Source organism: Stenella coeruleoalba, assembly GCF_951394435.1.
Source record: "Stenella coeruleoalba genome assembly, chromosome: 6".
NCBI lineage: Eukaryota > Metazoa > Chordata > Mammalia > Artiodactyla > Delphinidae > Stenella > Stenella coeruleoalba.
In genome coordinates this window covers 126,705,379-126,845,116 of record NC_137151.1, presented here as the reverse complement: position 1 = coordinate 126,845,116, position 139,738 = coordinate 126,705,379, and the positions used below count along the sequence as shown (strand labels likewise).

General features: G+C 54.0%; 4 protein-coding genes across 4 annotated transcripts; all 4 read left to right on the top strand.

Moving 5' to 3' along the window:
- Window positions 1–10,665: 10,665 nt before the first annotated feature.
- Window positions 10,666–11,565, top strand: OTOS (otospiralin; the record flags this gene model as incomplete). The annotated part of the gene is made up of 3 exons (XM_079924707.1): window positions 10,666–10,726; window positions 10,839–10,865; window positions 11,381–11,565. Exons 1-3 carry the CDS (start codon window positions 10,669–10,671, stop codon window positions 11,563–11,565), a joined length of 270 nt encoding a protein of 89 aa, XP_079780833.1. The 5' UTR covers window positions 10,666–10,668.
- Window positions 11,566–16,102: 4,537 nt separating this feature from the next.
- Window positions 16,103–20,865, top strand: COPS9 (COP9 signalosome subunit 9). Its single transcript, XM_079924213.1, has 3 exons — window positions 16,103–16,212; window positions 18,149–18,221; window positions 20,575–20,865. The coding sequence occupies exons 1-3, from the start codon at window positions 16,150–16,152 to the stop codon at window positions 20,610–20,612; spliced, it is 174 nt and encodes a 57-aa protein (XP_079780339.1). The 5' UTR covers window positions 16,103–16,149; the 3' UTR covers window positions 20,613–20,865.
- A 25,008-nt stretch (window positions 20,866–45,873) lies between these two features.
- Window positions 45,874–46,983, top strand: LOC307187859 (olfactory receptor 6B2-like; the record flags this gene model as incomplete). The annotated part of the gene is given in 4 exon segments (XM_079924381.1): window positions 45,874–46,327; window positions 46,330–46,341; window positions 46,344–46,475; window positions 46,478–46,983. Coding segments are annotated over 4 exon segments (828 nt in total). The 3' UTR covers window positions 46,708–46,983.
- A 4,775-nt stretch (window positions 46,984–51,758) lies between these two features.
- On the top strand, window positions 51,759–100,977 carry NDUFA10 (NADH:ubiquinone oxidoreductase subunit A10). The gene is made up of 10 exons (XM_079924776.1): window positions 51,759–51,921; window positions 55,420–55,588; window positions 56,329–56,544; window positions 57,084–57,170; window positions 59,192–59,313; window positions 61,247–61,326; window positions 65,116–65,170; window positions 67,250–67,335; window positions 75,974–76,082; window positions 100,457–100,977. Exons 1-10 carry the CDS (start codon window positions 51,847–51,849, stop codon window positions 100,523–100,525), a joined length of 1,068 nt encoding a protein of 355 aa, XP_079780902.1. The 5' UTR covers window positions 51,759–51,846; the 3' UTR covers window positions 100,526–100,977.
- The last annotated feature ends 38,761 nt before the right edge of the window (window positions 100,978–139,738 follow it).

The window sequence follows — 139,738 nt, the reverse complement described above, 5'->3', positions numbered from 1 at the left end:
CCACTCTTTTTATGTGACCTGTCCTTGCAGCTTGGAGACTTGTAGACTTTCCTCTCGTGTCCAGTGTCCTGAAATTTCCAGAGTTGTGCCTCTGCGGGTCTTTTTTCTCACTGGACGGGGTGCAGCCCTGTCTTTCTGGAGGCTCAGTCCTTCCCCACGAGGACACTCCCTTGAACGACCGCTGCTGACGTTTATGTCGGATCTCCTGAATTCATCCTCCACTGTTCCCATCTTTCCTCGGCGATTTTCTTTTTTTGTCTTTTTGTTGTATTTTAGGAGAGATTTTCATTACTCTACCCTCCTGTCTTTCTGTTGATTTTTAAGATGTTAAATTATTGTATTTTGAATTGTCAATTCTGTTTCTTGTTTTCAGAACGCTACTTTCATTGTGACATCCCATTTTGTTTCGCGGACACAACGTCTCATCCGGCACTGATAATATTAATGTTTTAAGCCGTTTTTTCTTTCCTGCTCCCTTAAATGTAGGCTCATACCTTTAATCTTGTTAGTCTTGATACTGTAATAGCTATCACCAAACGCCCGGAGCTTCCTGGATGTTATCCCGTGATTTTGCCCATTTCTTGGGTGAGAATCTGAGGCCCTGAGGCGGGGTGTGTCCTGCCCAGTCTCAGAGCCTGTCAGAGGTCAGGCCAGACTCAGGCAGTAGGACCCCTCCTGAGCCTGGGCTCTGACCACTGGACCATCCTGCCTCAGTCTGGGGCCAGCCCGGGAGGCGGAGCCCCTCACTCCCACACATCTGGCTGGCAGGACGGAGGCCCTTCACCGTCCGCCCTGAGCTCGTCTCTGCCTGAGGCGCACTCTCCGTCTCTCTAGAGCACAAGTCCTTCCAAGACGCCCCCAGCCTTTGGATGGGGGCCGGGACATGCACCTAAAAGATGGATCAGCCGCCCCTGGGTCCAGGACATGCTGTGGAAGCGACCCCAGCCCCAAGTGACACCAAGCGGCACGGCAGACCCTGTTCCCTGTCCCCAGACCCTGCCTCCTCACACAGCCCAAAGCCCGGGGTCGCCCCGGGTGCATCAAGGGACCCAGGGGTCATCTTGCACGTGCACCCCCAGCCTGCCTCAGACCACCCTCCTCTCCACCCGCCCTGCCCAGCCACCTTCTCCTGCCCGGCCCTCACCCGGCTCCCGGGAAAGTTCTTCTCTCCTCCAGCCTTGGGGAGGCAGGGTCCCCCTAGGCCCCACCCACTGCCTGCAGAGAGCGGACAGGACATGCAAACCGCAGACCCGGGAGGGCACGAGATGAGTGGGCCCACGCGGCCTGCAGAGGGCTGGAGCATGCCTGCCACGCAGTCCCCAGCCCCCTCCCACCAAGATGTCCAAATCCAGTGGAAGAAAACTCGCACCTCTGAGGGATAGACATCTGGGTTGGATCCACCCTGAGGGCTGCCAGCGAGCGTCTGCCTGCTAACTGAGAGGGGCCGAGAGCCTGGGAGAAGAGGGGCAGGGGGTGGGCAGGGGCCCCTGAGCCAGGCCAGAGGAGGGGCTTCCTCTCCAGCCAGGGACCTGGCTGCCCTCCCCGCGCCTCAGTGACACAGGCCTGAGGCGGGCGTCCTAGCCCTGTGGTCCAGACACCACAGTGCTGGACACAGTTGAACGTGAGTAACTGTCCAGTGAGCGGCCACCCGGCTCCGCCGATCTCAGGAACCCTCGGCTGTCCTTCCAGAGCCATGGGTTACAGAACCCTCTGGGCTTCTTGTGGCCAGGGTGGGCCCCGAGCCACTGCAGGGAGGCTGCAGCAGCACCTGGGGCGTGTGCCTCCTGGGACGGGACGGGTGGTTCTGTCTGGGCAGCCAGCTGGACGCACCAGCTCCCGGGAGCCCAGGGGCCCTCAGAAGACCGGGGGCATCGTGACGCCGGGAGCGTGTTCGAAATGCCGGGGCTCGCGGCTAGGCCGTCTGAATGAGACTCCGCAGGGGCACGGTGTGCACCCAGGGCGGGGCGGGGGGTGGCGCAGGAACGAGTGTGGTCTGACCCTCTGAGCGGGGCTGCCCCTGGGCCTCCACTGTTTACTGGCGGCTCCGGCAGGTCCCCAACTCTGAGAGCCTCGGTTGGTTTCTTCCCCAGTGAGTGGGGACAAAAGCAACAGCTCTGACCGCACTGGGAGGCAGGGATTTTGGTGGTTGGTCCAGAGAGGGGCCTGGCACAGAGAATGCCGTACGATGCCAGGCCCACGGGTGGAAACCCAGGGATGGGGTCACCTGAGTAAGTGTCGCGGTGTTTTATCACACAGCGAGGTGACCTGGGTACCCTGGAGGCTCACCGCGCCCTCCGGCACACAGATCGCTGAGTCTGACTTTGCCACGAGGGGAGTATGGACCCGGGTTTGGCTCTGGTCTGGCCTCAGAGCGCTGCACTGCGTCCTTGGGAGGACTGAGGGATACACAGGTCTGGGGCAGCCTCCAGCCCACCTCACGCCCATCCCTCCACTCCGCCTCAGTCGTAGTGCCCAGCTCCGCCCAGGCCTCACTTGCTCTGCAGCCCCTCGCCTGCGGCCCCCCTCCATTCCCTCCGTGCTTCTCTGAGACCCCAGCACCAGACCCCCGCAGGACCCCAGCGGGCACCCCTCGCCTGGCGTAGCCCCTCGCCTGCGGCCCCCCTCCATTCCCTCCATGCTTCTCTGAGACCCCAGCCCCAGACCCCTGCAGGACCCCAGCGGGCACCCCTCACCTGGAGTTTGGGGAGTTAACTCCCAAGGGCAACCCCCAACCAACGAGACAGAAGACCTCAAATCAGCGCTTCCTCTGGTCTGAGGACTTGGGAGCCCCGGGTGGGCGACGGCGTGCCCCGGGCCCAGCTTCGCCCCTTCTGTTCACGGCTCCATGCGGACTCCCAGCCCTGCTCCCTGACCACGCCCCAGACAGAGCATGCTGGCTACGCTGCCCACACCGGGCGACGCTGATGGAGGCCTGCGGTGCTGGGATGTGGCCCTCGGGAGCTCTCAGTACCCTGGGAGGTGGGGGGTGAGCGGGCAGCCCCTTGTCCTGCGTCTCCCATCACTCTCCCAGGTGGCGACCACAGACCTCCCCCTCCAGGGCCCTTTCCTCCCGCACAGCCAGGGCCACACCTACGGCCTGGACACGATTCCTGCACCACCATGCTGCCGAGGCCCTGGGCTGCCTTCTTGGGGAGTATTTCCAGGAAGATGACCGCTGCACAGGAGCCTTGGGGGCCTGGGGGCACAGCTGGTCCAGCGCTGTGTCACAGACGCGTCACAGGCTCCTGGCGTCTGTCACAGCTCACATCTCATGCCAATGCTTCCCATTCTCTGAGTCTTGGGGCTTTGGGGCACTGCCCCCATGTCCTCATCCCTGGCCCCAAGGTCCCTAAGCTCCAAGCCTGAGAGGAAGAGGGCCCTCTAGGAAGGTCTGCCCCACCTCTCTGGCTCCATCAGGCTCTCTCTCTTACGAGCTCCGCTGGGCCCTAGACAGCTGTGGACTCGGGGTGTCTCAGACCAGGAGCTTCGCTGACCGGGGGAGCTCAGGGCTGCAGCCCGGCTGCCCCTCCCGTGTGATGACAAGACCTTTGCGATGCTCCAGGAAGAAGCATCTTGGAAAAGACCCTCCCATGCCTGCCCCGCCCCCAGGGCTGGAGTCTCCTCTCACTGCCTGCTGGAGCCTAAAGCCTTGGCTCCGGGCCAGAGCCTGGGCTTGTCACCACGGGCCAGGCAGGGCCACATGGCTCCAGTTAGATTAGAACCTCAAATAATCAGTGAACACTTTTGAGTAGCGGGGTGTCCTGCATTCCACCTGTCCACCCCGGCACCCGATGGGTCCGCGCTGCCTGGCCTCACTCCACCCCAGACCAGGGTCCCCTCGGCTCAGGAGAAGGCTTCTCGTGGAGTGAACTGGGACCTGGTCACAAATTCTCACAGATCATTGAAAGGACGGAATGATTTTTGTGAAGAATCACACGGGCCTTAGGCGTGTAACTCCCGAATCTCCCCTCTGCCTTCGCGGGCTTTGACCAGCTCTCCTCGGATTCCAGTGAGCGTGGCGCCCCCTGGAGCCCACTCTCGGATGCGCCGCCCATGATGTCAGGTGTGGGTCTGTCCCGGTTCCAACTTTGCAGAGTTCTCCAACCCACACTCGACAGTAGTTTCCGGCAACGTTCACCTCGAGTCGGCCTTTCCAAGGCAAGTGAGTTTTCACGCACGAAACTCTGTTCACGTTCGTTAGCTTTCACGGTATTTAATTAAATTCTTTTCTTAAAATGACAAATACAATCAGAGCCTGTGGGTTTGGAAACAAAGAATGTGGCTGTCTCTTCGATAAGTGGTGCTGGGAAAACTGGACAGGTACATGTAAAAGTATGAGATTAGATCACTCCCTAACACCATACACAAAAATAAGCTCAAAATGGATTAAAGACCTAAATGTAAGGCCAGAAACTATGAAACTCTTAGAGGAAAACATAGGCAGAGCACTCTATGACATAAATCACAGCAAGATCCTTTCTGACCCACCTCCTAGAGAAATGGAAATAAAAACAAAAATAAACAAATGGGACCTAATGAAACTTCAAAGCTTTTGCACAGAAAAGGAAACCATAAACAAGATGAAAAGACAACCCTCAGAATGGGAGAAGATATTTGCAAATGAAGCAGCTGACAAAGGATTAATCTCCAAAATTTACAAGCAGCTCATGCAGCTCAATAACAAACAAACAACCCAATCCAAAAATGGGCACAAGACCTAAATAGACATTTCTCCAAAGAAGATACACAGACTGCCAACAAACACATGAAAGGATGCTCAACATAACTAATCATTAGAGAAATGCAAATCAAAACTACAATGAGGTATCACCTCACACCAGTCAGAATGGCCATCATCAAAAAATCTAGAAACAATAAATGCTGGAGAAGGTGTGGAGAAAAGGGAACCTTCTTACACTGCTGGTGGGAATATGAATTGGTACAGCCACTATGGAGAACAGTATGGAGGTTCCTTAAAAACTACAAATAGAACTACCATATGACCCAGCAATCCCACTACTGGGCATATACCCTGAGAAAACCATAATTCAAAAAGAGTCATGTTCCAAAATGTTCATTGCAGCTCTACTTACAATAGCCCAGAGATGGAAACAACCTAAGTGTCCGTCAACAGATGAATGGATAAAGAAGATGTGGCACATATATACAATGGAATATCACTCAGCCATAAAAAGAAATGAAAGTGAGCTATTTGTAATGAGGTGGATGGACCCAGAGTCTGTCATACAGAGTGAAGTAAGTCAGAAAGAGAGAGACAAATACCGTATGCTAACACATATATATGGAATTTAAGAAAAAAAAATGTCATGAAGAACCTAGGGGTAAGACAGGAATAAAGACACAGACCTACTAGAGCATGGACCTGAGGATATGGGGAGGGGGAAGGGTGAGCTGTGACAAAGAGAGAGAGTGGCATGGACATATATACACTACCAAACGTAAAATAGATAGCTAGTGGGAAGCAGCCGCGTAGCACAGGGAGATCAGCTCGGTGCTTTGTGACCACCTAGAGGGGTGGGATAGGGAGGGTGGGAGGGAGGGAGACGCAAGAGGGAAGAGATATGGGAACATATGAATATGTATAGCTGATTCACTTTGTTATAAAGCAGAAACTAACACACCATTGTAAAGCAATTATACTCCAATAAAGATGTAAAAAAAAAAAAGAATGTGGCTGTGAGAGGCTCCCCTCCCCGTGCAGGAGCAGAGGGGTGGGCGCTTCTCGAGCGGACCTGGGTCATGGGGGGGAGTGAGGGCAGCACAGCCGGGCGCAGGGACAGCCGAGTGAGTGGCTGGCAGGACCCGGCTCTCACACTGACCAGGTGAACCCGGCCAAGCACAGACCTGACCCAGGTGTTCAGTCCGTGCTCTCAGCCAGCCCCATGCACCCTGGCCAGGAGCTGTTCCAGGCCCGGGACACTCGGATTCTCTCAGGAGCCTAGGGCTCAGAAAGGAAGTGGGCAGAGCACAGAGCCAAGAAGGAGGGCAGTGTCGCCTGCTGGGACCAGGGACGTGGGACAGAGCGACGTGGGCTGGGAGATGGGGGAGCTCCAGAGGAGGCGGGGCTCCTGGGCTGGGGAGCAAGTTCCCCAGCGTTGAAGCGGCGGGCACATTCCAGGGCCCGAAAGCAAAGCGAGCTGGCCACTGGGGTCCCGGGAGCGGACTGGGTGAGCAGCGTGGACCCTTCCAGCAGCAGATCAACACGGCGGGTGGAGGCGCGCTGAGGGTGGTCCTGGGAGGGGCTCAGGGAGGAGGGGCCTCCAGAAGCACCGGGCAGGGGGCCTGTGTCCCGGAGGACCTGTGGCTTTAGGACTTCATAATGAACAGGGCTCTGGCTTGCGTTGGAACGGCTGAAAGAACTGTGACGCAAGCGCCCTCCTGCCCTCAGGAGACCCGAGGTGGGCCGGGTGCTTGTCCTGGGGGGCGCAGGCTCTGGAGTGTGCGGGGCTCAGGCACCGTAGCAGGAGGCCACACCTGGTGCTCCCGAGCTGGCAGCAGGGGGCGCCCCGAGACCTCCTAATGGGAGCAACTGCGGGACTGGCCCGGGAGGACCGGAACCAGGGAGGACCGGAACCAGGCCGCCCCTGGGGCAGGTGGAGCCGCAGAGGTGAAGGGCCCCCAGGTCGGCCGCCCCGGCCCCGCCTGCCCGCACAGCTGGCAGAGCTCCGCAGCCCGGCCCCTCTCTCTGCCTGGGTAGCAAAGAGGGAGACGGGCAGCTTCTGTCCACTTCGTCCCTCGAGACCCGTATATTGCAACCAGAGCTGCTTCTCACCGCAGGCAGGTGGGACCTTCGGAGGCTCCGAGGCGTCCACAGGGAGGGTGCTGGGCAGGGCAGGGCAGGGGCAGTCAACCCGGCTTCAGAGATTTCACCACCACCAGCCTGGGTCCCACCCCTGAACCATTATATTATCATCCTGCCTCAGGAGCCTGGGGGCTGGAAATCCTGACTATTTAAAAGCTCTGCAGGTGGTCCCCATGTGCAGCCAGGGTTAAGAACTTCTCTGGACAGCGGCTCTCAAAGCCTGGCCCTGGATCTGCTGAGCGCACCCCTGGTAATGTGATAGAAAGGCAGAGTCCTGGGCCCACCCCTGAGCTCTTGAATCAGAACTCTGAGAGGTAGGGGCCCAGGGATCTGCATTCTGCCATGTCCCCTAGGTGATTCTGACACTGCCCAGGTGGAGAACCTGCTTGTGCGTGTCTCCCTACCCTAAATGTGCTCTGGGACCAGCAGCACAGACATCTCCTGGGAGCCTTGAGGGACGCAGGGTCCCAGGCTCTACCTCCAACCTGCTGAATCAGAACTGCATTTTAACAGGATCCCTGGGCGATCTGTACATAGTGTGAGAACCACTGCTTTGGGGTCCCACTGAAAAAGAACAGTACACGGCTGGGTGTGCAGAGCCCCAGCAAGGGTCACTGGGGGAAGGCTACCTGGTGAGGGGGTGAAGGGGCCATCTTCCAGGGGGCAGAGGAGTGGGCCCCAGTTGGGGTTCTCCAGGTGGGACCCTTCAGGTGGAGCCCCTCCAGGTAGAGCCCTCCAGGTGGTGCCCAAGACGTTCTGTGTGCAGGTCAGCAAGGGAGAGGAGCTTGAAGAACTCAGGAGGCAAGAAAAGGTTGGGGGTGGACACACCTGGGGGTGGATATGGAAGACCCAGGAGGTTGACCCAGGCCAGCAGATCAGAAAGCTAAGTAACAGGGAGCTTGGGGTGGTGGGTTTTCTTAAGATTTTTTTTCCCATTATAAAGGTAAACAAACTTATGGTTACCAAAGGCGAAAGGTGGGAGAGGGATAAATTAGGAGTTTGGGACTGACATATACACACTCCTATATATAAAATAGATAATCAACAAGGATCTACTGTACCGCACAGGGACGAACTCTACTCAATACTCTGTAATAACCTATATGGGAAAAGAATCTGAAAAAGAATGGAAATATGTGTATGTATAACTGAATCACTGTGCTGTACACCTGAAACTAACACAACATTGTAAATCAACTCTACCCCAATATAAAATAAAAATTAAGTAAAAAAAATAAAAGTAATGAATTAAGGAAAACGAATACCCAGAAAGAAGGAAAAACATATATACCCATAGCTCCCAACACCATCACTGCCCATAGCTCCCAACACCATCACTGCCCATAGCTCCCAACACCATCACTGCCCATAGCTCCCAACACCATCACTGCTCATTACTTGTGGACTTTTTCTATGTATAGTGTTTTATAGTGAAGTAATCAGTTATAAAATAAGTACTTGTAATTTTATTTCGTTTTCCCCAACATCACAGGGATGTTCGCACATCGTCTTCAGACATGGAACCGTTAGTGATGGACAACGTGGTGATGACGGTAGCAAGACCGGCTGGTCCCCGCTCCCCGCCGCGCCCCGACCAGCTGCACACTTCCCCCGCAGAGCACCGGCGGTCCCAGGCTCACCGCAACGCCGGGCCCGAAACGCACAGACGCCAGACCCCGCGGAGGCTGGCTCCCACCCGCCCTTCCAGACTTCACATCCTCAGCTCCCCATACTGCATAAGGCCTGTTCCTACCTAAACCCCGTGTCCCCTTACGCTCCGAGTGGCCCTGTTGGGTGGAGTACTGGAGCCGGGAGAGGGGCCCAGGGGGTTACAGGGCTCAGGAGGGGCTCGGGAGCTGCTTCTCTGGCCTCTGACATCGGTGGCGCCATTCGCAGTGGTCAAGGGCCTCCGTCGTCCACCATCGTCCACGGCACCAAGTGCAAGATCGAGTCCCGAAGCCAAGTGCCTACAGGAGGCACAGCTGTGGGTGACCAGGCAGCTGCTGTCACAGCCCCTTAGTGGGAATAAGGAGTAAAGACTGTTGGGTTGGCTGGTAGCTTCTAAGTGTGCTGGAGAATTTGGGAAAAGGAAATGAGGAGCTCAGAGCTTAAGATTCCCAGCCAGGGGCAGACAGAGAACCAGAAAGCGTCTGTGCTGTGCAGAAAAGCCCCTCAGACAGGCCTGCCCGCGAGGCTGGCCCTGGGCTGGGCGCGCCGGGAGGGTCCCCAGCCCCCTCGTGGAGCAGACGGCCTCATGGCCCCTAGACGTTTGTGCCCAGTGAGGCTCCTGCGGAGTGCCGCTTCCTCCTGGGAGTCTGGAACCTTCACCAGGCACAGGTGCCCGCAACCACTCCCAGGAAAGCCCCAGGTGCTGTGTCTCTGACGGGCTCCCCGGGGAGACAGCACGTCACAGGTCATCAGGGCTGGTGGCAGAGAGCTAAGTGTGTCGTGTGCTCACGCCTGGTCCCCGACTTGTCCCCACCAGCCTCTTCCTTTTACTGATGCTGCTTTGTATCCTTTCTCTGTCCGGAATCCAGCTGTGAGCACGGCCTCTGCTGAATCCTGGGGGCCTCCTAGCGAACCTGGGGGAGGTTCTGGGGTCCCCGACACAGTTACCAAGTGCCCACCTGAGGACCCCAGCTCAGCTTCCCTAAAAGAATTTCTCTCTTGGAGGCACAGGGTCCGACTTCTGAAAATAAAACCCAAAGTTCAGCCTGGTGTGCGGCCGCATCACAGGCAGGTTGAACAGAGGACTCTCGGGTCCCATCTCTGAAAGTCTGGGCATTCTGGGGGGAAGCATAGCCCCTCCTCACTTGGGTGGGGACGTGTGAGCAGATTCTGGTGGAGCCGGGGACTCGAACCCCTAAATTCTGCTGGGGCTTCTTTGCCAGAAGACATCCTTCCTGCGCATCTGGGGGCTATAGTCCCCTCATACCTGAGTAACCTGTAATGATCACCTGCTAAGTAGCTGTCTTGCGTGGCGACAGACTTAATCACTGCTTATAAGCCAGAGGCGCCAGTCTGGAGGTGGGACATCAGGCTGGACACCCCGCTTCCTGCCTGTCACTGTGCTCAACGGTGACCTGTCGGCGGGGACTGCTGACCCAGGGCTGCTGTTGGCTCCCCGAGGGTCCCGTCCTGCCTGCCTGTCCCCGGGGCAGCTCTGTGATTACCCTGCTCCCACAAGGGGGGCATCGCAGCCCCAATGTCAGACTTCGAATGTCTTTCTCTCCTGGTAGAAAGGAAATTGGGTTTATTTTGAGTACCAATGTTGAATTCAGTCCTAAAACCTTAGGCCTGTGCAAAAATGTTTTTCTCCCAATTTGATCTTTGGATCAGATTCCCAAAAGTGGACTCCTGGGAGGTGGCCGCCAGCAGGGTCACAGAAGCCCTCAGTCCTCTGGGCGGGGATGGAATATTCAGTTTGAAGGTTCACGGAGGTGACGTCTGCCCCTGTCCCCGGCCTTTTATAAAGGGGAGCCTGTGCGCTGGCAGCAGACGCCCGCCAGGCTACACGGCTGGGGGACAGCAGCTGCGAGGTAACCTCTGGGGAGGGCATATGCGGGGTTGGGGGGGGGATTCCTTAAATAGTTAAATTAAATAAGGCCAACTGATTCTGCCTGGGGGTTAGCCTCAGAGGAAAGGCTTGAAGCCACTGAAATCGAAATTGTCAGGAAAACACTGGCAACTTCTCTTTTCACCAGAGCTGTTTTCCCAGGAGTGGCCCACCTGTGGGTGGCAGGAGCAGTGGCGGTCCGAGGGGTGGGTGGTCTCACCTGTCCGGGTTCCTCTTGCTGCAGGTGGACCTGAGCACCATTGGTCGGTGGGGGACAGGCCTGGGGAACATGAAGACCTGCCTGGTGCCCGGGCTGGCCCTCTGCCTCCTGCTGGGACCTCTGGCAGGTGAGGGGCTGCCTGTCCTCCTGTGCTGTCCTGTCTAGGCACTGGAGTACCGGTGGGTGGTGAGGTCCTTCCTGGGGGGCCTCTGGGGTGACTTCTCTCCCTTCCCTCGCAGGGGCCAAGCCGGTGCAGGAGGAAGGAGGTACCGTATTGCTTTCCCGGTTCTGGTCTCACGTGTCTGGGGGGCGGTGGGGGAAGAAGAGTGGCTGGGTGGGAGCTGGCCTCCGGTCCAGAGCAGGGGAAGTGGGAGCCCCGGCTCAGGTGTAGGCTGAGCCGCACTGGCAGAGGGACTGCAGCCTCTTCCCTGGGCCCTCTCCTCCAGCCACTGGGGACACACCGGGCAGGAGAGACCCTCTGAGCCCCCGAGGACCCCAGCATTCTCATCTCAGGCCCCTAGTCCCACCTTGGTGCAGAGCATCCGGACTCCAAGGCTGGGGGCTGTGGTGTCGTCCGAATCCCACCCGCATGCCCTGCATCCCGCTCAGTGTCTGCAGGATGGGCCAGACTTCGCCCTTCTCCCCTCCTCTGTCCCCCAGGCCAGGAGTCCTGAGGGGCAGGGCTGGTGTTACCCGCAGCTGCTCCTCAGATGGCCAGGCTCAGTGCCTCCGCGCAGGTGTGGGTGGGTCAGCCCCTGAGCAACTGTTGTCCTCCCTCCAGACCCCTACGCGGAGCTGCCGGCCATGCCCTACTGGCCCTTCTCCACGTCCGACTTCTGGAACTATGTGCAACACTTCCAGGCCATGGGGGCCTACCCCCAGCTGGAGGACATGGCCCGCACCTTCTTTGCCCACTTCCCGCTGGGGACCACCCTGGGCTTCCACGTCCCCTACAGGGAGGAGTGAGCATCCGGGGCAGGGGGGCCCCCAGCCCGTGGGAGTCGGGCCGGCCTCGTACTGAATAAACTCCTGGCTTGAATGCACGACGCACGTGGTGGTCTTCTTGGTTTTCTTAGGAGAAGCATCTCCACTCTGCTCCACTTACTCTCTCATTTGACAAATCAGCCCGGCCCCTCTTGCCCATCAGGGAACACTTCTTAGAAAGGCCTGTGCATGGTGTCTGTCCACAGAGTACCAACTGCGATGCCCCCTGTCCTCACTGACCCTAGGAGGATCCTCGGAGTGTAGGGGGGGAAACTGAGGCAAGCAGACACCAGGTAACTGCCTGGCTTGTTGACAGGACCCAGGTCCCATCCAGGCAGCTGCGCCCCAGGAACCCCCCCACCCCTGGCCACTGAGCTGGACAACAGGCAGACCCACAGCGGCCTCCCTGGGCTGGACGCCCTGCCGGGGCTCCACCCCTCGCGCTCAGCTCACACCAGGGCAGCCGGTCTGTGGGCATCGCCGAGTGCCTGGGCGCTGGGTCTGCAGGCAGAAGGGCCCCCAAAACATGACCACCAGCAGTGCAGACTCGGGGACTTGGGGGGAGTGGGGCTGCCTGCCCTGGGCAGAGCCAGGACGCCGAGCTTCGGGCCCCGCCCCATCAGGGGGCGAAGAAATCGGTTTAATGGGCTGCAAGCTGCTTGTCTTTAAAATAAAATAATAGAAAATACTCCCTATTTAACTTTAGACACTGGTATTTGTACTAGCATCTAACCATAGCAACCATTACACACAATAAGAATTTTGTAAGGTTTTGTGAAACTCGGGTGCTGCGTGTTCTGCTCGTTGGAAATATGTGATGGAATGAACCCCATCCTGTGTGCAGCCTCCAGGGTCTGCAGGCTGTCCTTTAAGGTGAGTGAGAAGTAGGGGTTATTCTGAGAGTTCTCTCCCGGGACGCTGGCATGGACACCCAGCTGTGCTGGGAGGGACCTGGGAGGGGGAGGGGAGGTGGCCGCGGTGCCCAGGCAGTAGCTACCCACTGGCCCCAGCCGTCCAGCAAGGCTTCCTGCCCTCACTTCTGTCTCCACCTCCTGTGGCCAACGTGTAGCTTCCCTCCCTGTGTCCAGGCTTCAATGTGAAAGAGGAAGAATCTGTTGGCCTAGCCTGTCGCTTTGGCAAAAACCAGTACATTCTTTGTTTCTTTTCCCCCTTGAGCTGGTCTGAGTTTGGTTTCTGTAAATTAACTGCACACACACACACACACACACACACACACACACACACACACACACACACAAAGTCCCGACTCCCATGAGAGTCCACTTGTGGCAGCTGGGCCTTGACCAAACGTACCAGACGAAAGGCACCCTCACCCCCTGGACATGGTGCTGACCTGTGTGTTAATTCATGTGCGTGCGTGTGTGTTTGCGTGTGTGTGGTCATTTTCATGCCACTCGGATTTTCATGCACCCGGTTACGTCAAGCATTGGAGAATGACGGCTCCAGATGCCCCTCCAAAGTGCTCGAAGGACTGCCTCCCGTGCGCCTCCCGGGGAAGCCCCTGGGGTGCCCTGGCCAGAGCTGTGTCCCCTCTTGGACACACCCATGACCACCCAAGACACATAGCTGCATTATTGCGTGTCTTCAAAGTCCCAGCTGCCCTCCTGTTCTCAGAAGAAGAAAACCCCACCCTCAAGCAACCCTCAGCAGACGCCCTACCCGCCTGCCCTGTGGCCCCGGGGGCACCCGGCTCCCCATTCAGGACCCTCTCTGTTCACCTGAGCACACACAGCTCCATTTCCCTTCTGTGCACCCCTCTTGGTTTCCCTTCACAGTCAGACCTGGTGGCGGGGGACCCCTCCAATTCCTGCCCCATGTCCTCAGCTGGCTTCACCCCTCAATGCTTGCTACCAACAAGCACCACTGGCAGCCACTGTCTTCTCATCCCTGCCTCGCCGCTGATGGCCTGGGGGGCCACACGCCCTCTGTGCCCAGCAGTCAATGCCCCTGTCGACTGAAAAAAACGCACAACCTAGAAGTTGAGAATTATGTTTTATTTGGCAGACATACTGAGGACTTAAGCTCAGGAGACAGCCTCTCAGATCTCAGGGTCCTGAAGAGGGAAGGGAGGAGCCAGGATCTATAGTTTTTGCCAAAAAAGACTAGGTAGTTGGGACATCAAAAGATTCCTGCTAATTAAAGAAAACCAGACATCTCAAGTTAATGAATTTAGTGCTTTTCTTTGTACGGGAAGATGCAAGCGTCTGGGCTCACTGAAATTACTCCTTTGATATGCACCTGAACTCTCCTGCGGGCCAGGATCCTACTTCCCTCCATCCTGAATCCCCTCAGGGTGCACAGTGGGAGCCGCTGCAGAGGCTGAGAGGCTAAGGGCCTGAGGGCCTCAACATCCTTTGTTTACTGATATGGCCTGCGACATTCTTTGTTCACACCTGCTGTCCTGGAGCAGTCACCAATAGGGTCCCTTTCACTCTCAAAGGATATGGTCTGGATGTGATCACCCAGCGACAAGCCCAATCCCCTGGTGCTCTGGGGGTCCCTCAAGCCTACCCTGTCCTTCCACCCCTGTGAAATCACTGCCCTGCTTCTGCTCCTCCACAAACATAAACATGTGTCCCCTGGGGCGGACTCTGTGCCCCGCTCTCCTGGAGACCTCACCCCTCCACAGGAATGGGGGTCCCTGCGCTTTGAAACGACTCAGAAGGGGAGTTGGCTGGTACCACGGACTCAGGCTTCACTGGTCTGACTTTCCCTCGGGCACTTGGGGTGACTCGTGTCATGGTGACATTGGAGGCTCACCCACCCGGCCAGTCACCTTCCCTTCTCCCTTGGCCCTGCGCTGTCCACCCACGCCCGACCCGGGGCCACAATCCCTGCTCACTCTAGGCTCAATTCCCGTCTCCCTGGAACCACCCTCCCTTCCCCCTCCCCCCCACCCCCACTTCTCTGGCAGCTTAGCCCCCAAGCCTACCTACTTCTAAAAGTCTAGCTCAGATATCTCATGCTCTCCTTCCCCACCATCCCTTCCCCTCTCCCTCCTGCCCTCACTTCTCTCTCATTCACATTCTTTCTAAAAACTTATGATAAAATGCATACAATGGAACATTTACTACCTTAACTTTTTTTTTTTTTTTTGCGGTACGCGGGCCTCTCACTGTTGTGGCCTCTCCCGTTGCGGAGCACAGGCTCCGGACACGCAGGCTCAGCAGCCATGGCTCACGAGCCCGGCCGCTCCGCGGCATAGTGGGATCTTCCCGGACCGGGGCACGAACCCGCGTCCCCTGTATCGGCAGGCGGGCTCTCAACCGCTGCGCCACCAGGGAAGCCCTATCTTAACTGTTTTTGAGAGGCATGAAGTGCATTCACATTGTTATGCAACCATCATCATCCATCTCCAGGCTATTTCTTCTCCTCATTAAGCACTAACTCCCCCTCCCCCTCCCCCAGCCCCATTCTACTTTCTGTCTCTATGAATTTGATTACTCCGCGTACCTCATATAAGCGGAATCATACGGTATTTGTCTTTTGGAGATTTCCCTAAGCATAATGTCCTCAAGGTTCATCCACATTGGAGCAGCTGTCAGAATGTCCTTCCTTTTAAAGGCTGAATAATATTCTACTGTATGGATGGACCACATTTTGCTCAACCATTGAAATGTTGAGGGATACCTACCCGAGTTCTTTCACATTTTAGCCATTGTGAAAAATGTTGCTGTGAACGTGGGTGTACAAATACCTCTTCGAGACTCTGCTGTCAATTCTTTTGGGTTTATGCTTAGGGTGGAATCCTGGACCATACGGTAAATCTATGTTTCACTTTCGAGGAACCTCCGTACTGTTTTCTACAATAGCCGCACCATTTTACATTCCAACCAAGAGCGCACAAGGGTTCCAATTTCCCCACATCCTTGCTAACATTTGGTATTTTCTGGGGTTTTGACAGTAGCCATGCCGATGGATGTGGGGTGGTATCTCATTGTGGTTTGGTTTGTCTTTCTCTGATGATCAGTGATATTGAACATCTTTTCATAGGTTTATTGGCCAGTTATAAATCTTCTTTGGATAAATGTCTATTCCAGTCCTTTGCTGATATTTTAATCGGACTCCTTGTTTTCTGTTGTTGAATTTTAGGAGTCCTCTGTACATTCTGTATATTAATCCCTTATCAGATACATGGTTTGCAAATATCTTCTCCCATTCTGTGGGTTGCCTTTTTACTCTGTTACCCACGCATACTCTTTAATGGGTATTTCCTGGGCACCTGTCAGTGTCAGGCCCTTAGGTCCAAACTGTCTGTGGCCGCGGTGAAGTCACGGCTTCCCTTGTGTGCCGGCAGCCACGCGGAGACCCCCGCCCACCCCAGCCCCAACCAGGCCGGTCCTGCCCGCCCCGACTAATGGAGGAGGGGACCATAGCGTGGAAGGTCCTCCGGCGGCTAGACCTGCCAGATGGTGGGGGGGGGGGGGGGGGGAACCATAGAGTCGGCCGTCCTCTCGAGTCTAGACTTGCCAAGGCGGGGCTTGCACCGGAAGAGGGAGTCAGCGGGCCGGAAGTGGTTCGGGGACGCCGGAGCTGCAGGTGGAGATGAAGCCGGCGGTGGACGAGATGTTTCCCGAGGGTGCGGGGCCCTACGTGGATCTGGACGAGGTAAGGCGGGCGGCGCCGGGCCGGGCGGGAGCGGAGCCAAGGCCAGCTGTCGGGCGCGGGCCGGGTCTGGGGCGAGAGAAGGCGGCGGTCTGCGCGGGCGTGCTCGCCGTCCCGGCGGTTCCTACCTCGGGCGAGAGAATGGGGCCTCCGGGAACCCAGTGAGGTGGCGGCCGGGATGGCTACGGGCCGGGGTTGCGGTGAGCGTCGGTGCCCGCGGCCTGGAGCCCCGCAGGAGCGATTGGTGGGGACCCTGGGGACGGGGTTGAGCTCGTGCCAGGTGCTGGGGAGGAGGTAGGCCGCGGCCGTGATGGCGTGCTGTGGCGCGGCGGGGGCGAGTCCCCGTCTGGGAGGAGGGGAGACGAGAGCTCGGCTGACCAACGGCCCTTGGGAAAGAAGCGGCCGCCAGCCCGCGGAGCAGGGGAGAGGGGCGCCTGGCAGGTCTGTGCTCCGCGCGGGGCAGTTGCGCAGGGTGGTTGTGTCACCCCATCCTCTGGGCACAGGGCGTTCCTGTCTGGTGTTAGTGGTGTGTGCTCGGAGTGTCAGGCCGGCTTCGCGGGGTCCGGACCTCGATTTCTCCTTGTCAGACCTCAGGGGGGACAGACCCATTCTGTGTGCTCCTGGGCGTCCCGGGAGCACAGAGAGACGCTGGGTGCCAATTCTTAGTGCATCAAAAGGTGGTGCGGGTTGCTAGAAGCCCCCGGGCTTTGGGGTGGCCCAGCAAAGGCTTAGGAGAGCAGCTGGCTGCAGCCAGATGCTGGCGGCGCGCTGGGGCGCAGGTAGGGGCGAGGCCTGGCGGATCGGGAGCGAGGCCTGCAGGGTCTAGGGGAGGGCAGGTCGTGCCTGAGAGAGCGGGAATGGGATGGAGCCGGGCAGGCGGGGTTGGGGGGCAGATGGTGCATGGCCTGTAGCCGTCCTGGGACAGGTGGGCCCTCTGCACCGCAGTCCCGAGGCACCTGCACTCACCCCCTGCTTCTCAGCCCTGTGCTCCAGGCGCTACTTTAGGCAAGCGTGGAGTCGCTGGAGGGCTTTAAGGTGCGGAGTGACGGCTCTGACTGGTTCGTGGCGCCGTCGCTCTGGAGGGTTTGGGGTGAGAGAGTGGGGCAGTACAAACAGGGGGACAGGGGGCGCGAGGAGGGTCTGAATGAAGGCAGTGCCTCCAGAGGGAGGTAGGCGCAAACTCCGCAGCTGTGTCACAGGTAGAATCCGCACAGCTTCCTGTGGGGACGGGGCAGGAGGGCGCCTGAGGAGGGAAGGAAGGCTCTGAGAGTCCCCGCTGCTAAGGGAGGGCGGGAGGTGCTCTGCCCTTTGAGCCAGCAAGAGGCAGGGCAGACAGCCTGGGGGCGGTCGGGAGTCAGGGTGGCAGCGGGCCTGTGGGCCGGCCGTCCAGGGTGCTGCCACCAGAGGCCTCTGCTCTGGCTGTCACCATGTGACTCTAAAAGAGGCTCAGAACCCTCGCCACGTTGCCCAGCTTTGGTTGTGGCGTTGTTTCACTGCCACCGTTGAGTGGTGGCAGTGGGAAGGCCCGTGAGGGCCCCGCCCCCCTCCCCAGAACCCCAGGTCAGCAGGTCGGTTTCTCAGGGGAAATGGTTTAACTCTCAGAAGCAGTCCAGAGCAGAGCAGGGGTCAGGCTCAGTCTTGCGCGCACTCGGGGCCTCTTGTCCAGGTGTGCGCAGCAGTGCTGCTGTTCGGGGCAGCGGCAGGACTCTACGGAAAAGGCGAGAGGAGTCGAGGACGTCCGACCCGAGGGGACCCTCGCCGTAATTCCTTGGAATGCCGCCTCCCCAGCCTTGCGCGCGCTCCCTCCCTTCCCCTGGACTAAATGTTGTCTCCGGCCTGGACACTTTCTGCCCAGGAGTGGTGTGGAGCCTGCGTGGCACTTACACCACTCGTTCTCTCGGAAAACCCCGCTGCCATGAGCTTTCCTTTCCCTCCCCAGGCAGGAGGCAGCACCGGGCTCCTGATGGACTTGGCGGCCAATGAAAAGGCAGTTCACGCAGACTTTTTTAATGGTAAGGACGCTGGGATTGGCTGGCCGGTTTTAATGTGTTTCTTTTGCAAGTTATGCAGTGGAGCAACTTCGTGACCTGAGTGGCTTGGATCGTAGACCAGTAAAGGCCAGATCCTGTGCCATTCTTGGAGCGCCGCGCAGCCCTGTTTTTCAGGAGGGAAAAAAGCTTCCAGTCTTACGTTCCAGTTGTTGAGTTTGAGCCATGAACGTGCACTTGGACACTGAAACTGTAGCAGGGTCTGGTCCGTCTGGCTTTCTCGTCTCCCCTCTCTCGCGATGGCTGGTTTGCTTTCCTCTCCCTGTTCGCCCCTGGGTTCCTGTCCCCTGGGCTCTGCCTGTGCAGAGTGGCAGCCGCACTCCTGCTCTTCTCCGCCCCTTTTCTCTGACACCGGGAGCTACTCGCATGTAAGGGCTTAATGCTAGCTTCAGGAACATGGGTGGAGTTTTACCAAATAAACAGTGAGAAACTAACTTTATAGGAAGTCTTCATATACGTTTGAGGGGGTCCTTCTCGTGTCCCCTTCCGGTTTCTTAAGGCCTTGTTCCTATAGAGTATGTTCATCCCTACCAAGGGTTAAATCATAAGAAACACAAGCTCGCTTTCTTAGGAGAGTAAAGTGGTATTTTATCTCTCACCGTCCGTCTGTCACCCAGGGTGCCCGCCACTGCAGAGAACTTTCGTCACTAGTTAGTGGCGGCCAGGATGTTGCCTTGCCATGTTGGTTTTCAGGGGCCCCGAACCTCTCTGGCGCCCGAGCCCGTGTTGCTTTTTCTGGCTGCTTTTCAGGCGTTGTTGCCTAACGAGAGAAGCCAGCCTGCTGCATGAGGGCAGCCTTCCCGGGGAGCCCAGCTGCTCTCCCCAGGCAGCGTCCCCGCAGGACTGAGGGGGGTGACGTTTGTTAAGTTCTCCGGGGGAGCAGGTGTGGGGAGCACGGGGTGCAGAGCCGCCGCTAGGACCTCACCCGGGTAGGGGTGTGTGGTCCCCAGTATGGCACGATCCACTCACACTTTGAGGGTCTCCTTGCAAGCCCCCCTCCTCCTCTGCCAGCCCGGGGCTTAGAGACAGTTAGCTGATTTCCACCTACAGCCCTTTAATTCTGACAGAGCACCTGTGAGAAGGACCCAGGCCGCCAGGCCAGGTGAGCACGGGAGCGGACGAGGGCGCTTCTCCCTCCGAGTCCGAGTCCGGCAGGGAGGAGAAGGGGCGCAGGCGAGCAGACGCCGCCCGGCAGGTTGTGACGGCCCAGGTGTGCCGGAAGCCGTTCCCGCGAGGAAGCCGAGTGGCCTTTGGAAGGACTTGTCCGTAGTCCTTTTCACTCATGATTGAACAGATAGGTTTTGATGGCCTGTCGTCCCCTAGGCAGTGGAGTTCAAACCCCGAGCGAGGTTCGCTCTGCTCACTCACTTTTACAGAATGGGAGCGCTAGACGGGGTGGGCCGGGACGGCTCGGGGCGAGAGCCCAGACAGGTGGGCGCAGGGGGAGAGTGGCGGAGCTGCGGGACCACAGGCCAGGCCAGGCGGTGGCAGAGGCGGGCACCGGTGGGGCCGTCCGGGGGGCGGGGCGGGGCGGGGCAGGAGGTGCCTGGGTGCCTTTCCCCGGGGAGCAGGGGTGTGGGGACCAACCCGTCCTCCTAATGGCTCTTCGCTTACTCTGCACATTCTCAGTGCACGGTACACGTGAGTGGCTTTTTCTCTTCTTGTGAAAGTAACACATAACCCGCGGTGGGGATGTAGGAAATATACAAGGAAGTAAACAGAAGGACAAATAACCATGAGTTTGGCTTTGACCCCCTGGCAGCATGCAGCGCGCTGTGAATTTCTGGCGTTTCTTCTAGTGGGAATGGCGATCAGGCTGTGTTTCTCAAGCTTAACTATAGGTCAGACTCTCTTAAAGGGAGTCGTTGTCACAGGGCTGTCCCTCCACCGCCTTTCTCCCCCCAGCTCTGCAGTTTCCTGCTCACGGCTGGGAGCCGCAGGCAGCTTCAGCCCGCCTCCCCTGCCCTCCACGCAGCGTTGGGGAGAGCAGAGCCCTGGCCGTACTCACGGGCATGCAGTCACGGCTGTGAGGGGTCGCCCACGTGGTCCAGAACACGCCCTCGTGCATTTTCTTAAGATTGTCATCTAAATAGAAACAAGAGTAAAGGTGCACTCTGGACTGCTGTCCCTTTGGACTGTATGAGCCCCGGTTGGATAAAATTGATAAAATTGAGAACCTGTCCTGGGAAAAGTCCTTTATCAGATTGTTCACTGTTTTCTCTCTAGTTTTGAATGACCATATACCTCATTTTATAGTTATTTCCTCAGCTGTAGACCTCGTGTGCCCCATCAATGTGTGATTTTGCTCATTTTGTAGATTTTGAAGATCTCTTTGATGACGATGATATCCAGTGAGGTGTGTCCGGCGGTGCGTTTGCTCAGGCTTCGCCATGCCGTGGTGTGGTGGATCGCCTCAAAGGACAGTTTTAGATGGTTCTGGAGAACTTGTGGAAATCACTTGAAATTCGGAGATGGTTAACGAAGAAGGAAGAGATAGTTTTAACCATCTGGATGAAGCCTGTTAATCTCTGAATGTGACCGCCTTTTGTCCTTAACTTCAATTAAAAAAGTGATGTTATTCCTTGCAGGGTGATTTTAATGCTTGCGTTTTTGAGTGACTATTACAATCCCTAGACGTCTCCGTGTGCATACGTGTACATGCATGCCTGTGTTCCATGCTAAGAGAAACAGGTCTCAGCATAGAAATACATGGTGCACTTTTTGTTTTTGCGGTACGTGGGCCTCTCACTGCCGTGGCCTCTCCCATCGCGGAGCACAGGCTCCGGACGCGCAGGCCCAACGGCCGCGGCCCACGGGCCCAGCCGCTCCGCGACACGTGGGATCTTCCCGGACTGGGGCATGAACCCGTGTCCCCTGCATCGGCAGGCGGCCTGTCAACCACTGCGCCACCAGGGAAGCCCCACATGGTGCACTTTTTGCTCTGTGGCCTTGAGTAATTCTGACAGCTCACGGTTGCTAACGTGGTGTTTGTGTTAGACCCGTAAGCGGTGCAGGCCAGCTCCTGGAAGTGCCTGTGAGACCTTACTCGGGTCCCACCCCTCCCCTGGAGGCACATGTAGCTGCGTGTTTCCCCTCCTAACGTCAGAGCAGCTGCTGTCCCCACATCTGAGGCTGGAAGAAGCAGGGCAACTCGATAATGACTCTGGAAGAGACGCCTCCCACCTGAGAAATGCGTGCGTTGGTCCATCTCCAAGGAGAGCGCAGCACCTACGGGGGAAGTTTCTTGCTGGTCCAGCTCAGCAATTGATAATGGTTGTAAACACTAAGATTACTATTTAATATCAGGCTCGGAGTGAAGAATGTTCCTTCGCTAAGGAAAGGCCCAGGGCACATGGCTTCATCGGTCCCCGCAGCTCAGAGTCGAGCAGAGCCACGTAGATGAGTTGGGATGTGCTGACCTTCCCCGTGAGAACTGCCGAACGGAGCACCTCGATGGCCTGGTTATGAAAGACATTTCACCGAAGACCAGGTGAGATTTTAAACAGAACGAGACGTTCCCTCTGCCTGTTTTCTCATGAGTGCCGAGTGGGCTTCTGCCACTTAGCAGGCCCGTCCTGATGGAGCTCGGCCCCCGGGAGGGAGGGCCAGGCATCTAGCGCGGCTCAAGGGGCTGACACGAGGGCAGCGACCCTGGGAAGACCAGCTTGGGAGAAACTGGGAACACCCTTCATTTGAAGCCCCGCCCTGTGTCGGGATTCGGGGCTACATCTGTGTCAGACTCACAGCTCAGATCTGCAGCCAGAGTGACAGGGCCTCCAGGCGAGCTGCACGGCCTGACCTCAGGGAGAGACATCTGCTTGTCCTTGAGGTCAAGTCACAGGCAGCTACGTTTCCTCAGCGGGCTCTTCAGAGCAGGCCCGGAAGGCTCTGTGGGGAGCACCTGGGCATTTGGGTGAGTCCTTAGCCAGCAGGTGGTTGCCCTGCAGCCGGCTCAGTTGAGGCCCTTCGGGGCTTGCACTTCACCGTGTTAAGGGCGTGGTGACAGCTCAGGCCGGTGGCGCCCCGAGTTGTCCCTGCGTCGAGCATGTCACCGAGGAGCAGTGGTCGTGCCCCATCAGCTCCCCTGCCTCAGGCCTCTGTTCCTCGTTGGTAGACACAGCCCTCGGTCCCCGCGGTGCCTTCTGGTTCAGGGTCTGTGGTCTTCAGCAGGGAGGAAGCAGCCCAGGCAAAGGAAGGGCTGCCGCGGGCCCGGGTGAGGAGCTGGCCTGTCCCTGCCAGGCCGCGGCTGTAGGACCCCAGCGGGCTCCGTGTTGGCCTCAGAATTTCAGACCAGTCTGGTGCTCAGTGAACGTCAGCTGTGTGTGTGTGTGTGTGTGTGCGTGCGCGCGCGGGTCTTTTGCACTCTCAGGCCTCTGCTTACGCGCTAGGCTCTAGGCCTCCTTTGCTTTCACAGAACCCTCGCAGCTTCCTCAGTACCGTGAGGCCGCGGTTCAGAGTCCCTTCCTTTCTTCCTCCTCTCGCTGTGGCTTGGCCGGCACCTGGGGGAGCGGGGGCTTCCTCAGGAGATGCTCATGCCTTTGACGAGGAAACTCTAGCCGTTGTCCGTAGTGTGTTTTCGCTCACAGTGACAAAGCACGTGTTTTTCACTTTCTGTTCCTAACTGCCGGGGTCACAGGGATCGGCCTGCGTGCCGGGCTGGAAAGCCCACGGCAGAGGGAAGCTGTACCGCCTTCCCCCGCAAGCTCGGCTGCCAGCCGGCTGCAGAACAGAGGACGGCAAAGCACGACTCCGGCCGGAGTGCCTGCGGCCACCGGGAGAAGAATGGGCGGAAGGCGAGGGAGACTCCTGGGGGCTGGAGAAGAGACAGGAGGGAAGCATCCTGCATTGGAGTCCTTGGAAGCGAAAGAAGAAGAATTTGTCGGAAAGCTGTGGAAGACAGGCGAGCAGAGGGCCCCGGGGCTCAGGCCACCTGCGGGCGCACCCGCCTGTTGGCTTCTCGGCCCAGGAGGTCTTCATCCACACGGGAGGTGTGGTTTCCACGGTGCCCTGCTGTTCCGCTGCCAGCGCCACCCCGTTGGGGGTTGAGGGTCGCAGCAAGCGCTCGGGAAGGCCTCTGATTGGCGCACCCTCTGTCCGTCCCACTCCCTGGCCCGTCGGCAGTGTCCACGCTTCTCGCTGTGAGCCAGGAGGGCAGCACCCACTCACAGCTCGCAGGATTGGGAAGGCCCTTTCCTCCGGGGGAGGGTGCACATGGGGGCCGCCGCTCGGTAGCTGGGGTGGGGACCTGGAGAGTATCATCTGCTAAGGTGGGGTGTTGTGGATCCTTGGGAAGCTGCGGGCTCTTGGAAGGTAGGATTCCATGAAGGGAGCCCTTCCTAAGCCACGTGATCAAGCGCGTGGCTTTTACACGCTTTGGTTTTTGAGAATCTGGGTTTGGGGAGGTAACCGGAGTATAGAACTGTTTTGATGCTTTGAGCTGTTGGAGGACTTCAGTCATGGCCTTTGAAGAAACCATCTGCTTCCCCTGCCCTTAGAGTTCTCCTTCTTCCCGGGTGGAGGGAAAGCGTTCATCCCACGGTCAGCCTTTGCACTGGCCGCTTGTTGGGTAGAAAGGTGCTCGGGAAGCCGCCGGGGAGAGGCGACGGGCCTCTGATTCTTGGACGAACACTGAGCAGCCGGGTTAGGGGCACTTCCAAACAAGTCACATTTTTAAGAAGCCACGTTATTGACTTTAGAAAATTCACTGCTGTGAATTCTGCTTGGAGCCAAGATGAGAAAGTGCTGAGAAAAGGATGCTAAAATAAAAAGCTCCTTTGTCCCTCAGGAGGCCAGAGGTGGGCCTTCGGGCGCTTTCCACTGGCTCTCGGAGCCTGGGTCTCAAGAGTTCGGGCCTCAGCAGGGGGCAGAGGGCGAGGCCCCCAGTGCCCCGCACAGCTCTGCCCGCGCTCCTCCCCGACAAGGCTCACGGGACGAGCGGCTTCTCCACGAGCGTCCTGAGGCCTCCATGTCACTCGTCCACCCCCAGCGTCAAGCCGGGGTCAGTACTGAATGGTCACGGCCGCGCTGAGGGGTCTTTTAGGTGCCTGTGTTGTGTGTGAATAATTATTATCTGATAAGTCACAAAATAAACTGCTCATAAGTGGCTTTAATGGCTGTCATCACGAGGGAGTGTGATTCCGTGGAAACAGCAAGGGCTCTGCAGTCAGAGAGGTTGTCCAGGGGAGGGGACAGTGGAGTGATGTCCAGGACAGTCAGCTGACCTGCAGGGTGACTGCGCTAGAAGACAGCTGGTCCCTTTGTCCCTGCACCTGAGCAGAGTGTCCCCCACGTGGCAGGTGCTCGGTGCATGTCTGATCCATGTAAACAGACAGCGGTGTAATAATCGAGTCCTGGTGCTGCTGGGAGGGGAGAAACCTGACCCAGAGGGGTGCAGAGCGCCTGCCCGGAGCTCCACGCCGGTGCCTTGTGGCTTCAGGGCCGGGGCACCGAACTCCAGGCCCCAGGAACTGCCCACGCGTGACTCACAGGGAAAGCCTGGGACTCAAGTGCTGCCACGTGTTCTCAGGTCACACCCGGCCAGAGAGAGGCTGCCGTGTGAGACCCTCAATTCAGAGGCCCCGGAGGTGGGACAGGCCAGACCTCACCGGGGTCAAACAGGCCCTGCCAAACAAGACCGCCCCCTCCTTTGCCCCCAGAAATGTCCTGGCCTCAGCTCTGATTGGGACGGGGACTCGGAGAGGGAGGGGGTAGAGGAAGAGCTCTCAAGACGAAGCTGTGGTGAACAGCGTCCCTGGAGCTCGACTCCCCCTGGGTGGTCTTGGGACACCCGCAGCCTCTGAGCCTGTGAAGTGAGGGTACCATGAACACCTTCCCCGTGCGGGTACGAGAGGGGTCACAGAGTGAATTCGAGTTGCACCTGGACAGCGCCCTGTGTGTGGTGGAGCAGGTGCCTTGAACATGAGCTGCAGTGTTGTTTTCACGTTTGTGAGTCACAGGAACGCCTTGTGCTCTGTGCTTGGGTTTTTTCCTTCCCTAAGTCCCTATCCTTGAACAAACACTGTCTTCTCATCGCGCGAGTGATTTGCCCCAGGTGACTCAGTGTTTGGGAGGCAGAGAGGCGCCGGACTGTGGCCCTTCGTCAAGGGCTGCGTTCTCTCTCCGCAGAGACCACGAACAAAGCCAGGAGACAACCAGCACATTTGGAAGGAATACAGGAAACCTGGCTCCCACACAAAGGGCTGAAGTGATCACATTTGCAGACGTAGAGAACTTTTACAAAGTGGCACGAAGGAGGTGACGCGTTGGAAAATGATGGGCACAGGTTACTGAAAAGTCAGTTTGCAGAAGAACATGTTCAAAGGGCCAGTAAGTACTTCAAGGTGCTCAGAATCACAAGAAGTTGGTAAACGTCCATTAAGGCGGCAAGGCGCCGCTTTACTCACTGGAGGGCAAGGGCTTTGAGTGATGGAAGGCTGCCCACGCTGATGCGGGGTGGGGGGACCATGGGACGTGGCCATGATGAAGACTGGAGACCCGGCGGAACCAGGACAGGAGGTTGGTCCCAGCATTTTCCCTCCTGGCAACAGACCATGGAAAGAGTGAACGATCGTCGCTTGAAGAAGCATTGGTGCATCACACCACGGGGAGCCCTGCACCCCCTAGACCGAGTGGCCTTTGACCTGGAGGGGGTTCCACAGGGCCCTGTGGATGGGGAAGCTGAGATGCAGGAGGTGGGCTGTCACCGGGCACATTTATACCTGTTCATCTGATGTATAGAACTTGCCTCTCGGGTGTGTAAAGAGGTGCGTTTTGGGGGTGAGTGTGTGTGTGCACATACACCTCCTCCTTGCACCCACCGCAGCCCACGGGTTATGATGATACTTGTGTGTGTATATGATCAGGCGTGTGTATGTGAAAGTTTCACAAAAGATGGAGCTCACAGCCCTGTGGGAGAGGACAACAAGCAAAGAGCCTGTGAAAACACTGTAAAGGTGTGCGGGCAGGTGTGCGGGCAGGTGTGCGGGCAGGTGTGAGGGCAGGTGTGAGAGCAGGTGTGTGGGCAGGTGTGTGGGCAGGTGTGAGGGCAGGTGTGCGGGCAGGTGTGAGGGCAGGTGTGAGGGCAGGTGTGCGGGCAGGTGTGAGGGCAGGTGTGAGGGCAGGTGTGCGGGCAGGTGTGAGGGCAGGTGTGCGGGCAGGTGTGAGAGCAGGTGTGAGGGCAGGTGTGAGAGCAGGTGTGAGGGCAGGTGTGAGAGCAGGTGTGAGGGCAGGTGTGCGGGCAGGTGTGCGGGCAGGTGTGAGAGCAGGTGTGTGGGCAGGTGTGAGGGCAGGTGTGTGGGCAGGTGTCCGGGCAGGTGTGAGGGCAGGTGTGCGGGCAGGTGTGAGAGCAGGCAGCCAGGGGCCATCCCCGCTCCTTGAGGTAAATGGGAGAGGGAACCTCAGGAGAGGGAGGGAGAGAGCGGCCCAGGTGTGTGCAGGGCCCAGAGGCGGGCAGGTGGGCCGACAGCAGGGTGGCGAGGGGGCCCCCCGAGCAGTGAGGGGTGCTGGGGCGGAGGACAGCGCTCACACGGCTCTTCCTGTCTCCTGCGTCCGCCCCAAGCTGGGGTCCCGCTCCGTTTCCTCTGGTCCTCGGTTTGCAGCCGAAGCAGAGAAGGCAGGCCTGGCCTTCGAGGTCAGGGACGTTAGCGCTAAAGGAGGGACGGATTTCATGGCTGAATTCCTGAGTTTGGAGAGACTGTCAGGGCCTGGCTGAGCCCTGCAGGCCGGGTGGGCCTTGCCTGGAGGAAGGCGCGCTGGGCCGTCTTCAGCGGGAGCCTGCCCGCTCCGCAGCGTTTTCTGCTCCCCTGAGGACTGGCCCATGTCCTGGCAGCACAGAGACAGCTCTGTACCGCTGAAGGGCACTTGGGGTCGGCAGATGGAGGCTTCCTGTCGGAAGGGGCCCGTATGGGGACCCAGATGATCGCTCCAGCCGGCAGTCCATGGCCGCTGCTGCTGCTTTCGTTTGTGTTTTATTTTTTTCCTTTGACTTTCAACTTTAACATTTATTTTGCTGAGACTTAATTTATCCTGTCACTTGTAAGGCTCAGTTCTGTCCCCAACTGTGCCCAGCGCAGTTAAATAAATGTTGAAGGAACCTGCTGGAACTTTTGCTGCTGAGACAGGAAAACCACCAAACCTGCTGTGAGAAGAGCATCTGGACAGTTCGCTGTAGTTTTCCTTTACTTAGCATCTTGCTGACGGTCCTAAGAACGCCCCAAAGGTGCCTTTCATTGAGAGCCAACTTCGGGCGCAGCGTTTATAGTCCATCCAGTCCTCAGAATGTTCCAGAGGGGAGGGTCGTGTGCTCTGTTTGCACGTGGATAAGCTGAGGCTCTTGGAGGTGACAAGACCTGCCTGGACTGGCCCTCCGAGGGGACAGAGCGGGCTTCACCCTGGAGCAGCGCAGTGGAGCGCCCTGCTTCGGACACTCAGGCCCGGGTCGCGGTTCTACCTCTAAATTCGTTAACTTCCTTACCTCTGCATTTCCCATCTGCACAAGTGGAGGCAATAGAAACACCCAGCTCAAGAAAAGATGAAGAATTTCTGCTCAGCAAAGATGCCATTGAGGAATGGTCGAACTGCAACTGTGGCAGTGTTGCAGTATACGTAGCTCACAAAGGACCCATTCACAATATATAAAGAGCTCCTACAAACCAACAGTAAAACTCGGGCAGCCTAATGCAAATGGGGGCAAAAGACAGCAATGAAAAATGGATACGTGGAAACGTGCAAATGGCCACTGAGCATCTGACAAGATGCTCGACAATCGGGGAAATGACAGAGCAACGTCCTTTCACATTGACTTGAAGGGCCAAAATCCAGAGTAAAAACTAACGCCTTAATCGATAAAGTCCCCCCACCCCTCCCCAGTAACTTCACTTCAGTGTAAGCCATGACCTACGCATATTACTGGCTTACAGTCCCAAAGAGTGTAGTCAAAGCAACGTGGCTTTGGAGAGCATACTGTGAGCGAGGGTTGCAGCTCGCTCTTCTTTAGTGTGGGTGAGGCTCCCTGCTCAGAGCTTTACCTCATTTTACCACTTAATCCTTACAACCCCTCTGCAAGGTAGGTATTATCATTAATATTTTTTCTTCTTTAAAACTCTTTGTGGGACTTCCCTGGTGGCGCAGTGGTTAAGAATCCACCTGCCAGTGCAGGGGACACGGGTTCGAGCCCTGGTCCGGGAAGATCCCACATGCTGTGGAGCAACTAAGCCCGTGCACTGCAACTACTGAGCCTGCGCTCTAGATCCCGCGAGCCACAACTACTGGAGCCCACGCGCCTAGAACCCGTGCTCCACAGCAAGAGAAGCCGCCGCCATGAGAAGCCCACGCACACCGCAAATAAATAAACAAATTTATATGAAAAAAAAAAGCTCTTTGTGTTATGTACTGAAGTTTGCCACCACCCCCCATTCATATGTAATGTTTACATCCTGGTTTTGGTATTAGAAAAGCGCTGGCCTCATAGAATGAGTTGGGAATTGTTGCCTCTGCTTCTATCCTCTGAAAGAAATTACAGAGAATTGGCACAATTTGTTTTCTTTTTTAAATTAATTAATTTATTTTTGGCTGCGTTGGGTCTTCGTTGCTGCATGCGGGCTTTCTCTAGTTGTGGCGAATGGGGACTCCTGTTCCTTGTGGTGCGCCCTGGCACAGTTTCTGTCTTGAATGTGAGGTAGAATTCACCAGTGAACCCATCTGGGTTTGGTGCTTTCTGTTTTGGAAGGATATCAATTATTATTTTAATTTCTTTAAAAGAGACAGCCATAACAAGGTTGTCAGTTTCTTCTTGTGTGAGTTTTGGAAGATTGAGTCAAGGAATCAGTCCATTTCATTTCATCTAGGTTGTCAAATTGTTTGGCATAGGGTTGTTTTAGTAGTCTTTTGTTATCCTTTTAATGTCCATGGTATCTGTAGTTCTGTTCTTGTCATTTCTGATATTAGTAATTTTTGTCCTCTTTGTCTTTTTCTTAGTTAGCTTGGATAGAGGCTTATCAATGTTATTGATATTTTCAAAGTGCCAACTTTTGGTTTCATTATTTTCCTCTCTTGTTTTTCTGCTTTTAATTTCATTAATTTCTGCTCTTCTATTATTTCTTTCCTCCTGCTTACTTTGGATTTAATTTTCTCTTCTTTGTTTCCCTAAGGTGTAGCCTTAGATGATTGGTTGTAGATCTTTCTTGTATTCTAATGTGTGCTTTCACGGTACTCCACAAACTCTGATGAGTTGTGTTTCATTTTCATTTAGTTCAAAATATATTTAAACTGCTCTTGAGAGTTCTTCTTTGACCCATATGTTATTTAGGAGTAGGTTGTTTAATATCCACATATTTTGAAATTTTCCAGCTATCTTTCTGTTACTGATTTCTAGTTTATTCCATGGTGGGCTGAGGGTAGAAACTGTAAGATTTCTTTCATTTTAAATTTGTTAAGGTGTTTTACAGACCAGCAGGTGATCTATCTTGGTGAATGTTCCAAGCGAGTTTGAGAATAATGCGTCTTCTGTTGTTGACGAAGTAATCTATAGATGTCCGTTATAGTGATGATAGCGTTGTTTTCAGCTATGTCCTTACTAGTTTTCTGCCAGCTAGGTTCACCCATTTCTGACAGAGGAGTGTTGGCATCTCCAGCTGTGATAGTGAATTCACCTGTTTCTCCTGGCAGCTCTGCAACGTTTACCTCATGCATTTTGATGCTCTGTTGTTTGGTGCACACACGTTAAAGTTTGTTATATCTTCTTAGAGAATTGACCCCTTTATCATTATGTAATGCATCATTATGTAATTCAAAACATACATGTGTATATATATTTTTTCTTCCAGTCTATGATTTGTGTGGGCGGTAGGCAACTTCCAAGGTGGCCCCAGAAGATCTCTGCCTCCTGGTTTCATGCTTTTGTTTAGTTCCCTTCCCTCGAGAACTTTGTTACTTCCTTCTAATGAGTAGAACATGGCAGAAGTGATGATGTGATTCTTCCAAGAACAGGTTAGTTATGTAAAGACTGTGGTTTCTCATTTGATCTCTTTCTTTATCTCTCTCTCCTCTGTCTCCCTCATCATTTTCTCTGAGGTAAGACAGCTTTCCTATTGTCAGGACACTCAGGCACCATATAGAGCGATCCACTTGGCAAGGAAGTGAGTTATCCAGTGAGGACCTGACACCTGTTCACAGTCACATGAGTGAGCTGGGAAGCGGGTCTTTCAGCCGATTGCAGCTGCAGCCAAAACTTAGACTGAATTCGAAGTGTTGCGGCTGAGCTGCTCCCAGATGGGAGACCCTCGGTAACTCTGTGAGACAATATATGTGTTTGTTTTAAGCTACTAAATTTTGGGGTAATTTGTTGTGCATCAATAGACATCTAGAACAGATTTTGGCGCCTGGAAGTGGGTGCTTCCGTAACAAAATGCTAAAATGTAGGAGTGGCTTCAGGACCAGGCATTGAGCTTTGATGAGGTATTTGTGAAAGTCTAGGGTGCCTTGAGGAAGCTATTTATAGAAGCCCCATGGTCTTTGATGAGGGCTTGCAGGAACGTGAGGGGCGTTTTCTTGGAAACTGTATAGAAGGGGACACCAGTTTTGTGGTGGCAGAAAGTTTGTTAATGCTATTGCCTGCGTTAATGGGGAAAGTAGGAATTACGGCTAATGAATTGAGATGTCTTGCTAAGGAGATTTCCAAGCAAAGTGTTGGAGGTGCCACCTGTTTTCTTTTTGATCCTTGTGGTAAAATGCAAGAGGATATAGATAAACTAAATTAAATGCTATTAAACAAAAAGGAGCCAGGAATCTGTGGTTTTGAAAATTCTCATTTTCTCCAGATGACAAATGGTGCTTCTATTAAGAGATGAGCTCTGGGCTTCCCTGGTGGCGCAGTGGTTGAGAGTCTGCCTGCCGATGCAGGGGACGCGGGTTTGTGCCCCGGTCCGGGAAGATCCCACATGCCGCGGAGCGGCTGGGCCCGTGAGCCATGGCCGCTGAGCCTGTGCGTCCGGAGCCTGTGCTCCGCAACGGGAGAGGCCACAACAGTGAGAGGCCCGCGTACTGCAAAAAAAAAAAAAAAAAAAAAGAGGTGAGCTCTAAGAAAAGCTCAAATCCAGGGCACTGCTAGGAAAACGGGGAAGGAAATGAAGCCAAGGGTGTGACCATGAAATCCTTCGTTAAGATCTTAGAAGGATCTAAAGTGGTGCCTCAGTCATAAAAACTCTTTCAGAACAAGGCTGCGCCCCGACCCCCCTCCACTCACACGATGGTGCCTCCGCGTGGCACAAGGACATCGTCTGCCAGCAGGATGCCGAAGGATAGAAGGAGTTGCCTCAAGGAGCCCCAAGATTTGCAGGACACCTTCCAGGTTCTTAAAAGAGTTAAGTATGCGGAAGCAGCACCAGCTAGCCGTGAGGAGGACGGTGATAAATCAGAACGCGGAGAGGCCTTCCGGTCCCCGGAACTGTGGGTATTGGCAGAAGTCAGGGTGAGAGAGCTATTTAGCTAAAAACATTTTACACCTTTCATGTAAAAGGAAAGATGGGTCAAATAGCAGAACTGAGAACCCAGAGGGCAGAGCGAAGGGCCGGAGAGAATGATTCCCAGGCAGTCCAGACATAATTAAGGAACTTGCAGAATTTCCCAGCTAGATTTGAAACCTGCTGTGGTTCAGTGACACCTTCGTGCTTCCCGTTTCCTTCCTTTGTGTGCAGGAATGTCTGTAGACATTATCTTATTCTTGACCCACCATTGTGTCTTGGTGTGCGGGGATGCAAATAACTTCTCTCTTTAGTTCTACAAGTCTACAGATGGAGAAAAACTGTACTCAGTGAGCCATAGTTAAGCAACTACAGCTGAGGAGCCTCACCCACACTTGGGCCTAATATAAATGATAAGATTCTAGACTTTGAGCTGATGCAGTAATGGGATGAGATTTGGGGAACCCTGGGATGGAATGAGGAGTGTATTATTCATGTGGGATAGAAATGAGTCAGATGAATAGAATACACAGAAATACGGGATGTATTTCTGAGATTAGATTATGAAACAACTCTGGCTTCCACCTTGGGGTTTTCTTCTCCCCATCTCCCTCTCTCTCTCTCTCTCTCTCTCTCTCTCTCTGTTTCTGTCTCTTATTGCTTATTCTGGAGGAAGTCAACTGCAATGTCATTAGTACTGTCAAAAAGATGCTTTTCTTTTAATGAGCTTGGAAGTAGAACTTTTGAGTCTCGTCTGTGGACACGGGTCATCTTGGGAGTGGATACTCCCCCAGTTGAGCCTTTAGATGACCACAGCCCAGAATGACATTTGATTTCTGCCTCAAGAGAGACCTTGAGCCAGAACAACCCTGCTAAGCTGCTTCCACATTCCTGACCCACAGAAACTGTAAGATGATAAATGTTTTGTTGTTTTGTTTTGTTTGTTTTTGGTTTTTTTAGCCTCTAATTTTGGGGTAATTTATTAATCGGTAATAGATAACAGAGCTATTCTAGTTTCTTTGCATTTCCATGTAAATTCTAGAATTAGCTCATAATATGTACCCAAAAAAAGAAAATCTGTGAGGATTTTGATTGGGTTTGCATTGACTGAATCTATATATCATATTTGGGTGAATTGATATCTTAACAGTATAGAATATTCGATTCGTGACCAAAAATTATCTCTCCATTTATTTAGGCTTTCTTTAATTTTAAAATTTCTTTAATTTTAAAGTGTTTATAATTTTGTGCGAATATATCTTGTGCTTATTTTGTTAGATTCACACTGAAGCATTTCATTTCTTTGGTGCTATTGTAAATGGTACTTTTAAAATTTCAATTCCAATTGTTTATTGCTAGTATATATAAATATTATTGCTAGTATATAAATATTTTGTATGCCTACTTTGTATCCTGAAATTTTGCTAAGCTTATTTATTTATTTATTTATTTTGCGGTATGCGGGCCTCTCACTGTCGTGGCCTCTCCCGTTGCGGAGCACAGGCTCCGGACACGCAGGCTCAGCGGCCATGGCTCACGGGCCCAGCCGCTCCGTGGCACGTGGGATCTTCCCGGACCGGGGCACGAACCCGTGTCCCCTGCATCGGCAGGCAGACTCTCAACCACTGCGCCACCAGGGAAGCCCAAGCTTGTTTATTGTTCTAGAGATATTTTATAGATTCTTTGAAATTTTCTGTATAAACAGTCATGAAGTCGTCTTAACTGGCATTATCTACTAAAGTTAAACATGTGACCCAGCAATTTTAGTTTACTTGGTATATTTGCAATGTAAATCAGTACTTACAACCATCAAAAGATATACAAAAGATTGCTCATAGCAGCTTGAGTTATGACAGCTCCCAAGGTGAAACAACTCGAATGGCTATGAACAGCAGAGAGGATAAATAAGTTCTGTATATCTATGTGATAGGGTACTAGGCAGCAGTGGGAAAGAATGAAGCCCTGCTGCGTGCAGCAGCGTGGATGACTTCCACGGGCACTGCGGTGAGACCAATAAGCCAGACAAAAGAGCGTACATTATGTGATTCCATTTTTATAATGTTCAAAAGCAGACAAAAGCAGTTTATGCTATTAGAGATCAGAAGAGTCGTCACCCTCGGAGCAAGGTATTCATTGGAAAGGAACACAAAAAGGCGGGCCTTCTTCGGTTCTGAAAGTGTTTTCAGTCTTGACATGGATGGTAGTTTCACGGGGATTTTCATGAGAATCACTGAGCTGCACACTTAGTATTTGTGCATTACGGATGGGGATGGAGGAGATTGGACGACCTCATACGGAGATAGTGATCTTGGAGGTCACCGAGGGAGGGCAAATGATTACAGAGAGATGAGGGACGAGAACAGCCCCCCAGAGGGCACTAGCCTGAGTGAGAGAGTCCCACCAAAGCGTCTGGGTAGGATGGCCAGGGTCGTTTGGAAAGAACAAGTATCGCCAAAATAACATCAGACACTGGAGGGCAAGCTGAGGCTGACATGTACGACGCTGATACCCGTGATTAACAGAAGCTGGCTCATGTTTCCAGCAAAGACGGAGGGGCCAGACCAGACAGTGAAATTCTTGGGAGAAGCCGCTCTTGACATCCCACAGGCAACTGAAAATAAGCTGCAGTCCTTCCTATCCCTGGAACTTAGGAGAAACACCATGCATGGTTGGGTTGTCTGGAGGACGCAAATGCCACGTTTGCGTATACGGCTAGCTCCAGTCCACACCCTAAAGAAGGCCATGTTCGAATGGGGGACTCAACAACAGCAGGTTATATCTGAGTCGCAAAAAGCAGCCGCTCTACCGTGCCCTTGGCCCTGATGACCCCACTCAGTTATGACTCTGGAAGAATCCGTGAGTCACACTTTGCAGACCGGAGCTCATGGCTAAAGCCCGTGAGTGCCGCCCAGTGGCAAACACTGGGATTTTGGTCCAGGACGGCTCCAGACCCAGCGGTGATGGTACACACCGTCTGAGAGCCAGTCACCAGTTGCTGTTGGGCATTGAGTGCGAGTGTCCCTGAGACTGAGGACGTAAAATGGTCCTGAAGCCGGAGATACCCATAATGTCTTGGGCGATGTCAGAGAAACACTGCGATACGGAGGGAGTTCCATGATGACCTGGAAATGGACACTCAGGAACACGCTGCCTGGGGGTGGGAGGACCGGTTCCTTGTATTCACGCGCTGGGAGCCTCTTCGCCTATGGCTGGCTTTAGGGCCATATGCAGAGTGGCCAGGTACCGCTGCCGCGCGGACAACTTCCTATGACCATCGCTTGATTGACCAACCGTAAGAGTCTTGGTTCAGGGAGGGAAGCATCCTGTCCCGGCACTCCAGGAGGCTGTAAATGGGTCCTGATGGGAAGAGACACTCCGGACAAGGCTTTGCACACCTGACGGTAGGTGAAAATGCTGAAACACTGTAAAAAGACTGGAAATAAGATACTGTACCGATTTGGACCGCGGAGCTACATTTCTTCAAACCAGGGAACACGCCTTACAGCCCACGGTGTCCAACAGTGGGCAAAGAGACACCGTATCCGGTGGATACATCATGTAGCATTTCATCCTCAGAGTAGTGGTTTGATGGGGAGTTGGAACGGGTCGTCGAAACACTTGTTTAAAGGGTACGTAGCACTGGCTCCCTCTCAGCATGAGGGAGGCCAGGAGAGGGTCCCCACTCAGTAGCCCCCTCCTTTGCTGGGGGAGGGAGGGGAGATGCAGTTCTCAACTTTCCTTTTCCTGTGCAGTGGTCCTGGGACCAGGGCTGCCACTGCAGGTACTGGAAGCAGGGAAGGCCCCTCAGCAAGAACCTATAAGGGTGCTTTAAACCTTTAGGCCAGAATTTCCGAGGGAGATGGGGTGAATTGTGCCCCATTGTCTCTGGAAGCATTGGAGCAGGCGGGGAATGCAGTGGTGTGGTCGCTGGTTGAGGAGGCCCATGGACTCTGCCCTTGGGTGCCCCCCCATGTTGGGGGAGCTGGCTGAGGGGGAGGCCCTTGCTGGACTGGCATTGCTGCCAGGATTCTGGAGTAGCACAGGGGCTGAAACTAATGTCCCTTGCAAAGGTGGAAAAGTTTGGACTAAAATCGATGACAAATGGAGAGAAAGAAAGATAATACCTGAGGGCAAAGGAATGCATAAATGTCATCTGCAAGGAGGGAAGTCCAGATAGCCTCCCAAATTGGACACGGGAGACCCCCTGTGACTTTGAGAGAACAAACATTTCTTGGACAGTGCCAACCTAAAAGAAAACGTGAACGAGCGAGACTGATAAGGGAGAAGGCATCTCTCCATTAATAAGGAGTAACTTCCCTCTATCAGCACCGTGGACCAACTTAGGTCACACGTCTACCTGAAGCTGAACTCTCTCCAAGGCAACACTGTGAGCTGGTTTTCTGAATTCTGGGTTCTTGTGCATCTGTTGAGGGCAAATGGGTGTAACAACCACGCTTAGTAAACAGGCTTAGACTAGTTAATACTCTCCCAGGAGTTAGGAACAGGTGGTCTTGCCCCAAGTCCCATGGACTCAGTAGGGAAGGGATGGGCCCCCAGACAGACTGGTGCCCAGGACTTCTGTTCATCAGAAGAAATTAGTGAGAGGATGAAGAATGGAGAATATACCAATATACAGAGTGGAGAATATACTTGTAATACAAATAAATTACCAAAAACACCTGAAGTTATGAACACAGAATTCAAATCAATGAAAGAAATACAGTGAGTTCAATTAAAAACAAGTAAAAGACTTAAGTCTTTCACCAGGGGGTAAGAGGATGGGGGGAAGGAGGGGAGGGATGAACTGGGAGACTGGCAGTGACACATACACACTACTATAAATAAAATAGGTAACTAATAAGGACCTACTGTGTAGCACAGGGAACTCTACTCAATACTCTGTAATGACCTATATGGGAGAAGAATCTAGAAAAGAGTGGCTACATGTATATGTATAACTGATTCACTTTGCTGTGTACCTGAAACTATCACAACATTGTAAAGCAACTATATTCCAATAAAAATTTAAAAAAAAAACAAGTAAAAGACTTAAGTAGGGGCTTCCCTGGTGGCGCAGTGGTTGAGAGTCTGCCTGCCAATGCAGGGGACACGGGTTCGAGCCCTGGTCTGGGAGGATCCCACATGCCGCGGAGCAACTAAGCCTGTGTGCCACAGCTACTGAGCCTGCACTCTAGAGCCCGCAAGCCACAACTACTGAGCCCATGTGCCACAACTACTGAAGCCTGCGTACCTAGAGCCCATGCTCTGCAACAAGAGAAGCCACTGCAATGAGAAGCCCGCGCACCACACGGAAGAGTGGCCCCTGCTCACCGCAACTACAGAAAGCCCGTGTGCAGCAATGAAGACTTGATGCAGCCAAAAATAAAATAAAATAATAGATAAATAAATTAAAAAAAAGACTTAAGTAGTTGTTTCTGAAGAAAGAGAGCCAGCTGGACGCTAAGTGTATGAGCAGGGGCCCAACTTTACCTGCAGCTATAGGGAAATGCACGCTGATGTAAGAAGACATCATCCAAGTGGACAAGAACATAAAAATGTGAGCTCGATCCACACTCTTCGTTAGTTGGTTAGCTTCTATTGCGTGGACGTAGTACAATTTGCTTATTAAAGGACATCCGAGTTATTTCCAGCTTTTAACGGTTATGAGAAGAGCTGCTGTAAACATTTGTGCATAGGTTTTTGTGCGAATATGCTCAGCTTTATAAGAAACTGCTGAGCTGTTTCCCAGGGTGGCGGTACGACCAGAGTTGCAGCCGCACCAGCAGTGTCCGGCAGTTCCAGTCTCCCTGCATCCTGGCCAGCGGTGAGGTTGTGGCTAATGGAGGTGCACACTTTCTCCTGTGCTTTTGGCCGTCCTTTTATCCTCTTTGATGAAGCGTCTGTCCGCCCATTTTGTAATCGGCCGTCCTTTTTTCATTCCATTGGCTTTCCCGAGAGCAGGAAAGTCACTGGCAAGTTGGGGTATTTCTTTACAAGCATGACAACCTCCCTCTGCATGCTCCTCCCCATGTCCAAGCTCGGTGATTCTCCATCAAGGGCAGCCCCAGACTCACTGGGCAAGCACAGGTCTCTAGGTCACTCCTGTTCTCCAGCCAACACAAAACCATCTTCTGGAAACGTTTGCAAGACGGGCCTGTTTAGGCTGAGACTAACACAATGGTGTGTGTGTGTTGATTACATAGATGGGGGAAAGGTTCTTATGCCAGAAACTCAAATTTCCCTGCCCCTTTGTGAGTAATAACATCCATGAACCCTGGGGTAGGGCAGGGTCCCCGCCGAGTCCGTCGCCCCGGACCACGCCGCGGTCATTGGCACCTGCAGCACCCCTGCCCCCAAGCCGGACTCATACCCCTCCCCGGCTCCAAAGGAAGGGGTAGCGTAGGTCTTGGTAAGGACGGTGCTGTGTGGCTGGAGACTGAGTGGATTGGCGAGGAAGCGCGGTCAGGGGCCAGGACACCTGGACAGGGCACAGGGAGTGTCAGCAGCGAAGCCCAGCGGGGCTGTGCCCCCAGCAGACGTCACGAGCAGGACCGGAGGCCCGGGACGGGAGGGGAGATTCCGCGCTAGTTGGTGATGTGGGCAGTCACATCTCCGTGGAGGGGTGAGTGGACCCTGGAGCCCCGCATCTGTGCGCGATGGGGAAATGGCCAACAGCCGTTCTTCCGGCGCCGCCTTTGAACAGGCAGATGTCAGAGCCAGGCCGGCTGCTTCAGGACAGGCCAGGCCACGCTGGGGGCCGCCCGCTCCGGGCCCAGTGGGCAGAGAGGAGCGACGCCCGGCCTGCGGTGGGCTCGGGGAGGCCAGGGACACCCGCGGCTCTCCAGGTAGGTTTCCGTGGGGTCCTGCCCCTCGGTGAAGTGGCCGGTCTGGCTGCCTCTGGACCTCGTCCCTCGGAGGGAAGTGTTTGGGGCGGGGCCGGGGTTGAGAGCTCCCTGATCTCACAAGGTGGGGGCTTCCTCCCCGCGTGCTTCACCCCACTGCACCCCGCATCTCCAGCATCCTCCCCCCTGAGCTCTGAAGTTCTCCACCGAGGGGCACTCTTGCCACCGCCCACTTCGTCCTCCCCCCAGGAGACTCCCCCCACTCCAGGAACATGCGGGAACCCCTGCCGAAGGTCTGCTTGTCCCTGCCCGCCACCCCAAGCTACTTACAGGATGCTCTCCATCTCTCTCCCCAACACATGCCTGCCTGCCCGGGCCCCCTCCTGTTCCCTCCTGTCCTCACAAGGAGTCTGCTGAAACGGGACATGGAGGGACGTTTCCAGACAGGAACACTCTTTGTGTCTATTCGCCGTTTGCTGCAAAGCCAGAGCGGGTGTTGGTGGGAGAGGGGGGCGCAGGCTGGTGCTGTCTCCACTTTGCTTACGTCCCTTGTCGGGGTGCCCTGAGTCTCAGTGCAAGGGACCCCCGATTTGGGGGAGAGCTACCCCCACCGCCGCCCCTCCGGCCCCGCATCCTCCCCTCCGGCCCCCGCCTCCTCCCCTCTGGCCCCGCATCCTCCCCTCCTGCCCTGCATCCTCCCCTCCGGCCCCCACATCCTCCCCTCCTGCCCTGCATCCTCCCCTCTGCTCACCCGCATCCTCCCCTCCTGCCCTGCCTCCTCCCCTCTGGCCCCTGCATCCTCCCCTCTGCTCACCCGGCTCCGGCCCCCTTCCACTGTCTCCCTCAATCCCACTGTGTCTGGCCCTCATGTAAACTTCCACTGATCCCCTCTCTGATGAGGCTGGAAATGACCACACATTTCCCTCATAACTGGGAACTTTGAGAGCAACAAGAAATGCAGAGGAACCTAAGAGTCACTTCCTTGAAACACTCTGCTCCGGCCCAGCAGACTAAGGGCTGCTGCGCATCTCAGCATGAAAGCCAGTGGCTTCCCCATGGCCCACGAGGTTCTGCTGACGTCCCCCTTCCTTGGTGACAGAGCCCCCAACCACTGCTCTGTGTCACTCTGCTTCAGCCAGGCTGTGTCCTTGCCGCCCTCCACGCACCCAGAGGTGCCCCGGTGTCCCCCCCTCCCCCTGTAGCCCCCTGGCCAGTCCTCACCCCGTGGGGACTTTGCCCCTGGGTCGGTGTCGCCTTCTCACTGACACTTGCTCCCCACGGCCCTAACCCGGACCCGCCTTCCGGTCTCACTCTCCACCTCCGTACATCCTAAGCAGCTTATCTGCGTGTTATGAGTGGTGTTTACTGTCCTGTCTGCTTCCCTGCCCTCCCTAGAACTTACATTTCATGGAGGCAGAAGTTTCCGACTGTTTTCTCTCCCCATCGACCCCAAGTACCTTGAAACCATCACTTCCCAATAGTGGGCGCTCAGTATCAGATGGATGGATAAGTAGGGGCCCCTCCCCTGCTTCCTCCGTGAGGTCTGAACATTGCGACCCTACTCACTGGGTCTCTACATGGTGGTCCCTCAGATCCAACACGTCCCAAAACAAGGTCTTCGTCCTCCTTTCTCTCACAAGTGTGCACCTCCCTTCTGCACCCAAATCCTGAGCTCTCCCTTTGGGGGCATCTCATAGCAGCGCTGGGAGCCCAGGGAGCCCTCGGGAGGAGATCACAGCTGAGACCTGACGGACGCCCAAGTTCCGCTGGTGACGGGGCGGCAGGGCTACCTGAGGTCAGCTAGGGGCTCTCAGGGACTGAACGTGATTCCTCGGGCAGGACGGGGACAGACAGGAGCGAGGGGGCAGCAGAGGGCTTTGCTCAGGAGAGCGGCGTTTGGACGGATGCGGCTGGGAGAGGGATCTGCGTGCAGTTCTCTGCCCCGCGCAGGGTGGACCAGATGGAGTCAGGGACTGTGGAGGAGGACCAGTCAGAGTTTTGGTTACGATCATTCCGGTGCGGTGATGGAGCCCGAATTCGCGGTGGCTGGAGGAAGCCCACGAGGGTGGCGGCAAGAGAGCCTGCTGGAGAGACGTGAGGCTGTGGGAGGGGTGGGACCGGCCTTGTCTTAGCCACGGGGGTAAGGAGAGCCGAAGCTTGGTGTCCGCCCGGGCAGCGGGGTAGATGGTGGTGCCCTGGTCCGAGATGAACACGAGGAGGGCGTGGACTCCAGGGCCCGTGGAGGCCTCCTGTCATCGGCTGGACGCACGGGTGGGATCTGCAGACAGACAGGGCGGTGCGGGCGTCATCTGGTGGAGACTGGAGGTGGGTGGCTTTGCTGAGTGTGGACAGTGAGAGCAGAAGGCTGGGGCCACAGCACCAAATGCGGAGGCGAGGCGAGTGGAGACGGAACGAAACATCCCCCAGAAATTAGGGAAGGGCTGGTTACTGGCATCTGGGGGGCCACCGGTCCGCGGCGCGTGGGGACAGAAGCCAGGTGGCTGCGGGCCAAGGGGGCAGGAACCCAGACCATGGCTGCCCGTGAGCATTGATGGACGAGAGGGGTCCAGGCGTGACAGAGATGCCAAGTCGGGGGGACGTCTGGGGACTCAGCGGAGACAGGGGCAAACAGGAGAGCCCGGAGGAGAGAGGGCGGGAAGCATGTGCCCAAGGAGACTGGTTGCGGGGCGTGAGCAGAGCTGCAGGGGTGGCTCGGCTCTGAGGCAGGAGCCCCGCACCCCACAGCTGGAGTCAGACCACAAAGGAGCTGCAGGTGCTGCCCGCTGAGAGGGCCATTCTCGCCCTGCCCAAGGGTCCAGCCCTTCCGGGTGCACGGGGACATGGAAGCTGCCCCAGCCCTTCCAACTGTTCAGGAGAAGCAAGAAATCTGTGCTTCTGTGTGGAATGTGCTGATTTTCCAAAACGATGATCAAAGTGAGGGTGTAGGGCTTCCCTGGTGGCGTAGTGGTTGAGAGTCCGCCTGCCGATGCAGGGTTCGCGGGTTCGTGCCCTGGTCCGGGAAGATCCCACATGCCGCGGAGCGGCTGGGCCTGTGAGCCACGGCCACTGGGCCTGCGCGTCCGGAGCCTGTGCTCTGCAACGGGAGAGGCCACAGCAGTGAGAGGCCCGCACACTGTAAAAAAAAAAAAAAAAAAGTGAGGGGTGTAAAGAGTTTTCTGTTATAAAACGTGTAGGATAAAAAGGGTCGTAATAACTCAATGGTGTCTGGGAGGGACCTGCAGCGTTGCTCAGGCTTCATTTAAATTCTCCCTCTGCCCCGCCATGAAACCTGCCCCCCAGGTATTCTTAAAATGTTGCTCATCTAAATCTTTCACTTATTCTCTAACAACCAAAGCCCAAAGGAAACCGAGGAGCAGGCAGGCCCCTGGCGAGTGGATTATGCCTCCACGCTTGCCGGCCATGCTCTCTGCTCCACTGATGTCCGTGGACAAGGAGGCTGGGACTGCTGGGCTGCAAGTACTGATGCTTTATCCAGCGGAAGTTTGCTTTCTGATGTAACATACAGAGAAAAGAGTCATTTCGTTTTTTAACAAATATTTAACCTACGACCTTGGCATCACTTATTAAGCAATCCACGCTTTCCTCACTAATTATATCCCATGAGCTCTGATTTAGGACTTCTGCACTGTTTCCACACTGGCCCATTGACTAAATGGCAGTACTCGTTATTTTTAACATTTATTTTATTAAACTATTAGTTGCATTTTATTGTATTTTCTTATCTCCAAAATAGCCAGTCCACTTCATTAATCCTCTCCTTTCTTTTTCATGAATTTTATTTGCTATTCCCGTCTGTTCATACTTGCAGATGATTTTAAGAATTATTTCATTCTGTTCTTTTAAATTAATTTATTTGTTTTTATTTTTGGCTGTGTTGGGTCTTCTTGCTGTGCACGGCTTTCTCTAGCTGCGGTGAGCGGGAGCTACTCTGTTGTGGTACGCGGGCTTCTCATTGCGGTGGCTTCTCTTGTTGCAGAGCGCGGGCTCCAGGCGCACGGGCTCAGTAGTTGTGGCACGCGGGCTCAGTAGTTGTAGCTTGCTGGCTCTAGAGCGCAGGCTCAGTAGTTGTGGTGCACGGGCTTAGTTGCTCTGTGGCATGTGGGATCTTCCCGGACCAGGGCTCGAACCCGTGTCCCCTGCACTGGCAGGCGGATTCTTATCCACTGTGCCACCAGAGAAGCCCTTCATTCTGTTTTAAGAAAAATAAAATTTGGTGAGATTTCAACTATAATCAAATTAAATTTTAAAATCCATTTGGAAATATTGATAGCTTTACAATATATTTTTCTCATCAAGGAACGTCTTTGTTATTAATTGCTGGATATAGGAAGACAGTTATAATATCGGTTTTGAAATCCCTTAATTATAATAAGGTTCTGGATTTTCTAAGTTAAAAGCCATGTTATTGGATAGGGAGGCTGGGAGGGAGACACAAGAGGGAGGGGATATGGGGATATATGTATATGTATAGCTGATTCCCTTCGTTATACAGGAGAAACTAACACACCATTGTAAAGCAGTTATACTCCAATAAAGATGTTAAAAAAATAAAATAAATAAAAGCCATGTTATCTGGAAATAATGATAATTTTGTCTACTTTCTCCTTTTTGTAGTAGGTAGCAGAGGGCAGTGTTGTTGTGTAGTGGTGGTTAAGAAGAAGATTCATCTTCATCCTGATCTCAGTGGGACGGGAGTGATGCTGGTGTCAACCACAGGGATGTTACAGGCTGTTGGTTAAGAGATTATTATTATTTTTTTTACCTGATGTCATGATTTATCAGAAGCCATTGCTAAAAGAATCTACAACAAATGGTACTGAGATTTTTTTGGTTCTAAATTTTTATTGGAGTCTAGTTGATTTACAATGTTGTGTTAGTTTCAGGTGTACAGCAAAGTGATTCAGATAAATATATATAATGTGTATATATATCTATTCTTTTTCATTCTTTTCCATTAGAGGTTATTACAAGATATTGAGTAGAGTTCCCTGTGCTGTACAGTAAGTCCTTGTTGTTTGCCTATTTTATATATAGTAGTGTGTATCTGTTAATCCCAAACTCCTAATTTATCACCCCCCTTTCCGCATTTGTAACCGTAAGTTTGTTTTCTATGTTGAGTCAGAGATTATTTATATATGAAAATAAACCCCTTATTTGGGGATGACAAATGTATAACAAGTTTGGAATGGTTTTTAATCTAAGCCTTTCCACAGCAGCTGGGCTCCCGTGTGATCATTTTGGTCACTTTGCCAGCCTGGCAGCCGCCCTGCACTCCGAGCGGCGGCACGCTGGCTTGTCTGCAGCGTGTGCCCTCCTCATGTGCTGCTGGGTGCTACTTGCTGGCTTTTTATCTGATTTTTGTAACTATAGTAAAAAGAAAAAAAAGAAAATTGGCATAGAGTTCTCCTTTTGTGCAAAGGAATTTGCCACTTTGTGAAATGAATTGGGAAGAAATTCCCATGCCCTGTGACAGTTTACAAAACATGAGGAAGCTCTGCTCCTGGTATAAAGGGAAGATTCGTGCTGCTGAAGCATCTGAGGCCACTGGCTTTCTCTGAAGCAACCCGAACAATTCTTGTGTTTATATTGTCGTGATGTTGAGGTTTCTGTCTTCACTTGTCAGTGTTCTCGGAAAGTGGTGACTTTGAGGCTCTAACACTGACCATTGCATGACCGACTGCCTTTAGGAATCGCCTAGGCTCTTGGTGTGTCATTTTCCTCATCTGTAAAATGAAGCTATAAAAAGAACCACTGGGCTTCCCTGGTGGCGCAGTTGTTGGGAGTCCGCCTGCCGATGCAGCGGACTCGGGTTCGTGCCCCGGTCCGGGAAGATCCCACGTGCCGCGGAGCGGCTGGGCCCGTGAGCCATGGCCGCTGAGCCTGCGTGTCCGGAGCCTGTGCTCCGCAAGGGGAGAGGCCACAGCAGTGAGAGGCCCGCGTACCGCAAAAAAAAAAAAAAAAAAAAAAAAGAACCGCTGCGTAAATCTTTGCCTTTTCTTCTGGCCAATACTGTTTATTTTGTGAACTTTCATTTTATAGCCTGTTAGAATAGTGTCAGGGGGCAACCAGAAACTCTAACTGTCCATCTTAACAATTCCAAATTTCTAGCCCACACCCAAATGGGTTCACTTTTTTCTCTTGTTGCCATCCCTCGGGAAGAGCCCCAGCCCTGGTGTTTGAGGACCCGGTGTGCACTGGTGCTGCCACGACCTTGGGTAAGTCGTTGCACTTTCCACTGTGAGCCTCAGATTTTCATCTGAAGAATGTGAGCCTTGTTCTCCCAGGGCCGTGGTGAGGGTTACAGGGGGGGTTTATGTGGACACACCTGACACTTGATAAGGGCTGGGTGCGCCTTTATGGCATTGAGGCTGGCTCTGGGGGACCCACCTGCAGGATGGAGAGAGCGTGCCGGCGCGGCCACCGGACTGCTCTGGAAACACTGCATGTAGGAGCCCTGTTTTCATGCCCCCTTCACTCCCCCATCACCCCGTCACGTGCTGGACAGGTGGCCTCTCCCTCAGCGACAGGTCCCTCGAGAATGTTCTGGACTCCTCCCCTCTGCTGCCCAGCCACCCTCTGCCTTCTGTTTTCTCTCCTCCAGGATCGTGTTGACACCTCCCCTTGCTGATACTCCCTCCAGATCTTTTTGATGTTATGGGGTTTTATCTTTTTGTTCCTTTACCATATTTTAAGGGGGCCTTGACATGGTGCAAAGACAGACACGTGACCACTCTCCCCTCTTGGCCTGGGAGGCTGCTTCTGCTCCTGCAGACCCCCAGCCCTGTGGAGGGACCGCATGGGTCTGGGGTCTGGTTAAGCTGGCTGCCACACACCCCAGCATCCCATGAGCCCTCCTGGTGTCCCTTCCTCTTGTACAGTCATCTCTGAAACCAGGTGAAAGGCCAAGCACCTACTAGTGTAGATGACCCTGTGGCAAAGGGCTGTGCATCCCTATTGTTGTTAGATTCCTTGGGAAAGTCTGGGTTATAGGAGCAATTAGATGCTTTCAAGATTGCCTGGGGGAGAAAAAGGGCAGCGTGTTCTGGAGGCCCACGGGTCACCAGGAGACCTAGAGCTGCCATGTTCAGTGGTAAAAGCTTAACTTGGAGACACTTTCTGCTCCCCTGCTGCTCCAGGAGCCAGCTGTCCCCTCCTTGGGCCAAAATTCACCCCCAGGCCGAGCTGTGCTTTCTTCCCCAGCTGTCCTTGGCCCTCATCTGGCACGAAGCTGGTTTGCAGCCCTGGGCTCCCCACACAGAAGGATGAGGGGAGAACGTGACCGAGGTCGGCGCCTTCATGCTGGTGGGCTTCCTCACGGCCCCGGCTGCCTCCCTCTTCGTGCTGGTGGAGAACCTGGCCGTCATCCTCACCATCTGGGGCAGCTCCTCCCTCCACAGGCCCATGCACTACTTTCCGGGCATCCTGTCGTCCCTGGAGATCTGGTACGTGTCTGACACCATCCCTAAGATGCCGGACGGCTTCCTCATGCAGCGGGGACGCATCTCCTTCGTTGGCTGCATGACTCAGCTCTACGTCTTCAGCTTCCTGGTGTGCACCGGGCGTGTGCTCCTGGCCTCCATGGCCTGCGACGGCTACCAAGCCATCATGACCATGGGGCTGTGCGTCCAGCTGGTGGCCTTCGCCTTCGTGAATGGCTTCACCATCTCTGTGATCAAGGTCTACTCTAGCTCCAGCACCACGTTCTGTGGCTCCAATGTCCTGAAGCACATCTTCTGTGACATCTCCCCATCCCCAAGCTGGCCTGCACGACTTCTCGACCACCGAGCTGGTCGGCTTCGTCCTGACCTTCAACATCCTGGTGTTCCCGCTCGTGGCCACCATGCTTTCCTATGGACACATCACCCTGGCCGTCCCGCGCGTCCCCTCGGCCACGGCCATCGGCGAGCCTTCTCCACCCGCACCTCCCACACGGTCACCACCTTCTACATGGCCTTGATATTCATGTACGTCTGGCCCCAGGCCATGGATTCCCGGAGCTCCAACAAGCTCATCTCTGCTGTTTACACTGTCCTCACCCCAGTCATCAACCCCTTGATCTACTGTCTGAGGAACAAAGAATTCAAGGATGCTCTGAAAAAGGCTCTGGACTTAGGTCAACTTTCACAGTAGCACAGTTAAATGTCCTGTAGTCTAATCTGTGGTGATAATAAAAACAACACCGTATAGGACACTTTACTTTCTTTAATAGTGACAATTTATGTAATTAATTAGTTTATTTCTGGCTGTGCCACGCAGCTTGCAGGATGTTAGTTCCCCCACCAGGAATCGAACCCGCACCCTCAGCAGTGAAAGTGCAGAGTCCTAACCACTGGACCACTAGGGAATTCCCACCTTAGGTTTTTTTTTTTTTTTTTTTGTGGTACGTGGCCACTTGCAGAGCACAGGCTCCAGACGCGCAGGCTCAGCGGCCATGGCTCACGGGCCCAGCCGCTCTGCGGCATGTGGGATCTTCCCGGACCGGGGCACGAACCCGTGTCCCCTGCATCGGCAGGCGGACTCTCAACCACTGCACCACCAGGGAAGCCCCCACCTTAGGTTTTTTAAAGTAAATTTTAAAATGAAATTTAGCAAACCCACAGGACTGTGAATAAATAATAAGTCTTCATCCGGATTTGGTTTCACAAAAGAACCACACTTATGTCACCAGCACCCAGATCAAGAGTCAGAAGCTACCCTCACGGCCCGTCCCCAAGATTTCCACTATCCAGACTTCTAGCACCAGATACTACTTTTTGACGTTTTTATGAATAAAACCATGAAGGATGATTTTACATTTGACTTCTTGCGTTCATTATGATGTTTGAGTGAATCCTCAATGTTTCTGCATGTAGCAATAATACATGCACCTAATGTGTAATGTCCCACAGTACAAATACATCACAACACGTTTATGCATTTTACTGTTGGGGATAGAATTATGGGTACTGCCTATTACGGATAGCGCCGCTATAAATAACTGATTTGTGTCTTTTCATGAATGTACATACAGTTTTGTGAGCCGTGTGCTAGGCCAGACCTACGTACATAAAGGCTACGCCTACAGTTCCTGCAACAAAAGATTCACGTATGATCAGGCTTCATAGAAACAGCAAGACTGTTTCCCCAAGCGGGTGCGTGAGAATTCCAGTAGCTGCATATCCTTACCGACACTTGGCACGCTAAGCCTTCTCTATTTGCCTTTCTTCTGGGGTTGCAGAAGAAGTTCTCTCTGCAACCTTAACTCGCATTTCCAATGACCAAGGCTGCTGGGCACTTCTGTAAGTTTAGTGGTTTAATGTCCTTCCGGATGTGCCCTTTCTGGAGGGCTCTTGCAATCAGGTCTTTTGCCTATTTTTATATTGAGTCACTTTTTCTTTTTAACATGCAGGAGTTCTTACATATTCTGGGTCCATGCCCTCTGTTGGTTATATTTACTGCAAAACTGCCCTAGTGTCTGGGCTTGCCTTTCATTCTCTTAATGGTGTCTTTTGATGAAGAGAAGGTTTTTATTTTGATGTCCAATTTGTTCATTTTCCCCGTTTATAGTTAGCCCTTTATTTTCCATCTGTTTGCCTCCAAGATCATGAAGATATTCTCCTGTTTAATTCCAGAAGCTTTGTTGTCTTACCTTTCATGTTTAGATTCAGTCCATCCAAAACTGATTTTTATTTATGGTATGAGATATGGGTCAACATTAATTCTTTTCTATAGGGATATGAAATTGACAAGAACCCACTATTTATTGAAAAGACCATGCTTTCCCCTCCGCAACCTCACTCTTTTCATAAACCAAATACCTATCTATCTATCTATCTACCCTTATCTCTTTTTGTACTCCTCATTCTGTCCCATTGGTCTGTTTGTCTATTCCTGCACTAATACCATGCTGTTGTAATTACTACAGCTTCCTCATATATCTTGATACCTGGCAGTAAATCCTCTGTCCTCGTTCTTTTTCTTCAAGGTCGCCTTGGTTATTCTTAGTCCTTCCCAATGGGGGTTGGGGGAGATACAGTTTAGAATCAGCTTGTCAAGTTCAACAAAAGAAAACTTGGGGGGCTTTTTATTGGGATTCTATTAAATCTATAGATCAATTTGGAGGTAACTGTCCTCTACAATTTTGAGACTTCTAATCCAAGAATACGGCAAATCCTCTCTTCATTTGCAAGTCCTTCAATTTCTTGATATACTTTTGTGGTTTTCAGTGTAGGGCTCTTTCACATGTTTCTGGGGATTTGAGTTTTTGGGGTTTTTTAAACAAAATTCTAACACAAATGGCATCCTTTCTTTTAAATTTTTAAAGTTAAAATTAAAAATTTTTATCTCTCTTGTTGCTGGTACATAGAACACAATGTTTTAAACTTTCTTCTTGAAACAATTACAGATTTACAGGAAGTTTCAAAGAAAGATGGAGGGAGGTTCTGTGCACCCTTCACCCTGTCTTCCCCGATGACACTGTCCTACATGATGGTAGCCTCCACACTGGGACACTGACTTTGATGCAATCCGTGGAACTTAGATTCTACCAGTTATACATGCATTCACCTATGTGCGTGCACCTGTGTGTGTGCGCGTGCACATGCACGCAGATACGCTTGTAGCTCTATGCTGTTTTGTCAGCTGTGTAGCTTCGTGGACCACCACCATCAAGATATGGAACGTTTCCATCACAACCCCCCATTCCCTAGCCTCTGGTGACCACTAATCTGTTCTCCATCTCTATATAATTTTGTTATTTCAGGGATGTTACTTAAGCAGAATTACATTGTATGTAATCTTCTGAGATGGACTCTCTTCACTCAACATAATTCTCTCCAGGGGTCCAGGCTGTTGCCTGTATCAACAGTCCATTGGTTTTTCTAGCCGAGCAGTGTTCCGTGGTATGGATGGACCACACTTTGTTTAGCTGTTCACCTTTGAAGAACAGGTGGGTGGTTCTCAGTTTTTAGCTGCTAGGAATGAAGCTGCTACGAACGTTCATTCGAGTTTCTCTGTGAACCTAAATTTTCATTTCTCTGGGGTTAATGTTTAAGACTGTGATTGCTAGGCTGTATTACAGTTCATTTTTAGTTTTACACCTTTTCCAATTTGGAAACTGCTAAACTGCTCTTTAGCAGAGCGGCTGTACCTTCTCACATTCTTACTAGCAGTGTATGCGTGAACTAGCTTCTCTTCATCTTCTCCACCATTTGGTGTTATCACTATGTTTTTCATTTGGCCTTTCTGATAAGTGTGAAGTGGTATCTCATTGTGGATTTAATTTACATTTTTCTAATGGCTGATCACGTTGAACATCTTTTCATGTGCTTATTGGCTATGTGTATAACCTCTTCAATGAAATGTCTGTTCATGTCTTTTGCCCACTTTTTAATTGGATTACTTCTTACTGTTCAGTTCTGAGATTTCTTTATGTGTTCTAGATGCAAGTGCCTGGTCACACCTGTGGTTTGCAGGTGTCCACCTCCACCCCCATCCCCACAGTTGCTTTTTCATCCTCTAAGGGTTTCTCACAGAGCAAAACTTTTAAAAAATTTTGATGAGGTCCAATTTACCAATTTTTCCTTTTTTGTATTATGCACTTGGTGTCAAGCCGAAGAATTCTTTCCCTAGTCCCAGGACAGTGATGTCCAGTATTTAATTTAAGGTTATTTTGTTTCCTACTGGGATCGCTCTCCCTTTTTCGCTAGGGCATCAGTAAAAGTTGTTAAACACAGAACTTTGTCTTGGGAAGTGAGATGAAGGATGTGTGTTTGCTTGGGGTGAAGCAGGAAAGACAACCGGAGTGCTGGAGGGAAGATGCAAATGGTGTGGACAGTGACACAAGGCCAGAGAGTCTGACAGGGAGGTGTCCCCACCCTAACCCCCCCGGACTTCTCAGACGCGCTGGCAAGGACACGGAGCTTCTCAGACACATCAGAATGTAGAGCCAAGCCTTGGGTGATAAGCGGTGATTCCACAGGGCTGGATGACTTAGGGCTGCCTGGTCACGCCTGCTCACCCAGCTGTATTTGAGGTGCACCTGTGATGTGTTAGGAGCTTTGCTTGGGGCTGGGGGCACAGTGGTGTAGGATCTGGAAGTGGCCCATGCTGCCGGACAATGCAGGGTGCAGAACACTATTCTCTCGATGTGGCTCATTGACATCAGAATTAGCTGGAAGCTTGTTAAACACATTTTAGGGCCCATCCCAGATCGTCTAAATCAGACCCTCTGGCACTGGGGACTAGGAATCTGTATTCTGGACAAGCAGGGATTCTCTTGTTAGAGAAACAGCCATTGAAAGGACCTTCGTTTTTACAACTCCATGATCATTCTGAAAAGTTGAAAACCAAATGAAATTTAAACAAAAGAAAAGTTAGGGTGTTAAAAACAATAAGCCCGCGTAGGAGAGTGAGGATCTTAAAGCCTTTTCAAACGGCAGCCTGGTAGGTAAGAAAGCTCACATTAAAGTCACCTTCTAACCTGAAAGGAACTGAGGCCCCCGGTCATTGGATCATTGAGGTTTTAACAGGGGAATGAGGACAGCTTTTGCTTGCATGTTACTCAAGGTGTTGACAACACCAGGCCCGCCAAGGGGTATGAGACCTCTTAGACCTGGAGTCATGAGCCAGGCGGGGAGATGGGCCCTGGGGAGGCGGAGGATGCGCGGACCTCAGCCAGGCCGGCCCTGCTGGACAAGCGCCGTGGGTCGGGAAGGTCAGTCTACGGTCCTCCTTCAGAGCCTCTCGGACGCCCGCGCTCGTGCTGGGTCGCTCTCACGCCGGCCCTCCTTTCACCCCCCGCCCCTAGCCCCAGGCCGCCTTCCTAGCCTCGGGTGGTTTGCGAGCTATGGAGACACTTTCAAGGAGGTGGTTTTGAAGTCCGCACCTGCCGGTCTAGGGAGTTTGGGAGGGTGGGGAGCGTCCTGGACGCGGGATGTGCTGCAGCAGTAACTACGAGGTCTGGGGCGGCCTCGGCTCCCCGCACTGCGCGTCCTCAAAACCGGGCAGTGGGCAGGCCTCCCCTTGGAGCCCGGGCGGCGGGAGCCCCTCCCCTTTGAGCCCTGGCGGCGGGCGGGCACTACAAGGTCCAGAGGACGCGGACGCCAAGGGAGACCCGAGGTTAATCAGCCCCGGCTGCGCTCTGCGCGCCTGCGTCCGCCGTCCGGAAGTTCCCGACAGGCGCGGCGCGGGCATCCCGGCAGTGACGTCACTGTGGCGCGCCGGTCGCGGGAGGGGCCCTGTCGCGACTGCGTCCCCTCGGGTCCTTGAGCCGGTGCTGACAGCAGAGCCATGGCCTTGAGGCTGCTGAGACTGGTCCCCGTGTCCGCGACCTCTCGGGGCCTCGCGGCGGTCGTCCAGCGCGTGGTGAGGCGGCGGCGGGCGGAGGCCGCGGGTGGGACCTGGCTTGTCCTCCTGGCGCCGCCCCTTCCTCACCTCCCCGGGCCTCCCAGCGTCATTCTCGGGGGGGATCCTACTGTCCCCTGGAGAGTTTGGTCCTGAGTCGCGAGGGTAGGCCTCGGAAGGGCCGCCGCGAGCTTCTCCAGGTCGTTTTCTCTCAGCTCCGAGCAGAACGTGGGGCCCGGAGGGGAATAGGCGGCCTGGCCGCCCTCCTCGGGGAGGCCAGGTTGCAGATATTATTACCCAGTGCGATTGTGCGATAGGCGAATGAGCTGGTGTGGGCGAGCCCCGAGAGCCTGGGGGCGCTCATGCATTCATTAATTCATGTGGCGGCGCTGTCAAGGGCCAGGTAAGGGGCGATGTGACGTTGAGACAGTGGAATGACGTCGTACGCGGATTCAACAAGACAAGCAAATGAACTGTGGCTGGAAACCTTAGGAAAAGTATTTTATGACAGAGACTGTACATAGCTCCTTTGGATACTAGTGGCTGGAGCAACGTTGGTGTCGAACTGTAAAGGGACTTGACCTCTGTGCTCAGGATTTTGATGAGCAAAGGATTTTGAACAGAACAGTACAGTAACCTTATTAAAAAGTCATATAAATGTTTTCAGGAGATAACTCGGGCTGCAAAGTAGAAGAAAGAGAGAAAGAATGAAAGAGGGAAAGGTGATTGTCTATAACACCCAGCGTACTTCCCTGCATTAGTGACAGTGAGGGCCCCAGAGTAGAGGGGGCTGCCGGGCACACACTAGATGGACCCACCTGTAAAACTGTGTTCACCTCTGGACGCTACTCCCTACAGGGGATGTAGATGGCCTTCAGTAGGTCCAGAGAAAAATGAATAAGATGAAAAGGGTATACAGCTTGATACTTGGAATAATTGAGGGAATTGGAAATGTGTCGTGAAAGATCACTTATTCCCTGTGATTCCAGAGAGCAGAAGAATGGGACTGAGGATGGGAAGTAATAGAAAAACTGTCATAACCGTAAAAAAGCACTTTCTAAAGATTTGAAGTCGGGGAAGAGTTGATTGCTTTATTCACATATCACTGTGCACCTGCTCTGTGCCACATCCGAGGTAGATTCAAGTTGGGGACACAGATGGGAGACAGTTTGCACATGGCTCAGAGGTAACCTGGAGGAGAGAGTGATTAATTTCTTGGGTGCAAGGTACCAATATGATTAACACCCCGTCACTTATCTCATCTGCTACTCTTCCCGCACCCAGTCCACTTGGCACCAGCTACACTGGCCTTGCTGACATTGCCTCAGGGCGTGGGCGCTTACTGTTCCCCCTGCCCGAGAGGGAGACCCTCTTCCAGGTAGCCACGTGGCCAGTTCCCTCACTGCCGTCCAGTCTCGGTTCAAATGTCACTCTTTCTGCGAGGGTTCCGTGACCACCCGTTTTAACGTACATCCCATCCCGTAAACCGTCCTCCCCTTCACAGCACTTACTTAATATGCCGTATAATTACTTCTTTTGTTATCCTGTGGAATTTTTTGGCTCACTGCTCTATCCCCATCGTCTAGAAAAAAGACTGCATAGTATGGGAATCTAATGAACAGTTACCGAATGAATAAATGAATGAGTGAATGACACACAGTTGCAACTGAGTAAATTGGGTATTCGCAGTTGTTGGGATTTGAGAGTTTTGGAATATGTAGAGAACATCCTGCCGTTTACTCCCCTTGTCTCCTGTCGAGGGACCTTCGGTTGGGTCCAGTTGTTGTTGTTGCAGGTGTTACTCCGTGAGTGTTTTGATATGAATCATTCCTCCTGTTTGCTTCTCTTGGTTGCAGTGGCTTCTCAGATTCTCCTTGTTTCTGTTAACCTTGGCAGTTCTGAGCAGTACTGTGTGGGTAGTTTGTCCCTCAGTGGGACCCGTCTGATATTTCTCGTGACTTGACTGGGGCTGTGTGTTCTTAGGAGGAAAAGCACAGAGGCAAAGTGCTGTTCTCATCACATAATATGAAAGGTACACTGTGAGCATGACTTACCACTGAGGACCTTCGTCACCTGGCTGAGGTGGCGGTAGTGTCTCTGCTGTGAAGCTACCCTTGCTTCCCCCTTTCCATCGTGTCCTCTTTAGAGGGGAGTCACTGCGTGCACACAGGGAGTGGGGGGTTAGGCTCCCTTCCTCGAAGGCAGAGCAGCCACATAAATTGTTTGGAATTCTTCTTTATGGGAGGTTTGTCTCTTCTCTGCATTTATTTTTTTATACCAGCATGGACTTGTGTATATTTATTTTAAATTTGGGGGTAAAGTTCAGTACAGCTCTCCTTTGTTGCTCAGACCGTTCCAGCTGTGGCCATTGGGAGCTCTTTCAGGGGGCTCCTGTGTCCCTGTAACCTGCCCCTCACGGTGTGTGTTGAGCACTTCCTTACTACCTGGCCTGGCCAGCTGGTAGTCGTAGAATGAGCCATTTCTCTGAGGAGCGCTTGTTCCTTTTACTGGAGAATGGCGTTAGAAACCAAGACCTAGGTACTCCGTGTGACTGATCTTGGAGCTTTGAGCTTCTAGGTCCTCTCAGCAGACAGAGCAAGGGAGTGTACTGTACTAACCTGTGTACATGCCCACGTCTATAAGTACTTCTCTGTGTCCACTAAACGAGTTCATGCTGTGTCTGTAGCTCCAATGCGGTACTGCATGGGTCATTCCAGCTCCTCCCCTTGCTGATCCGTGGGTTTTTTTGTTTCTCAGGGATAGGGGTTGTTTGAGTTTCAGTGTGGAGAGTAGATTGGGACACCGGAGACAGGAGACAGAGTAGGCATTTGCGTTGCAGACGAGAGACGTGAGGATGTCGCAGAATCGGTGCACTGGGGGCGGGGAGGGGCCGCTGGCCCGAGAGACTTCAGATTAGGATCAGTAGGGTTTTGTGAGTGATTATGGAGTTGGAGGAAGGAGGAGGGTATCAAAGGTGACTCGTGGCTTTGCTCTGTTCTGCTTGGTGGATGGTGGATAGGGAGCTTGTGAGGGGAGCAGATTGGGGCTTGGGGTGCGGATGCTGAATTTCAGTTTTAGGTCTGTTAGCTTTCAGGTACTTTCAGGACATCTAGGACATCAGGAGCTGTTTAAAGGCATGAGATAACCCGTTCCAGAGCTCAGGACGGGAGCCTGCACTAGAGAAATGTTCCTTATCCCCTTCCGCCCTGTCCCCCCCTCCCCCTCCTTCCTGCCTTTCTGTCATCCGTCCGTCCATCCATCCATCCAATTTTTATTGAACGTGGTAAGCGTGTCCTGTTCCAGGCCCTGAGGATTTAGCAGTGATCAAAGCAGGCAATCGCTGTCTTTATGAACTTACGTTGGGGGTGGGGCTGAGAGGCAGTAATTCAACAGATAGGTTATACAGAGGTCGGTGTTTTGTCACCAGGGGTCTTCTTGGCATTTATATTTACCTAATAGCTGCTGGTGCCCGCGGTGACCAGAATGCTCACGTGCTGTTGTCTGCTGTGTGTTTTTCAGGGAGGAATTCACACAAGTGTCCAGTGCAAGCTGCAGTACGGCCCGCTGGCGTACCTGCTTGGTGAAAGAACGACCAAAAAGCTGACGGGAAAGAGCAAAGTGATAACTGTGGACGGCAACATATGTTCGGGGAAAGGCAGGCTTGCAAAGGAAATAGCAGAGAAGCTAGGTATGAACTTGTGTCCTGCAGAGTGACACGACTTTCTCAGATATACAGTTACTTATCTGAGTTGGATTTTGCTTTAATATTGAGCAGGTAGAACTGCGCCTGAGGTAGGTATTTTACGCTTTTGAAATATTTACTGAAAAAGCTGTTTTTAGTCTTTCAGATTTGGAAAATTTTAGAAGTCCATGCTGGTTGTCAGTTTGAATTGGGATTTTATCTTGACCATGTAAGCAGAGCACTTTCACAGGAGCAGTCTCATTTGAACTGCGTAACAGCCCGTGGAACAGGGCTGACAATCTCCTCTCACTTACGGACGGGCAACCCCAGTAAGAAGCTGGGTCACAGGCTGCTTTGTGTAGGGCCAGGCGTCCAGCCCGTTTCCCGACTCTGGAGCCGGTGTCGTCCCCGTGCCTTTCTCTAGTGTTTGACAAGCCGAAGCCTAGTTGCATGCAGCGGGCACCCACGCTCAGGCTCTCCTCAGGAGGAGTTCATACGACGGTGCAGTGGGAAATGCTGCCATGCAGCCCTGGACCTTCATGCTGCCCTTGCACATGTGCTTCAGACATGTCGTCTTCCGTGTCTCGTGTGCTCCCTTTCACGCACCAAGAACACAGGTGTCAGGGTAACTTTCCCCAGGTCTTCGCCGACCGGCCTCAGCAATGGTGTTCAGATGCATCTCCGCCGCTTGCTGGTGGGATGCGCCGTGCCCATAGCATGTTTTGTCCGGTTGTTTCTCTCCTCAGGCCTGAAGCACTTTCCCGAGGCAGGGATCCATTATGCAGCCAGCACCACTGGGGATGGGAAACCCCTGGACATACAGCTCAGCAGCAACTGCAGTTTGGAGAAGTTTTACGATGACCCGAAAAGTAATGACGGCAACAGCTACCGCCTGCAGTCCTGGTTGTACGCCAGTCGCCTCCTGCAGTATGCGGACGCCTTGGAGCACCTGCTGAGCACAGGTGCAGTATCTGTGGTTGGGTAGCTGTCGGGCGTGTCCTGCACTTGAACCCTTTTCTGAAATGTAGTCGTTTTAGATTGCTGCTCATTAGAGCTTTTTTGAAAGGGTATTTGATGAGGCAAGCTCTGGCTTTCCAATAAGATCATGGATTCTCTGAGATCCATGGTGGTGGGCGTGGGGCGGACGCCCGGGGGGTCTTACTGAGCATCTGGGATGGGGGCAGGGTTGCAGTGGACAGGGACGGGGGGTGGGGGCACGGGGCAGGACCTATGGTTCCAAAACGAAATCCCTTTCTCTAGTAGCCGGATGCTTTCGTCAGGGCTGAAAGAATGAAACAGAACGTTGTATCGCCAAAACCAAAAAAGTATTGTAGTTTTGAAAATGATTTCCCACGTAGAAGTGCAAGTGTGTTCTTTTGAAAATACTTGGTTTGGAAATGGAATTGTAAGTAAGTTTTTCCCTTTCTAAAATGAAAGGGCTAGTTTTCGTTGCTTTCATTACTACCTGAGTTTTGATGTTTGTCTCCATGTTTTTACACAGGGCAGGGTGTGGTGCTGGAGCGCTCCGTCTACAGTGACTTTGTCTTTGTGGAGGCGATGTACCGACAGGGCTTCATCCGGAAGCAGTGTGAGTCTGGCCGGCAGGCTGGCCTTCCTGGGCGCATGGGGTGACTTGGTAAAGGCCCTGCTACACTCACCCTGCAGTTAGTATGCGTTTTGTGAACATCCATTAAATAGATGAATAATGCCATTCCACAGGAAAAACCAATTCCTTCCACCCTCTCTCCCTCCTAAATTCGTCTCTCCCTGTGAAAGCACAGTGGTGTACTGGATCCTGAACGCACAGCTTACGCCGAGTCTCCACACAGCCTCCCAGGAAACTTCCCTGGCTCTCCAGCCACCTTGTGGCACAGCCACGTGGCTCTGTGGCCCGTGGCTAGCTTCACTGAGCGGTCCTGTTCCCGTGCCTCCCTCCCTCCTCTTTGCTGGCCCCCGTGACTGCAGCATTCTTGTCCTTTCCTTCTCTCCTGCACGTGCGGGTCTAGTGCTTTTAGGGACACTAGCACTGGGGTGGGGGATTGTTGAAAGTCTGGCAAGTGGCCAGTGACAAGAACAAAGGCTCCTGGCTGAAGTAGCCTGGCCGTGAGGGGTGAGGGGACCCGGCTGAAGTAGCCTGGCCGTGAGGAGTGAGGGGCCCGGCTGAAGTAGCCTGGCCGTGAGGAGTGAGGGGACCCGGCTGAAGTAGCCTGGCCGTGAGGAGTGAGGGGGCCCGTCCGGTTGGGGCCGGGGTGTCTGGAGCTAGGCGTGTGCTGGACAGGGCTGTGGAAAGGCCGTGTTGTCGTTCAGCCTGTGGGCATTTTCACCGTGAGCTTGGTCGCCTGGATCCAGCAGGTGGCTAGATCTGGAGCGCAGAGTACGAGCGGTGGGTTCCTGAATGGGGAGACCGAAGCCAGCCGAGGCTGAGCGGTGAGGGGGCCGCCCTTGGTCTGCGGGCCCGTCCTGCTGTCTGCGCAGTCCTGGTGCCTGTGCGGAGGGCAGCCAGAGCCCGTGCTGCTGAGCCAGGCACTGAGTCACACAGACACTCCGACAGCCTCGAGGCCGGCCGGCCAGCCTTTCTGGGGTGCGCGCTGTGTGCCGGGCTCTGCCTTAGGTGAGACAAGGCCCGCGCCATCCTGGGGGGAGGGGTGGGAAGGCAGCCTAGGTGCGTAGTTGCAGTGAGCGCACTTGCTGGCTGCGCAGCGTGGTCCCCGGGTGCAGAGGAAGCGTGTCGAGAGTGTCTGACCCGTCGGGAGACGGGGTGTTGTGGGCAGCGTCCCTGAGGAGTGAGGCTGGCTGAGCCGTTGGTGGTGCCGCTACAGGGGCTTTGAGGGCAGCAGGCGCTGGTGCGGCTTGGAGGGGGCCGGGTGCTGGCGGAGGGGCGGGCAGGGCCGCGCTAGCAGGACGGGCACCTTGGCCGGGACGCTTAGGTTCCTCCTGAAAGTACTGAGGAGCCCCTGAGGGGTTTTAGGTGCGGGAGGCATGTGGTTAGATTTGAATTTGTTTATCTGAAGGATGGTTCGGGGAAGGCAGGTCAAGGAAAAGGAGAGCCTTGGGCGCAAGTCGGGGTTGGAGGGGGCCCCGCGGGAGGGAGGCCCGTGGCGGGCAGCGGAGCAGCCTGCTGGGCTGGGCGGACCTGGACACGGGCGCGCTCTTGGCCAGCCCGGCTGCTCAGCTCTGTGGGAGAGGAAGAGTGGACCCAGCTGGGCCGACGGGGCCAGCAGCGAGGAGGACCCGGAGGGGCAGCAGGCTGGGAAGGTGCTGCACCCTCCGGGTGGCCGGGCGCACTTCAGGTCTGGCCTTTAGAAAGCTCTTAGGCCGGGCCTCAAATCCCGGGGTTGGTATAAGTTGCCTGATTTCTCTGGCCTGACTCTTTTGGTCTGTAGAGATGAGAAGCCCTGCCCTGCAGGGTGGCTGTGAGTGCTGCGGTCGCCGTGTGCCAGCCTCACGTGTGTGCAGCTGGCGGTAACGGCCGTGACTGTTACATGGTTCGCAGGTCGACACGTGGCTCTGAGAACCGCGTGTACCTTTGGCCTTTTATTTGAAGAGAAGTGTGCATCTGAGGGCTGTCCGTGGACCATCGGCTGACAGATGGTGCCTCTCTTGTGCCAGGTGTGGACCACTACAACGAGGTGAAGAAGGTCACCATTTGCGAGTACCTGCCCCCTCACGTGGTCATCTACGTCGACGTGCCCGTTCCCGAGATCCAGAGCCGGATCCAGAAGAAGGGAAACGTAACTCAGCCTTTAAGTCCAAGACCACTGTCTCTTTATGTGTCCTCGTTACGTTTGACATAGATCAGCGCTTCACACCGATACTTACAGTGGGATACTGTGAATTCCTGATGGCCCCCACAGGGACGGGGGCACGCACATGGGTCCCCCCGGGGGAGCGGGCACTTGCGCGATGGGCGACTGAAGGAGGCCCCGGCCGCTCACTGCTCTCCTCCAGTGCTCTCCGTCCCTGGTACCATCCTGCCACTGTCCCCTGACCCTGGGTCGCCTGAGCCACTCTGAGGATGGGTGCATCTCCTGACAGGACTTCCCTTTCTGTTTTTCTAATGGGCTTTTCATGCCCTGTTGTTTCCTACAAGTTGAAAATAATTTCTAATACCCTTTCAGTTTACCACTCCCATATGTTGGGCCTGTCTTCCTCTTTTTCCTACTCAGTGACCCTAAAACAGTAGAGCAGTGATCTCCACACGCGTTCATTAACTCTTAGGAGCGTCGAGACAGGCAGGTGCCTAGAAACCCTGCGATTTGAAGTTGGCTCTGCAGGTGTGATGCAGGATGCAGGTCAACAAGGCCCGTCTTTGCCCTTTTGACTAGTTCTTATTTGGAAAGATCCCTCCTACCTGGAGTATTTTTTCCTGGGAGGAAATGCTCTTTTTGACATTGTGATGAAAAGGTAGGCTTGCCTGTATATCTGTCATCCCAGGGCCCGTCCTTAGCGCTGGGAGTCTCGTGGGTGCTCCGTGAGTGCCTCTGATGGCAGGTCCTCGCCAGGGTGGCAGAGACGCTCTGGGTGTCTTTGCTGCAACTGAAAGAGGCTGTGGGTCCCCCTCCTCGCTCATTTGGTGGTGAACACACGTGACACCTGTGGCTCCCTGTTGGTTACCAGTCTGCACCTGTGTGAGAGTTTCCTCCTAAGTGTGATGTGTAAGGTAGACTTTGGAGAATATTCCATCAGGTGGCGGAAGGAGGGAACTGCAAGTCAAAAGTATTTAATTATCATTCAGTGGAATAATTTTGAACACTTTTGCTTATTAGAGTGACGTTTATTGAGAAATATGAAGATATATATTTAGAATTCTCTAGATAACTTTTGATATCTGGATAGCAATATTTTAGAAACCATCTTGAGGAACAACTTAGAGCTATGAACATTTTTATTTTTCTAGTATTCCATGAATACTGTCACTGGCTAAAATTACCACTGTGTCTAAGTAAAGGAGACATTTTATCAAAGAAACATTATGTCATTAATAGATGTGTGTTCTTATATTCTAGCGGGGAGACTAATAGTAAACAGGGAAATAAGGAAGAAGTACGGGAGATAAAGGCAAATGCCATGAAGAAAATCAAACAGGGTGACAGATAACTTAGCCTTTAGCGTTGCTAAACCGTGAGAGGTTTTCAGTATGGAAACTTGCCACTCATAATTGGAGCTTTATGTTTCTGAAATTGGCAAACGTTGTATGAAAGGGAAGTGGAGATGGAAAAAGCGGGAGAGGTGGGGGTGAGTGGTAGAGAAGCGGGGTGGGCCACGGGGGCGGGCTCTGCGGCTCGGGGGGGAAGTGGGCCAGTGCCCCTCCCAGTCCCCTCGTGTGGCGTGTTGTCTTGCATCGCCTGCACTCGGGCACGGCCCAGAACGGGAGGCGGGGCTGTAACTATAAAGGGGGTTCTTCCTGATCCTGTTCTAAGTCCACCTCTTAGAGTCTGTGGAAGAAAGGTCATGCCATACGTTCACCTGGGCAGGCTTCCGTGCTCTCTGCGGTGCAATGAGAACTGTTCTAACTGGTACCGAAGCCCCTCCCATCACCCCACAGTTCCTAGAGCACCCAGCGTGACGCGTTCTAGGAAAGCTGTTCGTTGATTGTCTCACATTTTCCGTAAGCACGGGAAAAAGGAAAGTCCAGACGTATCACACTTCTCTGCTTCTTTTTAGCCACATGAGATGAAGATCACCTCCGCCTACCTTCAGGGCATCGAGAATGCCTATAAGAGGACCTTCCTTCCCGAGATGAGGTGAGCCCAGGGCACAGTGGATTGATGTATTTATTTAATTTTATTTAATTTTATTTTTCTAGATGTTTTTGATGTGCACCGTTTTTAAAGTCTTTATTAAATTTGTTACAGTATTGCTTCTGTTTTATGGCCTCAAGGCATGTGGGACCTTAGCTCCCTGACCAGGAGTCAGACCTGCACCCCCTGCATCGGTAGAGGAGGTCTTAACCACTGGGCCACCAGGGAAGTCGCAAGGATTTATCCGCCAGAACTCCATACGTGCAGTTCCTTAGGCCCCACCAGCCCAGGGGCGCGCTCTTGTTGATTTCAGTGGATGTCGTCTGGGGAGTTTTAATGTGACGTTCATAAGCAACAGTGACAGCGGATATTTCAGTTTGAGTTAGTAGGTTTGGGGTTGACTTTTGTTTTTTGATTTGCTTATTTTGCCAAGACATTTTTTTGTTGTGTTTTTAGAATATTTTGATGCTAGAAGTGAGCTGAAGCTGTATTCTGTGACAGGTTTTAGGGTTAGAGAACTAATGTGTTCACTCTAGGTGGCAACTGAATGGTCATGTTTATTACCTGGAAGCCTTGCCCGAAGGTGCTCAGTGAGTCCACACAGAATTTGTGAAAGGTCAGCAACGTCTGTACATACCTTTGAAAGATGTTCTTAAGTGGGGTCTGGGTTAAATGAAAACACCACCAGACCTTTCTCCATTTGGTTTCTTCTCTCCCTCCCTCTTTCTTTATTGAAAGCACCGAGGGATTCGTGGTTTCATCCATTCTCTCTAGATGGTCATTCTGTGGTCTGCGTGTGTGTCATGTGTAAGGGGTCATCTCCTACTGTCACTCAAGTCCAAGTAAAATTAGGATGTTTGAATAATGCTGTTACTGAAGGTCTCTAGTAGTATTTCTCAGACTTTTAGAAAACGTAAGCCTCTCTTGATACCTTAAAGTATTATGCTCTTGTTTAAAATTTCAAAGTAACTGTAAAATTGTGAATAAAAACAAAGTAATGTCTAGCAGTTTTGGAAGAAAAGTTCGATTTTAAATTGGAATGTAATTTTTTTAGCTGTGAGCATTGAGGCTTATAGTATCTCTGCTTGCTTGTGATAAGCTTTTCTCTCATAGGCGGTAGAAGCAACAGGGCGGACTGTAGGTCGTACTGCTCTATTTTCAAGGCCAGAAGTGCAGGAAAAAAGTCAGTTTTGTAAATCTTGTCCAGGGGAATGTATAGAGCTATGAGAATAAACAGAGATGGTTGACCCTAGGATTTCAGTTCCAAAGGTTCCTCTTGGAGATCTTCTGGCTACAAAATCACCACCGACAAGGCTGCCCGGCAGGTTCTCCAATAGGCCGTTCAGCTGTAACATCAGGAAAGTAAAGGCTAGATTGAACTTGCAGATGGGGTGGGATTTTTCCTGTACCTGGCAGTTATTTTCCAGAACTTACCCTCAGGGCTTCCTGATCATGAAGTGTTTAGCAGTGATTCTAAGTATCCGTTGCTCCACTTGGCGCTCCGCCCTTGAGCCGCGTTGGGAGTCAGCTCGTGGCCTCTCCAAGGTTCAGCGCTCCCGAGGGGCCGCTTTCTGTTGTGCTGGAGACCAGACAGCCTCCTCCTCCGCTGGTGAACCCAGCCCAGCACGTTGCCCTCTGGTGACTGGTGAATCCCAGCGTGGAGTGGATGGTTCTTCACATCCTCACCGGTCAGGGCAGACGGTCAGACGTTCAGTTCTGTTGTCACATCCCTGCCTCGGTGGTTGGGCGCGGGCCTTGTGGGTCGCCGCACGATTTGGAAGCCGTGGCTCGCTGGTGATGGACTGGTAGTTCCTAAGGATGGGTTTTTACTGGCTCTTGGTCTCTGCTGGACGGTGGTGCCGCACGCTGGGTCACCCCGCGGGGTCAGTCTGGGAGCTTGGTGGTGTCACCGTAACGGCGCAGGTGTTGTGCCTTCCAGATGATTCCCGGGCTTGAAACAGCAGCTTTCTCTGCACCTCATTCTGAGGAACCTTGCGGGCGGGGTGAGCTTCCTGTGTTGTGGCGTGCGGGGCCCTCGTCGGGAGGTGCCCCTGAGGACGTGCGCTGCGCCGGCCGTGTACAGCGGGGCCTTTGCGGCCTCTGCTGGTCCCTCGTGCCAGGGCCGCTCGCTCTCCTAGAGTCAGGTCGCACTTGGAGGGAGAGGCTTCTCCGGCGTCCTCGCAGGTTGGGCTGGGTCTGGATGTTTTTAAGTGCCACGGGCTCAGTTAGTTCAGAGTCGCTCAGGAGTGTTAGACCTACTGTGCGTTGTGAAATGGACCTCTGTTTCTGCCGCGCGGACTTCCCAGATTCCCGGGTTGGTTTCTTTCTCTCTTCGTCCCCAGCCTCAGCCACCTGAAAGGGGAAGGTGCAGCCAAGGTCTGGCTCTGCCTGTGGAGCCGAACCTGTTGGGGCACCGAGTCGGGCTTCCCCTCCGGGAGGCTGCGCTGCTGTCCTTCTGTTTCCGTCTCTCTCCTTGCAGACTCACCACCAGTCGGGCCCCTCAGGCCCGAACGCTGGCTTCTACTTTGATAAGCAGTGAGCAAACCCGATGAAATAAAAAAGAGGGTTTTTTGTTGATGTTTGTTTGCTCTTCACGCGACATGTAGCGCGGCACTGTGACTACAGAGTCTGTTTATTTTAAGATGATGCATGTATTCACCTGAAAGGAAACTCCACTCTGTTTATGATGGTGTCACAGGCCATCCTGTGCGCTGCTGCCCGACACTGCACAGGGGCCGGGCTTCCCGCCTGGAACCGCTTTGCAGGAAGGTTGGGTGGAGCCCTGCTTCCAGTAGTTTGTATTGGAGGAGCTGTGTGTGGGCATATGCGTGGGGGGCCGTGTGTTCTTGGAGTAGTGACCCTGGTGTAGATGTGGCTCCCGTCAGTAGGGGGCGCTCTGGTGTAAAGACGCCTGAATGAGAAGATGCGGAGCGGTGTTCATGGGAGGGTGGTCCAGCCTTGCCCTTCTGCTGTACCCTCCTGGAAGCGGGGCGGGGGCGCGGAGTCAAACACTCCTGCAGAGACAGGCTCTCCAGTGGGCCTCTCTGAAGCGTCCCTCGGGTTGGTCTGGAGGTGGTGGCGGAGGCAAGGGCACACTGACTAGGAGGCGGGTTTCAGTCTTCGCCTGGCTGGGCAGCCAGGTCTCCGCACAGCAGTAGATGTGGTGAGGAAATGGGTAGACGTGCAGGAAGCTCCCTCCACTGTCCCCCTTTTTGGGACCCAGCGTGACTTTTCAGTGTACAGACTGAGGACCTGGACTAAGGGAACCGAGTTGCTGCTGTCCTGTTGCATAGTTTGGTTGAAACAGGTTATTTTGAGGGTTTCATTTGTCTCCGAAATTCCAGCAGCTCAAGTAACGTGCCCCTCCCATCCCCCCTCTGGCTCCGCGACACCCACCCTCCAAACACCACTTAGCTGCTCTCTGTGCGTCCGTCCCACTCAGGCCCCGGGCTCCCCTGTACCTTCCTGTAGCGAGTGCTGCAGCTGGAGATGGTTTGCGTGGCAGCAGAGATGACTCGTGTCCCTGCTCCCTGTAGACGCTGGCCTCACGCCCATGCAGCGGGAACGGTCCATTCAGAGGGGAAGTCAGGAAACAGACCTGCAGCTGTCACCGTCCAGCCTCGAGCATCCCTGCTTCTGACTTGCCCTCCTTAGCTGGTCGTGCCCCGTGAGCCAGTTCAGAGAATGTGGAGTGTTGATACTTAGAGTGGGAGCCTTGATGTCAGGTATTCTTTTGTACAGTAACGTCCACGTGGGAAATTTACATGAATGTCGTCTTGTTTTCTCTAACAGTGAAAACTGTGAGGTTTTACAGTACAGTGCAAGGGAAGCTGAAGATGCAGAAAAGGTAAGAAAATGGCTGAAAAACTTATAATTATTCTTAAATTTAATTCATGTATAAGGTTTTTACAAATCAGGTAATGAATTCAGCTCCTACTGGTCTTAGAGGTGTCTGTGTTTTATAATCTAAAACAAGTACCGAGCCAACCCATCACATTCCCCAGGTCATGAGATTTTGATTTTCTTTTAAACTATTCAGCTTCTAGAATCTTAAAATTATGGAATGGTGAAGCTGCAAAGAACCTTAGGTTATCTGCACCAACATTTTTGTTAAACAGATGGTAAAACTGAAAGTTGGGTTAGTTAACGGGAAAGACTTACTAAGACTGTTGACCCTTGAACTACACGGGTTTGAACCGTGCGTGTCTGCTCATACGTGGATTTTTTCAGTAGTAAATCCTATAGCGCTGCACGGTCTTCAGTTTCCAGTAATAAACATCCTGGCGCTACACGGCACCGCGGATGTGCAGGGCGCTGTCCACGCACGGGGAGGGCCGCCTCCAAGTTGTACTCGGGGTTTTGACCGCGTGGAGCATGTTGTTCAGCAGCCAACTGTGTAAAGATACCAGCTTTCCCCAGATTCGCAGGTGCATTTGTGAAATCAAGTGACCCTCTGCAATTTTCAGAACTTAGTAATAACCAAAAATTTTGAGAAAGAATAACATTTTCCTGCCCAAGTATGAAAACATATTACAAACTTACGTTAATTAAGGCACTGTGGTATTAATGCAAGGATTAATAAATACCTTAATGGAACAGAACAGAGTGCAGAAACAGGTGCATATGTGTGCTCATGTGTGTTTGTAACTTTAGCTTGGAAAAGTCAGTACCTTAAAGGTTGATAAAAAACAAAATAGAGGAAAATAGATTATTTCTTAAATGGTATTGAGGCAAATGACCATCTGTTACGTTAAAGAAAAAAGGCCCGTATTTTGTGTTATATATTAAGCATAAATTACTAAAAGCACACAACAAGAGGTGTAAAAAGTCTAGAAGAAAATACAGGCTTTATGATCTGGGGCTGGGGTGTAGGTGGTGACAGCAGACAGGAAGCCTTGCAAAGCAGCTGGCTGCTTTAATGATAACACGGCCCTCAGCTGCCTCCTGGCTTGGGGAGAGGGGAGGAGAGAGCTGGAGGGAATAGGCCTCACTCCTCCAGGACGGGGGACCTGCAGTCAAGGCCGGCTCTGGGCCCGGCCCTGGCAGTTCTTTTCGGCTTGGCTCTTTCTACTTGGACCCGTTAAGTTGCATTTCATTTCCTTCCAGCCTTCTTTTTCTGTGATGTTGTTTCCGTGGCATGTGCCTGAGCAGAAGAGTAAGACATTTTCTCTGAGACTGGGTTATCATTTGTGTTCATAACTGAATGTGCTCCAATTCTTTTTTTTTTTTTTTTTTTTTGCGGTACGCGGGCCTCTCACTGTTGTGGCCTCTCCCGTTGCGGAGCAAGGCTCCGGACGCGCAGGCTCAGCGGCCATGGCTCACGGGCCTAGCAGCTCCGCAGCATGTGGGATCTTCCCAAACCGGCGCATGAACCTGTGTCCCCTGCATCGGCAGGCGGACTCTCAACCACTGCGCCACCAGGGAAGCCCTGTGCTCCAATTCTTGAAAGCTAAAGAGAGGTCCCCAGGTTCGGTGTGTTTTGGGGGAGAATGCGTCTGGAAAGGCCGCCCCTCTGGGAGGTCAGACTGTACGGACCGCCGGCTTTGGGGCTGAGGAACTTGGATTATTGGTGCTCTCTAGGACATGTATTTATTTTCTTGTCGTGTTGTTTCGAGTGGCTGAATCTTGCCTTCTGGAAGAAGGGTACATGGGAGGAAATGAGGAGTCTGAGGAATGCTGATTTTCCTCCCTCGTCTTGATGCTTCCTGCACCTGCTCCTTTTCTCCCAGCCTGCCAGGGAGTTTCCACAGCACCCCGGTGTCAGCTGGGCCAGGTGCCCACACTGGGCATCGTCGCTCGGCCCCCGCTTCACAGAAGGCTGTCTGCCCGCCTTCCTTTCATTTCGACTTTCACGGTGCGATTCTCCCGCCAGGTATTTGTGGCTTGTCGTGCACTGAATGTTGTCTCATTAAATTCCTCCGTCCAGGTGATCGAGGATATTGAGTATCTGAAGTACGAGAAAGGCCCGTGGCTGGACCAGGACGACCGCACTTTCCACAGTCTGAGGATGCGGTGAGTCCGCCGGAGCTGGGCGGTGCCGGGTGGGGCCGGGCTGGCTTCCAGTGTGGCGCGTTGCCCGCTGTGGGAACTTACAGAATTTTGGAGTAACTGTGTTGCAGGTTGCCAGATAATGAGGCGTACTTCCTGTTCCCTTCCACACAGGCTCTTGCTCTCTCTGACCTGGCGGTGAATTGATAGGCAGCCATTATTAACTCACCAAGTATTTTGCTTGCGCCCTGTGCCAGGCAGTGTTCCAGATTTAGGGAATATAGCGTCAAATAAAAGTCCTGCTGTCACTGAAACAGTAGAGCCATACGGGTGCTAAAGGCCGGGGAGAAAGGTAACCCTGAGTAATGGGGCAGCCAGTGGCTGGGGTGAGTGACAGAGGGCGCTCTGGGGAAGGCTTGAAGGCCTCTCTTCTGAGGAGAGCCGAGTGTGCGAGGACTGGGCCCCGCAGTGTCTGGGGTGAGCGTGGGGCAGGGATGCCGGCGGGCGGAGAGGTCCTGAGACAGGAGCCGCTGGGGCTGGAGCCGGGAGAGGAGGGGCGGGGAGGCCGTGGTGAACGTGGAGGTGGGGGAGGCCACGGCAGAAGGGGACATGCTGAGTGGGCTACTTTGTTCCTGAGAGATGCAGTGACACGTGGGCAGTATTTTGCCCAGAAAGCCCATTAGACACTCAGTGCGCAGAACTTGTGCTGGGTGCTGGTCACACAGCGCCCTCTGCTTTAGTACCTCCTTGGGTCCCAGCCTCCCAGCGAGGAGGCAGGTGCTCACCGTGGTCACGCTGTCCCTGGTGCGTGGGGCTTGGTACTCCAGCCCAGGGAGACGGCGGTGCAGGCCTGCTGTGCTCGCAGCAATGGGCAAGTTCTGTAGGCGTACGAGCTGTGCTTCTGCAGAAGTGTTCCAGGCAGAGAAGACAGCTCCGACCCAGGAAACGTCACTTTCCTGTGAGCGTAGGTGACTGCCCCTGTGCTGGAGGGATCCGGGGAGCCGACCCCCGTAGTGCCCCGGGGCGGGGGCCTGGCGGAGGCTCGCATCGGCCTGCGCTGCTGGCACCCGGGCTCAGGCGGTGGCGGGGCTCAGTCAGTGTTGGGGAACACACGTCTGTGTGACCCTCGCGTGGCCTTCTGCCTGGGTGACCGCTCTGCCGTCAGCCCATCGGGTGAGCGCCGCGGAGCTGGTCTGCTGGCCTTCCGCCGTGCAGAGCCCTTTGCTAGGTCAGTCTCTCTCAATAGCGAACGCACTTGTTTCTTTCCACTTGGACGCACCCTAATATGAGCGTGTATGGAAAATGGACCTGCCGTTAGTTTTCCACATCCTGTGCTTGAAAGTGAATAAGTTTTCCTTTTGAACCTGTTGATTTAGTTGTTAAAACTAAGACTTAAAATTTTATTCATTTTTCACTGTTTTTGTTGTATGTTTTTTGTTGTTTTTTTTTTGGCGGTACGCGGGCATCTCACTGCTGTGGCCACTCCCGTCGTGGAGCACAGGCCCCAGACACGCAGGCTTAGTGGCCATGGCTCACAGGCCCAGCTGCCCTGCAGCATGTGCGATCTTCCCGGACCGGGGCACGAACCCGTGTCCCCTGCAGGCGGACTCTCAGCCACTGCGCCACCAGGGAAGCCCTGTTGTGTGTTTTAAGGTGGAAGAAATCGCATGTTTTGTACCAATGAGAGAGGTCCTGTGGCTGGGCTGGGGGTAAGGATGCCGAGAGGACAGGAGAGGCCCTGGAGGAGGGCGTGGGCTGGTGCACTGATGGGCAGTTCCTGCTTCCCACGCTGGTGCTGGGCAGGCGGGGACAGGGCGGGGCTTAGGGAAGTGGGTCTGTGCCAGGCGCGCCTGGAGCTTCTCTTCAGCTGGCTTCTGTCTTCATAGTGAAATGAGAGAGGGGTCATCAGCCCTGAGAGGCCTTGAGGGCGGGAGGGGCCGTGTTGTAGTTTGAGGAGGGAGGAGAAGGTCCAGAACGCCGCCCAGGCCCGTGGAGGGGACCGGACGGGGAAGGAGCTGTGGGCGGCTGCCGCGGACGGGGGTGCATGGTCATGGAGGTACCGGGGGGGTGAGGCAGAGCTCTGCATGCGAACAGGGTCGGGCTTTGCCGGTGGATGTGAGCGAGCAGGAGAGCTGAGAGAGTGTGATGATGAAGAATTTAACCTGGGGAGGGGCACTGAAAAAAGACTGGGATCGGGAGGGTCAGAGGTCAGAGTCACACCCACACGTAGAAGAAGGTCAGGAAACAGAAGTCCAAGACGGAGCCAGACCACCTACAGTTCTGCCACCACAGGAGCCAGCGTCAGAGTTTAATGCAGGCTCTTCCAGTCTTTTGTAAAGTGTTGGTGTGTTCATATATTTCTAAATAAAAATTATCTTGCATTATGTCTTTGTATTGTAACTTCTAATATGAGCATGTCCCTATCTTGTTAGACGTTTAAAACTCGATTTTTTAATGGCTGCTCACACTGCATAAATCCATTGACTGATGCCAGTCAGGGGTTGGCAAACCATGGTCTGTGGGCCCACCCAGGCCTCAGCTGCTAAGAATGGTCCTTACATTTTTAAAAGACTGAAGGAAAAAGTGCATATATGAAGCCGTACGTAGCTCTCTCAGGCTGAAATATTTACCATCTGGCCCTTTACAGAAAACGTTGTTGACCTCTGAGATACAGGCATAATCCATTTGCCGCTTCTTTAATATCAGTCTTTTGGGTTATTTCCATTTCTTCATAATCGTAGTAACGGTAATGAGCGTAGTGTATTTATTTTTGTTCCATTTCAGGTTACTTTCTTAAGGTATAAAAGTGGAGTTACTGGGTCAGATTATATGAACACATTTTGAAATTGTTCTCCAGAAGATGTGTACCAGCTTGCACACTTGGACCGGTCTTCTGAAAGCCTTTATTAAGCCAGAATAGTTAAAATAAGAAGCAAACAAAAACTTGTGATTTTGATATCAAAGAAAAGCATTTGCTTTATTTTTGCATTTCATAAACACTGAACTTCAAACAGGTGTATTTTTATTGGCTATTTATTTGTCCTTTGTGAATTTTTTCTTCATGTTTATTGATCTTTTTAAAGCACCAGCTCTTTGTTTTATTGATTTTCTCTGTTGTTTTCTTATTTTCAGTTTCATTGACATCTACTCCAATTTTTATTGCTATTTTTTTAACCTGTTTCCTTTGGGCTTCAATTGCTCTTCTTTCTCTAGTTTCCTAAGGTAGAAGCTTAGATGATTGGATCTTTCTTCTTTTCTAATGTATGCACTCGATGCTATAAATTTCCCTCTAGTCTAATTCCGCTGTCGTCCTAGAACGTACTTTGTATGATTTCTGCCCTTTTACCCTTGTTAAGACGTTTCTCGTGGTCAGCAGTGTTTTCTGTCTTGAATAATGTTCGGACTGAGCGTGAGAAGAGTGTGTATTCTGCTGTCGTCAGATGGCGTGTCTACAAATGTCAGTGAGACTGAGCTGGTTGGTGGTGATGTTCAGGTCATCCACGTCCTTACTGCTTTTCTCTTTGCTGGATCTGCCCGATCCTGAAGGAGAGTGTTGAAATCTTTAACTGCAGTGGCAGATTTGTCTGTTTCTCCTTTGAGTTTTATTCGTTTTTGCCTCGTTTATCTTGGTGCTCTGTAAGTTGCGTGCGTGTTTAGGATGTTAAGTCTCTTCTTGGACGACTGGGCTCTTTACTCTTACACAGTGCCCCTGTGTAAAGGATTCCTGATCCTTTCTTGTTCTGAAGTCTGCTTTGTCTGAAATTAATGCATCTGTTCCAGCTTTCACTTAATCTAGCAATGGTGTATCTTTTTCCATCCCCTTACTTTTAGTCCGAGTCTTTGGATTGATTTCAGGTGGGTTTCTTATAGACGGCATATAGTTGGCCTTATGTTTTGAATCGACTCTGTCAGTCTCCAGCTTTAATTAGTATAGTTGGATAGTTCACATTTAAAGTGGCTGTTGATATACTTGGATTAATTTCTACCATGTTTGTCATCATTTTCTATTTGTTGCATTTGTTCCTTGTTTCCTTCCCCTGCCCCTTTTTTCTACCTTTTCTGGTTTTAATTGGGCATTCTGTATGATTCCATTCTATCTTTTCTCTTAGCACATCTGTTGTACTCTGTAAAAATTTGTTACCGTTGTTGTGGTTTCCAGTTCATGTCTGCCTGCTTTCAGGTGGCGATACCACTTCACGGCTGGGGCAGATTCCCCCCTCCACCCCTTATGGTGCTGCTGTCGTTCGTTGCACTCTGTGTGCCCTAATCACCCGTATGTTGTTGCTACTGTTATTCCAGGACAAGCAATTGATTCTCATTTTTCTCAGCTTCCTTTGTTGTAAAGGACTAGAGAGGTGGTTTCCAGGCTATTTCCTTGTTGGAGCTGAACCTGGAGTCCCTCTTTGTTTTTTAAAGCTTAGTGGTTGACTTTGTTTTCTGTCAGATACTTACATATGTATATGTGTTTGTAAATTTACCTAAATGATATTATGTACTATTTCGTTCTGAACCTTGTTTAAAAAAGGTAATCTTTACAGGCAGACTTGAGAGATAATGCAGGTTGGTTCCAGACCACCACAGTAAAGCAAGTCTCACAGTAAAGCAAGTCACATGAACTGTTTGGTTTCCCAGCGCATATAAAAGTTATGTTTACACCAAACTGTAGTCTGTTAGGTGTGCAGTAGCATTATGTCTAGAAAAACGTACATACCTTAATTAAAAAATACTTCATTGCTGAAAAATCGTAACCACCATCTGACGGCGCAGGGTTGCCACGAACCTCCAGCTTGTAAGAGACGCAGCATCTGCACAGTGCGGTAGAGCAGAGCACGTGAGATGAGGTCTGCCTGAGCTGCTGCGTGGGGTTCTCCCTCTGCTGAGAGCTCGAGGTGTCAGCTCGATCCCAGGCACACAGTCAGCGTCGACACCGTGTCTGGGAGGTGTCTGGGAAACGTTTCCTGAGTCCACAGCTCTCCGCCTGGTGGAGGTTCCCGTCCTCTTGCAGGTGGGGGACTGGGCCTCCAAGAGCACTGCCCCGCTGAGGTCCTGGAGCCCTCAGCTCGCCGCGCCCTCCTGCGGTCTCCGTTGTGCCCTCCCTCCTATCAGCCTGGAGGCCGGGTGGGGTCGTTGCTTCCTCCCCTGGGGTCATCTGCTTGAACCCTCCTTTTCCCTACTGACCCCTCACCTTCCCCTGGGTCCCGCCCTCAGGGTGGTGCTGGTCTCCGGTGACTCTTCTTTGGGGTTTGATCTCCGTTCCTTGGTTAGTTATTTCTTCATCCCACCCATCCCCTGTGCGTACGCCCGCCAGGTTAATTTTCATAAAATATCACAGTGACCCTGTTCTTTCTTTACTCAGAATCCTTCAGTGGCATATCTTGGTTTAGGCATAAATCCAAGTTTCATTTCCTAGAATTAATTCAGAGTCCTAATCATCTGGTTCTACCTCTTCCATCAGGATACAGTCTCCTGAATCCATTACCTCCCCCTCTTGCCCAGTAATTACCCAAAGATCTGAGCATTCTCCTAAGCCTCGCTCTGTGCACCTTCTTTTCTACTTGAACCCTTCTCTTAACTTTTCCGGCTGTCGTTTTATGTGGATTTATATGTGATTCTTGTTAGCATTAGCTACTGCAGGGCAGAGTACGTGAAAAACATACAAAAAGGTGACTGTCCTGGCACCCTGACATCTTGCTGCGACCGGGCTCAGCAGCCCAGTGGGATGTGGGATGCCTTTTCCGCTCCTTCCACGGGTGGTAAGCACAGTGTAATTCCTAAAGGTACTCTGGAGTGTGTATCAGTTAGATGCTACGCCGTGTCCAAAGTTCGTGTCTTAAGATCATAGTCTTATTAGTTATTCGGTTATGTTGATATCAGAGCATGGAGAGGGAGCCTGTCATTCCCTCACAGTTTACAAATTACAGCATTCAATTGGTTCAATTATTTTTGAAATAAATGGTATTGTTCTTCCTTCTCGCAGTTTTTTGCTCCTCTGCCTCCCAAGGATATTGCATAACGGTTTACAATGGTAATTGTGTTTACTTTCGTTTAAGTACCATTTCGTAATTTGGGAGACTCAAGTGAAAATTATGGCCATTTTCTAAGATAATTATGGTAAACCTGCCATTTACCAGTTGTACTCATTTTGTCTAGAACCTGACCAAATTATTGGTTTAGGACATTTTTGTACCATCTCCGAACGTGTGTGGGGTATAATTATGTGCGTGTGAGTGCTTATTTCCCAACCTTGATAGCATTTTGTGTTCGTATCCGTAATCCATAACTGACCGGCGCCGCCCTGGTGGTTTCATCCTCGTGCTGGAGACTTGTTACCAGTGAGGCCTCCACTGTGCCCACCTTCCTCCCGCCCTCCAGAGCCTGGGCTCCCCTCTCGCCCTTGCTGACTTGTGTTTCTAAGACTCCTGGCGGATGGCTTTCTAACAGGAAATTCCAGTGCGACAAAAACTGCAGGGTATGAGTTTGGTATCAGAAGTATAGGGTTTCAAGCAGAACTTTGCGGTTCAGGAGAAACTAAAGAATATGCTTTGGACATGTTTTAGGAGAAAGTGTAAGCGTTCTGTTAATTGGGAAACACTTTGAGTCGTAAGTCATAGTTCACTATTGTTGTTTTCTCTCTCTTCTTGGCCTCACTCTTCTGTTTTGGAATTACGTGGCAGAGCACCTCGTTTTGTGAACCACACTGTAGGATGCTCTGTCTTCTTACGGGGGGTGGGGGGGCACTTTGGCCTGTGATGTGAAGAGCGTGTGCTCAGGTTTTGAATCTCCTTAATTAAACGAAGTGCTCTGTGAACAGAAGTTTTCCTTTCACTGCTTTCTGCTCCTGAGTCATAGAAGGCTTCCTGTTGTCTTCGTCCCTCGCTTGTCTTCAATCTAGAACGTGTCTGTAGTTTTTGGAGGCCGAGATTTCGGGTTTACTGGAGACAGGACACACGGGCTCTTCTTGGTCATCGTTTAAGCTGGTAGTCAGAAAGTGAAGGAGCAGTTTATCCAAGTTTGAGTAAGTGGGAGAACAGTCACTGTAGATTATTTTTTTAATCTCCAAAGGCAGTTTGAAGATATTTGTTCAAAGATACACCCATTTTGAAAGGGGGGGGTTGTGTGTAAACTGTAATTCTGCCAACTTATGCATAGATGGCGCCGTTGCTCTGTGTATTCCACACAAGCCCCTAGGCCAGTCTGTACTTTCCAGTTCTCAAGGTTGTGTTAGGTTTTTCAAACCACAGAGAAAATCAAATCATACCCCACTTTGATATTTATTAACATTTAAAAATATAAACTTCATTTTTAGTTGAAATTGTTTATGGTGAGATCACTTTAAAAGTTATCCTTGCTGTAATAAGTATAGAATAATTCTATTTGTGTTAAAAATAAATATGTACTTTATTGATACATGCTGATGAAAGGTGTTCTATAACCAACTTACGGTTAAAACTGAGAAACACTTCTCGTGTTTGAGCGTGTACGTTGTAGCCATGTGCAAGATGTCGCAGCAGTGTTTGCTTGGAGTGATGTTAGGTTATTGGATTACTAGTTGTCATATGAGTGACACAGACACAGCGTTTATGGTGACCCTGGGATGTGCCTGTGCCTCCTGTTCAGTCACACTCAGCCTGTCACAGGTTCTCAGTGCTCTGTGGTCCTCTATGGGAGAGGGGCCGAGCGTCACCTGGGCTTGGGCTGGGACCAGGCGGTTCTGACTGCGGCTGAGTCTGCCCAGGGTGCAGGGGACAGGCTGGGCTTGTCCTCACAAAGCGTCTGAGAGCCAGATCCATTTAAAAGAGCTTCCGTTTGGGCCATTACAGACAGAAACTAAGTCATTAATGGGAAAGGGGCCATTTAAAAGAATCATTTTCTTTGTTTTGAGCCCTTAAGAAAGGAAACTTTAACATTTTTTCCTAAAAGCACTCAAAATGCTTTTTATCTTCAAGTATAGTGGTTATATTCAGACTAAATTTAATTTAAAATAAGCAAGTTATAACAAAGTATAAATATTTTAGCATTCAAAATAAAACGGTCAGGCAAGGAGTGTGTCCTCTCATGTGTGTTTCTCGGTGCCGAGAAAAGCAGGGGAGGAGACGTTTATAAGCAGGGATGCAGCAGGCCGTCCTGCGGGGCAGTTCTCCCCAGCCCCGCCCTGCAGTTCCACTAAGGCCTCGTCAGCCTCCGCCCTGGAATCGGTCCCCCAGGCGGCGTGGGCATCGCGCGGGGCGGTGGGAGATGCAGGAGAGTTGCTCGTCTCTCTTTCCCCCAAGAGTCATTAAATGTGCACATTGTTCATGAGAGCAGACCACGCGCGGCACTGTGACATGTGGTGTTTGTGTTTAGCTCTGTATTCCTGGTAGTCCTATGTTTAAAACACACTGCGGCTCCTTTTTTATTTTTCAAAACTGTGTCTGTCCCCAAAGGGAGTCACCTGTGGCCATGAGACTCTTGAAAGACCCCGTCTCCGGCTGCGGAGGTGGTTTCAGAAGAGCAGCCGCCGCAGCCCGGACGGTCTCTGGGGGGGAGTTTGGCTTCTGAGATGCCTGCTTGGGAGCGCGTGGATGAATTTCTCAACATGGATGTTTTAAAGAACCAGCCTGATAGCTTATTTTGTTATATTTACTTTGATGTTTAGTGTGACTATATCTGCCTTACCTTCTAGGGTTCAGAACAAGTTGGAGGTGCTGAATTACACAACCATTCCTGTCTACCTCCCAGAGGTCACCATCGGCTCTCACCAGAGCGACCGGGTCTTCCACGAGTTCAAGGAGGTGAGGCCCTCGAGTGCCGGGTCTCAGACGACTGGCACAAAGTCACTTCTCTGAAGAATGCTTTCTGTTTGTTTGTTTTAGTGAGAGAGCTCCGTTTTCACCGCAGTAATTCTCCTTTCCCCCTTCATCAGTGTATTGACGCGGCAGGGCTGCGTGCAGGGCGCTGCCCCTCTGGGCCGTGTGTGCCGCGGGCAGCCTTCCGGGTCAGCGTGTTGTCTTGACATCAGAACCTTCTCTCTTCCTCAGCTTTCCTCTACGTCCTTTCATGTCAGATTTCACTCTGGCGTCGCCTTCCTCTTCACGGTACATCCTCCATAAGGAGGGAAGGTGTGTGTTTCTGCAGAAGGCGCTCGGTTGGACGGGAGCCCTCGGGAGCGGGAGGGGCAGGAGTGAGGCGGGGAGCTGGGCGGGGCCGACTGCTTGTTGGTCGTCTTTCCAATTTCCGTAGCTTTTTAAGTGAATTACCTGTTTTCAGCATGGTGAATGGTGAACTTAGAGAATATTGTAAGTTCTGCCTTGGGACCTGGCCGGTGAGTGAGCACCTCCTCTGAGAATCGTGGCGTCAGTGGGGTAGTGAGAACGTGCCCCGTTTCCGCGTCAGTGGTGGTTGTGTTTGGTTATCGGCAAAGGTGTGAAATGATTGTACTTAGGTCAGTCGCTACTTGGGTGAGTTGGAATCTGGGTTAGATATTGTGCGTGACTGTGAGTCTCTGATTTGATGCTCGGCGCATCGCTTGCAGCTGCGCCGATCGAATGTCCAGGGGTACCCCGTTGCTCTCTTTCTTACCTGAGATACTTGGCCTTTTCTTTTACGTAAGTTCTTTTGGTGGCCTTGGAAGTGGTGTTATTAAATGTAGACATTCGGGGAAGTACGTAAAACTGTAAAGGTGTCACTCGGAGGGACCTACAGTTAGTATTTTGGCACATTTCTTTCTTCCTCATGTTTGCGGGGATGTGAGTGCATGCGTGGTGTCTCTTTCTCTTTTTGAGGGGAGCTGGCAGGCCAGAGGCCGAGCTGGCTCCTCTCGGCCGCTGGTGCCTCGATGCCGCTCCTGCCGAGGCCGAGAGACCCACCCCGTCGCTGTCCCACCCTACATGTAATGACCCACCCGGCCTTGATGAGGCTGTCTTACAGGCGGCTGTCCTGTCATCAGGGCCGCTACCTTGTGCCGGCCTCCACCGTCCTACTTAAATTTGTCCTGCAGCTTCCTGTCTGGCCTCCTCCGCGTCGGGTCTCTCCCTGCAGCCCTCCTCTGCAGTGCAGAAGTGCCTGAGCTGAAATGCCAAAGCGGCAGAGTCTGTCCCATGCCTGTAGCCCTTCCGTGACCTCTGATGAGTTCGGTCCTGCAGGGTGGGTGCCCTGGCCCCTGCAGAGTCCCCTCCCTCATCGCAGCCCTGCGAGCGCCCGTGGTCTCACTGGTGGTGTCCGTGAGTCCATATACGGGGCCCTGGGGGTTTGGAGGTGGTGCACAGAGAATTTTGAAACAGATAAATAAATTGCCCTTTTAACTTGTAAATTTTTCTGATTACACCAGAGTAGTGATTTACTGATAATGTGTCTTTAACGCCTCTGTAGCGTTCTGTGACCTCACTTTTAAACAAGGAAGCAGCGGGCAGTGGGTTCAGAGATTGTGCAGTCGCCCACGTGGAGTGGGGTTTAGGGACGTGGCTTTGCTTCGGCGGTTTTTCTTATGCTTCCTACTGTGGTTGCGTGGTAATGGCTTTTCACTTGTATTACTGATACAAAGTTTCCTTTTAAAATGAATTTATGTAAGAAAAAAAGGCATTGCATTTTTTAATGTAAGCGGCAGTGCACTTGGTATGCAGCTGTGACCTGATGGGCAAGGTGCCCTCGGATGACCTGAGCAGCCGCCTCTGCTCATTTCAGGTTCCTTGGGCATCAGGCGCTTTCATCTTGTTCTTTCATGCATTTACTCCATTTGTTCATTAGTTCAGTTATTTATTCCACTAAATATTTATGTGTGTGTACTAGGTGTTATGAGTGGTACTAGGTATTATGAGTGTGTACTAGGTGCCAGACCTGTCCTAGGCCCTGGAACAAAGCAGCGCGTGACCCGGAGAAGAATCCCCGACCTCCCAGGCACTTACGTCCGAGTGGGAGGAAACAGAAAATAAACAGAAGGTGAAGCAAAGAATTCGTTAAGTGACGGTGGCAAGTGCTGTGGAGAAAATTAAATTCCCAGAGGAGGGCAGGGCCAGCTGTTGTGGGCTGGGGGAGTTGGATTTGAAGTCCGGTCGTGGTCCAGGAAGGCCTCACCCAGAAGCTGATGGGTGAGCAGAGGCTGCAGGGGTGAGGGGAGGGGGTGGGTGTGCTGGGGGAGGTGGCCACACGGGGAGGAGAACCGAGGCAGTGGCGCAGCCCCACGTGTCTGGGACATCAGAGACACAGGCAGGAGGCCACTGTGGCTGGAGCGTGGAGGGCGGGCTGGGACAAGCAGTAAGAGGTGGCGGAGGCCCCCCGGGCTGGTGTGAGGGCTCTGGCTTGTCCTGTGCAGGATACGGGGAATAAGTGATTTGTGAGATGCACTTGGTAGTGGGAACGTTCTGGTTTCTGATTAAAGGATGGATTGAGTAGGGGTGCAGGCAGAAGCAGGGAGATTAGCTAGGCGGCTGGTAACGGCATACGGACTGGAGGTATGTCAGCTGGGACCAGGGTGGTCCTTGTAGGCGTTTTGGACAGTGCTCAGGTCGTGGATAGACCCGACAGAGGCTGTTGAACTTTTGTATTGGGAAGTGAGAAAAGGAAGCTGATTTCTAGGTTTCTGGCCTCAGGAACTAGAACTCTGGAGTTGGAACCGGCAGACTTTGGGAAGGCGCAGAGGTACAGGTTTCCAGGAAAGATCAAGAATTTTTCATTGGCCATGGCAAGTTCGAGATGCTCGTTATTCCCCAGAGGAGGTGCTGAGTGGTGGTCGCCCTCTTTTCATCGCACTGTGTGGATGCTGCGTTTCTCACCGATTGAAGGTTTGCCTTAAGGCACGCACAGTGGTTTTTTTCAGACATAATGCCACTGCACACCTAATAGACTACAGTATAGCATAAACATAACTTTTATACGCGCTGGGAAGCCAGAAATTCACGTGACTTGCTTTATTGTGTTGTTTGGACCTGAACCTGCTTCCAAGGTCTGCCCGTAATGGGTTTGGAGTCTGGAAGTTGTCAGCGTCTGACTGTCCTGTGAAGCTGTGGTCCTGGTCGAGACGGCTTTGCAGTGAGGAGAGAAGGGGAGCACGGGGTTCAGAGGGGCGGGAGACGGCAGGGGGCCCAAGTCACTGTCTTCAGGGAGCTTATGCTTTTGTGTGTTTATTACTTCATCAGTTATCTTTACAAGTGGGAGACTGTCCATAGGAATTTCGTCTTTTCTGTTAATGTATGTCTCTTTATAAACAGGTTGTGTTTATCTCTATCTCTGTAAGCAAGGAGGATTGAGCCAAATGACCCCAGAGAAGTTGAATGGTACCCAGAACAGGCAGGACCCTCATAGCCAGGTAGGGGGGCGTGCACTGTGGTCGAGCATGGGTGGGCAGATGAGGGGCTCAGGAGGTCCAGCAGGGCTCCTGGGGACGGAGTGGCCTGACGTGTCGTGGAGGAGACCCAGTTGCACCGACGTTGTCCCTCGTGGAGTGGGTGAGGGCCCCAGGTGGCCCTGCTCACTGCTGGGAGGAGACACTTCTCAGAGCAAATAAATTCCAACAAACCAACAGCCCAGGCCATCGTCACGACAATTACGGGAAACACTACAAGTTTCAAAAATTAAATCTGTGTGGAAAATGGGCATTTGAAAGTCCCATATAAAAAGGAAAATGCATGCCAGCAAATAATGACAGTTTTGTTTCTTTCTAACCTTTATACCCGTGTCTCTTCCTTGCCTTAATACATTGGGTGTGTCTCTAGTTCATGGTTGGATAGAAATTGTAACAGTGGTCGTCCTTCTCTTGTTTCTGATCTCGTGGAGGAAGTTTTCAATAATTCACCAGATACTATGTTTGCCCTGGGTTAGGTGTAGATAGTCTATCAGGTTGGGGAAGTTCCATTTTATTAGTAGTTTCCGAGGACCTTCTGTCGAGTACGGGTGTTGAGTTTTATCACATTTGTCTGTCACGGGTGATTTTCCTCTTCTTTATGTTAATATGGTCATAAAAATTATAGTGATTGATTTTCTCATGTGAGGCCAACCCTGGTTTCCTGGATCAGTCCCACTTGTGTGTGCTTTGTAAACTCTCCATGTGCAGCTGAGCCTAATTCGCGTGTCTAGTTCAGGAGTTTCGTGTTTATGTTGGATGGTGATGTTTCTTTCTTGTAATATCCTTGTCAGATTTACTATCAGGATCATGCTGCTATCAAACACTGAGCTGAGATGGGACCCTCACATTTTAGTCTCTGGAAGAGTTTGCCTAAGATTGTTATTACTGCTTCTTTCAGTGTTCAGGATTGACTGATGGAGCTATGTTGAAATATTTTAAATTATAAATTTGTTTAATCGATACGGAATGTTCAATATTCTGTTACTTCTTAGGTTTGAAAGTTGTGTTTGTTGAGGAAGTTGCCCTCATTTCTAATTTTCTAATTTCTTTCACTAAGTTGTTTAAAGTGTCCTTTTTTAATGTTTTTAATTAGATCACATCTGATGGTGACCGCTGTCCCCTTCTCCATCCCTGTTGTTGGTCCTGGTGTGTCCCTTCCTTCTATACTCTTGAGAGAAATTTGTCATTTAGGGACTAGCTTCTTGCTTGGTATTGTTTGTTGTACATTCGAATTCACTGATTATTGCTCCTTATTTTTTCCTTTTCATTTGCTGTTTTTCTATCTTCTTAGTATGAGTGGGTGGATCATTGATTTTCAGCCTGTCTTGCTTTTGAATATATGCGTGTCAAGCTGGTCACATTGCCCTCCAAATTTGTCTTAATTAACTTGATCTCATAATTCTTTCTTTTTTAAAAAATTTAAAAAAAATTTTACTTCTTTTTGGCTGCATTGGGTCTTCATTGCTGCACGCGGGCTTTCTCTAGTTGCGTCGAGCGGGGCTACTCTTCGTTGCAGTGCGTGGGCTTCTGATGGTGGTGGCTTCTCTTGTTGTGGAGCACAGGCTCTAGGCGTGCAGGCTTCAGTAGTTGTGGCATGTGGCCTCAGTAGTTGTGGCTTGCAGGCTACTGAGAGTGCAGGCTCAGTAGTTACGGCGCACGGGCTTAGTTGCTCCACAGCATGTGGGATCTTCCCGGACAAGGGCTTGCTCGAACCCATGTCCCCTGCGTTGGCAGGCGGATTCTTAACCACTGCGCCACCAAGGAAGTCCTGATCTCATAATTGTTGATGTTATGTTTTCATTATCCTTCAATTCAAAATATTTTCTGATTTTAATCTGGTTTCTTTTTTGACCAGTGTGCGAATTCAAATTATATTGGATCATTTAAAAGCAGTTGGAATCTTTCTAATTGTCTTTTTGTTACTGATTTCTTGCTTAATTTCACTCTAGGCAGAAACAGTCTTATGATTTCTGTTCTTGGAACATGGCTGAGACTGACTCTTCGGCCGAGCATTGGTCATTTTGGTGATGTTTCACGGTCCTTGAGAAGAAGGCCTACTCTGCCCCATTGTGTGCAAGGTTCTTGCAGCGTCATTGAAAGGAAGTCTCTTGATCACATTCTTCAGATTGTCTCTATGCTCACTGATTTTTGTTTCCTTCTTCTGTCAGTTTGCTGTGAGAGGCGTCTGGAAATCTGTCACTCTGTGTGGGTTTCTGCCTCCTGTATTTCTGTCAAGTTCTGCTTTGTGTGTATCTTGAGGTCGTATTATTAGACATACACAAATTTAGACTTGCTCTACATTCCTAATAGAGTCACCCTTTTATGTGTTATGAAATTTTCCCTGTTAACTTTAGTCATGGTTCTTACCTTAAAGGTTACTTTATTTGAAACTTACATAGTGTCTACAACTTCCCTTTGGTTAGCATTTGCATGCTATTGCTTTTTCTACATCTTTTAATTTCATTCATTCTGTATCTTTGTATTTCCAGTGGACACCTTTTAACCTGAAAACAGTTATGTCTTTAGTTTTTGTCCAGTCTAAATATTGGGAATATTTGTCCATTCACATTTAGTGTAATTACTGATACATTTGTGTTTAAATAGCTTATCCTACTACATGTTTTATATTTTTCTTACCTGTTCTTTGTATTTGTTGTCTTTTTTCCTTGCCTTCTTTTGGATTAAGAGGTTTTTTTTTTAACATTTTTATTCCATTTCCCCCTCTATTTGCTTACTAGTTATCATTCTTTCAATAGTTTTTAGTGGCTAACCTGGTAATTACAGTATTCATCCTTGATTTATTAACTTCTGTTATAAGTTAGTAGCTCTCTAGTTCCAGAACACTGTAAGGACCTCATAACACTTCTAACTCCATTTACCCAACTCTTGTGTTTTGTGTTGTTTTTGTCATATATCGTAATTCTTCATGTATTTTAAGCCCTCGGGACACTGTGGTTATTGTTCATGTGGTCAGTTCGTGCAGATTGACCCATGGCTGCCCTGCTGCTGCTCTTACCCTCCCTGGTCTCCATACCTCCAGGTAGGATCATAGTTCTTCTGACTGAGGAAGCTTTGCTGACAACAAATTCTCACCCTTATTGTTTAAAATGGTCTTTAATTTGTTCTAGTTTTTATTTTGGAATTTTTCAAACTTACAAAAATAGCAAGAATAGAAAAATAACTTCTGAACCTTTGTAAGTGGTCATCATTATACCCCACTATCTTCAAACATCTTAATGCACAGATTCTCAGAGTGTGGTCCCCATATCGGCATCACCTGGGCACTCATGAGGAATGCAAGTTCTCAGGCCCCAGCCCAGGCCTACTGGATGAGATTCTCTGGGGATGGGGCCCAGGAATCTATTTTAAGGAGTCCTCCAGCCGATTCTGATATGCACTAAGGTTTGGGAAATTGTAACAGTGGTCGTCCTTCTCTTGTTTCTGATCTCGTGGAGGAAGTTTTCAATAATTCACCAAATATTATGTTTGCTCTGGGTTAGGTGTAGATAAATGAAATTAACATTCATACATTGCTACCTCTAATCTACAGACCTTGTTCAAGGCTAATCAGTTGTCCCAGGAATGTTCTTCAGAGCAAAAAGGTCTAATCCAGGATAATGGATTGCATTTAATTATCTTTTCTCTTTAGAATCTTTGAATCTGATCAGTTCTTCAGGCTTTCCTTGATATTCAAGACCTTGACACTTCTGAAGATTACAGGATGGTTACTTTTTAATGTCCCTCAATTTGGTTTTGTTTGATGTTTTCCCATGATTGGATTTAGGTTTCATGTGTTTTTTGTAGGAAGGTCACAGAACTCATTATCTTATCAGGTAGCACGTGATTCCTCTTTGTCCCATCACTGTTTCTATTAACTTTGATCACTTGACTGAGATAGTGTCCTCGCTGTAAAGTTATTCTTTTACTCCTTGTAATTAATAAGTATTTTCAGGGGAAGTACTTTGAAACTAGGTAAATATCCATTTTCTCATCAAACCTTGACCCAGAAGTTAGCATCTGTTGATTTTCATGGCTAAATTAATTATTAGGTAATTTTCCTAATTCTGTCATTCCTTCTACATTATTAGTTACTATTCTACTATAAAGAAATGCTCTGTTTCTTCATTTATTTATTTATATCACTGTGGACTCACAGACTTCTGTTTTATCCGTATACATCTATATTCATTTCTGTCTCTCAGTATACTGACAGCTGTGAATTCACATCAGTACCTTCAATTCCAGAGTGACACAACAAGGCTCGTTCTCATTGTCCCCCAGCCCACGTCCTTCTCAGATAGTGAGAAACCTGGCTTCCCTCAGGTCAGTGCGTCTCCTTCCTGGATCATTCCCCCCAGTGTATCACCAGGTTCCCACCACTGCTACCACTGCTCCCTTCCACAGTTTCCACTGGTGTTTCTCCAGCCTCTGCTGTGTCCTGCTGCCCACCCATGTAGGTGCAAACCTCTTTTGAAGACTGTTTTCCTGTGTTTCTGGCAAGGTTTGGTTTTGTTTTGTTTTAGGTGGTGTTTCTGACTTGGTTCTGAGCAGTCACACTGTCTTGGGGTGTGTGCGTCTGTGCTTCTGTGTGTGCTTTGTTTGTAGCTCAGAACATTCCTTGGCTGACATTCGTTGTCAGTTTTAGAAGAGTCTTGCTGGTACCTCGTCAGTGTTGCTACACCCCGTCTTCTCTGCTCTCCTTGGGCTCCACTTGACCACATGTTGGACCTTTTCACCGTGTGCTGTGTCCCTCTTTTCTGTGTCTCTCATTCTGTTTTCTCTGTGACCTTCAGCCCGGATATGTTCTTCAGTCTGTCTTCTAAGTTACTACTCTTTCAGCGCTTCCCAATCTGCTCCTAGACATGTATTTTCTATATTGGAAGTTTTAACTTTAATTGTAGTCCTTTTTGATTTTAGAATTTCCATTTTTTTAATAATTTTGAGTTGTCTGTTGAAATTATTTTGTTATCTAAATTCTTTGACATATTAATCACAAAGTTATCTGGTAACTGTAATATCTGGACCTCTGTTCCATCTGTTTAAACTGATTCTCCCTCTGTCCTTTCCGTTTGGGGACATTTAATCCTTTTTGGTATGCTGGTATTTTTTAAAAGGCCAGTCATTATTTTGGAAGAACTGTACAGCTAGCGTGAGGCTGCTGTCGCTGTCCTTGCTGTCTTCTGGCAGCGTTTTAGTAGGGCAGGCTCCCGAGTCTGTCAGAAACCAAGCCGGGGACCCTGCACTTAGGTGTGTGCGGTCTGGCGTATTTCCTGTTTGACCTTCCTGGTGGAGCACTTTTACTAGAGCCCCCCTCTTTGGTGGGTCCTGACCTGCAGTTTTGTCCCCATGGCCCCCTCCCTGCTGAGGGCTGGCTCAGCCCCCAGGCTCCTGCCAGAGAGTGGGCGGGGCCCTGGGGGGCAGCAGTCACCTTGCAGCCGTCCTTTTTGCTTTCCTTTCCTGGGGCCTTGGCACCGCCCTGCCTTTGATGTCTCGGCACAGGTGTTTTACATGTTGTCCGTTTGTCTTGGTGGCCTGGGAGGGGCTTGCTCTGCACTAGTCCACCAGAAGCTGGACGTACTCGTCACTTTACCCAGTGACACGGGGAGGCTGTTTGGCAGGTTTTCATCATTGGTAAGTTCTGTCTTATTTTTAATCTGTGAGCACTAAGGGAATCTATTAATACTATATTGGATTTACAATTTTAAAGTTTAGAAATGTTGAAATTTTTAATCAATATTTAAATGATTGGGGAAATCTAACTTTTAAAATGCTTAACTGTTTTTAAAAATAACTTCATTTTTTAGAACGGTTTTAACGTTACAGAAAAATGAAGGTACTGGAGAGTTCTCATATACCCCAGCTTCCCATATTAACGTCTTATATTTGTGGTATATTTGTTACCAATACTGAACAATATTGATACATATTACTAACTAAAGTCCATACCTTATTCAGATTTCCATCGTTTTTTCCCTAATGTCCTTTTTCTGTCCCAGGATCCCATGCAGAATAGCACGTGACTTTCAATTGTCACGTCTCCATCGGCCCCTCCTGGCTGTGACGACTTCTCAGACTTTGCTTGTTTTTAGTGATTCTGACAGTTTTGAGGAGTACTGGTCAGGTGTCTTATAGAATGTCCATCAACTGCAGTTTGTCTGGTGTTTTCCTTACAATTAGCCTGGATGTGTGTGTTTGGGGGAGAAAGACCACAGGGTTAAGTACCATCAACGTGACACATCACTGCTGGTGTTGACGTTGACACCTGGCTGAGGTATGTCTGTCAGGCCTCTCCGTTGTGTGTTTGCTCTTTCCCCCTTCCCAGAAGTCACCATGCCTGCCGTAGCCTTTATATTTGTCTGTGGGGTAAAAATTGTGTGACTGTTTAGAGGAATGCTGTTTTCTGAAAGGAAATTTAGTTGCTTGATATTTTAAAAAATGATAAATTGAAATTAGAATGTAAATAGAGTGACTATATTTCTTCATTCACAGAATTTCTTTTGAGTGTTGAAGACATGAGCAACAGTTATTACCAAATTTCCCTCTAGAAAGCGTGTTATGAGGGATAAAGACGAAGGAGTGAAGCCCTTCTGTGAGCGTCTCCTGCAGTTGTTTGTAGCTGGAAAGGTTTGTTGCTCCTCAGAGAAGGTTCCCTGGCCAGGCTGCAGAGCGTATTTCTAGAAACGCCCAGGCGAGCGGCCGGGAGGCTGGTGTGTCTCTGAGACACCGAGACACCGGTTGGTTCCCTGCAGGGAGGGAGCCAGCAGTTTGGGAACATTTTAAGGAATTGTTTCTTTTAGAGAAGGACTGGTTCAGTATTAGAGTGGAGGGTGTTTTGTGGCCATTTATTTCCTGGAATAAGGGGGGGTTGATGGTGTGCTTTTTTATGGCAGTGGTCTGTAGAAATCAGTTTCCCTGGTTCCTCATATTCTAGGAAAAAAAAAAAATTAATGTTAAGTATGTTTTAGCCAAACTCCACTGACAACGTGAGAAGTTTATACAGTTGACCCTTGAACAACATGGGGGCATATAACTTACAGGCGGGCCTCGGTATCCACGGTCTGTGGTTCCCCCTGTCCGTGGATTCAGCCACCCAGGGCCCGGGTGGCACGGTAGTGTTGACTATCGAAAAGTATCCACAGATGAGTGGCCCCACAGAGTTCAGCCCACGTTGTTCAGGGGTCCACTGTATCATCCTGATTAATATAACAAGGGTGATAAACTTAGAGACACACTTCATGGTTTCATGAGAAGCTTGAAGGGCACTTGCACTGTGCTTATGGAGACACTTGGGAAGCCTGAGGAGGGAGGTGTTCTCATAATACATCCGTTATATCGTATGCATATTTTATAGTGGATACGGAACTTGTTGATACTTCGTGGCTGGAAATTATTGGCCAACACTTCTAATTCTTGGAAAAAGTCATGCAACGTCCTTTTGTGTTTTTTTTTCTTTAAACACAGAAAAAGTAAACCAAAATTTATTCATATGCATATGGGGAATTATAAAATAAGTAGGTGGTAAATGGCTAAAATTAGACGCTTACATGATTAACTTCAGAAGGGAAAGGGAGGGGCAACAAGAAGCTTGCATCAGAAGAACAATTTTGTTTCTAGGGGAACAAACGGGAGGTAAGAAAATTTGTGATACTAATTGTTTATGCAGGTGCAAGTGGTATTTTCCATATGTTCATGGCCATAAACACCCCAGCAGTAGGAATTTATGACAGTTTCTTCTTTCTTTAAAAAATTAATTAATTAATTAATTTATGGCCTTATTGGGTCTTTGTTGCTGCGCACGGGCTTTCTCTGGTTGTGGCGAGCAGGGGCTACTCTTCGTTGCGGTGCGTGGGCTTCTTGTTGTGGAGCACAGGCTCTAGGTGTGCGGGCTTCAGTAGTTGCAGCACTCGGGCTCTGTAGTTGTGGCTTGTGGGCCCTAGAGCGCAGGCTCAGTAGTTGTGGTGCATGGGCTTAGTTGTTCCGCGGCATGTGGGATCCTCCTGGACCAGGGCTCAAACCTGTGTCCCATGCATTGGCAGGTGGCTTCTTAACCACTGCACCACCAGGGAAGTCCCTTTATGACAGTTTCTTCCCCAGAAGTGTCTGCTTCCTTTTTTTTTTTTTTAAATGAAATATTATGGTCTCCTTTTCTCTTTCAGGAACTTTCTACTCTTCCTGTCTGGTGTTTTAGAGTTTAACCAAGATAGGTCTAGATTTAAATTTCTCTTTTGTTACGTGGGTACTTTCTGATTTGTTAGTAGGACCTTATTCCTTGCTTCTGTTTTCAGTTTCTTCTCTTGCTTCGAACATCTTAAATGTAGTCACTGTCTTCTGTGTGTGATCTCAGGTTTGGAGGCCTGTCTGACTCTGTCGTTTATTGTGTCCTCTGATTCTCACCCATGGTGGCTTATTTCCTTCTGCATTTTGGAGACTTTGGACACTGAGTTCATGCTTCGTGGGTATTTATCCCTGGACCCCAGGGACGTTTGATTTCAGGTGAACCCAGACTCTCTCGGTGTAAGCACGCCCCAAATATTTCGTTCACGGGGCATCCTGTGTTGTTTGCTAACGCTGACAGCCCTGCTCCTGGAAGGTCTGTTGCCGCCTCCAGGCCCTGAGATTCAGGAGGAACCGGGAATTAAGCTTCCTTTGCTGCTTGTGGGATTCCAGGCCCCGCATGGTGAGGATTGGAACCCCACACTTGTGTGAGGACAGGCTGAGGCTGTGAATTCTTAAGACACCCGCTGAGACCCCCTTGCCGTCAGGGCGCTTTCTTCTCTCCCGCCTTCCCCTGAGGGTGCGGCCTCGGAGCTGCACATACGTGCAGAGGTGCATCACAGGTGTCCACCTGCACGGGGCGCCGCTTTGCCTTGCCTCCCAGCGGCTCTGCAGATGCCCCGGGGTGGCGGAGGCTGCAACTCTCCCTCTGGTTTCCAGCTCGCTCTTCATTTCAGCCCCTTATGATTTCTCGCAGAGCCCATTTAAAAGCGTTTGTAGAGGTTTTATATCACGAGGTTTTTCAGGGTATTGGGCTGTTGTTTTGCTGGAAATGGAAGGCGTCTGTTTCTCTGTATGATCTGAAAGCTGATTTGGTGCTGGTTCTTCCCATGTCCCTTCCACAGAGGGTCCAAGTGGGGAGCTCTGCATCTTCCTTTGCTCAGTATGTATTTGCTCAGTGAACCCCCGGGATGGAGAAATCTTTCAGTCCCCAGCGTTGAAGGCGTAGGAGGGAAACGCAGAGGATAAAAGGCTTGTGCGGTGATGGGAGGATTCTGTCCGGGAGAGCTATTCGGGCATCTCCAGAGCACTGAGTGGCACGAGGGATGGTGGCTCAGCCCGCGCACGTGGTGCTGAGCCTGACGTTGCAGACACGCCCCAGTGGGGTCATCTCAGGCCGTGTTCTACATCGAGTCACTTACCCCTCAGCAAACACTTTCTGTTGCAGGCACTGTTCTGAGCACTGGGGATATTGGGGAATAAGACAGAGTTGGGGGAGGAATGGGCAAGCGATCACCAAATACGTAGGGGGGCCTCTGAGTGCTGTGGGGCGGAAGTAAAGCCGTCCCGGGTGGGAGCTGTTTTGTGGAGAGAGGCCTTGGGTACCAGAAGACGTGGGTGTCCCGGCTGCACTTGCGGGGAGGGGGCAGGGTTGGGAGGTAGAGGCAGGCTTGGCACGTTCTAGGAAAGGAAGAGTCCACGTGGTGAAATGGAGGGGCGGGCCCAGTGCAGGTGAGGTGAGAAGGTAGCAGGGCGCGCGCAGCAAGGGCCTGTGGGCTGTGGTGTGAGGACTTTGGTTGAAGTCGTAGCAAAGCTGTGGCCCGTTGGCATGCTCTGAGTGATAGAATCTGAACCACGTGTTAGGAGGATGGCTCTGCGTGCCGTGTTGGATGTCGACTGGGGCACGGGTGGAGGCGGGGAAGCAGAGCTTCAGGGTGTGGGTGAGAGACGACGGGGGCATGGCTGTGACCAGGACAAGCTCACCTTCCTTCCCCGCAGCTGCTGTCTCCCGGGCAACCTTGCTGTTCCCTGTGCAGCCAGATTTGTTCTTACTCCCTAGGTTTTCAAAACTAAACTATCATTGAAGGATTCAAACGAAAGAGGGTCCACAGGGGAAGGGCTGTGACTGCGAGACAGCAGAGTGGGCACCTGAGGTCCCTGCGATGGACGTGGGTATTGGTCTTACGACTTTCAGACTCACGTGTATGGTCCTAGGAAGAGAGTGGGGAGCAGTGTAGACCACACCTGGGTGTGCTCTGAACTGGATGCTGGTGGCAGTGGGGACGATGTGGGGGTGCAGGGGATTCCTAAGAGGGGGAGTTGCTTGTGGCAACAGTGGCCTTTCGTTGTAGACCGTCAGGCACTCTTGGTTTATGGATAGCTTTCCTTTAGAGGCTGGACAGACTCAGGGGGGCCGGGGCCTGAGCTGGGAAGTGTCCAGGTCACAGGGCCCAGGCAACTCATTTTGCTTCCTGGGCGTTTGTAATTCTTTCTTTTGCTTGCCCTTGTGTAGTTTGAGGTGCACGCTGACATTTGGGCATGCGTTCTGCATGACTTAGGCCCCGACAGGTGGCCCATATCCTGGGAAGGGGCCTGTTTTTCCGGGAACTTCTTCATGGGGCCTCTCAGCTCTTGCAGCCCTGGAGTTGGGCGCCTGCTTTCTGGCTCCGCAGCGTGCAGTGATACGTTTCCGTGGTGGCCACGCTTGTCACACCGCAGAGCCAGGAAGAGGCCCTGGGAGCTCCCCTGTCCTGTGTATTCATCCGGCGCCCATTTGTTGCGCTCTCAGTGCCAGACGCGGCTCTAAGGACACAGAGCTCTGGAGAGTCACCGACCGGTGGGGGCGACAGACACGTGGACACAGGATGCGACGAGGTTCCCGCTGGGGGCTGACGGGGGAGAGGGCTTCACGGTGGTGGCCCGGGTGTTGGGATTACAGGACGAGGGGGTGAGCCGAGTCGTCAGGAGCCTGGGGGCCTGGGTCTTCTCCGAGAGGAGAAGGCTGGAGGGCTGGAGGCCGCCGGGACGGGGCTGCCGCGGGCAGGGGGGCTGGTGTGTTGGCTCCGGGGCGTGTGTTCATGACGGGAAGGGGGAGTGGTGAGGACTGGGAACCGAGGCAGGTCCCGGGGGCTCCCGGCTGCTCGGGGATCCTGAGTCTCGCTGCAGGGAAAGGGCTTTTGTGGGCCCCTGGGATGAGCTGCGGGCTTTGTTTAGAATCACTGACTGCAAGAAGCCCTGTGAGGAGAACCTGAGAGACGAGGGAAGGGTGTGAGGCTCGGGGGCCAGCCCAGGGCGACACTGGTAGGAGGAGGTGTGCGGCAGAAGCGGGGTGGAGGTCGGGTCAGGAAGGCATCTCCCCGCGGCCGCGCACCTGGGGCACCCGGGGCGGCGGGAGCAGGCGGGAGTCGGGGAGGCTGGCCTGAGGGTGAGGCCAGAGGGTCACGGTGGGAGCGGGCCTGAGGGCACGGGACGGGAGCGGGGTGGGGGAGGAGGCTGACGAGGAAGTGGCCTCGCTGGCCAGCTTTGAGCCCCCGTGTGGGCGGGCCCCGCGCTGTGCCCACAGGAAGGCATGACAGTTCTCGTCTCCGCTGGTAGGTGAGGCCCCGCGGCTCCGCGAGGGCAGGTGAGGCCACGGCGTCTGCTGTCCATGGCAGGCAGCCCTTCACGCCCAGGTCCCGGCTGGGGCCGCGGAGCCTCCCGTGCAGCCTGGGCCGGCGGCTCGTGGCACAGTTCACGTGTCAGCACTGCCCCTTCAGCTGTGTTGTGGCCCTGGGGCCTCCACTAGTGCGGAGCGACCTTTTTAGGAGAGAAGGGAGCTCGGGTTTTCATAGAACAGAAGGACTTGTAACGTCGGTTTGGTTTGGTTTGGTGGATCTGGTGGCCTGGGCGTGTGGCTCAGTCCTGTGGCTGGACCGGCTGGGGTCCTGCTGGCCTTCAGCCTCCCCTCTGGTGTCCAGGGCCTGCCCGGGGCCCTCAGAGGGGCGTGAGTCCCCGGAGCCTGAGAAGCATGTGTCAACGCATTTTTCATGCACACAGCCCCTCCCATTTTCTGTTTGGAAGTGACCCTACAGACAGATTCATAAATACCTAGTGTGTGCATGAGCGCCTGCTAATTCTTCTAAGTCATTTTTCAGGCACTGTGCCAGGTCACTTTTTGTTACTGTGCAGCCCTCCCTTGGGGTAGACAAGCTGTGAGTCGGTCTCCACTTTACCGATTCCATCTCTTTCCAATTTAAGGAGGCCAGATGCTGTTAAGATACTGCGTTCCTTCCATGAATCCGATCTTGTCCAAGACAGTTGCTAGGACAACAGGATCTTCGGTTTTCTCTCCTGCTATTTTTATTTCTTTACTATCTCAGGTTACTATTTTCATTTTCCGTATCAAGTTCCTCGTTACCATTTTTAAAAATAGAGATGTTTAATAACTTTAATACGTTAACACTGTATGTTCTTGCCTTTACGAAGTTCACCTTAATAAAGACAAACTCGCAATAAACAGAAAGGCCTTAGGATCAATGTATCTAAACCTGCCGAAGAAGAAAGGTACAGACTCGGTCGTTTCATGTTTCCTCTCGATGTTCAAACCTTAGTTAGAGCTTAATTTGGTTATTTATTTTTTATGTTAAAATACCGATTCTCAGTTTAGAAGTCGTTTAACATGGAAGTAGGTGCTAAATGTCTTCAGTCTGTCCTTCATTAGTTGTGGCTGAGGAGGCACGCACCCCTCTGCCCTCAGTGCATGCCCCATGGAAAGCTCATGATCGCAGTCCAGTGTTCGTCTCCATGTCCCGTTATTTATATTTCTGCGTGCAGGAAATAACGTATGTCCCTTGGAGAAGAAAGTTAGTGATAAAAGGTAGACTTTCTACCAGGTGCACTGATTGGTGTGCAGTTGCAGGTTTTCACAGGGACCTGCTGGTGCGAAATGATAGGGTAGTGTTTCACACGCACCCTGGCCCACCAGGGGTGCCTGGACTTTGCGTGTGTCCAGTCATTACCTGGGTTTTAGAATTTTTAGGACACATCCCGCTTTCAGGTATTTGAACGGGCGCTTGAGTTAGGAGCTTTTCTTCTTCACAGTTAATATGAGTTAAATGGGATTCAGACATTTAAAGTATATGATGTTGTGACACGTGTGGTGTGAAGATAGGACCTCAGTGTGGATGTATGTGTAATAGGCTGTGGTGTTCGTGTGCTAAAAATAGGAGGCCCTCATTTTTAAAATAAAAAGATTGTTTTTGAAAATGGACTTGGATAAAATAAGATTTCTTGGAAGTTGATTTCATTTTTTTTATACTTGATTTATGTTTAACGGTAATGGAAAATTGGGGAAATTGTATATCAGAGAAGTGACTTTAATAACTAATTTCTCTGGTGCTCTTCTTTAAAATTAATGAGAAATTCTTAGCCGGGCTCATCAGCATTCGTATGCAATAATGAGTAACAGGGGTGGGCGATTGGAGTCCCCGAGCCACCCCGCAGTTAGTTAGTAGTTTCCAACTCCTTAGTGCATCTAGACAGAGCAGAGTCAATAGTACCTAACAGTACCATTTACTGCTCCAGTGGAGTAGAGCGGATCCAGAAGAGGCAAGGCGTGGTCCATCCTTTTTCAAAAAATCCTCCTTTTTACGGTAATACAGCACAGGATTTGATGCTAGAATTACGACATATATTTAGTCCTCCAGGAAAACTCTTCCAACCAGGAAACCCCGAGCATCACTGACTACCCCTGAGGTGGTGCTAAGAAATAAAAGTGCCCCCGCTCCCCGGGTAGTTCTTTGAGGCACACGTAAAAGGGCAGGAAAAGCGGGGCCTTCCCAGGGCAGGATAGTTGTGGACTGGACCCTGACATGCGTCCTGCAGTCTCACAGCGGCAGAGCTCAGTGTGTACCAGGTGACAGGAGGGGAAAGCTCCACGTGGTGCAGGGACTTCACGTGCTAACAGCGCACGGAGACGCCGTTTAATACAGCGGATACCTGCAGGGGGTGGTGGGCAAGACGTTCCTGGACTCGAGAGTCAGAGCATCTGGGCTCGGGTGTCAGCCTGCCTCTTCTCGCCCGGTGACCTCGAGTGCGTCACTTAACATCTTTTACCTCCGAGACAGTGCCTGCCTGCTGACCTCCCGTGTCCGATCCCAAGGCGGTGCTGGGACTGGCAGGCAGGCCGCCCTCTAGGATCCAAGTCCATCTTCATTGCGGCAGGCATCACCAAGCTGGGTACCCATAGGATGGGACGGTGGACTCGGGAGTTCCCAGGAGTGGTGCTGGCTCCCTCAGCTTGAGGAAAGGTGCCGTGGAGGAGCGGGCATCGTTTAGGGCAGGCATTCAGGAGGAAGAGATAGATGCTCAGGAGGGCGCTCCAGGGAGGGCAGCCAGTGCTGGGGAGAGCGGGTCCGCGCACGTCCAGGAGGCTCGCTGTGGGCCCGTGAGGACCCTCGATTCGTCTGATGGGGGCTGAGCAGCGGGGGTGTGGTCGGCTTTCTCCCGAATGGTGTTTCCAAGGGCATCGGGTCATCAGACTCACTGAGTGTTCTTTCCTCCCGAATCGTTAGTTTTCATAAAGCGGCAGTTTTCTTGCGGGACTTCTTTCCTGAGAGTGATTCTCTAACTGGTAGATAACTGCGTGCAGTAGCGGCTGGGGCTGGAGAGTTAGACGTTCTCTGAGCAGAAACCGAAGTACCGGCACCGAGGTCATCCATTGAAGGGGGCGCGCCCGTGACCTTTGTGCTGTCAGCCGCCTCCGGGGAGGGGCTTCCTGGGTCAGGGCGAGGCGCTTCTGCTGAGGGACCCGCTGCTCCTGACCTGCTCACGTTTCAGCCCTGCAGCAGCGTCTTACTCCCTCTTTCCCTGGCTTCTGTGTGCTAGTTGATTGTTTAACGTGGTTCTGTTTCATTCCCTCCGTTGACCTATCCGCTGCACCTCTTTATCTCATCGTTAGTGACTGCTGTGAGGTGTGCAGTGCACACCTTTACCTTGTCACGGTCCCCCAGGAAGCCAGCATCGGGCCACGTCACACATGACGTGAGCCCCTCGCAGCCGGCTTCTCTCCCCGCTTCTGTCCTCTGTGCTGTTACGCGTGTGTATTTCACTTCCACACATGTTAGGAACCTCAGGATATACTGTTACTACTTTGGCTTTAAACAGTTCATTCGAGCTTTTTATTCCGTCTTTCCTCCTTCCTGCCCTTCCTCCTGCAGCTGTGGTTCCTGCTGTGCTCGGTTCCTTCATGCAGGTCCAGGTTTCACCTGGCTGAGCAGAGCCCCCTTCAATAGCTGAGCTCCTACTACAGGCCTGCTAGTGATGACTTCTATTAGCCGTTGTTTAGAAAGATATGTATTTCCATTTCATTTTGGTAGATTTTTCATTCATCGTAGAATTCTGGGTTGACGGTTGTTTTCTGCCAACACTGAAGATACTCCATAGATTCCTGGCTTGCACAGTTTCTGATGAGAAATATGAAATTATTCTTATCTTTGGCCCTTGTACCTAACGGAGCTTTTTTCTCTGGCTGCTTTTAAGACCTTCCCTTACTCTCTCTTTAATTATTATGCGCTCCTGTGGTTTCCTCTCTGTTTGTCCGGCGTGGCGTTTACTGAGTTTCTTGGTGGTGAGGGTTTCTAGTTTTCCTATCATTTGGAAAATGTTTGGTCGTTATTTCTTCAGATCGTTTTCCTCCCCCATCGAGGACTCTGAGTGCACATATGCTGGATGACTTGATCCTGTCCCACAGGCCACTAAGGGTCTGTCCATTTGTCCTTGACCTTTTCTCTCTGTGTCTTGTTTGGGATAGTTTCTGTTGCTCAGTCTTCAAGTTCACTGCTGTTTTCTTCTGCGGTTACATGTAATAACGCTATTAATTCATTGCGTTAGTTTGGGTCCTCCGAGAGACAGAAGCCAGGATGGGAGTAAACACTGATGAGGTTTTGGAGGGAAGCCCCTGTGAAGGATAAAGGGACCAGACCTGAAGTGGAAGGAGTCTGGCCCTGTGACAGGGAAGGGGGGAGGAGGAGATTGGGGAGGAACAGTCCAGGAAGGGTTTGGCCAGGCCGACGGGGTGTCCTAGAGCCAAAGGCTCCTGCTGAAAGAGGCCCACGGCCCACGGATGGGCTGCCATGGAACTTCTGCTGCTCTTGGTCGTGGGCTGCACCCTTACGTGGGAGGCGTGGCCTCTGCGTGAGCAGGGTGGCGGGCCCAGAGGGTCAGCACCTGGGCCCTCGGCCACTCGGGCCTCCTCGCAGCAGGGCATCTGAGCAGCACATCTGCATGGCTGCCACACCTACCCAGTGGAATCTGTATTTCGGGAATCCTGGGTTTTTTTAAATTCTAGAAGTTCTTTTTATATTTTCCAGTTCTTTCATTATTTTCCTTTTCCATTTAATTTCTTGATTACATTGAGTATTTTTATAGCTGTTTTAATGTCCTTGTTTCCTAATCCATCATCTTTGTCATGTCCTTAGTCTGCTTGACTTTTCTTCCCCTGGTTACAGGCTACATTTCTCTCTCTCACGTGTCTAGAACATCGGTTGCCGTAAGTCATGAGCTTTTACGTTTGTGAGCACCAGGTTTTGTTTCATTCTGTTGAATGGCAGGCAGTTAAGATACTTGCAAGTCAGTTTAAGCTTTCGGGGCTTGATGTTTAACCGTTTTGGTGGGTCTAGAGCAGCCTGTCTTCCAGGGAAGGGTTAGCCCGGCCCCCGGTGTGCAGTGAGCGGTCCCTCTGCTCTGGCTGGCTCAGCCCCAGAGCAGCTCTTGGACTGCTCACCCGGAGACACCCTGGGACGTCCTTTGCCTGGGGTGCTCTCCACCCGCCTCGGGGGCACCGCCCCACGCACCCTGCCTGCTGCTCAGCTAGAGACCAAACGCGCTGGATGGACGTGGCTCTTTTCTGCCCAGGTCCCTCCCCAGCACCCAGCCCGTGTCCACGCAGTGCCACCAGCGCACTCGGGTGGCCCAGTTGCCAGATGCGCGCGGCCAGGCGTTGAGTCCAGGCCCTATTACTCCCTCGTGGCGGGAACTACAGGCATCACCTGGCATGGGTTGGCCTCTCGCTTGGGCTGTCCCTAGTGGCGCCGCTAGAGGCCAAGGTGACTGAGGTCGTGGCCATCAGGGAGCAGCTTCCCACGCCCGGCGGCTCCAGCAGGACGCGCTCCACCCCATCCTGTCACCCTTGCCCCCCCGTCCTCCTGGCCGTGTCCTCTTCTCCGCTGTCCGGGTCCGTCAGGGAGGACTTCTGCATCCCCTCCACTCCTCCAGCACTTTCCACCTGCTACCATCCCACTTCCCAACTGGTTTATATGTTCTGTGTATTTTATAAGGTTAGAGAAGATGGGACTTTTATTCGTGTCTCAAAGCAGCCAGGACACAGTGTATCAAATGTAGAAGGAATGCACAGTTTCCTCCAGGAGGATGAGTGCATGTATGTTTCTCTTCTCAGCTGGCTTTTGTCCAAGCAGCTGCCGGCATCTCTAAGCTGCGTGTGACAGCAGTGCCTGGGAGGAGCAGCCTCTGTGAGCCCAGACCTGTGAGCCCAGACCTGTGAGCCACTCACGGCACCCATGCCGTCCCGGCCCGTAGCGTGTAGAGATGGGCGCCTTTTCCTAAAATCACAACTCACCCAGGGTTTAAAGTGTCCTCACGGTCAAACTTAGCAGCATCACTTTGTTTCAGCCGCACCACCCTGAGCTCAGACCTACCATGCCTGCGGCTCCCCGGCCTGACCCAGGACAAAACTGACTGCGGGCCCGCGGCCAGGAGTCACGCTCTCGTGCTGACGGTCGGACGAGGTGCCCGCGTCAGCTTCTGAGAGATGCTCCCGCCAGGAGGTCCTGGGCCACTCCGTCCTCACAGGGCCACAGAGCGTGTTTTCTCAAGTGGTGAATGTGGTGGACTGGGGCTGGGCGGTTTGAAGGCTGCCTTAAAGAAGCGGATGCAGATATGAGGTGATGAAAAGGAAGCAGCTTTGTTTCGCTTTCTCGTTGTGAAACATCCCAAATGGGAGCCCTCCTGGGGTTCTCTGTTGGCTTAACTGCACTGAAAGGGCACCCTGAGGGTCTGGGGACCCTTGTCTGGGTATGAAAGGCCAGTTAGCTGCTGCCCCAGGAGGTCCAGAGGGCAGATTTTGTGATGCAGTTAATAGACGCCGGCTGCACTCAGCGGTTCCACATGCGAGTTTTTATTCTCTGCTCTGTGGTTTAAAATTTGATTTGCAAAGAAGACAGCAGAGCCAAACTGTGGCCTCCCGGCCCTTCCTCAGCAGGTGCTGGGGGCTGGCCCGGTGCCGGTGTGCTGGTGTCGGCGAAGCTTGAAAACCTTTCCGATGAAAAGAAATCACTTTCTGGTGTGATAAGAATTACGGAGTGATAAAAATTAAGATTGTTCTTTTATTGCTGCAGCAGCTGTGTATTCATAGCAGTTGGCTGGGAACGTCTTTGTGGACAGACAGGGAGAGACCACGTGGGGAGATGCACCCCCCCCCCCGCGGCTCCTGCTCTGTGGCCCCTCTGCCCCCGTCCTGGTTCTTGTTCCCAGGGGGTGGCCGCTCTCCACGGCCTCAGCGCGGCCTCTCTCTCGTTGCACAGACGCGCCCAGTGTCTCTGTCGTAAAACGCAGAACAAGCTGCCTGGGTTTTCTGTAGCAGCTGTAACGAACGGCCACCGGCGGAGCGGGTGGGAAGGTGCCGTGTCATTTTCCGGTTCTGGGGGTCAGAGCACAAACCCAGGCGAGGGGCTGTGCTCCCACTGGGGCTCTGGGGCGCTTCTGCTTCTTTCCTTTCCAGCTTCTAGGGCCCCTCGCACCTTGGCTCCCGTCCTCGGTCAGGCCGACCTCTGCTTCTGCCACCGCATCTCCTGACCTGACCCGCTCCCAGGACCCTCATGATGACCCTGGGCCCACCTGTCAGTCCAGGGCGGTCTCCCCGCCTCGAGGTCCCGACTTAATCATGTCTGCACAGGCACAGGGTCTGGGGGTGAGGGCGTGGGAGTCTAGGGGGGATTTTGCGATCTCAGTACCCCCTTGACACACAGGCTCTGCTCACACCCCGTCTCCGCACACAGCGCCCCCTGCTCGCAGGCTCCGGGGCCCCTCCTCTCCTCGGGTTCTCCCCCGCGCCGTCCTCGCTGGGATGGCGACCCCTCCCTCGAGATGCCGGGGCGGCAGCTGTGCAGCTGGGTCTCCAGCAGAGCCCCGCCTTCTCAGCCACCGACCCAGCTCCCCACCTGCCCGTTGGTGGTCTCCCCGCGGCGGCCCACGCGCTGCTCCCATTCCGCTTGGGAGCCAACCGGGGTGCCCGCCTCCCTGGGGCGCCACCCTCTCGTGCTCCGCTGTGCTGCCCAGGCTCTCCTGAGCCCTTAAGGCCCGTGGAGGTCGCTGACACCCTCGCGCAGGGCCGCACTTGCAGCTCTTCCGGCCCAGCGACCACCTTCTGCCGCAGTGCCTGTCGGAGTTGGAGAGCAGGGGCGCCGCCCTCACTCCGGGTTCTCCCGCCACTCCTGTCCCCTGCTCCTCCCGTGGCCATGCCAGGCGTCCCCGCTCGCCCCGTCCCCGGGCTTTGCTGCTCCGTGTGCGCCCCCCGCCGGCTCCCCCTTGGCGGGCACCCTGGGCCGTCGTGTGCCACTGGCTCCCTTCCCAGTCTCCGCCCAAGAGGATGACTCCTGGGGGGAGCCGGGTGTTTCCTTTTTCCTCTGTCGTATACCCAGGGTGCTCCTAGCACCTGGACGAGACCTTGTGCACAGAGGCTCCCAGGGCCGGAAGCTGCGGTCAGCCTGCACTTCGGTCCTCCCCACTTACAGGTCCCTGCTTCTCTCCACGTCCTGCAGCCGCGCACGCCCACTGCAGGCCTGTGCACCTGCCAGAGGGGACGCAGGCTCAGTGCGGGATGGGTAGTGTGGCCGCGGGGCGTGTCCAGGCAGGGCTGTGTCTGGCCTCGGGTGTGACTGTGACCCCCCTCCTTGCACTGTAGCCTCTGCCTCCACCTCGGTGTGGCAGGTAATGAATGCCCTCTGCTGATGAGAATCAAGGAAAGGCGGATTTCTTTTTTAAGCTGCTTCAGTACTTGTTCTCAAGGGCAAAGTGTGGAAGATTTTTGTGTGCAGTATGTAGTGTGTACATATCTACTGCTGGACCACATTAACTGGAAGGCAGGAAAAAGAAAACTCCGTATTTTGTCCCCACTGTTAACTGGATGAATCTCATTGTGCTTTGCCTGTTCCCTGCCCGGCCCACGCAAGACTCCTTCCAGCCTGGCCTTCAGAGCCAGGCTTCCACGCTCCACGGTGGAGGCCAACCCCGTGACGCGCCATCCCAGCCTGTGGACCCCTCGCCCTCGCCGCAGGCTCCCTTCCCCTGGGAGCCCTCCTGGCCATGTGAGGGAGCCTCTGTGCCCCTCCAGGTCCACCCTGTGTGTGCCCTGCACCCCTGGGGCCCCTGCCCCCGATTTGTGGTGGGGCCCATGGCAGGAGGTGCTGGCAGGAGACGGGCAGGTGGGGCAGAGAGAGGGGCTGAGACATCTCCCCTCCCGCCCTCTCCCCCCCGAAAGCTGCGGCTCCCCTAGGTCAGTGCCACTTCTGCCCGAGGCTCCACGGCCACCCTCCCAGCAGCAGCACAGACACGCGGGTTGGCCACTGGCGTTTGTAGCCCCCCCAGCAGCATGGAGGCTCCCGAGGGCAGGGTCGTGTTGTGCTTCCTTCCGCGGGACCCCTCACCCTTAGAGTGGGACCGCCAGAAGCAGGCCCTGCCGGCGTGGGGAGGGCAAGGGTGGAGTGGAGGAAGCCGTCAGGTGAGCTGCGGGGACGGACGGACGTTGTAAACTGCTGGTGACCACGGCTTTCCCTCCCGCAGCTGCCGGGCCGCAGGTACAGCCCTGGGTACAACGAGGACGTGGGGGACAGATGGATCTGGCTGAAGTGACGGCCGCCTCCGTGGAAGCTGCCTCGCGAGGATGGAGGTGCACCCAGGCCGCCTGACTCCCCTGGACTCCACGTAGCTTAACATCGGGGGTGGGAGTGAATGATCCTGAAGTTGCACAGTGGAAGAAACGGCCCAGCAAACGGCAGTCTGCCCTGCAGTGTACTTACGGGAGTGGAAGGAGGCGCCCCCGTTTAAAGGGGGGCCCTCCAGCTTTATTCTGGGACGATGATCACTGGGGAGAAACAGTCTGCTGGAAAGAGCAGGTGTCACTTGGAGAATCTCATTTCGTCACAGTCATGCTCTGTGTCAGGCAGGTTTTGTACACTGTGTATTCAGACTTCAAGAAATAAAACCGTTCCTGTGGCACATCCCTCCATTATACATCTGCCCACACGCGTACGCGCCACACACGTGTGTACGCACACACACTTACCATTAGCCAGCAGTTGGCTTTGATGTGGTTTGGTTTGATCAAGACATATATTAGGATTGAAGAGTTTTTCTGAAGCATTTCTTCTTTTTGTTTTAGAATGTAACTACCACATTAGAGAAAAAGGAAAAAAAGCAAAGAGGAAATACCAAAAAGAGGAAGCAGTTACCCTAGATTCACAGAGCAGAGTATTGGCTGTGAAAGGGCTTTGGGAAGAGTCTCCTGTGACGGCCCCCGTCGCTGGTGGTGCGACTCCTTCCTGAGGGGACTTCCAAGCACAGAGTGTCAGTGGGTAAAACACAAAAGCGAAACATACTCTCTTTATCACCTAAAAGTCAAGTTGTTGATCAAAACTGAGTCACGTGAGAGAAAATCGCACTTGCTTATCCACCTCTGTTGAAACTTAGAAACAAAAGTAAGATTTCCTGAAGGCCAATTGCTGAGGTCCGCGTTTTAGTTGCGGAGTTAAGCTGTGAGTCCTGTTAAGTTGGGTTTTCTACTGTGGAGCCCCACTGTGTTCAGCATGGTCCCTCCGAGCCCGCACGTGTCTATTTAAATGTAAATGAATTAAAATCCACGTCCTCAGTTGCTCTGGCCACAGCTCAGGTGCTCGGAAGCCACGTGGCCCGTGGCTTCCGTCCCGGACGGCGCAGGCGAGACGGCATCCTCACCGTGGAAGGTGCCCTCCGGCGTGGCTGTGTTGGAGCTCCCGCTGGCCCCCGCACCATCCTTCCTTTCCCTCCCTCCCTCCCCTCGCCCGTCTCTCCCTCTCTCTCTCTTTGGATTTTAAGAACTGAACGTAAAGATTCCCAGCAGTTTCCGAGTTGGAGTCTAGATTTAAGTGGGCGACATTTTGCATTTCACTAAAACCCAAAGCGCTTTCACGGTTGACTGAAAGTGCGCCAGGCGTGGGGCCAGTCCTGCAGTCTCGTGGCCCGGGCGCCGCACAGACCCCTTAGAGAGGGGAGGACGGAAGAGGGGACCACGTTCAACTGTCCTGGCTGCTCTGGCGTCTGGGCTGTAACGGGCCAGCGCGTCCCTTCTCTCGCCGCCACCCTGCAGTGTCCCTCCCGCCGGGGTCGGCGTGCGTGTGGCCAGAGGACTTGGGTGGCAGACAGGCCTCTCGGGCGGGCAAGGCCGGTTCCAGCTTTGGGGGCAGCCTACACCCCCGACGGGGTGTGGCTCTGTGATTGGTGGGGCTGAGAGGGTGAATGGTGTCACGTTCGGTGGTTCCTTTCCCGTGAGGTTGGGCAGAAGAGCAAGTGGATGGTGCCCAAGTCTCTGCACATTGAAGCCCCGAGGGGCCCGGCCGACGCTGCGTCTTTGCCCAGAGCTGCCGCGTCGTCGCCTCACAAGAATGCTCGCAGCCCTGAGCAGACCCAGGGTGGCAGTCAGACTGCATTCTGAGTGTTTCCTGCTCGAGGATCGGGACGGAACGACGCGGTTACATGTCTTGCAGGTGTGTGTTTCCAGGCGAGAGACTCTGTATTGAGGAAAAAGTGCTCATTCTTTTCCTAAAGTACATTTTTTGTTCTATCAGGTTTTGTAAGCAGAAAGGTGAGAACGGCGGCTGCCCAGAGGGAAACGACAGACGGTTTCTTCCGTCCACCCTAGCCGGTGGGTCGCCCCGGCCTCACCATCCCCCGCTGGCCGCAGCCGTTCAGCAGTCACCCGCTGGGGCCCGCAGCCTCGTGCCGACAAGGCGTGTGGCCCAGCGAGGGCAGGTGACGAGGCTCCTGAGACGGCAGGTGTGCCGAGGACTCTCTGGTTACGTTGTTCTCATCTGATCTCGAGGGCTGGGGTCTGTGATACAACAGGAATGAAAGGCGCGCCTGCCTTGCCTGCCAAAGAAGCCCCTTTTGTTTGTCAAAGCCCCCCCCCCCCCCTTCAGCCACCAGCTTGGCTTGGGACCTTGCTGTGTCCTGTGTCCTTACCAGTTGCCCGCTTCTGGGCTGGTCGTCCTTAGAGGTGTTTGGACGTGTCAGAACGAAGCAAGCCTTCAGCTGCCTTTTTGTAGGAAAGCACGGTCCGTGCTCGCACTGGGTGCAGACCGGTGAGACTCGGGCATCGGCAGAGCGCGGGTGGAGAGAAGGCTGCAGTTGCTGTCACGCTGGGCTGCAGAGGAGGCGCCTGTGTGGGCGGCAGCCCCTGGCTGCTCAGGGCTGGGTGAATGGAAGCGTGCGCCCGAGGGATTCGGGGCTTTCACGCGGCTGCAGATGAAAGGCGGGAACCTGAGGCTTCCTTCGGGGACATCGGGAGAACGCAAGGGCAGCGGCTCTGGTGCCACCCCGCTGCAGGGACCGCCTGACACTTTTCTGAATTTTGCTGAGGAAAGTGTGCTTTTAAGTCCACATCCAGGACTTGAACCAGAGGTTTCCTCGGGGGGGGAGGTGCTGGGGGCTTGGCCAGGATGAACCTGGGGTGTTGGGACCCTCGGGGCTGCAGGAGGAGGTGACGCTTCCCCGCGCAGCGTGGTCACCGGGCTCGCAGTTTGGCTCAAGTTGCCCTCAGGATTCTCCCCTCAGGAAGCAGTGAAGCGTGGTCAGACTTTACCTTCAAACACGTAAATAAATTCCACATCTATACCGTTGACTTACTAGTCTTGAAATTCTTGACGAAAAATTGTAATAAGAGGAATGACGTGTGTTTCACAAGTGGTGCTTCCTAGTTGAGGTTCTGAAGCTCCGTGCTTAGACCCGGCTGCTGCTGGTAATTTGGAAAGTACTCAGGTTGGTACCATGTAGTTTCATGGAATTAACTTTTTGTTAATCACGAGGCTATGCTAGTGACTAATAAAATCCCAGCTTTTCATTTTTAAAAAGGCCTTTTCCTCGGCATGGTTTGCGTGGCGGTGGGTTCTTTAATACGTGGGTGTGTGGAGCCTCCTGGGTCCCAGGCACCATGTGCGGCCCTGGACGGAGGGCAAAGAAGAAACAGACACCAACCGCAGCTCCAGATGTCGGGTCCCTCGTGCGGAGAAGCGCTGGACGCCGTGAGGCTCGGTGACCGGCAGGGTGAGCGTGTCGGCCGAGGAGGTCCAGGCCGGCCCCCGGGGCACCCCAGCACCGACTCGGGAGCTGAGGTCGGGGGACAGTGTGGCTTTGGGAGGTGGCCGGGCCGAGGTCCTGGGAGGATCTGGGCCGGGAAGACGGCCGGGGATGTGACCCCCGGCAAGAGCTGCGTCCGGAGGTGGACGGAGAGCCTGGTGGGTGGGGACCAGGTGGGGCAGGGAAGCACGTGGGGACAGCTGGGAGCAGAGGCCAGGGTCCTGTTAAATTCCGAGTTTTCCACTGGGCCTTCTTGTAAAGTCAGTCCCCACGCCAGAAGTACACGAGGGTGAGCACGTGCCCGTTCCTCGTTGCTGAGCCTTCGTCTGCTTGGGAAGCGCCGTGAAGAGATGGCTGGGGGTCACCGGGGGCAGCCTCGCCCGGGCTGAGCATTCCCTCCCGAGACGCAGGGACACTCGGGCCGGGGAGGCCACGTCTTCCCCGAGTGTCGCAGTGGAGTGTACAGCTGGAGCCCTTTCGTGGGAGTCTGGGAGCCTGAAGGGGGACGTCGACTTTAATCTCCCAGACGTGTGCTAAGTGAGGCCAGGGCCCTGGCCGGACGGGAGCCAGTGCTAAGCCCCCTCCTGCTTGCGCTGCTGCTCCCACCTGTTCTCCCTCTAGAGGAGTCACCTGACACGTGGTGAAGACGCCAGTGTTTTTGCTTGAGTTTGTGCGTCTCACCTGTGTGGCCCTGGGGGCTCACCTGGGCTCACGTGGGCGGCGCGTCAGCAGGGGGGTGTCCAGAGCTCAGTTTTCTGTCGGGGGCCAGGGATGAGCGTGTCTGCGTCAGCGCGGCATGTGTCTCCAGGGATGACTCCAGGCCCCTGACCTGGCCCCGGCCCCTTGTCCTGTTGCTGCCTCCTCTCCTGTCCCAGTCCCGGGGCACCCAGCCCATCCCCCTGTGGCGTGGGTGCATGCAGCCCCGAGCCTTGCTGCTGCCGCCCTTCCTGCCCTTGGTCCCTCAGCGGGGAGGCAGTGCTGCCGCCGGAGGAGAGCATGTCTGCGGAGGGGGCCGGCGGCGGAGTCCACGCAGAGCTCGTGGGTCGGTGGCTGCCCCCTCCCCCAGTGCCGCCCTCAGCTTCCCCGCCTCCTCAGCCTAGGCTGCCTGTGGGCGGCCCTGGAGGGGGGTCTTCAGTGGACTCACAACTCTCACCCTCACCTCGTAGGCTCTTCCGTCCGGGTACCGGGCACTGTGAGCCTGGAGCTGAGGGGCCCTGTGGGCCGGACCCGGATGAGGAGGCCTGGGCACCGAGCGCTGGCTTGGCCGCTGGACAGCCGCATCCTGGTCCCGTTGCCATGAGCTCTCTGCCATCCTGAGGCCTGGACGCCCCCGCTGGCGCCCGGTCATCACACAGCCAGGCACCCCGAGGGCCCCTCCACCCTCCTCTGGCCCCTTCACATTCTGCAGAAGGGTCTTCCCCCACCCCCAGCCCCCCAAGTGCTGAGGTTGCCGAGATGACCTGCTCTCAGGGCAGTTTTCCACATATATACGTCTATAGTATTTGTGTACTTCATGTGAGGCTTGCTTTCTTAGGAGATAAATGCAATAAACCCGTTTCTGTTGAAATAAAAAGCAAGACTTGCAACGCACCCGTCAAAGCTGAAACGAAAATGAATCCCTTCTGCGAAGGGGGACAGTCTTGCCAAGAGAATGTAGCTTAGATGCAGAAAGAATTCCAGCTGGCAAGAAATCCCCAGTGCAAAAAGCCGGCACATGAGCCGCTTGTCCGAGGAAGCGTGGCTGCCCGTGGCAGGGAGGGGTGGCGGCGGTGACGGCGGTGACGCCTGGGTCTTAGGACCCTTGTTTCCAGAACGAACTCGAAGCCAGCGTCATGGCGTCAGTCACTGCCTGCCAGCCGTGCCGTGCAGTCAGGCATCTCTGGTCTTGCTCTGGCTTTTTCCAGCTGTCAGCAGGTTTTACATCTGTGAGTACAAAAAAAAATCGAATGATAGTCTTTACCTGGTCAGAGGTGGCTGGAAAGACCCCAGACCTTCTTCTTTGTTGTAACATAAAACAGCCCTTTTCTCTCCGCCAACAAGTCTCATCACGTTTGCTCTCTCGTGGGTCCATGTCTGTTGCTGCTGCTTCCCTCGAAGGTGCAGGGTCGGCCGAGTGTGCAGTCACCTCGCCCTCCTTAGGAGCCGCTCCTGTGCCCCGACGCCGCTGCTCTGGAAGCCGGTTGGCGGTGGACCACCCCCCCCCACCCCGGGGCCGGGACGTACCCCAGAGGAAGCTGTGGCAAGCGCACATGGGGACGCCGGGGGACTGGCTTTTCCCTGCAGGGCCAGGCCTGGAGCCCGGGTGAGGCAGCGGTGGGGAGCCGTCCTGTGAAGGGCGGTGTCCGGTGCATGGAGCGGGTGTCCAGGCGGGAGGGGCCCACGGTGGGTGCCCGGAGCCCCGCGCGATTCTGCAGGGCGCACTCGGCGGGGCCTGGGGTGGGGCCGTCACAGCCGCCACGGACTTAGGGGGTCAGAGGACACCTGTGTCCTCTCGCCGTGGGCCTTGGGTCCAGCTGCCGGCAGGGCTGGTTCCTCCCGGAGGCTCAGCGGACAGAGGCCAGTTCCCTGGCTTTTGCAGCTTCTGGGCGCTGCCCGCAGGCCCTGGCTCGCGGCCCCTTCCTCACACCGCTGGCCTCTGCTTCTGTCCACACGTCTCCTCTGGCTCTGGCCCTCCTGCCTCCCTCCCTGAGGGCCCTGTGAGGACATGGCCCACCGAGATAAGCCGGGGGTCCTGTCTCAAGGTCCCCGATCACATCTGCAGAGCCCCGTCTGCCACACAGGGTCAGAGCCACAGGTTCTGGGACCAGGACATGGACATCTCGGGGGCCGCCAGTCTCTCCACCACGAACCCCATAACACAACGACTGAAAGGCCCTTTAAAGGCCACGGTGATGGCCTGGCAGTGCTCCTGGCGGTCCTGACCGTCTCCCGAGGGGCCCGGCCGGGAAGGTCCATCCCTGGAGAAGGTGCTCGGCACTGAGACCCACCTCGGGGTTGTACCCCGCTGTCCCAGCAGCTGTCGACAGCCCCGGCCGTCGTGAGCCAGGCCCACACTCGCTGGGATCCAGCAGCTCCCAAGGTGGGCCCTGCCCTCCCCGGGGCACCCTGCCCGCACCCAGGCCGGCTGCCCACACCTTGGGGGGCGGCTCTGAGCGGTCTCCATGGGCTTGCCCAGCGTGGTGGCTGCTCCCTGGGGAGGGTCCCCGCCAGAGCCGCCGGCCTCCCGGACCTTCACTGTCCATGACACCCGCTGCCTCCTCCCCACCCGGGTTGGGGTGCGCCCTCTGCTGCCGCCCTGCTTTGTGGTCCCCGGAGCCCTGCCGGCCACCCAACCCCTCCCCGGGCCTGCCTGCAGCCTCTGTCTCCCGGGGCCTCTGCTGCGTACCTCTCCGCGAGCTGCTCCACCCATGGCCCAGCTCCTCTGAGATGCAGCGTCGGGGCCACGTGCGTGACGGCGTGGGCCGGGCCCGGCAGGGTCACCGTGCACATACCTCGTGTGGACCGTGGGCCGGACCCCGAGGCTGGGCGGGGACAGGAGCGCTGGGCACCAAAGCCCCTTCCCGAGCGCAGTGTGGGTGCCGTGGCCCCACTGAGCTGGGCACGTCCTGCCAGCCGCTGCTCGAGCCCCGGCCGTGGGGACGGGAGGGGATGTCAGGACCGGAGAGGAACGCTCCCACCCCCTGCCCTCCCTGCTGTCTGGGTGATGACCAGGCGGGGCCCTGGAGGTCAGGGCTCTGGGGAAGTGCCCCAGCCCAGCCGGTGGCATCAGTACCCCGTTTCCTTACAATCCTTCCTCCCCACTTCCTGATGCACCAGTACTGTGTGACCGTTTTACACAATTTAGGGATTCCAGGTGGCAACAAGGAAGAGGACTTTGGAGTCAGCTGTGTTCTCTTTCTCCACGTCCTTAAAGACCTTCCCAGACAGTGTGACGGCGCTCGGTGCCCCCTGCCCAGACGGGATAGAAGTTGTGATCCCACCCTGGGGTTTCTCACCTGAGCCCAGTGGCCAGTGTGCCCCGTATTGGGGGTTCAGGGCACCGGGGGGAGCGTGCTGAGCAGTGGACCCTGGCCCAGTGCTGCGGGCATCTCACGGGACCGCTGGCGTTGGTACCTCTGCCACTTTGCTTTGCTGGTTTTCCCTCTTCCAAAATGAACGTTCCCTGATTCCTTGTGGCCGGACCTCGGGCAGTGGTGGGCACAGCTCTGATGCCTGCGCCTCTCCGTGGTCTCGGCCGAGCTTGCCCGCGAGCGAGGACACGCGTGGACCTGAGAAGGGGCCACGGAGCCCGGCAACCTCCAGCCTGGCGAGGAGAGGCCTCCGTGGGCACCGTCTGTGTTGATTCAGGAGTTTTCACTTAATTAGCGGATCCTCTGCGGCAGGGCCCTCCAAGATCAACTGCCTGCCGAGGGAGCCGGGCTGGAGTGGAGAGGTACGGAAGCCGTGGCCGGCACGTGGTCAGCTGGACGCCGACAGAACACCTTCCTGAAGCAGGTGTGGGAGTCGTGAGAACGGTTTCCCTGTAAACTGTGGGACGGTAGCCTTCAAATGTCTGCCTGTTCTAAGGACACGGCAGAGCGCGAGGGGCCCCCGGACACCAGGATGAAGAAGCGGGGTGTCATGGGTGCTACCCCCGAACCCAGTGAGGGACGTGGACCCGCTTTGGGGTGTCTCTGGTTCCGTGGCGGCCCGAGCCCAGTGCCTGCAGCCTCAGATGGGCGTGGGAGAGTGGGTCTGTGCTTCTGATTCCTACACCAGTCAGATTCCCAAGTCGGTGTCTTCGAGGGCAGGGAAGGGCCTGGCCACCCTCCTGATCTCCAAGGGGAAGGCGCCTCGAGGGCTCCGCGGGCTTCAGCTGCCTGTGGGTTCCCGGGGTCTCACGGCCACGCCTGTGCTCTGACAAGGCTCTGGGTGGGTGCACCGGAGACCCGGCCTTGCTTTACCATCGGCTCCTTGAGTCAGTAGCAGGCGGCAGACCATTTCCCTCCAAGCTCAGTGCGGCCCCAGACCAGGGACACCATCGCGAGCGCTGCCAGGGGGCCTTGGAGCCGTGCTCCCAGAGTTCGATCTTGCTTCCCAGGAAGACTCCAGCTTCTATTGAATTGCAGATCATTTTTTTGATCCAGGCTGCCAGTTCCCGTGCAGAAAAACACTCCCAAACCAGCGTGGTGGGAGCCCCACCTCCCTGGCCTGGCTAGGCCAGGGCTGAGTTAACACACGAGAGGAAACCCATCCCCGTGGGCTCGCCGAGAGCAAGTCTGACAGCCTGGGCCTTGGGGGTCTCCACCGTCTGGGACGGCACTCAGGGGTCCCCAGCGGGGGGCAGAGGCCCACCCCGCCACCCCGTGGGATGCTCTCCCGCTACGTCGAGTGATGGGAAAGGCCTCAGCATCCACGGGTCCTTTCAGGTCTGGCCTGGGGCTCCTAGCAGGAGGACCGCAGTGCCCGGCAGGGGTTGTCCAGCCTGTATCAGCAGCCTGGGTCTGGATCCGTGCTCTGTGTCCTCGGGAGGACCAGTCTGGGTGGCCGCAGACCCTCAGGATGCCGGGGGAGGCCCCGCAATGCCCCGGGACGAGGGAGCAGGGCACCTGGAGTCTGAGGTCCCCCGGCGACGGTGGCCGGCTAGGGCTGACCTCAGCTCTTTGCCGCGAGCACTTGCGTGCCGAGGTCCATCCCTGGGAAGGGGCATAGGGAACCGGGCCCTGACGTGAGGAGGCGGGAGCTCCAGGCTCCCACGCTCACCTGCCCACACTCGCGCTCCCACCTTTATAAAGCTCCAGTGGGTGCCAGGCACTCTGCAGAGAGGGGTCAGCACTGAGGGAGGTGGGAAGGCCCCCGGCCGCCTGCGGGGGACGAGGATGTGACGGGGCACGGGGGGAAGGGGCCCGAGTGGAAGGTCGCACACAGAGCCCTGAGGATCACTCTTGAGAGGCCGGAGCAGCAAGGGGTGGGGGGCCGTGTACAGATGGGCCAGGGTCCCGGAGGTGGGCCGAGGTGGGGAGTGTGGGAGAGCAGGGGAGCCCTGGAGTCAGTTCCCAGGAGCGGGGAGCGACCGGTCCTGCGTCTGGAAAGTCAGCGCGGCTGCAGGGGGTGGGTGGTAGGTACCGAGGGGGCAGGAGCTCAAGAGGAGGGCGGGGCGGGCCGTGCAGGAGCAGTGGGCGCCGCAACGTCTGAGCCCTGGCGCGGCATCCAGGTCGCACAGCCCACCCGCCTCGGGCTTCGCCGGCCGCAGGGCGTCTGGGAAGTGCCTCGCTTTCTAAGGAGCCCGAGTCCCGCCTGGGAGGACGTCAGTCAGATCCGGAACCTGCCTGGGGGACGTCTCCCTTCTTGGCCTTGATATTACTTTTTGCTCTTTTGGCCTGGATTGCGCTCCAGTCGTGGCCCTAAAGCACTACGTTTTCCCTTCTCAGGGACATCCCCAGCATCCCCAAATCAGATATGCTCTTGCGGGGCTAAGAGTTGTCCCTGCTTGTGAACATTCAAAAAAAAGGTCAAAGATAGCAGATGAGGCAGAGGCTCCTGCCCCCAGTCCCTGAACGAATAAAAAGGAAACGATGACAAATTAGAAAAAGAATCCCAGCAAAAAACAAGCTAGGTCATAAACTTCAGACACAGGTTGCTGAGGAAAGAGGGGAGGGCTCCACGGCAGAGTGGCGGCGCAGACCGTTGGCGCCCGGGCCCGCCCTCCTGCCTTGGAAACACGCCGGCTGGTGACTGGGGGCTGGGAACCCTGGATCGTCTGCACATACGGACCCTGGGAGGTTGTGGCATAGCAGAAATGGGGCAGGCTGTGGGCTGACCCTCCCTGGGGGAAGGGGAGGCTCCAGGCACACTGGCCATGGGAGTGGCCTGGTATCTGGGACTGGACGTGCCACTCTCCCACTGTGAGTCCAGGACATTTCACGGGATTTCAGGAGGAAGCAAGGTCGGGCTTCTAACAACACCCCTCCCAGGTCGTGGAGACCTTCCTTCTGCCACCAGCCCCTCAAGCATCCCAAGTCATCCAGAACACAAATGTCTGTGCCTCCGATGGGAAAAAAACATCATTGCCAGGCTTGGAGGGACAAGGGTTAAAGATGCAGTGGGACACTTGGACACAGTCGCTCAGGCTTGAACAAGATGGAAAGGGGTGGGGTGGCCAGGCTGTGTGCAAACAACCACGGGAAAATAAGTGACTCAGTGCACAGGACAGGGTCATAGCCTGCAAAGATGACTACACACCCAACTTAGGAAAAACACAGCTAGGGAACAGAACGAAACCTCCTCCCATGCTCTGGCTGAGAGAATAGTTTGATAAGAACACGGACTCATAAGATAAGCATCAAAAATATACCAAAGGCTAAGAAATGAAAATAAGGTTCCAGACCTCAGAAAACAACTTGAAAACCAAACAGTATCGATAAAGAACCAATAAATGAATTACAGAGAGCAAGGAGCAAAACAGACAAGGCTGAAGTCAAGCAGGGGACGAAAAGCAGTGTTCTCGGAGTGTGGTCCCTGGACCAGCGGTGCTAGCAACTCTGTTATAAATGCAGGTTCTCAGGCAGACCGTATTGACTCAGAAGCTCCGGGTGCAGGGGGACACCCAGCCTGGTTTAGATGACCCAGTAAATGAAGTAAGTTAAATAGGTTTTTATTAAGAACTGTGTAAACCTAATTCACATTAAGAATAGACGAGACAATCCAACATAAGGATAATTGGTGCTCTTGAAGTGGAGCTTCCAGCAAAAGGAACTTAAAAGGTGTGCCTGTGGGGGGGTATGTGTGTGTGTATGTGTGGAATGCACATATGTGTTTTGTGTGTGTACGCCTGTGTACACACGTAGTGGGGTGTATGTACACATATGGGGTGTACACGTGTGGGTGGGTGTGCACACGTGTACGTGTGTGTGCAGATGATGTGATCTTTCAAAACCAGTTTTGGTGTTTTGTTTTGATTTGTTTTTTCATTTCAAGGGATTTTAAAAATCAAAGGTACAGACTGTTGTGGTGCAGAAATATTTCAAGTTTAGAAAATGCACTAGTTTTACTTCTATTATGTTAAACCAACATTAAATGAAATTAAATATACTTTGAGGCAGCATCTATAGTAAGATTTCATTTTATAAAAGTGTAGCTATCCTTCTGTATGTACGCACTTGAAAGTGTCACATTCGCTTATGTGAATGGTGGTTTTGCTGAAGAGAAGACCTTGGCCTGTTTTCCTCCTTCCTTATGTGATTTTTTGTGTAGATGGCGTGGAGGGACGTCTGACACCAAGGACTGAGATGACCAGGCTCTCGGTTCCTGGTGCGTCGTCATACTTGGGCCACGGCAGCCCCTCCTCGTTCGTTTGCTGATGTGTTTCGTCCCCCGTCTCTCCCCTGACAGAGGCCGCGGGGCTCCTGTGCTTAGTCCGTCTGTGCCGTGCGTGTGTGTTCCTGCCTGATGCGTTGCTTTGTGTGCGGGCATCTTGATGCACGCGCGCGTCTGTGGGATCTACAGCTCCTTGCGCTGCTTGTGTGTTTTGCCCACTGCTGTGTCTTAAAGATCCGTCCTGATGCCGTGTGCACCTGGCTGGTCACCCCTAACCGCCCCGTGGGATTCGGTGGTGGCGTACCTTCTACAGGGACGGACACTCCGGCAGCGCTGTGAGGACAACCCTGCGGGTGTGAACGTTCCCACTTCAACATTAAACTGTACGTAGTCTAGAGAACGCGGTCAAGGTTACCTGAGTCTAGTGTGTCGTGGGCTTTGGGCTGTTTTCCAGCTCTGTGGGGCGTAGGTGACTGAAGAGCACAAAATACTCCTTATAGATGGGCAAGCCCTGCACCACCCATGGACGCTAACCAACACCTCCTCTCACAATGTCCTTGTCCCTTTAAATCCGGGTCCATCCGTGTCTGGTCTTCGGATTCTCTCTGAGCCAGTTACAACGTCAGTCCTATTCCTACAATGAATAGAATAAAATCTCTAATGTGTTCCTTTTTACATCTCTCCATTGAGAGCCATGACTTTCTTTCTAGAAGTTATCTTGTCCGCTGAGGGGACCCCTGACTCCTCAGGGAGCCATGCGAGTGTTTCTTTGGGAAACGTGTCAAAGGAGGATCTCGCTGATGGGCCGTATTGCACGTTCTCACCAGCGTCTGTTCTCTCCTCCCTCCGGGTGCCTGACAGCCAGGTGGCACCGGACGACTCCTTCAGGTCTCTGGGCCGGGAGTAGAGGTGACACGACATCTCCAAAGCAGAGGAGACCCCCCGATGAGGGCTGTGCGCTCCATGCTCACTTCCCTGGCCCTGGGGGTGCGCGATGTTCTAGATCAGGGGTCAGCTAACTGTGGCCCGTGGGCCGACTCACCGTCTGTTTCTGTAAATAAGTTTTATTGGGACATAGCTGCCTCTCATTCACTGGCTCTTCTGTCGGGCAGAGATGAATCTTTCCAACGCAGGAAAGGCCTTCTGACCTTGTTCTGGTGGTAGGGCCTCCATCAGGTGAAGCAGAACCCACTTCAGCACGTCCGGGAGCCAGGCCTCTGCCGGGCGGGCCGCCCAGATCTGCTCTCAGGCTCCCGGCGGCTCTGTCTGCACGTGACAATGCAGGCTGCTCCCAGCCCCTGCCCACACCCCTCCACGCCGGGCTCGCCCCCTCCCTGACTGTTTCTCCCTGAAGAGCCCTGGTTTTGACGCACGATTGCCCATGGGAGGGGTGTGGGCAGGGTCATCCGTTAGGGTCTTGCTTCGTGCCCAAGCTCGATTTCTTCCGAGTCACCTGCTGCGTTCTTGGCTCCTTTCTGGCTGGGAGAGCTGTGGTCCCTTTGTCGCTGACATGGAGAAAATCCTTTTCTATTCTAGAAACTGTGCACATTACAAACATCTCCTACCATTTCTTTTTTTTTTTTTTTTTTTGCGGTACTCGGGCCTCTCACTGTTGTGGCCTCTCCCGCTGCGGAGCACAGGCTCCAGACGCGCAGGCTCGGCGGCCATGGCTCACGGGCCCAGCCGCTCCGCGGCACGTGGGATCTTCCCGGACCGGGGCACGAACCCGCGTCCCCTGCATCGGCAGACGGACTCCCAACCACTGCGCCACCAGGGAAGCCCCATCTCCTACCATTTCTTGAGTGTTTCTGCACGGCTATCCTTTATAATGAACTTGCATAATTTTTACCAAAACAATGAGATTTTTCTTAAAAATACACACAGAAAAGTGTGGCAAGAGCAGAAATGCTTTAAGCAGCGGTGGAAACCTTGGGATAAGCGAACCCCGGGGAACTGTGCTGCGCGTAGCAGCATCGCCTCCTGGTTGCGTGAGCTTTGCGGGCGGGCGTTCCTGCTCCTTTCCTCCGCAGAGCCCTGCTGGCTGCTCCCCCAGAACCCACGGTTGTTTCAGCAGCCGCCCTGTGGGGTGAGCTGGATGAGTCACCTCCTGGAAAGTTGCGGGAAGACGCCGGGGTGGGTACGGCCCGCCCAGCTGAGACCCTGTGGGGCCTAAGACAGCCACCTCTCTTCCCACTGAGCGCCCCCAGGGAGGATGGGTGCTGTCTGCCGGGACCCTGATGGGCACAGGCCCCCCACATCCTCCCCCAGGTGGCACCACCTGTGTGATGTCCCTCCACCAAGCAGTGTTTCTCCCAACTTTATGGTTGGACAGGAACCAGGTGGTGGACGAGAGACCCCACTGCCCTCGTTACTCCGTGTGTGTTACTGGGCGCGCTTGCCAGTCAACACTCCTGCATCCCTGCCCGCAGGCCCGGGGCAGCCCAGTCTCCCCACAACCACTCCGGTTTAGTGGTTCGACCTTGCAGGCCTGCCAAGCAGGAGCCCGGCCTGGCCCATGCCCCCGTGTCCTCTCCTGGCAGCTCGGCCCTGCAGCTCGGCGGGACCCAACTCAGCACCTGCTCGGAGCAGAGGGCACAGGGAGGGGACACATCCTCTGCACACAAACACAGGGGTCCCTTCCTGCATTAGTTATACAGCCTCTGGCCAAATGGGGAGCAGTTGACCCGTTAGATGAGCCGTAGGACATGCACGACCGCTGTGACCCCATAAACTCTTCAGCAGGGACGGGCCAGCGCTGGGTCTGATTTTTCTGCCCTCACGGTTGACGGCTGAAGGTCTTGGGCTGCCAGCCTGGCTGGTCGTGTTTGCAGCAGCTCCGTCCCAACAACGCAAACTGGTACTGGGGATCTGGTGTGAAAATGAGGTGAAGTAGAGGCTGCTCTCCAGGGACTTAGCCGTGACCTAGTGGGTCCCACAGGGACAGCGTGCAGGATCAGGGTGCCGCGAGCAGCTGCGAGGTGCGTCACAGACAGTTTGCTGCAATGAAAGTCAGTGGCTGTAGGAAAAAATCAGACAAGAACAAGCGCTGGCAAGGATGTGGAGAAGCTGGAGCCCTCGTGCACAGCTGCTGGGAGTGTAAACACGCAGCTGTTTTGTAAACAGAGTCACCCGTGGCCTGGCGGTTCCACCCCAGGTTGATACTCGAGAGAAATGAAAACACGTGTCCACACACACCCTTGTTTAGGTTGTTCACAGCAGCTCTCTTCACAGTAGCCCAAACCTGGAGACGCCCCAGTGTCCATCAGAACGTGGTCTGTCCACACAGTGGAATACTGTTTGGCCATAAAAAGGAGTGAAGCCCTGATAACATGCTACAATGTAGGTGAACCTTGAAAGCATGATACTGAGTGGATGAAGCCACTCAGAAAATGATCACGTATTTCACGATTCCCTTATTTGAAATGTTCAGAATTTCAAGGCCAGAGAAGCAGGGGCTGGGCGGACGGGAGTGAGGAATGATAGCCAGTGAGCCGGGGGGGTCCCTTGGGGTCGTGGGGATGTGCTAACATTGGATTTGCAGTGACTGTTGCACAACTCTGTCGATTGATGAGAAAGTGTTAAGTCGTGCACTTAAAATGGGTGAATTTTATGGTATGTAAGTTATGCCTCTGTAAAGCTGTGAAAAAACTGAGTGGCAAAAAAATAAAGTTAATGGGTTCGAGTTTGCGTATTACTGACACTTTTGTAAATCTCAGCTGAGCGGAGATCGTCTCGAGGTGGACTCTGCTGGCTGAGCCTCTGTGTCCTTCCTGGGTCCACGCCTTCACCCTGGAGTTTGAGCCAGGAATGAGGCACGCTGTTCCCTCTACTCCTGATTCACCGAGAGGGGGCACGTGACCCGGTTCTGGCCCACAAGACAGGAGGGGAGGGCTGCTGAGGCTTCTGGAAAAGAGTTCATCACTTTTAAGAAGGAGGCACCGGACGAGATGCCCACCCCCTGCCCCTGGACTTCTCCCCGTCTCCACGTCCAGCCGTCTTGTAGCCTTGAGGAAACCAGCAGGGACGCGGGAGATCCTGGGTTCTGGAGCTCTCCTGTTTAAGTCGGTGTGTGTAGGGAACTGTGCTTTACTCTCAGCAAAACCGTCCTAACTGCCTGTGTCTGTCCTTCCTTCCCCGTCTCCCTCACCCTCCCGCATCCTCACGAGTGCTCTTGAGCAGAAGAATAACGGCTGGGCCCACAGTCAGCATTTTGATAACCACGCAGCCCGCTGCCTGGCCAGCTCTGCTGAGCCCTGGGTGAGCAGGTAGTGACAGCTTCCTTAATCACGGGCGGCTTCCAGGACGTTTCTGAAGGTGGCAGGGGTCTCCTCCGGGTCAGGACATGCCTGCCGATGTCATCCCTGACTTCGTGGGAAGATGTTACAGGCCAGTGAGCTCAGTGGGGGCTACAAAAGTGTTTATCAGCAAATACGCAATGAAAAGCTGAGCAGTTAACATGCCCCGAGCCAGCCCATTGGGGTCCCGTTGGCCAGCGGGACCAGGGGATCTTGGGATAGAGCTGAGAGCAGTTCCTTTCTCTTATTCTGCCGTGAATCACAGATCTGTGACTTTCAACGAGGTTATGTCCTGATAAGCGCATCCTATGTTGGAAATATCGTCAGTTGAAAATGCACTTAATACCCCTGACCTACCAACAGCTTAGCCTCCTACCTTAAAGGTGCTCAGAACACTTACGTCAGCCTACAGTCGGGCAAAACCATTGAACACCAAGCCTATTTCACAGTAAAGTGCTGACCGTCTCATGTGATTTATTGAACACTGTCCTGAGAATGAAAAACAGAACAGCTGTCAGTGTATCGGTTGTTCACCTGGTGATCACGGGGCCGACGGGGAGGTGCACTGCCCGGCATCACGAGAGGGGATCGGACCACATACCACTGCCCAGGAGAAATGCAAAACCCAAAATTCAAAGTACGGTTTCTACTGAACCCGAATCACTTTCACACCATCGTAAAGTCAAAAACTCAGAAGTTGAACCGTCCTAAGTTGGGGACCGCCTGTATCAATGTTCCTACCCAATGACACGGGGCAGTGTCCACATTAGGAAGGACTCTTCCCTTGGGTTACTTCCAGTCCTTTCACTAAATGTGTTTGGGTGGCTTTGGTTCGCTCTGATTCACGCCTGCGGTGCTGCTGGAAGGGCAGGCAGGCCCCTTGAGTGCGCGCCCAGGGAGGCTTAGCGGGCAAGGAGTCTCCCGGGAAGGAGGCGTGTGACACCCACAGGGGGTGCTCAGGCCTACAGGTTCAGAGGTGGGAAGCCCTGTGCCCACCCTCCCGGCCCGGGCAGGAGAGGAGTAGTGCCGTGGGGGACTCCCAGCCTTCTGCACTGTTAATTCACTTAAAAAATGAACATGGGACCATCTCAGTGTGAGAGCCGCTTGTCCCAGGAAAGGTGTCCTCCCGATGCCTCTCTCTTGCCCGCGGTTTTGGGGAACGAACATCCCTATCTTGTTGATGTTCGGGATGTTCCCCGACATAGCATCCTCAGACCCGAGACGTTTTCACGCAGGAGTTTGCAGGACCCCCCGCGCACCAGCACCGTGAGGACTGGCGCGGGCCAGGGAGGGGCCCTTTGGCTGCACGTCAGAGATGACGGCTCAGCACCGAGGTGGCCGCCCTGCCTGTGCTCCCCCGGGCCTGGCTGAGGCCTCTTTCCCCCTGACAACACCTCCGCAGGGCCCTGGGCTCCCTCAGGAAACCATAGGAAGTGGGAACTCCCGGGTAGACGTGGAAGAGCTTGGAGGATCTCTGGCCAGTGTCAGAAGCGCCCAGTCCAGATGGGGAAGAAGGGGCAGGACTGTGGGGGAGTGTGGCTCCCAGACTTGCTGTCAGCCTTGAAGGAGTGAAGACGTGATGGACCCCCAGCTCTGCGGCCCCCCATCCCCACCCCACCCCGGGCTCCTGGTCCTCCTGCCCGGCTCCACCTCGGCAGGGGCCGCGGCGCTGCCTCCACCCGGACGGGCCCTTGTCGGAACTCAGGTCGCTCGGGGCTGCAGCCCTTTGTCCACAGGCCTGTCTGCCCCACCTCGGGAAGCTTCTGGAGTGGAGGGTGCTGACGTTCACGGTGTGAGCCTGAGAAATGACTTTCAGATAAATGGATTATGCAATCTATGACATACGCTGACCAGAGAGTCTCACTTTTGGAAACACGTCCCAAAGAAAGACCTACGTTACGAAAGAATTCACAGCTTTGTTGTCGAAAACAGCCAAACGCACAAAGAAACCCGCCCACCGTCCTCTGACCGGCGCCCCGGAAACCGTGCCGACGGCAAAGCGAGAAACGTCTCGCTTCTGTCAACGCGGTGGCTGCCTGGACATCCGTGGTTCTTGGAAAACAGTTTTTAAACTGTTAGAAGAAAAAGAGAAAGTGAAAGAACGCATATACACTTACTTCAACCACATAAAAGGGTACAAAAATAGGGACTGGGATCAAGCATATGAACCGAATCCTTGGTGTTTACGGTAAAAGGGTATTTGAGGGTTTATTTACTGTGCTTTCCAAATAGGAAGAGAGGTATTTAATCAAAAGAAAAATTCGGAGCTGAGCCCCACACTATAGGATCTGGCGGAAATCCTGTTGAGGAGATGCCGGCCCGCCTGTCTCCAGGAGGCGGGGGAGGGGGGCGGTCCTCCCGCAGGACGCAGGGCTTCAGGGGCTGCGTGCAGTTCCTGGGCCATCCTTCTCATTTTACTTACTTTACACTCAGTGAGTGAACACACACTCACTGGGTGCCTACTGTGTTCCGGACGCTGGTCTGGGCGCTTGGAGATCTGGGAGGGAGTGGTCTGTGCAGAGACCCCGCCTGCTGGAAAATGGTTGTAGTGGGTGTGGGGTGGCCCCCCAACGCTGTGTCCACCTGGGGCTTGTGAGTGTGGCCTTACTTGGAAAAAGGGTCTTCGCAGATGTGATTATTTGAGGAGATTGAGAAGAGAGCCTTCTGCCTTTAGGGCGGGCCCTGAGTCCAACGACTGGTGTCATGTAAGGGGACGGAGAACGCACAGAGAGAAGCAGGGAGAAGCCAGGTGATGCTGCAGCAGAGGTGGGCTGGTGCCAGGGTGGCAGCAGCACCCAGGGGCTGGGCGAGGAGCAGGACATTCTCTTGCACAGCCCTGCCAGCGCCTGGAACGGGGACTCTGTTCTCCACGCTACGGCTTGAAGCCAGCCTGGTGCTTCATCGCAGGCGCCCCGGGAAACTCAAGCCGCAGACGAGCTAGATGGCCGGTGTGGCCGTGCTCAGTGGGAGCCCCGGGAGAAGAGCCCGCCGTGCCCGCGGGGCTGCAGGACAGAGCGGGGGCTGGGACATCCCCGGAGCAGAGACCCTGGGCACCGGGCGGAGGACATTCCAGGTGAGTGGCAGGGCCGGAGGCCCTGGGGGTGCACACACGGGTCGCGCTCAGGCCGTCACTGTCGGGGGACGGGTGGGCCGTGGGGCAGCTGAGGGTGTCTCGGGCAGAGGGCGCCTGCTGGGACCCCTGCCCCTCCCACCCCGTCCCTCGGGACGGGCCGCGGACCTTGGCGGGCGTGCACTCCCGGAGGCGGGAGGGTGTCTGCTTCGTGTGGGGACCCGCGGGTGTGTCTGCATGTCGACACCGTGGATCAGCAGTGAGGTCAGAGCAACACAGAAAGGAAGCCCAATACTTTGCTCATCTTGGGAGTCATTTTCTGGGAGTGGGATTCCAGAATAGTCTAGGAAGATCCTTGGAAATACCAAGGAGCACTTAAGATGCAGCGCAGGATGGAGCAGAGAGGACTGGAGGCAGCAGGGCCCAGTGGAGGCAAGAGGGGCCGCAGGGCCCACCCAGGAGGGGACGGGAGGGGAGGGAGGAGGGGGCCTGATGCCGTCCACGCACGCAGGGCATGAGCCTGCGTCCAGGTGGAGGGCACGTGGGAGCAGAGGGGCCAGAGCACACCTGTGCAGGGCGGGGAGCCCGCAGCCCAGAGGGGATCCTGCGGCAGGCAGGCTGCCCCTCGCAGAGAGCGGGGTCCTGGGTCTCCCGGCCCCCAACTTGGGTGTGTGGGCACAGCATGGTCTCAAGACCTCAGCGTGTGCACACCTGCCCAGAAAGTTCTGTGATTGGACGGCCTCCTGAAGGTCTCTAAGCCACATCTGCTCCCAAATTCTGCGTCTTTGGACCCTCCGACTGCCCTGTTAGGCAGGACCCCACCCTATTATAGATGAGGAAGGAGGGGTTCAGAGAGAGAGCCTCGGCCGAGGTCACGTGGCTGTGAAGCGTGGTCACCCATTAACTCCTGGAGGGGAGGAGGGGGTGTGCCCAGCTGGGGTGTGGGGCGCAGGGGTCGCCGGGAACCCGGCCGCATGACCCTCCCTTGTGGACGGCAGAGGGTGGCTTCCTCCAACGTGTGGGGAAGACCCGAACCCCGGCAGCCAGCCCCTCTGAGTCGGGCCCACGGACGGGAGTACAGGGTCCAGGCAGGTCTGGGAGGCGGCCCGATCGGGACTCGCCTCTGGCCCCAGCGCTGTGGTTCAGAGGCGATGCTCTTAATTTACTCTTCACTCAGCAAGGAGCCAGAATGGTCCAGCGCACAGCGGGAAGCTGGGAAAAAGCTCGTAGTAAGTGCTTTCTGGAGCTCGGTATCAGGACCTGTGAGTCAGCTGTCGGGTGCTTCCTCCAAGAGCGAAGGATGTACATGTAGCCAGCCGTCAGGAACACGGAATTACTGCGTTTGAGGGAGTAGCGAATAGCCAGGTTCACGGAAGGGGTCCCACAAGTGGGCACTTATTTAAACCCGCTCGTGGCGACCCACCCAGACTGACAAATCCCTTTGAAAACGGAAGGCTTAATGGCCCGTCTTGGGCAGGTAATCTGTTTTTGCTGCAAACGTGGCGTCCCGCCGTTGGGCCCACTTCTTCCCTGGCCCCTGGCCCTGTACACCTGTCACCTCCCTGTGTACAGGCACGCTGCAGGGGGGCTGCAGTTACAGGGCAGCTGTCCCCCTCTGCTGCGCCCCCTACCCCACTGCCCTCTCTCCCCCTTTTCTCCTGACCACTCACCTTCTAACCCACGGGCTCTGCTTACCCTTTACTCCTGTTTCCTCCGGGGCAGGGGGTTTACACCGTCTTCTGCTGCGTCCCCACACCTGGCTCCAAGCAGCAGCCCAGGTTCTACCTGGGGAGTGAATCAGCCGTGAGTTCCCAGGGAGACCCAACCAAGAGAAGAGAGAATATCTTTAAGCTTTACGGCTTGGCGGCCGGCAGGGCTGCAGCCCACGGAGCAGGCGGCCGTCTGGAAATTGGGGTGGGGCTCGAGCCACAGCCGTGAGGCAGAATTCCCTGTTTCTACAGGAAACCGCCGGGTTTTCTCTTAACGCCTTCAACTGATTGGGTGAGGCCCACCTGCTTTGTTGAGGTTGATCATCACTCCAAGATGCTGAAGGCTGGTGCTACCCAGCCTGCCAGGTACCTTCACAGCAGCGTCTGGATCAGCGTTTGAACCGTGGGGACAGCAGCCTGATAAGACGGCACCGGAGCCGAGTGTCCAGGGGGTGAGGTACGAGCCCCGTGGCACCAGAGTTGGGGCTCACGGCCCGTCGTGAGTGGGAAGCAAGGAAACTTCCTGCAGGAGAGAGCAGGGCAGCAGAGGCTCCAGCGAAGAGCTGCCTCCTGCCTCCTGCCCCTCCCCAGCCCTTCCCACCCCAGGCCCCTCCCCTGGCTGAGGGAGGTGGGAGCTGCGGACAAGGCAGTGGGCAGGGATGCGGAGGGTCGCGCAAGGGGCAGGGGCGCTCAGGGCTCCTCTCCTCCAGCAGGAAGGCGCGTGCAGCGCCACGCCGAGACAGACGCGCGTCTCTGGGCGTTCTCCCCTCCAGCACCGGCGGGACACAAAGGACCAGTTCTCAGCCATGACAGATGGCCAGTGAGAGAGGATGGCGGCCCAGTGAGGACCAGCGCAGGAGGGCGAGGGGATAGACAGCGCAGGCGGTCGGAGGACGTGTGGGCACGTGTACGCGCGGAGTCTGAGGGGCCCCGGGCGCCCCGGGAGGGCGGAGGGGCTGGGGGTCTCCCCCATGGGTGTGGCTGACCTTGCGAGGGTGGCTTCTGAGCCTGCGTGGGGGTGAGGATGGAATTTGGGGAAAACAGCCATCTCTGTGTTGGGAACAGGGCCCAGGAGAGACTTGGAAGAGGCAGGCGGAGAAATGTCCCCGCATCCAGGAGGCGTCCATGGATGCGGCGACCTGGAGGGAGGTGGTCCTCTGCGCCGTCCGTCCCTGGAGCGGCGGGAGCCCGTAGGCGGTGCGAGGACGCTGCGGGGATGGCGGCCGGGGTCCCTGCGGCCCTGCGGACCAGCGAGGGGGCGGAGGACCGAGAGTTGCCCCAAGGACAGCGGGGGAGTGGACGCTCCCGGGAGCCCCCAGCGGCTGGTTTTGAGGGACCACGGGAGGAGGTGGAGGCATGGGGCCCACGGGGAGGCCGGGAAGGCCATGCACCCCTGTCTCATCACCTCCCCCAAGCCCCGGCAGGAGGCGCTGGTTCTCCAAGACGGAAGTCACTGCCAATTAAACAATTTTGAGAGACAAGAGAATATTGTGTCATCATTTACTCTGTGCCCCTGAAAGAGACGCTTGCACTCTCGTTTTCCCCTTATGTGAGCACAGGAGGGATGTACGGACTGAACCCGTGTGGGATTCATGGGTTCAGCCTCCCTGGCCTCCCCTCCCTCTTCACGTCGGAGCCCCACTGTCCTGAGTCACCTCTTGGCTCAGACGTGGCAGCCTCCTTCCCGGCCTCACCCGTGTCCCCAAGGCTCATGCCCCAGGCGCTGTCACCACTGTCATCTGCCTACCTGCCAGCCGCGGCCCAGAGATGCCGGTCATCTGCTTCATCGGTCCGACACGACAATCTATCCTCATCGACTCAGAACAACGGGAGGACGCTAGAGGGACTTCAGCCGGGTGGCCACGCACTTTCATTTTTGTCTTCCACCCACCTGTCCCCGGGTGGAAATTCCATCCCTCAAGCGCTCAAAGTGAGCCTCTCTGCACTGGGTGCTGGTGGTGTCCAAGGAGAAACAAACTGGAATTTAGGATCACGGGGGGGCTGTTACAATACAGCATGGGGATCGGGGGCCACTGTCAGGGAGAACACTGACCGTGAGTCTGCTGGCACGTCTGAGTCAGGCACAGAGAGGTTTTCTTTTAGGGAGACGGTGCAAACAGGCTGGAAGAACGGGGACGTGAGACCAAGGGAGGCATGACCCCACCCTCCATCCAGGGAGTTTCCCCCAGGCCAGCTGCGTCTTGGGGGGCCCTAAGCAGGGGGCTGCGTGCAGGGTGGGGTGCCAAAGCTCAGGGGCCCAGAGAAAGGAGACCAGTTCAGCCCAAGTGTTTTGTTCCCGTTGGTCAGTGGGGTGAGCAGGTTAGCTGAGCAGCCTCCCCAGGCAGGAGTGGGAGACCGTGGGGTCTGGGGGCCACACTCCCAAGTGGGGTCTGATCAGGTGGCGCTTCAGGGCTCTGTTATGGGGCCCCTGCAGCAGTGCCCACGGGCCGGGACCTGCGGGAGCTTACGTGGGGTCAGCGCGCCTGGCTCTCTGCTGCACCGTCCCGAGGACCGCCCTGCTCCCCCCCGCCCCCGACCCAGAGTTGCTTGAGGATTAAAAGTGATCTGCAGCCAATCACCTCCACTGACCCCAACTGCTTTTGGGGCCCAGAGCCTCCTGCTTCCATGGGGCTCACATTCTGTAGCTCGGGCCATGGCTGAGCCCCACTGGGGTTACAGGACTCCAGGGAGGTTAAAGAGACCCCGACTCCTTTTGGTTAATGGGGCTTCTATTTGGAGACTCCTGTTCTCAATGGATAGCCCAGGAGGGAACACTTCCTCAAATTGGAGGTGTCGGTCTGCAGAAGGCTTAACCTCCTCTCTCACGTTGCTGCCCCTTTCCGGGCCCCAGGCTGTCTGCAGGCGCAGCAGGTGGGGGCCTGAGCCATCTCCTGCCACGTCCCACAGAGGCCACAGGCCTGTCCTCTGACGGGAGTGTTCTTCCGTGGGACGCAGGTGGCTTCACCCAGCGTCTGGCAGGCAGCCGCTGTTCAGTCACCTTCTACTCAGCTCGCTGGTGAAGGAGGGGGTCCCCGCTGTGGGGTTATGGGGAGGCTGAACCCGGGATGCTGGGCAGACCAGACAGACAGCAGTCATCAGTCACGTACACTCACAGCCCAGGGAGGGGCTGCACGGCAGGCAGGGCCACATGGGCTGTGTTGGGCAATGGAATGAACACGGGGGGCTGTGCTGTGACATGAGGGTGGGGCTCCCTGCTTTCCAAAGGACACGATGACCTTGTTTACATAATTCTGGAGGCTGGCAGTGAGCTGAAGACAGTACTCAGGGGTGAGCAGGCTTTGCTCCTGGTCCCTGAATGAGGAGAACTCTCTGGGCCCTTACTTGGCTCCGGCTGCTGTAACAAAATGTCCTAGACTGAGAACAGGTGCCAGCAGGTCGGGTTCTGGTGGAAGCTCTCATCCTGGCCTGCAGATGGCTGGCCGCCTTCTCACTGTGTCCTCACATGAGGTTCTGCTGTCTCTTCTCATAAGGGCACTGATCCCACCATGGGACCCCACCCTCATGACCTTGTCCAGCCCTCATCACCTCCCAAAGGCCCCACCTCCTAATACCTTCACGTGGGGGTTGGGCCTTCAACATATGAATTGCGGGTGGCACACAGTCAGTCTGCAGCACCCTGGAGCAGCGTGGGGGACAGAGCCTGAGCTCAGCCCCCCGGAGGAGGCCCTGCCAGGTTCACCACACGGTCAGGCACCTAATGTTGCACCTGAATGTTTTTCTGTAGTCTGTTGCATGTAATATTTTTATTTATTTTTTAATTAAAGTAGAGTTCTATACAATTTATATAAGTTACAGGTGTACAATATAGTGGTTCACACTTTTTCAAGATTAGACTCCACTTGTAGTTATGCTAAAATATTGGCCGTCTTCCCTGTGTTGCACAATATATTCTGTGGCTTATTTTACACTTAATAGTTGGTGCCTCTCCCTCCCCCGTCTCCCCACTGGTAACCACAAGTCTGTTCTCTGCATCTGTGAATCTGCTTCTTTTTCGTTACATTCACTAGTTTGTTGTAGTTTTTAGATTCCACATATAAGTGACGTCACACGGTATTTGTCTCTCTCTGCCTGGCTTACCTCACTTGGCGTAACGCCTCCGAGTCCACCCGTGTTGCTGCAAACGGCAAAATGTCATCTTTCTCATGGCTGATTTGCACCCTAATTTTAAGCCCTAGCTCACCCCCCCCCCCGATGGGAGGGAACCGGGTCTCCTTGGGAACCACAGCATGGCTGAGTCCCAGGGCACGGCCCCCCCCACCTGAGGGCCGTCCCGTGACATCCTCCTCCCAGAGGGCATGAAAATCCGCACAGTCTATCAAATCAATGCATCGTGGGCTGAGGGACGTTTGGGAGGAGGCTGCAGGGTAAAAGAAATCCTTTTGCAAAGCAAGTAAAACTTGGGAATTATTCTTGTTTGTTTGTACGTCAGGTGTCTGTGTTTTTTTGGTGGTTGTTTTCTTGTCCGTGCCACATGTGGGATATGAATTCCCTGACCAGGGATCGAAACCCCACCCCCTGCACTGGAAGCACTGAGTCTTAACCACTGGACCACCAGGGAAGTCCCTGTCAGGTGTCTTGGAGTATGATTCTGTCTTGAAATGGGACCTCACAGGTCCACGGGTTGGTTGAGTTACACGAAGAACCTTCAAACCCGACGTCCCCAGTACCCAGAGGCAATCACTGTGACCACGTGGTGAATTTCTGTGTGTAGAACCTTTAATAAGACTATATTCAATTAGGGCTACACTCATGACTTTTTCACATCATATGCCTATTACGTGTCAGGAACGTTCTGGGTGCTGGAGGTTTGGTGGGAAAAAATCAAAACTAAAGATGGTCCTGCCCTTGGGGGGCTTCCCTTCTAGAAGGAGACGGAAGTGAGCTTGACGAATGACTGACAGGGCCATGAAGGGTGGCATGGGGGGGAGGGCATGGGGGAGGGTGGGCTTTAAGCAGCTATAGGGGACAGCCCCGCTGCAAAGGTGACCAGATCTGCAGGAGAAGGTAGAGCTGGGAGGCCCGGGCCCGAGGGAGACCCCGTCTCCCCGGGCAGTCACTTCCCTTTGCTGGCGGGGTCATTGCCCTCGGTGGCGACAGTGACAACACAGCTCCCAGAGACCCCATGAGACTTGGTCATCCTGCTAACCGATCTGCAACGTTGCACTTGGTTCTGACCCTGAATTGGGGGCTCTGTTCATGAGCATGTGATCCCCCACGCCCAGCCCAGCCCAAGGCTGGCCTAGGAGTCAGGGGGTGCGGGAGGGACTGGAAACGGTAAAGCGCAGTTCCCGGGACTGATGCGGGGGGCCTTCGTCCCGGGGCTGCTGCTGCCCCAGGGGACGACGCGGTAGGAAGTGGCAGGTGGCGTTTACTGGCGAGAACGGCTTCGAGGACTCCGCTTGCCTTGGCCTCCGTGCTGGGCGCCTGCTGTTGGGGCACTGACTGGCCCACCGCCTGGCGGTTAGAGATGGGGAGGGCGCCCGGGGGGGTCTCACCGCGTGGCCCCGGGGACACTGCACAGGATGACCAGCCTCAGAGGCCCTGGAGTGCAGGCCCCCGCCTGCTCTGCCCTTGCTGGCTGACCTTTGTCCTCAGCCCTTCCAAGGGCCAGGGCAGGTCCGGGCTGCATCCCTCACGCAGGTCAGCAACTGGCACAGCCTTTCGGGGGCTTCGCGGAGGTCCAGTGTCCTCCAGTGGTAAGCGCCGCGTCTGGACCGGTGCCGCCACCCAGTGGGTGCCGGATGCGTGTCAGGCGTCCAGTTCGAGGTTGCCCTCTGCCTCCAGGCCCAGAGGAGAGACCTCGCTTTCCTTTCCTATCGCAGGACTGTAATAGGATCCCCTGGGGTGTATGAGCCCTCCTTGAGGTGAGGGTGGAAGCCCTGTGCAGCGGGAGGGGGCTGCGCAGGGTGGGGACGGTGTGGACAGAGCCTGTGCCCCCGTGGAGCGTGGCTGATGACAGCAAGTGACAGCCAGTCTCCCCAGCCCTCCGCTTCCGCCCCGAAATCATCCGAGGGTTTCTGATGAAAGTCTGGAATCCTCAGCGGAAGCTGAAGCCTGGGAGGTTGAAGATATCGGCTGTAGGAACGGGATGACATTTTCCAGAAACTGAAGGTATGAATTCGGACACTTGGCGGGGCAGAGTGAAAGTGGGTGCTGGAGGGATCTAGCTCCATGTCGATGATCTGAGATTCCAGCCGTCTTTCCAGTTTGGGAAGGTGATGGCGAGGCTCCCAGGTCCTGGGCCTCTGTTCCTCTGTTGCCCTGGAGACCTGGGTGGCGGCAGGCAGAACGTGCGCTGGCCCGGCGGGAGGAGCTCCTGGAGAGAAGGGCTGCCGGCCCCCAACACGGGGCCCCGGGCTGTGATGGCAGCAGGTCAATTGCTTTCCTGACACTCGGGGCTCTCGCTCACCCTGCTCCAGGGAGGGACTGGCCCTGGCTGGACGCACTGCCCTTCCCGGGGGACAGGCCTCCCCAGTGACCCTCACAAGACAGGGGCCACTTAGGGTCTCAGGCCCCGTCCAGGCGATGGGGTCCATGCCCTGAACCCAACTTGCCACTCGTCATCTGGAGAAGCATTTCTGGAAAGGACCAGCGATGCGGACACCCCTCTCCCAGGCTCCGGCCTGCCTCTGTCTGCAGAGCAGAGGGGGGCCTGGTGCCGGGTCACCGAGTGGTGCTGAGGAGAGGGCAGCGGGCAGAAAGGGAGGGCGCCTGGGAAACAGACCCTGCCCCCGGCGGGCCTGTCTTCCCGTTTGCCGCGCTGTGGGCCGTCTGAGTGCCCGCGAGGCGCCTGGACGCCTGGTCCCTGCTGGATGCATTCGGTCTTGTTCCTGGAGTGACCCAGTGGGAGGCACAGCCTTGCTGTCCCGGGACAATCAGACGCCCCGTCATCGAGGGCGCCCCGTGCTGCCCGCCTGTTGCCAGCTCTCTGCAGCCCAGTGACACGTGCCTCCCCTCTGAGGCCGGCAAGGCGACCCCGGTTTTCCCTGGGAGTCAAGGCCGAGAAGGCCTCCCAGTGCCCCCGACTCTAGAAGAGCTTTGGTCTCCCCGCCTCCTCCCGCCTTGGTGATCCTGTTTCAGCGGGGCCTGTGCGGCCACCTGCGAGCGGGGGGGAGACAGGCTCTCAGAGCAGCTGGACAACAGGCATGGAAATTGCAGGAAATGGGGACAAATGGCAGATCCGGGACACGGCTTTCAAACGGCAAAGATGTTCTGACCGTACATACAATAGGCACAGTGTATATGCTTTTCCTGTGCCGTGCTTGCAGATCAGCTCTCTTCCTTTTGAGCAGGGCTGTGTCTGGCCCTCTTGGGCAGACATGCTGGTGTCTTACCTGTGCCTCACAGAAAAGCAGGCCTTTGACCGGGGGGCCTCGATCCAGAGGGACCTAGAGCTGCCCCGTCCCACCGCAGGGCGCGCTGGGCCGCGCGGCCACCGCCCTCCTGGTCATGTCCAGACAAGGTTCACGAAGTACCTCCCGGCTCTGTGTTCGATGAGGAACGAATGCACGGCGCCCCTAATTATGACGACCGTGTTCCTGGAAAACTCGATTGGAGTTCAGAGCACACTGGAGAAGGCTGGTTCTCTAGAGAATTTGTCGTCGCTAAATGAGATCTGAGGCTGACCTGGGTCAGACCAGAAAGCACCCTGGAATTCCCCTGCGGCCGCTCACGGCCCCCTAAACTCCGGGCCTCGTTCCCTGTCTGTGAAGCAGGCCCGGGGCCGGCCTGGAAGGCTGTGACTTAGACTGAATGAAGAAATGGCTCAACACAACCCAGTCATCTGATGGGCTCCAGCTGTCTCTCTGAGTTAAAATCAAGTCAGACCTGCGTCGGGAGCCCAGGAGCCCAACGCCTTCCCCAGGAATCCCACCCAGGGCCCTTCCAGGTCTGACTCCGGGGTGGGGACCACCTGCCCCCTGGGGCTGGTCCAGGGCCTCCTCCTACAGCCCCACAAAGTGTCAGCGGACACCCCTGGCGCGAGGGCGCACCCGCTCAGAGGCGGGGCCGGGCTCTGCGGCCTGACCCCTCCCGTCCAAGCACAAGCTCCTCTGCTGTGTCTGCGCCTCGGGGTCGGGCTGCTCAGCCCCTCCGGATGCAGGGCTCCCTCCCCGCTGCCCTGCCCAGTGACCCCTCCTCCAGAGGCGGGTACGACACCCCCCAGGGAGGTGTGCCCGGTGGTGCCACAGCCCCGAACAGGCCTCTCCTCTGTGCCACGCCCAAGGGGTGCCCCCAGATGGGGCGGGACGGCGCCGTGCTGAAGCGTTTGGCCCCGAGGCCCAGCCTCTCTAGCTGGCAGGTGGGGAGACTCACTTTCCCCAGAATGGTTTGCCGACCACGCCCCATGGCCAGGTTCCTGTCTGATCCTGGTTCTTGCAAGGTGGGTCACGACACCCTGCCCCACTGGAGAGAAGGCAGACAAAATGCCCGCACGCGCTGGGCGCAGAGTCAATGCCACGCTCTCTCCTGGCGACTTGCTCTCCACGGACCCTGCCCCGATCCTGGATTGTGATCGGAGGAGGGGTGCACCTGGCGCCTCTCGCCTCACAAGACCGGGGGGCCTGGGCCCCGCTCCGGGGCCTTCCCACTGGCCACGGGCCCTGAGCCTTGTTAGAATGACAGGAACAGAATTAGGGCTTAAACAGCGTCTTTTGAGCCTAGACACGGGATCCCTTTTAGACTCTTCACAGGAGCTTCCAAAGCCAGAGCTGTGATTACTGACCTCTCCGTGGCCCCGCACGACGCCCAGAGCTCCACCTCCCCCTCTGGCCCACACCTGCCTCGCCCTCCCGGCTCTGCCCGGGCCAGTCCGCCTTCTTTCCTGTGGGGCCCAGGGCTGTGCTGGTGAGAGACACCCAATGGAAAGACTCCGTGTCCAGGCCAGTCCCCCCGCTTCTGCCCACTCCGGCCACCCGCCACGGCCGCTTGCTGCGCCGACCCTCTGGGGTCAGCGGCTTCCTGCTTGGTCTGTGCGCCGATCGGGGACGCTTGTTTGCCGTAGGGAGTCGTCACTCCTCTCTGGGGCTTGGTTTCTCCACCTCAAGCGAAGGCTTTCCATCAGCATCAACGGCTTCCAGACTGAGCCGGGCAGCCCCGCAGGGCCAGTGGGATCGGGGGAGGAGGGGGGGCAGGCGGGCAGGGCTGGCGGCCTGGAGCTGCTCTCCCCTGCCCACCCTCGAGGCGAGGCTGCCCCTGAGGCCCAGCTGCCTGGAGGCCCGCACTGAGCTCCATTACTCACGTGTCAGGTGCCCACGTCAGGAGCCAGGCCCCGGCTCGGGACGCCAAAGCATGGGCGCGGACACCGCCCACTGCCTACCTGGTCCTGGCACCGTCCCAGGCCAGCCCACTTCAGGCCCTGTGGTCCCCGTCTGGAGTCCTCTGAAGACCATTCCGTGATTCCAGGGAGGTTTGCGAGGTCTCCCTTGGAGGGTCCGTGCCCGCTCCCACCGTGTGCCCCATAGCCCGGTGTTTGTCCGAGGTGTGTCCCACCGGTGGGGTGGAGCTGCCCCCGCTGACAGCCTGGAAGCAGCCACGCTGCTCTGGCAAAGCTGCGTCGCCCTCCCGGCCCAGTGCCTTCCCCACCTCGAGAGCCGCAGAAGCACCGGGTGGAGGGTCTAGGGCATCACCGGCCCCCTCCTTTGCCTTCGCGAGAAGGGAAGGAAGGGGAGTCGTCTTCACAGACGAGCCCTCCGCCCAGTCATACCCCTACTGACCTTTCACCGCCCAGCAAAGGAGCACAAAACCCTCCCTCAGCCCTGCTCTGCTCCAGGGCCCCCCCAGCGGCCAGAGGAAGGAGCCGGCTGGCTGGGCACTGGCCCGGGTGCCCTCGCAGAAGCAGCAGACCACGGCCCACGTCACCCAGAGGCGCTCCTCACAGGGAAGAGCCTCTGGTGTTCACGCTTCCTTTGGGTTCTGTTGTCTTTGTTTTAAGCGGCACGTCTCATAATTGAGAACCAGCTGTGGGCAGCTGCCTCTTCTGAGGGAACTTCTGGCTGAGCTGCTTCAAAATAAAATAAGAAGTATTTCCGAGGTTATCAGGAAAAGCAAGACAGCCTTGGCCTCACTGTTGAAGCTTCTGTCCATTCTAAGGAGTTTTTTCCCAACATCGGCATCACATAGCGCTACTTTCCAAAATACAACAGGCGCTTCGCAACAGCTGAAAACCAGTCAACGTTACCCCTCTGGCGTTATTAATTGAAGGCCATATTTAGTCAAATCCAATCTACTTCTGTTCGAAAGCTCTCTCTAACTCGCTCATCTGTAACATACGCATATTGAGTTCTCTTCACTGTGGGAAAAAATGTGATATTAAAAATGTTGTTTTTCCTTTTCCTTGAACAGTCCTGGGAGGTGATTCGTCACACACAATTTTAGTGATAGATGTTTCAATAAGACAGGATTTCTCTTGAATTTGTTATTAAATAGAAACTTGAAAAATTAGCCACTTAGATGTGTATACTTACATTTTCAAGAAAGAATGTTCAAATGTGTCTAGGCACTGGGAAGATTTCCGTATTGCTCTAAGTAATGAAAAGGCAGCTACCAAGTTGAGACAAAGTGATTTTCATGCCCAAATCCTCACTTGTTGATCACAGAATTTATGTGTTTTCATTAACTGCTTAGTAATTTGTTGCAAAAAAGATAATTCAGTGTTGAAAATAGAATTCCTTATACACTAAGAGAAAATGCTTGCTCTTTAAAAATACAGAATAAAAATGATACATGTTTTGTTTTCCTTCTCTCCATTCCAGAAAATTTAAAACTACTTACAAAAGTAGAGAGAATAAAACGCTGTACCTATCACCTAGACGCAAACATTTTCAAAGTTTCCAATCTTGTTGTATCTATTCCCGTCTCCCTTTTTTTCTTTTTATAAAATACATTAAATATCAAACGTCCTGTCCTCTTACCTGTAGAAACTTCCGCCCGCATCTGTCACCGATAAAGGTTGTTTCCTCTGTAGCCGCACACATATTGTCACATTTGACTAAGTTAACAAGGCTTCCTTTATACCATCTTATACCAAACACAAGTTCATATTCAAAGGCCCCTAATCACCACTTGTGCTTTCACCACTGATCTGAACCAGGATGCACCCCAGAACACCCCGCCGTAAGTTGTGAAGTCTCCTTCACTCTCTTTTCTCCCCTCCCTTTCATTCTCTGTGCCACTGGCTCCTTGGAGAAACCAGGTCCGGTTCACTTAGGACCGGAGCCTGAGTTATCTTCAGGTTCAGGTCTTCAGGAAGAACGTCTCCTAGGTGGTGACGTGGACTTCTCACCGTATCACATCTTGACGCTCGTGGTGGCTGGTGGTTCCACCTTTAACGAGGCCAACACTGACCGGTAGTTCAGGTGGGTATTCAGTGGAAGCTAAATTTTTTTTTTTCTGAATGTTTATGGGAGAGAATTATTCTTGTTTTTGCCATCAATCTTGATAAGGACATATGTGAGGTTAGACAGCCTGGATGGGGGTGTCCACGGGCTGGAGGAGGTCACAGTGCTCCCCTGGCATAGAAAATTCATCTCTGGATTCCAGCAGACCCAGGGCACAGACGGGTCAGCCCTGCTCAGTTCTCCGCTGGGTTCCCTGTGCTCAGCATAGACTGTTCGTGGAGAAGACTCCTAAGTGCCCGTCAGTAACTCAACCAATGGAAGCAAGGGGCCTCCCAGACATCCTGGAGAGGGAGGATGAAGATGGGAACCAGACTGGTGATGCTGGGGACGAAGTGAAGGCTCTTCTCTTCTCGGCACAGCCACCGGCCTCGGGCTAGAACGGGTGCGGGGGAAGGGGGGTAAGGGAGCCGGGCTCCAGGTCTCTGGCTTGGGTGACGGGGTAGATGGAGAGTGTGGAGAAGGGGGTCAGCTTTGCTGGGCGGCGACTGCATGTCCATTTGGGACCTGCTGACTTCGAGGTACTTCAGGAACCTTCCTGTAGCCACATCCAACGTGGAAGAGGGCGCCTCGTGGGGGGGTCGGTGGTCCCTAAGTTTCAGCCTATCCTATGAGAAAGATACGACATTATCAACAGGGAGTCAGGGGCAGAGAAGAGGCGAGGGTGTCAGAAGAGGGGTCCATGGAGAGGGGAGAAGGGAGAGTCGCAGAGAGCGGGGGAGAGCCGGGAGGGGGCGCTGTCACAGGGGCGGGGGTCAAGATGCGGGGCGGGGTGGTGCTGCAGACGGAGCCACGTGGGTAGAGAAGCGGAGGAAGCAGGCCCTGAAGGCGCCCATTGGTAGCGAGAGGAGGACGCCAGCCAGATCCATTACGGAGGCCGAAGAGACAGGCCTTGGTGATGCAATCGGTGCTGGAAGAGGCTGGAAGCAGACCCTCAGCCCGTGCCGGGAGCTTACGGAGAGAGACACTGGTCGTCACACAGTGGGAGGACAGCCCGACCGTGCTGGTGTGAGCCTGAACCAGGAGAGCTTTAGCAGAATTCCCAGGGCCTCACGCGCTCTCTCACTGGCACCCTCCACCCACGTGACGGCCCACGTGCATCCGGGGCCCCTGGCCCTGCTGGCGTCTGCCTTGGTACACCTTGTCTGGAAGGCCGTGACCCTTAGTGCTGGAGCCCGTGGGAAGTGCTGTGAGTGTACAGTAACCACTACTTCCGCTAGTCAGCTTGGATCTGAAACGTCCGTGTCGTGACGTGTGACAGTCAACTTGGACAGTGAACAATGTGATACAAAGTCTGATGCATTTGGTTTTGTCCTGGCCAAACTGTTAGTTTTTCAGATACACAGAAGATGACTGGGAACGTGAATAATCACTGAAGTTCTGTTTCACGTGAAGACGGTGCTGAGAAATGTTCTCATCCTGTATTTTCAACACTGTTATTTGTGATAATTCCAAGGGGGTTCCTGGATCCTCCACGAAGAGCCCCGTCAGAGCGGTTTCTCCGCGTGAAGGCTGCCCGGGGAGCATCTTTCTTCAGCCACCTGCTGTGTGGCATCAGGAATCCCTGATTATACTTACTTTATGAGCAGCAGTCAGACATACAGGCACTGCTGCTTTCTTCAGACGTTAAAGGGAAACGTAACAAAAGCTCTCCTCCTATGTGCTGTGGATCAGAAGTTCCAGCCCAGGGACCCTGAGTCAGCAGAGACAGCGGTGTCGCAGTGTGCCCCCAAAGGAGGCCGGATGCTGTCCACACAGCTGCAGAAGCTGTTGTGCGTGCCCCTCACCTTCTTTATTGAAATGCAAGGTGTGCACTGGTGCTAAACCCTGGAGAGTATTCGAAGGAAACATAACACCCACCTGTTCCTCAGCGAAAGGTGTGACCCTGTCTGCCCACCGTCTTCTCTCTCTCTGTTCAGGTGACATCTTACCTTCTTCTCCAGCCCTTCTGTGATTCTCACCTGAGTCCAGCACCTCCTTTTAACTACAGATTCACTGAAATTACCCGTTCTCACCTTCAGCGTCAAACTTGCATCTTCCGCGGCGCCGCCAGCTTGGTCCACCCTTCTCATGCACGTGGGGCAGCGTCTTTGGTTCTGGCTCGTGTTTCTATGGTAACAACAGGTGTTTTACTCATGAATCAGCTCTTGGCGTGCTGGCTGTCCAGTGACCCCGACTGGAGGTTGCTTATTTTGCCTCGTGTCCTGACATGGCTTCAGCCTTGATCGTCGGAGACAGCGACACCAGGCCTCCTCTGCCACCCACCCGCCGGCTGCCTCGGGGCTCCGTTCGGGGCTGGCGAGCGCATCCGAAAGCCCAGCCAGACCCAGAGCAGCTGTGATTCCAACCTTCTCGGCCTTGCCACCTGCTGCAGCAGAGCCCGCGTTGGCTGGGATAGGGGAGTGGCTGCCTCCCCCAGACCCCTTCCCTGACCTTGGGGGCATCATCGTCAGATTCCCCAAGGCGAGGACACTAACTCCTGTTAGGGCCCCACCCCACTCATAGTTGAATGATTTTGACCCAGGGAAGATGAAGACTTGTCCTCTTGTGTCCACCGTGGGGACTCCCGTGGGAGGCCTGGCCTCAGCCCAAGCCTGTATATCCCATGACTTGTTTCAAAGCAGTATGATGACGTGAGCTGAGATAAGGTCCAGCCAGGCCTCAGCCCACAGGCGTTGCTGCAGGGTTCACATAAGCAGGTCCCCGAGGTGCTGCTGCAGACCCCACTCAGAAGGGTGGGCACCCAAATACTGCCGCCTCCCACTCCTGCTTGAGGAAGAGGAGACAGAGCCAGGGGCTTGTGGGGCCAGAGCCAGGGGCTCTGACTGCCAGGCCTCCACTGGGCAGAGACACAGACTTTGAGGGATGGAATTGCGACTCTGTGTTCGGGGTTTTCTTATGAGAGGCTCTGGGCCAGGAAGGCAAGGCTGGTGTGAGGCTGGGCCAGACGTGAGTGGGGTCCCATGGACAGTAGTGGGATGGGGCTCCAGGCTCACCTTTACAAGGGGGTCCCTCGAAGCCAGGACCAGCCAGACCTTGAGACAGGATGGGACCAGCGTGTGTTCTGCTCTTTGCTCTGGATGACCCCAATCTCAGAGCCACGTTCCAGCTACCGTTTAGCACCTGAAGGCCTTTATTGTTTGCTCCTGGGCTAATCTCATGTTTTCTACAGTTACTTTCCATGATTCCCTGTTGCACTGCAGGTGTATTGATAAGCTTTTCTCATGTTTTCAGGTGTGAATTATTTCCTGTTTGTGCCTTACTCTGTTCATCCGACTGGGGCTTTTTGTGTTTTATTTGTCAAGTGTACACTTCAGTGGTTTCTAGTATAGTCACAGGTAACCACAGCCAAAGCACAGTAAACTTGAGAACACTTCCTCACTCCCCGAAGAAACCCCAACCCTGCAGCCACCATGCTCATTACCCTCCCCTCCCCCACACCAAGCACCCGGTCATCTACTTCCTGTCTGTATACATCTGCTTGTTCTGGACATTTCTTTTGGGAGTGGCTTCTTTCACTTAGCACAATGTTGTAGAATGTATCAGAACTACTTTCCTTTTTGTGGCCAAATAATATTCCAGTGTACGGATGGACCACATTTTGTTTCTCCATCATCTGTTGATACAGTTTTGCGTTCTTTTCCACCCTCTAAATACTATGAATAGGGCTTCCCTGGTGGTGCAGTGGTTGAGAGTCCGCCTGCCGATGCAGGGGACACGGGTTCGTGCCCTGGTCTGGGAAGATCCCACGTGCCGCGGAGCGGCTGGGCCTGCGAGCCATGGCCGCTGAGTCTGCACGTCCGGAGCCTGTGCTCCGCAGCGGGAGAGGCCACAGCAGTGAGAGGCCTGCGTACCACAAAAAAAATAAAAAATAAATAAATAAATACTATGAATAATGCCAATAGGAACGTTCATGTACAAGTTTTTGCGTGGATGTATGTTTTCATTTCCCTCGATTATTTGCCTAAGGCTGGAATTGCTGTATCATATGGTAATTCTATATTTAACTGTTTGTGGAAATGCCCGACGTTTTTCTAAAGTGACGACACCGTTTACATCTCCCCCCAGCACAAAGGCCACAATTTCTCCTCATCCTCACCGGCACTGGCATTCCTTTATAATCCTGTTTCTTTTTTTGGCCGAACCGCACAGCATGTGGGATCTTAGTTTCCTGACCTGGGATAGAACACGCACCCCCTGATTGGAAGCACGGAGTCCTGACCACCGGACCGCCAGGGAAGTCCCCCTGTATAATCCTTTTTATTTTTGTAAGATTGGTTGTAATGAGCCCTCTTTTCCAGTTCTGACTCTAGTAGTGTGAGTCTCCTCTCCTTTTTCTTGATCACTCTGGCTAACGGCTTGTTAACCTTTTTAAGGAATCCAGTTTGGGTTGCATTGATTTTTCTCTGTTGCTCTTCTAGTCTCTATTTCATTAATTTCCAGACTAATTAGTACTGTTTCCTTCCCTCTGCGTCCTTTACATTTAATATGCTTTCATCTTCCAGTGTCTTAATATGGAAGGTTAGAAGGATTGGGGCTATTTCTTCTTTTTTGATATAATCACTTACAGCAGTGCATTTCCTTCTAAGCCCTGCTTCAGCTGCACCCGGTAGGTTTTGCTGTGTCGTGTCTTCATCGTCATTTATCTCAAAACATTTTGAAATGTCCTTTTGATTTCTTCTTTGACCTATTTAATTCCCACATATTTGCAAGTTTCCCAATTTTCTTTCTGCTGTTGACTTCCGTTCCACCGTGGTCACAGGATACAGTGTTATTTCCGTCCTGTTACGTTCACTGAGGTTTATTTATGGCCGAGCACATGCTCTCTCTTGGAGAGTGCTCCCTGTGCCTCCAAGAGGCAGGTATGCCTTGCAGCTGTTGGGTGTGGTGGTCTACACGGTCTGTCACTGTGTTATTTAAATCTTCTATTTCCTTCTTGGTTGTCTCCACTGTTGACAGCGGGGTGATCGAAATCTCCAGCTGTTACTGTTGAAGTGCCCATTTCCTTCTTCACTTCTGTCAGTTTTTGCTTCATGAATCGTAGTGGTCTGTTGTTAGGTGCACATATAATTGTTATCTCTTCCTGATGGATTGACCCTTTTCTTGTTATAAAGTGTCACTGTTGGGCTTCCCTGGTGGCGCAGTGGTTGAGAGTCCGCCTGCCAATGCAGGGGACGTGGGTTCGTGCTCCAGTCCGGGAAGATCCCATATGCCACGGAGCGGCTGGGCCCGTGAGCCATGGCCGCTGAGCCTGCACGTCCGTAGCCTGTGCTCTGCAACGGGAGAGGCCGCAACAGTGAGAGGCCCAGGTACCGCAAAAAAAAAAAAAAAAAAGAAAAAAAAAATGTCACTGTTTATCCCTTGTCGTATTTTTGTTTCCGTTCTATTTTGTTTGTTAGTGAAGTGGCCACTCCACCTTCTTGTGACTGCTGTTTGCGTGCTGAATCTTTCCATCATTTTACTTTCAATCTGTGGGCATCTTTGATCTAAAGTGTGTCTCTTGAGGACAGCATGTACCTCATATACTGAGGCAGGTGTGTTGTCATCCCCATTCACAGGTGAGATCACTGGGGCTGAGAGAGAGAGTCGCACACCTTGAACCCCAGCTCCGCCACTCGGGTGGTCTTTCCTGGTGCTCCCAGGGCGCACCGTGGGAAAGCTTCTCTTTTCCCGTGGGAGTTTCGCTAACCACGGAGGGCAGTGTTTGTAACCCTGGGCTCCCTGGCAGACGTTTCTCACTTGGTTTGCACGCTGCTCTGTGGACGAGGTGTTGCTGCCTCGCTGTGACAAGCGCGAGCTGTGTGTAACTCACGGTGAAGAGATGCTTCGCTTGAGGTTGTGCAGCCGGTGGGAGGGAAGTGGACCCAGGTCAGGGCCGGGCTCATCTGACGCCTGGGCCGCCCGCTCCTCGCCGACCTGGGCGCCGCCGGCTGAGCCAGACTCGCGCCCCGGCAGCACGTTGCATTAGGCTGAGGTTTATTCACAGACACACAGAGCCCGTGGCTGGTGGGGTCGCCCCTCCCAGGCCCCGTCTCTGCACAGAGGCTCAGCGTGACCCCTCAGCTTTGGCGTCTCCTCCCCTTCCTGGAAAGGGTGACCGTCACGGCCGCAGGAGGCTGCGAGAGTGGTGACTCCCGAGTCACAGGTGCCTCTTCTTCCAGAGCTGTTGACACAGCAGTGCTGTCTGCAGGGGGCTGGGCTTCAGTCTCGGACAGCAGGGCGCTGGCTGTGGCCACTGCACCTGGGCTCTGGCACCATCCCCCCGGCCACCTGAGTCCGGATGCAGCGACTCTGAATCAATTTTCTTCCTATTTGCTGGTGAAGCGAGGTTCCTTCCTCTCAATTACCTCTGCACGTGATGGGCCGCGCTCCCGGGCGCTGAGCTCAGCGGGGTGGAGGGTGCTGTCGGTTCCGTGGCTGGTAAGTGCTTCTCTTTGCACGGTGGTGGGTTTTCACAGCCTGGCTGGGCAGCTGGTGGACAAGTGTGTTAGAAATCTTCTTGGAAAATCGTTTTCAGGACAGCACACCCCTCTCGGTCCTGATGTCCTCCCCGAGGCCTCCAACCTGCAGCATCCACTGAGGCTGACCTCCTGCGGAGCCTCTGCCTGGTGCCCAGAGTGGCCGATGCCTCCGGTAGGTGGGAGCACCTGAGCTCTGGCCACAGAGCTGGGGCCGTGTGCCCAGCGGGAGGAGGGGGCCGCCCAAGCTCCCAGGGAGACGGGCTGTCCAGGTGCCCTGAGTGGGGGACATGCAGGCGGGGGATGCTCGTCTCACCTCGACACCCCAGTTGGTCCAGAGCTCACCACCCAGCAGGAGCTGGAGGCCTGGGAACTGCGGGTCCGTCTTCTGGTCAATGGAGACCTTAGAACCCACTTGATTAAGGTGACCCGTTACATGGGCCGTCTGTGGATCCAAAGACTTGGAGGTTTCCTTTCTTTTCCAATTATGAAGAT

What these genes read in the sequence shown, in the direction of transcription:
- COPS9 (XM_079924213.1), top strand. Translation starts at nt 16,150, where the DNA reads ATGAAGCCGGCGGTGGACGAGATGTTTCCCGAGGGTGCGGGGCCCTAC. An exon ending in CCTACGTGGATCTGGACGAG is followed by an intron (nt 16,213 to 18,148) that starts GTAAGGCGGGCG and finishes TTCCCTCCCCAG; the next exon opens with GCAGGAGGCAGCACCGGGCT. An exon ending in TCACGCAGACTTTTTTAATG is followed by an intron (nt 18,222 to 20,574) that starts GTAAGGACGCTG and finishes CTCATTTTGTAG; the next exon opens with ATTTTGAAGATCTCTTTGAT.
- NDUFA10 (XM_079924776.1), top strand. Translation starts at nt 51,847, where the DNA reads ATGGCCTTGAGGCTGCTGAGACTGGTCCCCGTGTCCGCGACCTCTCGG. An exon ending in GGAGCACCTGCTGAGCACAG is followed by an intron (nt 56,545 to 57,083) that starts GTGCAGTATCTG and finishes GTTTTTACACAG; the next exon opens with GGCAGGGTGTGGTGCTGGAG. An exon ending in GGATCCAGAAGAAGGGAAAC is followed by an intron (nt 59,314 to 61,246) that starts GTAACTCAGCCT and finishes GCTTCTTTTTAG; the next exon opens with CCACATGAGATGAAGATCAC.